General features: G+C 38.8%; 1 protein-coding gene across 1 annotated transcript; it reads left to right on the top strand.

Annotated features, from left to right (window-relative positions):
• The first annotated feature begins 10,129 nt into the window (after positions 1–10,129).
• Positions 10,130–91,311, top strand: opn5 (opsin 5). The gene is made up of 7 exons (XM_084737510.1): positions 10,130–10,321; positions 38,207–38,353; positions 61,838–61,957; positions 84,312–84,482; positions 86,407–86,741; positions 86,865–87,109; positions 90,392–91,311. The coding sequence occupies exons 2-7, from the start codon at positions 38,221–38,223 to the stop codon at positions 90,456–90,458; spliced, it is 1,071 nt and encodes a 356-aa protein (XP_084593636.1). The 5' UTR covers positions 10,130–10,321; positions 38,207–38,220; the 3' UTR covers positions 90,459–91,311.
• Positions 91,312–129,768: the final 38,457 nt, after the last annotated feature.

Genomic DNA, 129,768 nt, shown 5'->3' with positions numbered 1-129,768 from the left:
TATTTCGGCCCGCAAAGAGTACCATGACCAAAGCCGTGATCACAGGATACAAATCCCTTTTTGCCGTCTGTGATGTTGTAGTCGATCCAGTTTTAGAACAAAGGACAATGTCCCACTTTGTTTGTGCCATCAGTGAAATGAATGAGGAGGAAAACACTTGAGGAAGCTTCACGTCAACAAACAGCCTCTTAGCAGGAAAGCTGTCTTTGTCAGGTCGAGCGTCAGTCACCTCCTCTTTTCTTCTTATTGACTCTTTCAGCCTCGATCTCAGCGGGTTATTTTTTTCTCAGCAGCTCCTCATAAAACACACTAAGTCTCATCATGTTTACTGAAACATCAACAATATACACTTATCACTGTTTTGCGGCATTACAGCACAATGTATAGTATGTCCTTTCATAATCATCGCATGCATTCTTGCAGCCTGCAAACTAAGGAGTAATGAAAAGGATAACATGAAATGAAACTAAAGAATTTTTTTTCTGTCCAAGTAATGTTACTTTGGCAAAAGTACAAAAGTACTGGCATCAGAATATTCTTGAAGTATCAAAGGTAAAAGTACTTATACAACAGGATGGCCTGTTTCAAAATAATATGTATAATATATTGGAATATAATTATTGATGAATTAATTAATTCATAACTAATTCACAGCTTTAATGATGCTTAAATGTGAACGTAAGTTCAGTATAGAATAAAACCTTACTGCTCTAATAATATCAGAATTGATTTATTGATTATATTTTGTATTATCTGAATCGGAAAACTAAGGAATCAAGGACATTTATTATCATTTTACAACACAAGATTGCACAACAAAATAATGGGTGTAGTTCTGTTATAATACACAGAAAATACCACAGGTGGAACTAACTAATTCTAACAAATACTCAAGTTACTGTAATTAAGTTGTTTTTTTTTTAGGGTACTTGTACTTTTGTCAGTAGACTTTCAAGTCAGTACTTGTCTACTACTTGTACTCTGTACTCATAATTGAGTACAGAGTATAATTTGAATAAACATCACAAGGCCAATCAGGATGTTTGATTGCTAACGAGCCAATGAAAATAATGACATATTGATGAAAAACTGAACGCTGCATCATCTCAGGTTTGCAGTAAGGATCTTAATGATCATTCATTAATTGGTTAATTGCCATTTAGATTTTAACCAATTAAAACTGTGTTCATGGATATTAGATAGTCAATAGAAATGGGACCACATTTGACTTTATTTTGTCTGGCGGAGCCATTTGTTGAACAGGGAATCTTTAACTTTAAATGAGAGAGAGAGAAAAAAGACAAAACTAAAGAGAAAAAATTAAAAATGAGAAAAAAAACCCCACACACATGTGTATTGTGTCTTTCAAATTATCGCTATCAACTTCTGTTCAAGGAAAGTGCACATAATTTGCACGATTTGTTGAAGTGTGTCACCCCTGAGCAGATTATGAGAAACCTCTTTGATGGAACGTGTGAAGCTGATAATTTATTAAACATCAGAGGTTAAAAAGTAACTAACTACTACTGTGAGTGGTTTTTGAGATGAATACTTTGTACTTTTACTTAAGTATTACTTAAGTACACCAGTACTTTTACTTGTAATTGAATAATATTCCAGTAATGTAACAACACTTGTACTTGTACTAGTTTCATCACCACTGATCGATAATAAATGAAATGTTTAAAAAAAACTGCTGTTAATGTTAACGCAGCAATCAGCCATAGCAAACCAGACCAGCTGAGTAACACACACTGCACCATGGAACTGTAACTTATACCAACACTGTGGTGATGAAAATAAGCCTGTTTCTGTGTATTTGCATGTTGGACAGTGATGTCTTTTCCCCAGAGATCACGGTCCAGCAGAGAGGCTGTTTTCCACTGGAGAAATAACTTTAATAACAACACAGCAGGAGACTGTAAGATGCCTTCAAATGAATGTACTCATTAATTAATGCAGTTCACTTTTTGAAATAAAAAGGCTGTGGACCATTTAATTACAGTTGTGCATCCTGCCCTTCTTACACACTTCCATCCTTATTTTTTTCTGGGTCAACGGCTTTGGAATCTTTCCCAGCACATCCTTGTGAGAACTACCTGGTAATTTTTTTTTGTTGTTGTTGATTAGTTATGTAATCTTTTTTTTTTGATGTTTTAGGACTAGTATCAACACTTTTTTTTGAATATTTTTTCAATTTTTGTTTCACTGACAGAAAAAGAATGATGTCGCAAAACCAATGAGTTCAGAAAATGTTGTTTAAACGTGTGGATTTTTAGGAAAAAATGTAAATAATTAAATATATTGGTGGTGTTATTATTCCTCTGCTTTTACCTGAATATTCAGGTTGTGTTTAGAAGTTGTTGCTATTAAATAAGTTTGAAAGAAAAAATAAAACTCCAGTGACAATGTTTGTCTTTTCACAAAATTCAGAAATAACTTGGTGATTGCTAATTGGCTGATGAATAAATCCAATTACTAAGTTGTTAACAGACTTTTTTGTGTGGTGGAAGAGTATGTGAAATTAACAAATTCTTTTTACGGCATTACAAGTGAAAAATAGTCCTCAAAACTGGGAACAACACCTAACATAAACAAATAAGAACAACATCTTAGAGATCCAGAACTTACAAATCTTACCAAAATTCTGTTGCGAAAGAGAAAGAGAGAAAAAAAAAGAGTTTTGTTACCTTGGTCCGTGTCAAAGGAGAAAACACAAGATGGACTGTTGCCCTTTACTTCTGCTCTGTTTCATGTCCACACTGACTTGTAACAGTGCACCGACTGACAGGAACGGTTCTGAAGAGCCGTCATCCTGCATCATCAGTGCTGTACGAACCCTCAGAGGAAAATCAGACAGTTCATCAGGTTGACTGAAAGTCTAAGCATCACTTCGGTGCACCTGATGCAGCAGGGATGTTTGAATCCAAGCCCTTTACGATTTAATATCAGCTGATGCCAAGGTTAATCCACTACTGCTGTCCAGTTCAGTCTGATGTCAGACTGAACTGTCAGCTCATTGCACTTCATTTCCATATTCAGTCTGATCTTGCCTCCATTAAAGAGGACTTGTTTTTCCCTAATCAGTCACTGGAGACCAATGTCATTTTGAGGTGCGTTGCCATGACAGCAGCCTTTGTTTTTGCCCCCACAGTCTGTGGTTTTATTATGAGATTTCATGCAACGGGTGGTTATGTTGTTTTTGTCAGCGTGTGTATTGTGTTTGTTGCCAGAAAAACAAGGATGTAACATTTTCATGTTCGCAACAGAATTTGTCCAGAATGTGAAAAGCTAAGTAGTTAGCAGCTAAAGAGTCAGGTGAAAAATTGCAGCCATGGGTCCCCCAATATGTTTCGGAGTTGCGCTTTGTAGCACCCCTCTCTGGAAGCCGCATGCAGAGAAACAAACGCCATCAGGTGATTGATCACCATCTGGTTGCAGACCATGATGAAGCTAGCTCATAGCTTTAGCAAATGCACACAGGCTTTCAGGATGTATTATATTGCAACCATCAGCATCTGATCGACACACTTCTGTTCTTTAGTCAACCTGAAACAGCTTTGAGCATAGCAGCATGTATTCTGCCCTACTAAGGAAAAAACTGTAACTTCCCAGAGTGCAGAACTGAGAAAAATGCATTTAAAGAGCCAAGACAGTTGCAGGCAAATAACTGGATATGTGGTGATTTTATAGCATTATATCAAGTTATTGTTTCTAATCCTGACCACTGATTTGACCTTTCACCCTTATTTGGAAGTTCCTGTATTCTACCCTACCAAAAAATATTGGGTCAGAAGCAGTATAATGACAATAATGATAACATCCTTAGTCTGATAATGATGTAATATGAAATTGCACCCTTTACTGTTATTCCTTATGTTAGTGTTATTATCATTATTTATTTACAACATTTATTATTATATTATGGGATGCTTGTGCTGTTCCAAGTAACATTTAAAATCAAATTATTTCAATGGTTTTGGGATGTTTCTGAGCATTTGAAGCTGCTAATATTTCTATTCTAAGAGACTAAAATATCTGTGGTCTTATTTTAATGTTTTTCTATTCTGTTGTTATATAAAGCAGCATAATTCACATACTGAAGTTATGGTGGTTTACTGTGGCTTCTCTGAGGATTTTTCCAGTAACTGTAGTTTCATACCCTATTTTCTCCAAAATAAAACACATTTGAGAGAAGATATTTGTCCACGTGACAAGGATGCCTTTAATGTCACAATGCCAGAGTTGATTCTAACTCATTTTTGACAAATTTGAAGTTACTCCCTTTTTCCTTTGGAGGGCAGTACAGCGGTTGCCACTGCTGTTATTACTCCTCCTTGTTTGCAGCACACAACCGTTCAGAGCTGCGTTCAGCGCCAACAAAATGTGGCGAAGCTTGTATTTAAGCAGAAATGGCGGTGCATTGAAGACACAGTTGTGTACACACTGCACTGCCTTTTTAACATGGTGATGTTTGTATGTATGATGCTGCTGATTGGGTAACACCTCTGACACGCCCACCAAACGAGAGAAAACGTACCTGACAGCACGCTGCACACAGCTGCGCACCGTTTTTATGGAAACATGCCGTTCAATCTGGAAACTTTAGCAAAATGATGCAGGCTGTTTACAGATTGCACGTGCCTCAGCTTGATAACGGCGTTGATCCCACCTTGTGGTGCTGATTGGCTAATCAGTAGTTCCTCCTCACACTGATTGGTCGTTTGTTTTTTGTTTAGAGAAACCGCTGTTATATGTCACAATGCCAGACCAGAGAATAAATCTGCTCAGAGGAGCAGGTGGATTTGAAGGTCTAGACCGAGGCCATGTCCAGCACACACTTAGGCTACAACTTGAAAATTTATTAAGATTACACGTAATTCATTCTGTAAGAAATGTTGGTGCCAAAGATGCTCAGCATACATAGTAAAAGATAAGAAAAAATATGCAGCATTGATTACATAGGTATCTGTCACATGGAAATCACAGGAGTAGCTACTAAATTTGGCACACCTTTTATTCACGATCCACTTCTTACAATTACTGAAAGCCCAGGTTGAAAACTATCAAGTGTATGTGCTTGAATTACTGATTTGATATAAAGGAAAGTGCCAGAAGATGACATGAAATTGACACAATCAGCTTTCATTTGATTTTCCAGAAATTTGTTTTAACTCTCTGCTAAATTCAGATGGAAATTTGGCTTCAAAATGTAGTCCACGTGAGGGTTTGAAAGACAGCAGCGATCACATAACCAACTTCATTATGCAGGTTAGGACAGCTTGAGGGCCGGGGGGGCGGGGGGTCCACAAGCAGCCGGCGTCAAACCACGTCCCCACTTGTCCTTGAAATGAATTCACTCCATTATCATAATTACAGGTCTGCACAGTCTGCCTATGCCGTCAAGCATGGGAAATATGATTGCATCCATAAGCCAGAATTAGATAACACAGTTTGGTAACATGGACGGTATAGAGGATTTTCTAGCAATGAGACAAATGAAAGTTAGTTAAGTAGAATTGGAGATTCAAACAAACAAAAATTAAGAAGTTTATCTTGAGGGGGCTGAACCAGAAAACACAGGCACCAAGTACACCAAGTCCCTCACAAACTCTGGGAAACATCGAGGCTGGTTTTCACTATGCCATGATCACAGTCAAGAGGATTCCTGATGAGGATATTACTGAAATTTGAAAAAAAAAAAAAAAAAAAAAAAAGCTATCAGTAGCTGATTTAAGAACATATGGTATGTTTACTAGGCGCTGGATTATTTAAACGTTACAATCATGTGTATAACAGTATTAACATTTTATCAAGACTTCATTTTTCAAAGCTACAACAAGGAGTTTTGTCCGAGTTATGAAACAGTCTCAGTTAATTGCTGATGCCTCTGTATGACCGAGGTTTACATTTTCCAGGCAAAGTTACAGTGAGTGGTATTTTAATCAATTAAAAAGAAACTTTTATTTAAATTGTTTCATTTTTGACGTTATATTTTGTGGTTATTATGGTGGATACACTACTGCTGTTGTCCACAGGGGGCACCAAAATCAACAAAATGTGGAGGTTCTGTGTAGTAGCTTTAAATATCATGGTTATCCCCCGTATTTATATTTCTGCACTCCTAAAGCAGATGAAGTTACACCCAAAATGAGCGAAAAAATTAGTGGAGTATGAAATGGGATGTTTTGATGAGCTGAGACAGAAATATCAGGCCCTTTCTCACCTGCCTAGTTTGCTCCAGACTTTTGGACTTTTAAGTTTGTTCAAAATGAGAGGCAGTAGCACATGGGGAGATGAGAGCTAACGTTTGACTGACATTTGGCCTGATAACTTCAAAAAAATCAGATAGAAAAACTCACAAATTGTGAATTGCAGAATTTTTTGATAAAAAATTTGAATTGAATTGTCAACATGCACTGTAAAAACAAAAAAGCTGAGACAACTCTAAATTTCAGGGCAACAGAGTGTGATAGATTTTCGAGTTTTGAGTCCAACTCAAATTCTTAAGTTCTGGAAAATTTTACCAACTACTGATCTTTTGTTGAGATTATTTACTTTTATTCTTTCGATAAATTTAAAAGCTTTGAGTTTAAGAAACACAAAACATTGTATTTTTTTTAACTGAGTTAATTCATCGAAGTGTAAGAAAATGTTAAAATTTTAATAATTCCAATATTGATAACTGTTTAGCTCACTGTGTCCAATTTTTGAATTTTTTCTTTAGTTCTAAAACTCAAAGGTTCAAGTTTATCTAAAGATGAAAAGCAAATTACCTCAACTAAAGATTATAGGTCCGCAAACCTTTTTAAGTTTATTAAAACTCAAAACTCTCTCACGCTGATTCTTTCACCAACACACAGAGGCAGAGTGTGCAGTGTGAAACCTAAAATAACAGAGGCTCAGTCTTCAAGAATTTATGACCAACACTAACATGTCTAATCTTACTGCCTGATGTTGATTTACATGTATGCACCGGTCTGTATATTTGTGTTAGGTGTATAGGCTACAGTAAGTTAGACCAGACATGGTTATAAACATTTCCCAAGTTTTAATTAATAATTAATAAGTAATACTTTCTTTTTAATCTGAAGGTCCTTATCTACCGCTAGTAAAAACCTGTGTGTGTGTGTTTTAGCATACTGTAATAAGATCTGTTAGTGGAAAGGTTCTTAACAAAAGCAGGGGTCCTTTAACTGAACCCATTTAACCCGGTAAGAGGCTGGAAGATGACAACTACGCCACTGGATTTATAAAAATATCAATTCAACTTTATTAAATAATTCACAGAAATTGAAAAAGACAAGTCCTGCATGGAGACGAGCAATAACAGGGCAGTACTGGGCGTAAGGGCTTCAACTAACTACTGGTTTCACCTCAATAAATCACACCACGCACATACACTACAATACTACTTACTATTTACTGCACACAGCACGAAGTGGTAGCAGCTGGCTCACTTTCGACTAATTCCCCACCTAGCTATCTAAAGGAGACAACAGGCCTCCCCTCCTCACACTGGAACAGCTCCCCTACTTTACCATGTTCACCGCCGGCGATGCTAAAAGTCGTGAACGCCCCCCCCAGAAAGTGAGCGCTAGGCCGATCGACTTGACTGGGCAGCGTGCATGTGGTTCCACTTCCCTGACAGTCTGAACAAGACCTTGTCTCCCTCTATTGTCAGATCTCCCACAAGTCCCAGACAACACACCTAATTAACTACAGGTGAGCTCACTCAATCCGTTATGCCTAACTGCCCCTCCCCACATACTACCCCACAGAAACAAACCCCACATCACACTCTCATATTTAGAGTGCTGACAGAGACAGATAGTCTTGAAGTGCATTTTTATGGGCCCATTTGTTTCAGTTACGCAGTGAGCAAATTAAATTAGTGGTTAAATTGAGTTAAACTGGGGTGAAATGTAAAATCTTTGCTCTGTAAACAACACCACAGCTTACTGTCACCAAGCTTGGGGAGTAACAGATTACATGTAACAGGATTATGTAATTAGGATACAAAATAGGTCACTGTATTCCATTACAGTTACAGAAAGACAGGGAAAATCAGATCACAGATGGACAGTAGTGCAAACTGTGTAAATGAAACATTTACTTATAAAACGTTCTCTCAACATTTACCTCACTAACTTACATTGACTAGACACTGGTGGTCAAAAGTAGTTATAATTTTATTTTTTAATCTAAGTTATTACAGTGATTACTCAGGATGTGACCCTACCATACCCACCAAATTCTATACCCTTAGATATACCCTCAGGAAAACAAAAGAAAAATGAGATTTTATTAAATGTAAATGAAGAGAATAGAAAATAGACAAATTTTTGCAGCTAATTTCATACCACAGAACCTCACTTGAAGAAGGCCAGTATCGAAATGCACAGAAAGGAAACAATAACCAGTTTTTTATTAATTTTAAATATTCAATAAGTGTCTATTTAGCTTGCTGAATCTGTATTGTGGGCTGGTGGGGTGCCGTTTAAGTCAGTATGTGCATGAACATGAACATCAGTGAGTCTGCACAGTAGCCTGAGGCAGCGAGGGTACAGAGGAAATGTTTTTTTTTGAAGATTAACAAGTGAAAAAAACATGACAGATTTTTGTATCTTCCAGTCACAGGTTGGCGTTTTTCCCCTCAAATGTGTATTGGACTCTTTATTATTGTCAGGCTCCTCAGCTGCAGGATTGAGGGGCAGTTCCACACTTTTAAGTGGCTCTAATATTTTTTTTTTCTTCCCCCTGCTGATCAAGCCATCAGAAGTGCTTCATTACCATCCACTGGGACTCAATCAGTCTCTTCTGTGCTTCAGCAGAGATCAACAGCTCCTGCACTCACAGCCGCTGGTCAAGTCAGATTCACAGACACACACCACAGGAAATAGGACATTCTCCCTTCAAAGTAAAGTTGTGCATTCTTCCTCAATGAATACAACTATGATATAGGACGTGCACAGAGACATCCATTTTTGTATCTATATCTGTGTCTGTATCTATATTTGCATCAAAATGATTTAAAACTGACATATAATTAATTCTGACGTATTTTTCCACATCTTCAAACCATACTTTGCATCTCTCTCTCTTTCTGTTTTAGCTAAATTAGGTTTAATGAACTGTCTGAAGCCCATCACCACCTCCTGTTTTACTGGAGAATAATTAAAAATCAGAAACTGAAAAAAATTTAAGGAAGGTTTAAAAAAAGTTTAGGTCTATTAAATGTGTAAAACTGGGGAAAAAAAATGCTCCCATACTGTTCATCTGGTGTAATCCAAGTCTTTTTTTGTCACTGTCGTTGTTGTTTTCCGTTTGAAAAGTGGTCACAAAGCTTTTTTCCTGTGAAACTCCAGCAGTGTTTTGTGGACTAAAAAAACTAAACCTGACCTTCAGCTGGCACGAGGATGAGTTGATAATGACTGATTTTTCACTTTTGGGTGAACTGCCCCTTAAAGCTTTTTTTTTTATGTCCCACTAACAGTCCTAAGATAATCAGTCTATGATGATATAAAACAGAGAAAAGCAGAGAAAATTGTCACATTGCAGGAACTGGACCTGAATACAGATTGCATTTTGCTTGAAAAAGTTGCTGATATGATTTATCGATGGTCAAAATAGTTGCAGTTTAAGTTTCTTTTGGATCTTCTAAATAACTTCTAAGGTTTGCACCAAAACATCGTTATTAAATATTTCTTACTTGTGTGTTTTGTTCTGTATTCTCTTTTGACCTTAAACACACAATTATGACTTACTGTCATAAGGATCTTTTGTACCTGAAAACAGAACAAGGTCAACACGCCGGCCCCTTTCATTTTTTAAAATTTATTTATCTATTGTATTATTATTATCATTATTACTACTATTATTTGTGTATTTATTGTATTTGAGTAAGGGTTGTTAGGTAGGCTTTTATATGACCAAATTAAGGTTAGTTCTGAGGCTGAAGCTGAGCCCTGTTTGGAGTTCAGCTCAAAATCAACTAGATTGGGAGGGTTTTATTTTGAAAGATGCGGCCGGAAGTTGTGTTTTTTTCTGCTGCGCGTTGTGTGTAGACCGTATATAACAAAATGACTGGTGAAGCCGGGCTGATTGACTTGATGTTGGTGCACAGGGGTCGGTGGAGACTGCGGAGAAGTTGAACCACAGGAATATTTCATTTATTTATTTTATTTTTTTATTTTTTTGCAGCGTGTTTGTGTTCCTCAGCAGAACCTCAGCTCACTGTTGTTCTCCGTCTCTTTTGGAACAATTTATGAGTGAGGAATGAAACTGTCGCTCGGGATGACTGATGACCGATGAGCGAAAGGTGAGTGAAGCTAACCTTCATTTTATTTTTTTAATCCCTTATGTTTACGCTGTACAATAAGAACATTTTCAGCTCTATTTATATGTTTACTGTGAGTGAACTCCCAGCGGATTAAAAGATATTATCGTGACTTTATTAGTGACAGTTTTTAAAAGAAATATTTTTATCCTCAACATAATAAAAGCAAGCGCACCGAGAGCCTAAGTCACACAGGGGTGTCACTTTCCTCACTTTTCAACATTTTGTCCCCTTACTTTTGCAGTTTTCGTCAGATTAATTCGTCAAAGTGTGTCTTGTCGCTGTCTCCTCACTGTCCACTTTGCTCAACCGGGTCGCGTTCAAATGCAGCTCTGTAAACTGCGGTGTTTTCTTTCTTTTCTTTCTTTTTCTTTTTTCTTTTCTTTTTTTTTTTTTTTGCCTCTCAGGTACAAACAGACGCGCTAAGCGAGAGGAACCTGCAAAACACTGGAGGCTCTGAAAGATGAAATATTACTGCAGTCATACTTTCCCCACATATGTTTCAGGAATAGGTCATGTTTTATCATTTTATTTGATTATGTACTAGTTATTAAACTAATTTCATCTGTAGTTCCTGGGCAGGAAACAGAGAAGAACTTATTTTCTAAAATAAAAACAAAACACACTTTTATAGCCTTTAAGACACAATTATAAGACAGAACATAATAATGATACAACGGCTTCAGCAATAACAGTAATGAGATTACGCTACATTAAGACACCATAACAATAAAAGTGCAACAACAACAATAAAACCACAACATAACAACAGGATTTCACAATATTAAGATCAAGTGTTTGAGGAGTTTATGTGAGTGCATGGGTACATGAATGGGTTGATTTCAGCCATAATTTCATCTTGAATTTAAAAAGTAAAGTTCCAATAGTTTGTAGCTCCGACAGAGTTTTGATGGACAGGTGAAAGCTTGTAGGGGAGACCGGGGTTGTTGGTCACGGGGGTTGGCTATCTTGTGGTCATTTCAAGGGCACAGAAACAAAAATGTAACAGGAATGAGTTGGTTTCCTTGACCTGCACTTATCTACTACTTTTAAACATACCGAATGAAAGGAACTAACATTTTTGATGAGGCTAATATTTCGGTTTTGTAGTCAAAGAAAGTGGGCTTTGGACTAAAAGTATTATAAAACTGTGGTAGATAGATAAATTGGAAATTACTGATATTGGAAGTTACTTCTAATTAATTAAGGCAAATGCAAATAACACAAAAATAAAGTAGAATAAAATATCCAGCAATAATATAAGATAAAAAAAAGTATTAAAATGATAAATCAGATAAGACATGTCTCAGGTACAAACAGGTGCACAAACCAAGAGAAAGACCTGCAACCACTGTTTAGCACTGAATTTAGAGTATGACTGCAAGCACTTTTTCTTCATACTTTTTTAGAAAAAATCTAATTTAATCATATTTTGATGGACAGGTGAAGCCTTGTGGGGGACACCCGGGTTGGATGGCCCAAGGGGCTGGTTGGCACACAGCTATTTTGTGGTCCTTTCGAGGGCACGGACACAAAAATGTAACATCAAAAGTGGTCTTTGGAAACGTGTTACTTCTAGTTAACTGACATCAGCTACATTTTGATAAAAGATCTGAAAGTCTGTGAAGAGTGATGATAGCTGGATAACATAATTTAATCACAAGTTAATAAATCAGATAAGACATGTCGGATACACACTGTGTGTAAGCATTAATAAAAAGCTGTTTTATTAACTATGGAAAGCATGAGGGCCAATTTTATTATAATCTGCTTGGTTAATATACTGTATATGATAATTCACAGCATTCACTTGCTGACCTCAGACTTCATTCTGTCCCTCAAATCTGAAACCAGACCTACAGCTTTAAAATCTGGTGACATAAAGAGTCTTCCTCAGTCCTGAAGATGGTGTTTGATAGTAGTGCTTAATTTTATATGATGTATAATATTTAATAGTGGTGGAGGAAGTCCTCAAGGGATAATTCAGATGAAACAGTAGTCAGTGTATTATCTACAGTAGATGCCAGTCGGCACACCCCTAGTTTGGAGAATCAGGGAGGAGTACTAATATTGAGACTAAAGAGTGAACTGCACCACACACCCCCAAAAATGTATATCAGTTTAAGTGTATGCTATATTTAGAATATTTTCACCACTTTACCTTGATGTTAATCAGCCTTTTTCTGATGGTAAACTATCACTTTATAAGCCAAATTACAAGCTCTCCAAACCAACAAAACTCCATAGGCAAAATCAGTAATTTTGCCTCACAAGAATTGCTGCTCTATCACTGCCTCAATCGATTAGTTTGTTTGCATCATGTAGTGGATTTGGTGCTTCTAAAGGATAGGTCGGACTCACTAAAGTCACACAATAACAGAAACAAACTAACAGATGAAGGCAGACCAGCAGCTCCTGTGTTCTCCAAGGTAAAATTATGTTTCTGTCACCCTTCTCTACTTACATCACAGTTTGTTTTGGGGTCTGTGGTCATTTTGAGACTCAGTCTGTGACATTAACAGCCTGCCGTGCTGCAGCTCCTGCACTGCTCTGTGGACACTGACACAGCTAAAAAATAACAAAAATGCCAGTGAACTCATTTAATGACTCGAATCATTGGTTTTTCAGGGGCAGAATGACGAGAAGTCTGCCATTTCCAGCAAAGTGCTCGCACTGCAGAATGTGTCTCCGTGTTGTCTTGCTGAAATAAGTAGGGACGTCCCTGAATGGCAGCATATGTTGCTCCAAAACCTGTATGCACCTTTCAGCATCAACGTGGTCTTCACAGATGCCGTGGGTACTAACACACCCCGATGTCATCACAGATGCTGGCTTTAGAACTTTTCACCAGGTTTTCCTGCCTGGCTTTTATATTAATATGCCAGTTTTACCATGTAGTGCTGCCTGAGGGTTCAAAGGTCATGGACATTCAATGGTTTTCAGCTTAACCCTTATGGCTAAATTCCATCAGACAGGAATATTTACTCATCCATGTTTGCTCACTACATCTCAGCCTCTCTTACCCTCAGATGTAGAGTTGGGCGATATGTTAAAATTTTCCACATGACCATCGTCAGGCCATCGATTGGTGACTGGTGATATCTTCGTCCACCCTCCCATCCTTTCGGGTCTCAGCTGGGAGACACTATACAACACTACGTCTATACAACACTACGTCCAATAAACAAAATAAACTCAAAAGGTGTCAAGAAGTGTAACACCTTTTTTCCTTTTTAAACAAAGAAATACAACTGTTCAGCATCTCATTACTGAACTAAGATGAGCTTAATTGGCTTCTTATCTCCTCGTAAAATTCACTTCATTCAAACTCAAGAGAAAAACATGTTAAACTCACCAAAACCATCTTTGTAAGTCTGTCCACTCTTCCAACAACCAACAATTCTAGTTTGGTTGAATTAAGTCCTTAATTCACCGCATGAAAAGAGTGCAGAGAGTCTAATTCTGCAGGCTGTGTATCTCTCACTCCTCATCCGGCTCAGTGCGCTCATGGTCCGGCGAGTGGGCGTGTACTGTGCCGCTTGATGAGGGTGCAGCGCAGAGCAACCGCTGTCACTCTGCAGACTATTATTATTAGCAAAATAAAATGACAAATATTACCCCACAAATTGGTCCAAAAATCAACCGGCAGTGGATTCAGCCCGTCGTCAACACATGATATATTCATCCAATCACCCAACCCTGCTCACGTGTGCATAAACTGCAGATAGCTTGCTAATTTTTAAAACACCAAAATGTAAAAATGTTATTTTATGTTATCAGTATCTGCTGGTAATTATAGTAGAGTGGCGATGATTATTAATCGGTTGTTAAATTAATAGCAACTCTTTTGGTGATTGATTAATCAGTTTGAGTAATTTTCACCTTCTTAAATGTGAGTATTTTTTGGTTTCTTTACTCCTAAGAGAGTAAACTCAAGAGAGGGAGTTTTAAAATATTAGAAAATGGTGAAAAATGTCAAACAACTATTAATCAGCAAATCAAGACAATAACTGACTGATTCATTGATTACAAAAATAATTGCTAGTTACAGCCCTAAATTATTGGCTATAAAAAATAATATCAGCAGATTTCTGCTTTCAGTCGAGCCTGATAAGGGCTGTAAGAAAGCTTAATAATAAATTATTTTCTTGTCAGAGACAGAGAGAGAGGGAGGACATGAGGCAGTAGATAAAGGTCACATGTTGGACAAACTCTAATCCTTCACTTTCTCTTCACAGCATCACACTTATCTGGACTCCCACAGCTGGATAAGGATTACTCCTTTTCATTTTCATTTTTTTTTTTTCTCACACTGTTAGTTTCCAGCCGAGGTGTTAGAAATCTGTTTTGTTGTTAATAATCTCACCTGCAAAGAATTGCAATTTAGCATCACCTTTCTGCTTTCCATCATCATATCTATCACTGTTTTTTTTTATTGCTTTTTGTTTATATGGCACCTATATGCAACAGCATTCACTGTTTGACTGCACCAACGCACAAAAGTACAGGGACAACTACACTTTAATTACTAATGACTCAATCTTACGGTAGTAGTTGCAATAATGTGACATGGAAAAATAGTAGGGATTGGAATTGATAATATTTTATTGATACCAAAGCCTGTATTGATTCGTAATTGACTCCCATATTGATTCCAAATTTCTAGATTAGATGCAATAGATTTTTGAGTTTTGAGCCCAACTCAGACTCCTTGAAATAAAGTTTTGAAATAAACTTTAAAAAGTTTTGCTGACCCACAATCTTTAGTTGAGATAATAATTGAGGAAATTATCTCAACCACAGATCAGTAGCTGGTAAAACATTTTCAAAATGTAAGAATTTCAGTTGGGCTCAAAACTCGGACATCCATTGCAGTCTGTTGCCTTGAAATTTTGAGTTTTCTCAACTTTTTTTGCTTTTACTGCATGTGCAGAAAAAAAAAACTGGTTTTACCTCAATGTGAAAAATATGAATCACAACAATGAAGCAAGTTTCTAGAGTGCTGCAGGAATGAGCCCTAAAACATGGAAATGAGTTAGCATATTAGCACTTCTGCTTCCTTCATCTTTAAGTCAATGGATTTTCTGTTATTTGCTTGAAATAAAGTCTGTGGTTAACACAAGCTAAAGAGATTCTCGTGTTTTGTTTTTTGACATGAAATATGTCAGTTAATATGCTGAAGCTTTTAAATGTCTTGCTGCTAACACGTGAATAAATGACACTACAGAAGTTGTCGAAGCCAAACACTAGTCACTTAGTGGTGCTGATGTTGACCACAAGACCGTGGTGTAGTTAGTTTATAGCCTAATGTTAGCTTTTCACATCTGGCAACCACATTTATGCTTTAAATGTGATAAAAATGGTTCATTTGTCAAAACTTGTCGGTATCCTAAACTTTGGTTTACCGCAGAGTTTATTTTCTGGAAAAATTGGCTTTTTGTGGAGGGAACCAGAGTGATGCTAACGTGAATAGAAAAACACATCATCCTTGTAGCAGTCTATCATGACTCTCTGCAATTTTCTTTTTTTGTTTTCAGTTCTTTTTCTCTCTTCTTTCACTTTGGTTTTTGTGCTGTTTTATCTGTGTTTAGCGCTGCTTTGTTCAGCGCAGCTCTCAGCACAAACATACGGACATTCCCATCATATTAAATATATAATATATACTGTACATACAGCAGTGAACTCTTTGATGTAGGGAGCATTTTGTATTCCAGGTCACATCTGGATATGTGGAAACCAGGAAATCGCTCTTCTTTAGATGTTAGATGCAGTGCTGTAGGCAGTGCTGTGTCTGTGTGAGTGTGTTTGCTCTGAGCTGTTAGATGTTTCCCCTTGTGCCTGGTTCAAGCTCTCATTTCCATCCATGGAGTGTCTCACTCTGCATTGGACTGTCATGGTATTGACTGGGCTTTCTAAACAGACTAATTAACTCTGCGGTGGAGAAGCCGCTTTCTCTTTGAAAGGTATTCAGACTTCTGAGCTGCACAGCAAAATAAAAGGGACAGAAAACCTTTATTTCTTTCATTTGACTGTGTTCAGGTCCTCATGTCTTTCCTTCAGAGTGTTGTGACCTTTGCCATAAATGCACTGCAGTTAGCTATTTCTTGACTTAACCATTGACGGTACAGTTAGGGAACGGACGTGATCTGTTGGGTTGTGTCAAGGTTTTATAGCTTCGAGTTTGGTAGTATGGGGGTCATCTTGTTTTTTTGCAACCAGAGCGATGCACAATACCGTCAAGAGCGTGGACCTGGTGGGTGATGCACTGCTACTTGGGTGGTGCTGGTTTGGCTCAACCATTCAGCAGTAAATAATGGCGCAACAGTTCTCATATTACAGCTAAACAGTGCACAAAAAATATCTTTCTGAAAATGTTTTAAGCGAGAAATAGGCAATAAAGAAACAGAATCTTGATGCATATTTGATCAACACTGCCTAATTTGATCTGACTTTTTTGTGAGGCTCTGCTGGAAACAGAAAACACAGTAGTGGCCACCTGGTTGTGCCTTGAAGGGACACCCAAGACCCGCAAAAGATCTTGCAAGAGTGATTGTTTTAACCCAAACCGTAGTCTTTCCCTAACCCCAGTCAGGTGTTTTTTGTTCCTAAATCTACCCATGCCTTAACCTCACTGTTGTCGCATTATAAACCAATTAGTTTGTTCAATGAAGAAACAACACAAATCTTAGTTTCGCTTGAGAATCTTGGGTTCCCTTCCTGACACGTCTGTCCGTGATTCTGTTGGAGTTTCTTGAGACCTGTATGTGGCACTGGACAGACTCACTGAGAATGACCTGTCAGTCACATTGTACGTGTCCTGTTTTGTCATCTATTTTACTCTAAATACAACCATGATTTACAAAGTGAACATCCTGCTGGAAGAACTAGAGACTGAGACCATGAAATCATTAGGAAGCTATTGACTGAGCTAATAAATCATGTGAGAAATAGGGCCAAGACTCAATATTATAAACATTTTTCACAGCGGCCATATTGATTTGAAATAGAAGAGTAAGCAATGTTTTTTTTTCCACTTATACTAATTAAGGTCCTGTTTGTTTTAGTTTAGCAGAACCTTTGCTATGAGCCAACATGCACAAGAGCAGGACCCTTCAAAATACCACACTAAGGACATTTCCACACTTACCTTGTCTGGTCTGGACTTTCAGAGTTTTCAGTTTGATCCAGACCAAAATTCCAGGTGTCAAACCTCTCCCAGACCACAGACTGGGCCAAAAAAGCCAAAAAGAAGTGGTCTTGGTCCAGGTCAAACTGAGCCATGGTTCAGTTTGTTTCCAGTGTGAAAACAGTTTTTGGATGGCTCAGACTTTTGGAGCAATTACAGGAAATTACATCACCAAAACAAAATGAGTCACAGGAGGGGGACAGGAGGAGACCAGATGTTTAACTGGCATCTGGTCTGACAACTTTATAAAGAGTCAACTGGAAAAAACTCATGAAAATGTGGACACTTTTCAGCTGTTCTTTCACTTTGAAAGAGTGAAAGAACAGTAGCATCAGAGTCAACAAATGAACCGTAAGCATGCTTTCACACTTAAAGTCCAGACCAAGATCCAAACCAAGGTGCATTTTTTTAGACACCGGAATTTTTCACACCTAAAACTCCAAATTCCAAGTCCACATTTTTTTTTTCCATTGTATACATTTGATCCGGTTAGCTGGCATGAAAGAACTATACATGACATACCTACGTCCTGTCACCAACACCTACATGAACTGCTTGCCTTTATACTTGCAGCTGATTGGTTCGTAAACAGGCATGTGTCTGACATTTTAAATCAGGTTTAGTCCAATTCCTGGTTAACCAAGACCACCTCTTTCAGTCAGACCAAGGTTAGACGGTGGTCTCACCTGTAAATTTGGTTTGGAGCAAACTGAAAAGTCAGAAAGTCCAAACCAAACAAGGTAAGTGTGAAGGAGAGATTTCTTTGCCTTGCGATTGGATGGTGAGCACTTCTGCTCTGGAAATGGCTCAGAATCTTCCTTATTGTCAGCACAAGAAACTTATCATGAAACCTCCTAAAATACTACAGATTATTAAAATGACATAATCATATCAGCCATCCAGCCTTCATAACCTGAGTCTGACCGCTGTGTGGCCAGCGCTTTGCCTCGGGGTCTCAGGATGAGCAGCTTGGTCAGTGATTTTGATCCATGTGTAAATCAGGAGGCAGCTGCTGACTGCTGATCTTCAGTCCTGATAATCTTTAACCTAACCTCACAACTGAACATTATTCACTTCGGTGAAGTTTGCAGCTCGTCGTAGGCTTGTGATCCCAGAAGCCGGCGGGCAGATAAAGTCACATTAACCTTAAAAATACAAACACAGTGTGGATAAGTGGGTCAGTATCGTCTTGAAAATAGCACACAGCTTTCCAACAGTTTGAATCAGGCAATTTTTCTGCTTCCACATGGGAGTCTGAAGTGTAATTTGACTGTTGGTAAATCATTTGTTTACTATTGCTGTGTCAAGCATGTGATGTATGCAGCTCCGAGTGATAACTTGATGGCTATATGATTTATGGTCACAGTCCAGTCAGCTGCTTGTCAGCGCTGCTGCTGATGGAAAAGATATGTGTTGGGGGAGACCTGGCTGAAGTTTAAAATTTAATATTGGCTTGTGTCTCAGTTCTTATTGGGGGCATTTTCACATTACATTATTAGATGTACTTACGAATTGCACAAAGCGATTAGAGATTTTTTTTTTTTTTGCCTCTGTCATGGTATCGGGACCAGACTGGACTATGTTTGTTCGAGTGGAATTGGATCTTTCTCCAGCACGCCCCTCAGTGGCTGCGAACATGTAATATTCTTTAGAACTGCAGCAATTAACTATTTTGATAAACGATTGAGTTTGAGAAAAAAAAAATGTCAAAATTCCTGTTAAATGTGAATGTGAATATTCGTTGCTTTCTTTACTCCTCTATGACACTTGACTGAATATCTTTGAGTTGTAAGTAAACCAAGACACTTGAGGACATCATCTTAGGCTTTGGGAAACAATGATTGACATTTATAATAATTTTCTGACATTTTTAATCAAACAATGATCGATCAGTTAATTGAGAAAATAATCGTCAGATTAATCAATCGAGCCCTAATGTTCTTCCCCCATCCCAGAATTTAATGGTACAGACAAAAAGATCTTCAGGAACACCATATAAAATTTCAGGCTGTGACATTACAGTGTAGTATTACTGTACTACCTATTGTAGAATACTGTAATGCAGTATAATAAGAGACATATCCTATTTTCTCTTTTATATATTTATTTGCCATTTATTAAAGCAAAAAGTATTTATTATCTGATCACTGGAGTAATCGATGGAATAATCGGTAGAATACACGGTTACTTAAATAATCAATAACTGCAGACCTAGTTCTGATATTATCATGCATCCCTACTGTGTAGCTGTGCTTTTACCCACAAGGTGATGTGGTTTTGAATGGGCAGTAATACATGTTGCTCTCTGTGTCTTTGTTATAGTTCAGTTAACTGTGGATGAATGGATTATTATTTGTGTGTGTGTGTGTGTGTGTGTGTGTGTTGGGATCAACCACGGACTCAAGAAAACACGTGCAGAGCTGATCATATTATTAACGATTCAGCTAATAGGTTCGGTCACGTTTCGCTTCACTGATTATTGGGGGAAAAAATGGCAACTCGTAACATTCAGAGTTCGGACCGCAACCAACAGTAAAATAAAGACGTCCTGACAGATCTGATGGAGCTCAGAGCTCATCCTCAGGATAAACTTAAATCTGTCTGATGTGGAAAGAACAGAATGTCATTTACAGTCTGATCCTGTCTCCCTGACAGGTAAATTAATCACCATAAATAGTTAATGAAGTTGCTGATGCTGTGCCACGGTGCGTAAAAACACCCGTTCTTAAGGACACCTGCATTGTTTCTGCTGCTGTGTGACGGCTAAAGATACTTAATGATTATTGTAAATAAACTGATTTAGATATAGTGATTTAGATATTTAGTGATTCATGGAGAGGTCTGTGTGTTTGTCTTCGCCATACAAATTGTGGTCTTTGTTCTGGAGCTGGAACACAGAAAATTACACTATGCTGCATTGCGTTGTGAAGGTCGGGTGTATTGTGAATATTATGTACCATTGCCCAGAGGCGTGAAGTTGTTCACGGTGTAGAGCAGCGATCAGCTGCAACAAATGAGACACAAGGCAGCATTTAACAACTTTAACCTACCCTGTGATGAAGACAATCAGTCGACTCAGTCTGTTTCACCTTACAAACTGTGTACCTGCTTTGCATGTTGGACACCGAGGTCTGTCCTCAGAGCAGACGGTGAGGCCGCTCTCCACTGATGGAGATGTGACATGAATAACAACACACACAGAGAAACACTCCGCCTCCCCATCATTTTTTATTGCCATACAGGCAGGAGACTGTAGGATTCTTTCAAATTAATTAATTCGTTAATTAATAATAATAAAAAAAAAAAAAAAGGCTGCAAACGATTTAATTGCCAATTATGTCTCATATTGTATTTCAGGGAAACTGTAGCAAAAGACTGAAAATTGTGCCTCCCTTTTCTATAAGTCAAAAATAGATTCTGAATCAAATCAGGCAAAAAGACTCTCCCTCAATGTATCATATGCATCATATTTATTTCTAAACTAGGCTACTTCTTGAGTTTTAGTGAGGATGACTGAACATGAACAGCTGCAGTATAGCAATAAATAATCGTGAGGTATCCAGATATTCCCACAACTAATGCATTTTCTTCAAAAAAATGCAAATATTCCAGTTTTATTTCTCTTTTCTCCCGTGACAGTTCCAGGGCTCCATACTTTTCCTTTGGAGTGACAGGTCAGGAAAAAAAAAAGAAGAAGAGAGGGATGGATACTTTCCACAGGCAGAGAGTCAGTGCTCTCCCTGCAACAATATTAGCACATTTGTCTGAAATTAGAAGAGTCATGCTGTTCATTATGATGGATTACTGAAGTGCATTTTGAGCCTTTTCAGGTTTATTTCAGGTTTATTTATTTTATTTTTATTTTTACAGAGTGCCTGGAAAAAAGGAAAAACACATCAAATCAACAGTTTCCTTTAGAAAGTTGTTGCCCCAGGTTGTCTAATGCTGCACTAATTAACATTTTTATATAAATAATTGATCAAATGATAATATTTGATGTTAAAGTGGTGCTTAGAACTCTGGATAATTGTCCTGGTTTTACGTCCCAAGCAAACTGTTCCCATCAACCTCATTTCCTGCTGCAGCAGCAACAACGACAGCCAGGGTTGTCTTCTGCGGAAAAGTCAGTTGAGGGTCTGCTCAGCGACAAAACACACAGACAAGTTAACAACTAGAGAAGATGGAGAAGCATCGGGCTGCCAGAGAGCTGGATGGTTTCCTCAGGAGGTGGTGGAGGCTGAAAAACAGATAACAGCAGAGTGAAAAATCTGCTGACATTAATGGCCAGACACATGGCTGTTACTGCTCTGCATGTTTATATGCTAACACATTAGCCATAGTAACTTTATAAGCTGAAAATGAAGGTTTTGCTGCAGTGAGACTAAAAAATCTATCCAAACTCATGCAGCTTTTAGATTTTCCAAATGCATGTATATTTAGATTTAAACGTTTAAACACAACTTACAAAAATGTAAAGCTAAGAACAACAAACTCATGATGTTGAAGACCGGAACTGGACGGTTTTCAGTGTGACCCGCCCTGACCGGTGACCGGCTGGTCAGCGACACATAATCGATTCTGTGCCTGTCATGTTTGCGCAAATGTTCTGCAGGATGGTCGCGACATGCGCGCAGCAGACACTGACCGTAAACAGAAAACCCACAAAAGCAGCCGCACGCATGTGCTTGCATGAAGTCGGTGTTAGTGATTGGTTCTGTGAACAGCATAAAGAGAAGACAGACGGTCTACAAGCAGACGCAGCAGCTGAGGACGCTGCCGAACAGCAGTAAAGTCTCCGGTTTGTTTACATCTGCTTCCGCATGAGATCACATGAAATCGCTGGTACAAAATCTTAAAATAATATTATAATAAGGCCTGGCTGTAACCTGGAGGACTTTTGGAGCGATGTGAAATAGTATTTAATAAATATTCAAGAGTCAGTGTTTTATTATGAACATCCTATTGACAAGAAAAGTTGCAAAAATGTTTATGAATGCTGTCAATTGTAGTTATTAGAAAGACTGAAAATTGGGATCGGCTAAAATCAGAATCAGCAGGTCAGACCCTTAAAAAAATTGGAAATCGTAATCGGCTAAGAAAATTGGAATAGCTATTAGCTATTAGCTATTAGGGGGGTGGAAGGAGGAGGGAAAGAGCACAAATTACTTTAATATGCAGACAATATTTTGATGCTGATAAAAGGCCCTTTAAATTCGATACCTCATCTGATGAACATGATACAATTTTACTCCAGATTATCAGGATACAAAATTAACTGGGCAAAGTTGGAAGCAATACCTATATCTGGATTATGCAATTCAAATTTACTGACAAATTTCAGCTTGGATATCAAAAGGGATGAAATACTTGGTAATCAAAATAAGCAGCAGAGTGGGGGAAACCATTACTGCAAAAAATTAAAACTAATTTGGATAAATGGGGCAAATTTAAGCTTACATTATGGGGGAAGGTCAATGTGATAAAAATGGTGGTGGCACCGCAATTTAATTATGTGCTTATGATGCTGCCAGTAACTGTATCTCCTCAGAACTTTAAACAGCATGATACAATAATTAAAGATTTTTTATGGATTTTTTATAGAATTATTTATTTAATTATTAGAATTAAATTCAGTAAAATGTGTTGTCTCCTTTGAAATGACCAAATTAGCTAAACACTGGAACAAAGACAACCAACTAGAGTGGGTTACTATTGAAAGTAAGCTGTCATCCCCTTTCACTCCTATTGACAGACTATCCCAGTCCTCACGTAATGCATTGAACCCTATTATGTCTCATTCCAAAGAGATCTGGACCAAAATACATAAAATGCATAAATGATCACATTGTAAACAAATATATTCCTCTCTGTGGTATAACCCAATGATCAGCATTGGAAAGACATCAGTATATTGGAAAGAATGGCACCTTAATGGATTATGTCATATTGCTGATTTATATGAGGAAGGGGTGTTCATGTCATTCTCTGACATATAAAGAAAATACAATCTTAAGGGAAAAGAACATTTTTGGGAATATTTGCAGATCAGGGACTGTATTAAATCCACGATTCAATACAAGGATGGAAACCACATCATGGTTGATCTCATGTTACCTGCAGAGTGCCATCGAGCCTCTATATTTTATAAAACAACCAACCAACTGCTCAGCGATGGCTGTCAGAGCCTGAAAACAATATGGGAGAGAGACACATTACATTAGGGAAGCTAAAGGGAAATTTACACACTACAAAATAACACACAGGTATTACTGGACACCACGAAGACTCAACAGAGTCTCAACAGAGAATTTGAGCAACTGGCTGGGTATTGACATGCCATTATCTCCCAGAATATGCCTATTAGGGGACAGAAGCCAAATACTCAACATATCAAGCGGAGAATTTTCTGTAATCATGGCAGGGACTACAACGGCTGCCAGGACAATACTTGTGACAAACTGTGGAAAACACCCAAACCCCCTGAACTGAAAGAGTGGGTAGACATCATGATAAAAACAGCTTCATATGAATTTATGCTCAACAGGATGAACAATAGAAACAAGAACAAGGCATCAATCTGGGACCTGTTCTGGACTTACATCACACTGCCTGATAAACTTGCAGCATGAATACCTTCCTCTGAGTGTATCCAACATTATAATCTGTTTTATGGATATGTAATTATCAACATGTCCTTTATACAAATGGTTTTATTTATACTGCATTTTATTTTATTTTTGTTTTGCTATGCCACTGATGTTACAAGTAATGTGCGTAATAAAAAACGTCTCACAATGTCAAAGTTTGTACTGCCAAACACCAAAGATAAATGAAATAAAAACTTGAACTACAAAAAAAGAAGAAAATTGGAATATCTTACATATTACCAGCTGCTTTCATTTTAAAGTAATGTTACTTTTACAGTATTACTCTTTAGGTAGAGTAATGCATTACACTGCTTCTTTGGAGCATTAGGATCTGTACAGATCTTTGATATTTTACTTGCAATGTTATGACACGTGTCTCCCTCATATTCAACCATGCTTCAGGGATATGGGGCTTTAAAGGTTGTAAAATAGCAGACTCCATACAGAACAGAGCCACACGCAGTTTTTTACGCATTCATGAGTTTGCTCGTTTTGTTTGGTCAGGGTGTTCTCGGTTTGGATTTCTGGTGCAAGAAGTTGAAAATGTGGATTGTGAATCTTTTGCTTAATACGTCTATGTATATTATATTATTTTTTTCTTTGGTGTAAATATATTTGAAGAAACTGAGTTACAATACATTTATACTAATCATTTATCATGTAGCAGGAGCACAATTAGAAGGAAGAAACTTGCTAGATTTGAGGCACATCTAATGGGCGTAACTGCAACCTTAAGTGTTAATTTTTATTCATTTATTTATTTATTTATTTTTGACAATATGTGCATAAACATGTATATTTGTCTACATTTTGCAGAGCAGAGCGTGGTTCTCAGCTCTGGTTTGTAATGCGAGTTGCTACAATGAAATATTGTAGCAACTAGCGACGACCCATTTCCCATCATGCCCAAAGTGCTGGACTGAGTAGTTTGCTGTTTTGTTTGTTTCAGAACATGGTCGTTTAGGTTGGCAAATGTAATTTAATGCCGGTTTATAATTAAACCATTAGTTACAAAAGTAAGGATTTATTTACCTCCAACACTAATGATATAAACTTGCTTCCAGTTTTGAGGTATAACAATCACAGGCCTACAAAACACAATGAAATTTGTACCAAAATAACTATTAAATGATATATTCCTCCATAGAAAATCAAAGGCCAATGCACAGCAGTTCAGTTGCATAAGTTATTGGCATAAGACTCTTGTTACAGATTGTTCTGTAGACAGTAACACAGTAAGACCAGCTGAATGTCACACATCATTGACTGACATACCCCAGACTAATGACCAATAAGCAGCCATGTCCCTGGTGGAGAAGACCAGGTGATTGTTACCTTATTGCACAGGGTCACATAATAACATCCTGTACTGTGTGTGTGTGTGTGTGTGTGTGTGTGTGTGTGTGTGTGTGTGTGTGTGTACTGGATTTACTGTTGTGACACCTCTCTCTCTGAGCTGAATTTAGAGTGAAAAGCAGATTTTGCAAATAATACGCTAAAGGTCTGTGATCTACTTATTGTGATTAAACAGACAGGTTCGGAAAGCTTTATCACCATGATGAGAATCCACATCCGGCCCTCTTTTGCGTCAGGGTATTATTACCTGAGAACATCTGGTGATTCATGTTTCCTGAAGAGGCAAAAAGGAGACTTATGAAATCTGTGAAGTCGCATTTTAATGCATTCTGAGCTCTCTAACATCAGTTTTTTTTAGTGTATATGCCTTGACTAGAAGGTGTTTTTATTGCTCTGGTAATTTAAGCATATTTTCAAATTTTTCACATTATTCAGGTCCCGTAGAAGGTGCCTGGTTATTAAGATAAATTGCTTTAGATGCCTGCAGCATGGATCTGCTGAAAGCAAATACACAGCATGTGGTGCTCTTTGCTCAGCTTGAGCAAACAGGAGAAATGCATGTAAGCCAAAAGCCAGTGCTTAATAGGAAAGAGAGAAAACAGATTAAATATACTGTGTGCCAAATTAGGGGATAAAATGACTCTTAAGCCACATGATAGAAAGAAGGTGACACTTGGGGCTCTATTATCTGCCCACGCAAAGCAGTGCACAACGCAGGGCAGTTCAACTTTCATTGCTATTTTCTGTTGCCCACTACCATTGTGGAGGCAGCAAATGTACTTGTACCCATCTGTGTGCCCATGAGCCTGTTGGTCGTAAAATGAGGTGTGGTCAGGCGCACTATTGGTGCAGTGTTGTCTTAAGGCAGCAGAGAGCGATTGCGCCACTGACCAACAAAAACCCAGTCTAAAGTAAATAGAGATGCACCGATCGACCGGCCAGAGACCGGACCTGGCCGTTTTTTTTTTCAGTCAGCACCACATTCTGTGCCCGTCATTGTCATGTCATGCATGCAGCAGACAAACTGACCATGATATCACACTCACCACAGCGCTGATCACAGCTACACACATGCTTGCATGAAGTTGGTGTTAGTGACAGATTCCAAGAACTGTGAACTCTGCTGTTCACAGAGAGACAGTTAAAATCTCACCTCCTGTTCTGGCTGAAGAATAAACAGACAGTGTTGATGCGTCTCCTAAAACATTTTCTCGTCCAGACACGTTTGCCATGAGACAAACAGACGCAGAAGTTAAAGTTTTCCTACAGCAAACTGTTGCACCGAATCAATCTCCGGTTTGTTTACATCTGCTTCTACATGGGATCACGTGAAATCGCGTCCCACACGTTCACGTTCCCCCTGTTCATAATCTTAATATAAAAATATAATAAGGCCCGGCCTTAGAAAGACTAAAAATTGGAATCAGCCAAGAAAATTGAAATCAGTGCATCTCTAAAAGTAAATGGTGCAGAGTTTTCCTGCTATTTAAAGAATGCATCATTCAGATATTAAAAGATGTGCCTACATAGGCAGATTCACAGCGTGCGCACAATCTGCTTCTGCTGTTGATTTGCGGATCATAAAAATTAACATTGTGATTAACAGTGCATGGGTTACTGGTAGGAAGAATAGGATGAAGAATCTACCCATTAACAAAGATGATGTGTGCATTTACGCTCAAGGCTCAACAGCTACAACTTCAGTCACTGTTTAAATCCAAAAGGATTGTTCAGGGTCTGATATGAGTAATGTTCTGTATTCTTCTACACACCTCTCAAGTCTCTCACACAGGCACAGTTCATACAACCCCTAAATGCACTTGCGCTATGCACTTTAGCCCATGTGTTACAGATCGGCTGATCCAACAGATCCAAATGTGTTCTTTTCCTTTTTTTCAAGTGAAAACTCCCACTCAGCCATCAACAAGACAAGGTGATGTAGGTTAGAGCACTGATTCCTTCTCCTCCCTCGACCTTGGGGGAGCTTATTTGTGGTAACATCACCATGCATAAACCTATGACAGGTGACTTGGAAAAACGTTTTTAGAAGGGCTTGTGAAAGTAGCATTCTGACACTAAAACATGCAGAGTTCAACCAAATTTTGTTTTTTCATACTTGAATACACAAGGAACACTACTACAGCTACAGATTGATATAAAAACCTTAAAAAAAGAATCAACCTGCCCTTTAATGTGAAAATGAGTTGTCGGATAAAGAAGGATTCATCTGAGGTAGAGGTAATCTTTATTTGAACAGCGAATGTAAATCACTTGATTTAGGAGCACAGATTGACCTGATTAAAGAGGTCAGAGGACTTCAGGCTGTCCAAATCACTGAATGATTCATCATCTTTCTGTGGTTCGACTGTAATTAGTTAGACTGGAGGCTGGAGCCATGAACTGAGCTGGCATCGGCTGCACACAATTACATGAACTGAAGGAATGAAGTGTGCCGGTCTTGTGATCTCTCAGTTTAGTCCTGGGTGCACAGGATTCCACAGCTCACTCTGTACGCTTGATCAATAAGCCCTTAATTCTGTCAAGAAGGGCCTTGTTAGGTAGTTCTTGTACTGTTTCTATAAATAATGCAGTAAACATGACATTCTTAGTAGGGCCAGAAATGGGCATCTGAATGGGGTAGTCCAATTAGGCAGCAGTGGTGGGAGCCTTAGGGGATGCCAAGAAAAGATGCAGCACCCCATGACAGAAAAGGTGAAGCAGTCAACTTTTGGAGAAGCGTAACTCGATGTCATGCTGTGGTGGCCAATCACGTAAGCTGGCAATGAGACTGCTCCACAGCCAGCCTGAAATACTGCCAACACCAGGCGGAGTTCATGGACCAAACAGTGAATTTCTCCCAGTTGTTTCCCCGCTTGGCTTATTTTGCGTACCAAGCTTCGACTTCTGCATCTGGCTGCAGTTTATGCTGCAAATTAGTGATACCAAGACGCTTCCTTTGGTTTATGTCCTTTTGTTTTAAAGATAAACACGTTAATGGTGGTGTAGCAAGGTAGAGCCTGAATGAGAAGAGGGAGCAGTGGTAATAAGAAAGAGAGTGAATCAGAGAAATAAAACATTAATTTCTGATCATACAAGGGGTATGTTTTAAGGACAAAAAAAGAAACCATCTGTGCAGAACCACCACACCACCGCACAACCCTGTGCTACTCATGTGTGAAAGGTCATGAAAGGTCGCTCATAATGACGACCCACAGATGAGTTCAACTCAGCAGTCCCTCAGCCCTAAGGAGCATTTTTGTCACCAACCTCATTTCCAGCAGCAAGGGCCAACAGACAAAGTCAGTGATTACCTTATGAACAAAGGGAGCATTGTGCCAGATTTTTCTTTCAGCTATTGGTGGAAACCAAAACAGTGCTAAAAGGGAATTTTGGACTTAGAGTTGTCAGGTTGCTAGAGGCATGACTTCAACTTAATTCTCAGTAGAGATGCAACTGATCCAGTTTTATATCTGTATTGGGTATTGATTTTGATGTGTGTCACTAATCAGGTATTGGTCACGTCACTGGTCTACCTTCTGATCTAAAGTCTGCAATGCCACGTGTTTTCTACTTGAAAATACTACACTGAGCGGCGTGAACTGGGAGTAGAGCTGAGGGATTTTGAGAAGATATGTAATTGCGATTATTTGCAGTTGATATGATTTCTGATACTGGAGGAAATGATAACTTTTACATTTTTATTCTTATTTTCATTGAAAAACGTCAAAATGATTACACTGTGATTTTTGCATGGATTTTTACCAAAGATATCATCTGAAGTCTGTAGAATAAGCTGTATATTTTGAACATAAAATATCAAATTTAAACTCTCATGCAATGCATTATGGGATATGCAAATGAGGGCTGTCTCTCAGCCATGTGCTGTCACAAGCCATGGTCCTACAGTGGCCCACAATGGTCGGAGGATGCCATTACACAGGTTCTACAAACTAAACAAACTTTCCAGATGGTGAAAACTCTGACTGGATGTTAATCAACATCAAGTGACACAGAACTTTTTTCTACTAAACCAAAGTGTGCTTTCAGCCTCATGTAAACTTACTAATACTTCACCAGGCTGAGGATCAGCCTCAGTGAGATTGTCGCTTTAAGTCACCTCTGTCCCATACAGAAAATAAACTTATGATTATAGCTGCTTTGAGCTGCATTTTCTTGCACCTCAGATGCGATAACAATCCCCAAGGAACCTAGTTGGCCAAGCATTTTATATTGACAAAAATAGCACGTTTCATGCATGTGATTTTGTTTTTGACTGGATGCTCTGTTGGATGTGAGTTGTGCAACTGATCAATGGATCTGAGGATTTCTCTCGAGAGTAACCAATTGGTATCAGTTCAAGTATTTTGGCCACATTTGAAAATGCCCATGGTTTTAAATTTTATTCCAGGATTAGACAGATGTAATGATTGTCATTTATGAAACATTGAGGCTCATGTACTCATATTGTGTTTATTCCAAATTGATTTAGCCATGATGCCTGCATCAGTCTTCATCACAAGGCACATTACACTCATGAGGGCAATATGACTGAAATTATTTGGGAATAAACAGAGCATTTAAAACAATCAATACCATGGCCCACTGAGACAATTGCTGGTGCAATGTTAGCTGGTTAAAAACACACTTGTTGCTATTAACTACCAATCAGTTAATTCCCTGGTAACTGTCTGACTGATATCGATGTCCCCTTTTTGATCTTAAAAGTACAGGTCATGCAGCATCTTATACCAGACAGGCCCACGGGATCCACAGAGAGGCCTTGAATTGGTCAGTACCATTGACAGTTTACACAGATGCTGGAATTTTAATGAAGTGTTTTCAAGGTTTGAAAAGTGCTTTGTTTGAGCTTGAAACCAGACTACCAGACTTGCTTGTATAGATGAGGAAATAACATAGATTGAATATTGGCTCAGCTATGCCATATCGATCTTTCCAGGATTTTGTAGGCTTTTTTGGGGACGGTTGTTGTGGCCTAAAGTGCCTGATTTCACAGCAGATTTTCTAAAACAAATGTGATGCATGTCGCAATGTTTACAGGTGTTCTTGCAATTAAATTATCAGTTGTGGGAGCAACTGAAAATTGCAAACACATATGGTTTTTTGTTCATTAAAAATCGACTGCAAGTTGTTACAGGGAGAATAAAACCACACTCTGTGTGGAGTGTATAAGTAACCTCATCAGAAGAGCTCAGGATTACAAATACTCTTGCAACAACATAGTGCACAGACCATCGATCAATGTCAATTACAACGACAACCTGTGACAACTTCCTGGAGGGACTGTTATAGATGAATCTGGCGGCCACTTTATGCATCTTGTAGTGGCACCATTACTGTAGTGGCACGTTGTGTCCATTGCTCTTGGTGTCTACTGTTTGGGTCTAGAAGGCAACCCTGGATTTGCAACACTCTTGCAAGATTTTTTATGGTTTTGGTCAAAATGTTCACTCCTGCGAGATCTTGCGGGGTTCCCTTCTGGACACCCTGTCTGCTGTTGCTTTCTAATAGTGACAACATGGATAATCGTATTGATGATGTTAAACAGCGGCCCTCAGTGAGTGGTCAGGGTACTTTTTAGGATGGCAGTATTAACGTCCTTCAGATTTTATATACATATGACTCACGTTGGTTGTGACAATAGCCAGAGAAAAGAAAAAATGGATCACCTCGCCACATTTAAGTGATGAAGAACTGTGTAATATATATTTTAAAAAATCTATATGAATTCAGATTTTTCATGAGGTATTCAAGATTTTCATCAACAAAGTTCCTTTCTGTTAATATTTTTGATCCACTATGGCGCATCATGGTCCTCTGTACGCTCAGTGAATCTCTGTAGGTTTGAGTATTTGGTCATAAACTGTGACACTCTTTATGAAGTGAAGTTTGTGTATTTTGCATTCCATTTTTTTCCAAAGTTGAAATGGTGCAGCTGCTGAACTGCACTGGTTCTTCCCGACTAAATAGACATTGTCATCAAAAGGAACGTTACAGAAAAAGTAAATGTAAAAGCAGAAAATTGTACACTTCTTATGACAGTTCACATTCATTCTGCTCATATTGTAGGGAGACGCTACCGAAGCAATGGCGGCCTGTTAACTTCCGGTACTTCTATATCGAATTCCAAGTCCAGGTGACACATTTTGAAAAATGAAACTTAGTTGTGTTTTCACTTATCATAACACGTAATTTTGGTTGTTCATAGCACATTAACATCTGATTTAATGTGATGAAGAAGTGAAATAATCATTTTGACTTTACGTATATGAATGTGTGATTTACTGCAGCAGTAAGATGCTATAAAATGTTGAAAATGTACCCTGAAAATTCTTGAAAAGTGCTTGAGTTTAATGTTGGAAATGACGGAGGAACATTGAATTGAGACAATAATTTGAGTAACCTGAAGCCCACATATGTAAGCACGAAAGTCATGTAACATTCAGTATCCTGAACATACAGTATCATATATATTCTGTCTTGCATATATGTTAGGAAGGAAAGGGTCGTTCCATCCGCATCCAGTCTCCCTGGGAATTCTGTTTGTACTGCACAATTCTGCAGCGCATAATTTAAGTGCCAGCTCAGGAGGAAGTGTGACCTTTACAGAGTGAAGTGATAACAAAGGATGTGGAGGTCAGGGAGGTGGGAGTGTGTGTAGTGTGTGTGGCTTATCATGCCGGAGACCAGAGACGGACCAATAATTAATGTTTTGTTTTTTAAAACAATGATTGCAACTTTCCCTTAACCTTAATCAGTCTTACACGCACCATTCCAGTGAGCATTTTTCTGTTGAAATTACATTTAAAATAAAGACTACGGCCACTGGTGAAAAGACCTTCAGAACAGGCTGAAAACTGAAAGTGTTCATGTGTAGACCACTAATCCATGTTTTTTTTTTGGTGCATATTGCACATGCATGTTAGGCTACAGCAAGAAGTGCCAGTTCTTTATTTTCCATTAAGAACTTCTCCCATTACGACGTCGTGGAAGTGTCTGTACAGGCTGTGTGCTGCCAACAAGTTTGTTTTAATGACTTTTCATACGAAACATTAAATGTGTTTAAATTAGATTTCACCTACCAGTGAATTATGACTTTGGAAAAATGCCTCCATACTAATCGGTATCATCTCTCTCTGAACAAATTATAGGAATGATGAAATAAATTTGTGTGTTGCGACATGATGATGTAACTGCATTTTAACTGGTTGAAAAGAGGTCTCAGATGTCAGACAGAATGAAACACTGAAACGATGAAATTCTGGTTGGTGCTCACTGGGATTTATGATAATAATACTGTAGATATCACAGGAAAAAAATATTCAAAAATCTTCATTTGTTGTAATTAAGTGTTGCTTTCTGCATACCTTGGACATGTTGGACGCAGCACTCTTGAGAACTGGGACAAACCAAAACAATGTCCTACCAAAAAGATCTTGACGAAAGATCAATACCAGCACTTGGTGAAAATGTTCTCCTTAAGGTTTTATATACAAATATGAAATATATTTAATTTATGAAATGCTTTGTTTTGTTTCAGTTAGTTTTTATTTCTAAATTTGCTCTTTGCCAGAAAACACCATTGACTCAGAAAATAATTCACATGTACAGACATGAGGTATTTAAATAATCTTTGTTTTGAAATTGATTTTCTTTATGAAGATGTTGGACCTGTAAAGTTGTGTCCCAGATTTTCATCAGACTTTTTACAAAAATGAAATTTAAAAATGGTTAGCTATACTTAAGGACCCCTGTCTCACTTCCTGGTTTAAAAAAGGCAGGAATATTGCTCAAGCACCGGTAAACTTTATTTTTCAACATATTCATTAAATGATATTACTATCAAATATGTTTCAACCATAACATGTCAACTCCATAGCTCTTCTAAATCAAAGCTAAATAAGAATTATGGTTTAAAATGTGTATTTTAATTAGCATTAAGAAAACTCTGTGCAACTTTAAAAAAATAAAATGGCTGCTCAAAACCACTATGCTGTTAAATGAAAAAAATTGTGAACAGAATGCATCAACTGGTTGACCTCTACATTTAATTTTTAAAAAATCTAATCAGTGGGAAGTTGAAACATTACAAGGGTAAATTGCCAAGAGTTTGACCATTTAAAAATATTTTCCAGCATAATTGAAGAAAATCAAAATTCCCCCAAAATGTGATTGTAGCCCAATTCTCAAGAACGAGTGCACTATAGAAGTTTTCTTTCCACTTTGTCACTGCAGTGAATACTGAGCCTGCCTTCGCCAATTATTTTAACAGTCTTGTAAACAGCTTTATCAGATTACTGTCTGCGGTTTTGCAATCATGACATCATTGCGGGCAAACAACAGTTAATAACTGTTGACATGTGTATTCGGTTTATATGCAACAATACTAATCTAATCAAGACAATCCAGTATGTATGAATTCATTCCTTGGTCCACTTGCTTGTTGACGTGTACAGTACATGTAGAGGACACTCGGCAGAGTGCAGATCTGCACCGCGGGTGTCTCGGGGCACGTGGGTCAAACAGGGCATGCAGGACAGGCTGTATATCCAGAATGAGAGTAGTGGAATGAAGGGGTGACAATATGCATCTTTCATTATTAAGGTGCATCCAGACAAGACAATGAATGAGGCCCATTGTGTCTGAGGTTTATCTCCATACAGCCTAACAGGTGCGTAGAAATGTTTTTAATGTGCGCACAAAAGTTCGCATGCAAAGTGACCACCTGATTCATGAAACATGCGCACTGGTCCAGTTAGTTCGTACCAGCGTGCGTATGTTAGTGAATCAGATTCATTAGAAACTGACAGGCTCATACCCGCTGCCTGCTGGGAGGAGGGGCGGTGCACTCGTACTCTGGCATGGTACGAATCAGTTGTACCTGTAACTGTTGTTAGGAAAAAATCTTAAAAATACCTCACCTGAAAATAACATTTCTCAATGCTTAGCCCTTCAGGATCCAGTTGGCCACCGTGCTTCCAAAATTCTGGAATACCCTGAATATCACAGTGAAAATGCCAACAAAAGTCACGCCAAGAGTCCGCCAAAACCAACGTGACCATCACATACGGTGTCCGTGGCTTAAATGAAACCAACCACTGGGGTCACCCAAGTGCTTAGTAATTTCTACCTGTTTTTGATTTTTCAGTGGGAGGAATGATGTCAGATCGAGTTTTGCTTAACAGTTAGGCCGGCATTTTTCAAAATCAGGAACAAACTGATTCAAACTACCACATAGTTCAAATTAATTTGAAAGCAACTCACGTAGCCTTTCCTAAACTAAACACTCCATTTATTTGAGGTGCATTTGCAGCCTCACAAAGAACTGGACTGTAAGGGAGTTGCGTTTTCAAAAAGCAGGCAATGGCTTTAAACCTTATCTGCGATTTTTCTATTAATGGATCCAAAATTCTTCCCGTGCTATCTCAGCACTGGCAATTGATCTGTTCATTCTGCTTTGAGGCCAAAATTCACGCCCACCCACCCACACATTCCACATCATTGTACAGTCTGCACATATATGGCCCCTCACATCTAATGGCTGTTTTCTGGTGCTGCTGCTCCTGTCAGCAGTTTCACTGCACTGCAACGCTGATTCCTATACTGTTAGGTAACCTTATCTTATTATTTCTATAATGCACCAGGAATTTCAACAATATTTCATCATCCAATGTGTTGTCATATATACTGTAGAGATAACGCTGAGCATGTTGTCATGCCTTGGCTCCCTTCACTTTGTTACCACTGGGAGAAGCGGGGGTTGCTTTCGCTCGGAGATTACTTTCTGATTGGGCAGGAGCTGCTTTGAACCGAGCCGTTAAACCAAGGTCAATAGAAATTGCTACAATAGTAAACTTTAAAGACGGATTCCTGACTGAATTGGATTTTCCTTGTATTGTGCAGAGCGCAGAGATGTTACAGAACAAATAGAGAGATGTGGCACGCAGCATACTGTAAGGCATGCATAGGATAGAAAAATGAGATTCTGGGTCTTATTCTTGTGTTTATTGTGGTTTGTTCACTAAGTAGAGTGGTGCACAGAGAATGTCCAGGTTCTCCTGCAGGAATTAAACATGCATGTGTTTCTGTTACTATACACTATCCTAGAAAAAAAACGCTTGTCATATGGATCTAAACGGAATTGTATTGCAAGGTTTCTGTATCCATACCATTTAAGTGAGTATTATGCTTTGCAGACTCCAGAAAGAAGACTAATACACATTACATGGTGTCCACAGGTGTCCGTCCTTCTGGGACCATAACAGTACATTTATGTACGCAAGTGACTAAATTGTACTTTTAAACAAAACATATCACATTAAGAATTTAGCGAGCTACTTGTTCATCATGTCTTTCTCGTCCTCTCTGTGGCCAGTTTCCCATCTATAGCAATCTTTTTCCTACTACTTACCCATACTATACGCACTGGGAGGGAGTCATAGCAATGTCTTTCTGCCAATTCACATGGATGCTTCAGCCAGGTGCAAAGCTTAATGCAAAGCCCCATTCAGTCTCAAGGGACAAGACACGATCCCTCACTGACTTCACACCAAATATGTGGCATAGCTTTGTAGAAAGAGCTGAAGTGTAACCAACAGAATGTATGACCCTGCAGTTGTTTCTTCTCTGCTTTTTTTCTTGGCAAACTGGCTCAACAAACACTTCCTGCTATTTAGCCAGCTCCCACTGCAAACCTAAAAAAAAAATCTCCAATCCAGAGTCTAGGATGGGTCCAGTTTCGCAAACCTGTACCCATACACGCAAATCTGCAAGTAGCAATAATTGGGCCCTCACACCCCCCTGTTCATTGAAGGGTGCTGCAGCGGTATCCCTGTTGCTTGACACTGAATAATCAACAAAGCTTTGAATTTTCATGTGTTTTGTACAATGCAGGAAGGACTTTGATGCCACCTCCTGTCTCCACCAGATGGTACTGCAGAATAGCCACTAATTATGCATCATGTTCCAGTATATGGATTGTGGACCACACCATGAAAATATGATTGTCACACGAGCCTTCCTGTTTCCAATAGGTGGCACAATGACTATGACTCCTGATTGGCATGTAGATATCTTCAGGCTGGGAGTCTTATTGAACATGTGAAATCTGGGGCAGATTAGACCATTTATAATCATATTCCAGCAACTTCCTATTTTATGGTGAAATTTCACATCACGCCATAGCTACGCCATTTAATAATGACTGAATCTTTTAATTACTTTTAATGACAAATGTCTCTAGGTGGCACATTAATTCTGAAGTCAATCTGATTAAAACTGTCAGAAGAGCTTAATAAAATACAACGTGCCAAAAATAACCACTAAATTTGAAACTTCCCGTTGGGTTTAAAACTATAGCTCCAAGAGGCTTTTTTGTACATCTGGACATGATCCATGTGTCAACCAATTTTCATACATGTCACCCATACAGGGGGCTGTAGATGTGTTCAGGATGGGACTCTTACCGAACCTGTTACGTTTCACACAGATTTGACCATGTACACTGAAGTTAAAGCAACTTCCTGTGAAATGGCAAAACACTGAAATCCACTGTGCTGTCAGGGCAACGCCTTTTGACGAATGTCAACTTCACAGCTTTTCTGAACTACTTGAATTGGATATGGTCAACATGCTAGAAGGAGCATGTCAAAGTCTAAAAAAGTAATTTCCTGTTTCCAGTATGTGGCGCTATTCAACGCCACAGCAACATTTTTTCAACTATAGCTAAATCATTTAATAACCTTTGATCACAAACTAGTCGAGATGGCACACACTGATTATGATGAATTCTGCAGGAGGAGTTTGTTCAAAAAGACGATACATGGAAATCGCCAAAATTGACCACTTAATTCACAATGTCCCACTTCTTGTTGGGTTTAGGCGATGGGTCCGAGAGACTTTTTTGTGTGCATCTGTGCATGATACGCGTGTGTACCAATTTTTGTGCATGTGGGTGAAACATGCCACGGGGCTTGCTGTTTAGAGGGCATGGCCAAGCCATTTTGCCACAGCTATTGATGACAACCATGTTGCATGTGGCAAATTTGGTGAGTTTTTGAGCAGGTTTAAGCCCTCAAAAATGTAATTCATTTAGAGCAATAACAGTAAAAAGCAAAAAAAAAAAAATAGGGTCCTCACACTGAAATCAGTTCTAGGGTCCTAAGTGGGCTGTAGTGGCTAATCAGTGTACATACATACAGACAGACATACAGATACAGACAGAGATTTCATCCTGTATGTAAGATTCTGTCTGTATCAATATGTCTTCTGTGAGAAATACTCAAACGTTTTCCTTCTTTGTTCTCTTGAACCTGCACAACTGAGATAAATCTAAACCTGAGGACATGTCCTCATACCCATCATCTTGTCACTCAGTAAAGTGCAGTTACTTCTCTGTTAGTGATGTAACGAAATCTGTTGACACCTGTGACATGTTTTTGATTGCTGGCTCGGGTGAAGTCGTGACAAAGAATCCTGTGTTCAAGTGTTTGTTGTATAGGCTCATGAATTATTCTACACCTGCACGTACGTGTTTGCATTCTGAATGTATACATTTGTGCAGTTATGAGTCCTGTTTACCTGATGCCTGTGTATGTGCGAACTGAGTTTTCAATAGGAGGAAGTGGCTTCATTGTTTCCGCCTTTTCTTGCACTTGACAGGACATTCCCCACTGATGGCAGTGATGGAGAACGAGACATGGCAGCACTCCTCACACATCCCCCATTATCTCCTCCGTGGTGACCCTTTCGCCTCAAGACTCTCCAGAGAAGCGGACATGGTCGCAGCTTTTTACATCTGTATCATAGGTCAGTCCCATGTTTGGAAGAATGCATTTTCTTCATCTCCTCATAAATTGTTTCATTTCTTCTTGTCACTGAAAGGGTCATCAAGTGTTTCTGCAATCAGGCAAGGGTTTCTTTTCATCAGCATCTCACAGCGAGGCACTGACGAAAGGAATAAAGATAATAGCAGTGTGTGGCATGCAAGAAATTTGCAATTTGATCAGGCTGGTGAGAAACGGTTCAGTTTCATTTGTCATGTTAGTTGGTAGAACGAACTGACGAAAGATGGAAAATAATAAATGCTAGTGTTCATATGGAGGCAATATTAGAGCAAATGCTACAAAACTTTTTCAGAGGAGTCCCTTGATCGCTCTCTTAAGAAATCTGAATGAAAATGGGTTCTATGGGTACCCAAGGGTCTCCCTGTTGCAGATTCCTGACTTTATGCTAACCCCAGTTACTGGAAAAAAGTATTTTGCATGCACTATAATGAGTTGTTTTCTCTTATTATAAACTGGTGTATATTCCTGCAGACTGAGGTCCCTAAACAGGACTGGAATTGCATAAATTGTGTATGACTGGAAAGCTGCGACTCACGTGGAGTCCAGTTATATCAGTGTGGGATGATGTTAGGCCCCGTAGTAGTCATTTCATTGTAGTGAAACAATTCTTTTTGTATTTGTGTGTGTGACCAATGGGGCCGGAGCTACATTCAGGTGTTCTACAGATAGTTGTGGAGTTTCATAATGTTTGAAAAGCCATTTTATTTACTGTTCGACTGCTGCCTCCTCACTCCTCTTAACCAGTTGGTATGCACTGTAAGTCTTCAACAACTGCTAGGCTAAAAACAAGGCTTACCTACTAGTCTGTTGCAGGCCACATTTTGGCCTTTGTCATGGCTCAAAAACTGACATCCAAAGAAATGTTTTGTTTCATCTCAATCTAGAGCATCTGCAGATTTATTCCATACCTGAAATGATATGACCAACTAAAGGCAGGCACGATACGACATACATAAATCCCTGTTTTACTAGCAAACAAATGAGCGAGTGAAGACTTCACTGCAAAGTCGACTGTAACATGTTTAATTCTGAACTGATTTTCATGAAATTTTGTTTGTTCTAAATCTGAAAAAAATGAATTAGATATGGGTTAAAAATTGGAATTAAATTCAGTTATTGGGGGCAATCGAATCAGCTCTATACATGAAGCTTCTAAATAGACACAACTTCCATTCGACATGCAGGCTGACCTATGAACAGGCAACATCAAGTGTAAATTATTTAGAATTTCATTTCTCCAAAAGATTTGTACATTTATGATATTGCTTTAAAGCTGCCTGGTGGTAGATAAATAACAAAATGTTTTGAATAAATAACTTTTTAAAGTAAGATCTTTGGACTTATTGTTCTGTTTATTGTTTCCTTATTATGTTTATACAGTTAGGTGAATCCACAACACGCAAGAACATTACTCTATTTGGAGACTATACTATACAAAAAACATTGCGTACATCTGGAGAAGAAAACCTTTTTTTTTTTTGCAAATCTCTGCTAAATGCATTTGCCAGTTGTGGTAGCATTGCAGCAGGTGCTTCATCTGGTGTTTCCTGGTGGAAATCTGCACTCTACTGAGTGACCTCTTCAAGTCGTGGACAGAGACATGTATCTACTATAGCTGAACAACACTGTGTTATCTTTGGTGTTGCTTAAACATTTGATACAATATTGTTTGATGTTTCTGATAATTTGTGCAAACAGATTTTGCACTCAAGAACACAAATTAAGTCATTTAAGAGCGCAGTTTAGTAATTTGTGCGCATTCTTTTTTTAACATCCATGACACCAAGTGGGCTCAAACAAAACTCCTACTTCAAGAGGAACTAGAGAAGCTTACCAGCCCCATGCTGTATGATGCTGAACTGACAACTCTTTTGGACTTCATTGGAATTTAATATATTATGTTAACTGTCTTGTAAAGTATGCAGACTAATATATCAGTACAAATTCATATCATCATATTTGCGTATAATATCTTATTCCCATTAGATTAGTATGGTCTCAAAAAAACATTTTGTTAATGGGCAGATGACTGCCTACAATTACTATGGTTCAACAGCAAATCAAATTACTTACTTTTAGCGGTAATGAAATCCTTTTGCAGAGGAGCAGGCAGGAGTACAAAGGGGCTTGTTGTTGAGGCCACCTTTGGCTGAACCAGGTTCAAAGATTTTAAAATCCTAGCCCATTTTGAAATTGGGTTGCATCCCCCTGCACATAGGAAATGTCACTTATGTTCTTCTCTCTAATCTAATATGTAATCACTACAAGATTCAAAACTAATAGCTCATCACACACTTCAGGCTGTCATTAAGATTACTGTGCCAGAGGGAGCAGTGCACCACCTCACGTGATCTCATGGGGAACGTGATCTCACGTGATCTTGTGGGGAAACAGACGTGAATAGAACAGAGCCTGTAGCAAATCAGGAGGAGCAGCTCTGGAGGTTTAAGACTGGATGTGTTAACCCCTCACGTTACCAGATCATCTGGGCTGAAAATCCGGGACAGGCCAGGTGCTCAGACCAGATAAATTGTCACAAAACTCCTGTAGTCTGAGCCCGGCTTTACGGTATAAGTTCAGAACTGACTGGCAAACCTACAGTATGTAAATTTGCTACTAGGGCTGGGCGATGTCTACGAGATGTCCGCAGAAAAACATGGCGATGGACGATGATATCATTGCCGGTTCTAAAAGAGTCTTTGTCTTGGTCTTGGCACCACATGTCCGTATCTTATTTGTATTTAAAAAGAAAATGATAAATACAATGTGGAGACGTAAATCAAGATGTTAGGACGGTCGAGGACTCAGTGGTTGATGATGGTGGCATCGTCCATTGGTCCAACCCTAGCTGCTACATGCCCATGTAACATCAGTGAATCATGACCACATTCTATTCTGGCTGTGGTATAACCATACTTGCCAACCCTCACAATTTTCCCAGGTGACTCCTGTTTTTCATTGCCCTCTCCCTTTTTTCTCCTGGAATCACAATTTTCCCGTATTCCTCACGATTTTGGACAAATTTCCCACACTGTTTATTACCTCCTTTTTTTTAAATCTGTTTCTGACAATGTTTAGTGTGTATAAGCCCTATAACTTAAAATGTAGTTTCCTTCCACACAACAATGCAGTTACACCAAACCAGACTTGGTGGTTTGATGGTTTTAAAGGAAAGGGACACACATTTCATAAAATTGCCTGCCAATTTATTGACAGTTCTTTTAGGGTCAGGGGGAAAGAGTGAATGAATGAAAGAAAACTGAGTTGCTGGACTGCAGAAAACAGTCTCTAAAACTTTTCTTTTGGTATCCCTGTTTTTGAGACCTCAAGGTTGGCAAGTGTGGGGAAGCTGAGAAGGGGAAGTACAATGTTGGACTTGTTAAAGGCAATTAAGGGGATTTATGGGAAATGTGGTTCATTCAGAGCAACAAAATTGAAGGAAAACATTAACTTTGGGGTGAAATAAAGGTCCCTGCTTTCCTTCCTCTGACCTCCTTTAGTATTAAACCTGTAAACGGTGATAAAGTAGAATACAATCAAAGGTACCTTGGTCAGCATGAACCTGGGGTCAGTCACATTTACAAGCAGCTAATGAGTTTTCAGACTGACTTGTGTGTAACACTTATATCCAGCCTCTAATGTCAATTGGCTGGGAACTATTGAGTTTATAAAGAGTAGAGTCTAGACTTGATTTTGATCATTTTAGTCACCTAACCTAACCTTATGGGGACTTGCGTTGAGTCCCCATAAGGCAGATGAGTCCTCAAAATGTAGTGTGATAACAGGTCCATGTCCCCATGACATGAGTAACACACACACACACACACACACACACACACACACACACACACACACACACACACACACACACATACATATTCTTACATGAAGTGCCGTTAAAGAACAGGATAATCCTAAAGAGACCTCATTAAGTCAAAGGCCTGACAAGAACATTTTAATCTGTTTGTTGGTATGTGTAAACACAGATCCCACACGAACACACATGAATTCTTTTATCTGTCAGTGGGCTGATTTCAGGTCTGCTGACATGCTCAGATCTGCAGTCAGGCTTATGTGCTTTCTGCTTTCACTGCTCACGGCTCACCTTGTACCAACATAAATAAACTGTTTTCACTTCGATTTACTGTGTCCGCTGTGTTTTTGCTAGCGTGGCGATTTAGCATATGCCTGTCTTCCAATTAGAGTGAAAATCAGTGATAGACAATCACATTATGCGCACAGATTATATACATGAAGCATGGTAAATGATGACGTGGGTACACTACATAGCCCGGGCAGTTTCACATCCCATCCTAGCAACCCTGGTTGGTGCTTTCATGGAGACAACAAGGAGACAACAAGAATTCACTGAGAACATAAAGCCTGAATATAACAGCAGAATGAGAAGAATAAACTCAACGATTGTTGAGTGTGGATACAGAGGTCAGCTCAGTCAATAAAGCAATCAGAACGCTAAATCAATGAAGTTTCAGGTTGTGCTGATCAGCCAACAAATTCCTCCGAAAGCTCTCTCTCCGAAAGAGAGATCATCACACACATGCATTAAATAAATAATATAGCAGCGTTCTGCTGCTGTTGCTTATCAACACATCTGGATTGGTGTGCAGCAAGTTGGAAGATGACCTGTTTGACTTTGTCTTTTAAAAACCTGGTGTGTGGCTGATTTGTCATGAAGCTGTGTTGTTGTGAGCTGACCAGGTAATCATTGTGTTGATGGTCAGAGGGCTGAGGGAACATAGAGCTGTTTCCAACAGCGAAGGAACATAGGACTCAAGAAGCATAGGGTTGAGGAAACATAGGTCTGTGGAAACATAGGACTGAGGGAACACAGGGCTGAGAGAACATAGGCTGTGGGAACATATGGCTTAGGGAACAAGGACTGTTTCCAACAATAAGGGAACATTGGACTGGAAGGATATAGGGCTGAAGGAACATAGGGTTGAGAGAACATACAGTTGAGGGAATGGGTTGTTTCCAACAATGAGGTAACATAGCCTGAGGGCCTTTTCCAAATTTAATTTTTTTTTTTTTTGAGGGAACAAAGGGGGGACCAATTTCTGTGAGGCTGCAGAGGTTTTTTGTTTGTTGTTTTGCGTTTTTTTTTTTTATTAACCTATTTCATCAACATTCCATTAAAGTATCCTCTCTTTTCATTTGTCAGATCAAGGTATTTAAATGATGCATTTTCCTTCCCTTGTAGCTCTGTTCTGATTATGAGTGGAAGAAAAAGCTACAGTTACTGTGTTTGTGTGTGTACTTATGTGTGTTGGCTGATCAGGTCAGTAGGACAGTAGATCTACTGTGAAGTTGTGTTCGGTGCTGGTCTTAAATAAATTAATTTAAGCAGCAGTGGTTAAAGGCTGTTTGAAAGTAGTGATTTATAAACTGTTGCCAAATACATACACTCTGCGATTAATGCATGCAGGAGTGTGGCCTATCAAGCCTGTACAGTGACCGGTGTTATGACTGTTTTGCTCAGTGCCTATTTTAAGAAAAACAGAAAAGAAACCCTGTGCTGATAACATCTGCTGTGAGTCTCGTGTGACCTGCAGGCCCTCATGCAGACTCACAGCCTGCACACTTACAATACTGTCAGTGTCTACTGCTATGCACTCTAATGAAGTCAGATAGACAAAACACAAATGACTTAAGGAAACCCGTTGACCAAATGCTGCAAAGTGAGAAAACCTAGTATGCAAACACTGCAAACTCAGGGAGCAGCCATGCGTTGAGCTCCGTAGTTGCTTGAACGGATGATCTGCAGCGAGTCAGAATGTCCCTCGAGCAAAAAATTAAACCAAGTCCAGTTCCAGAACAGTAATCCGCGTGCAGGTGGACAGGCACACATTTTATTGAAACTGCTCTTTATCTGTCAGTCCATGCTGTTAGCTGAGTACTGTGCTGGTTGTAATTCCACTTCTATGATCATTCCCTGAGTCAAGCAGGAAGTCTATAGGTAAATATTCTCTAGTAATGAAATGATTACAGTATGATGACATACTCACTCACACATAGGAGTGGAATTAAGCACAATGTGGTGGCAGCAGAATATAAAATACATAAAAGATGAATACCAGGAAAATGGAGAATTTGGTATATTTTACAGAAACGAGCTCATACAGAACATCTCACATCTGCCTACAGGGAGTTGTAGGAGTAAATTTTTAGAGGAACTTTACATGATCCCATGTAGAATCAGCCAATCAGATACAAGGACCTAACCAAAAGGTTAATGCATTTAAGGCTTACAGTTAAGTGATCTGGCTTCACTAAATGTAACAAAAGCGACCACAGATAAGCGGTCACACAAAGCTGGTTATCAACTCAGTAAATCAACCCAGGGTTTCCCAATCTAGATACAAGCATATTCACATAAACAGGGTGATATGTGCAACATCTGACAAGACCACTGACAGCACACCAGTATATTTTAAAGATCAAGAGCAAGATATGATATTAGACATACAAGAAAGATGGTGATCAGAACCATCATAATCCAGAATGAGAGAAACACCCCTGCAGTTGCCACATGCTGGAAGGACAGCCAGCACTTAAAAAAAACTAATCACGAACTGTGTGAATACACCAAACCTTAATCACACATTAAAAACCATTCAAGACATAAATTAAAAGTCCTCTCTCTGCGTCTCAAAAGCCTCTCGTGCGCTCACATCCGAGTGTTTTCACCTGATTTTTTCATCTGGAAAAAAAAGCACTTCAGACACAGAGTCTTATAATATGAGTCTTCATCATTAGACCTCGAGTAGATCTGACTATAATTAGTCTAGTCCATTAAATTAATGTGCTGCTATTGGGTATTCATGAGACAGTTTTGGTCTTATTCTTTCAGCAGCAGTGTCAAACTGACTTGAGAGAGAAATAGACAGATGATCATTAAAGGTACTAAATGGTCTGTCACCTGATACATAATTCAAAGCGGTCAGCAGGCTGACGTTCACATGTTTTTTAAAGTACAAGTATGAGGCTTTAGAGTTTCAATCAGTCTCTGTTGTAGGATAATATCAGCATATAAATGCACAGTGAAATAGTTCCTTCCTCCGCGCACTGTGCACTGAGCTCCACAGGATTTTGGTGATGCCTAGTGCTGTTAGATGAAGTGATTTGATTGGTCAGCAGGGAGTGCTTCATCCGTTACCATGGCGATCCATCCCGGTAAGAGGTGAACCACCGTCGTAGTGCCAAAGACCCAGAGTTAGTCCTGAAAGTTAGCTCGCTAACCACAAATCCTGCTTTGCAGCACAGGCCCCTGAAGTGACATTTTTGACTTTTAGTTGTTGATACGAGCGTCTTTACACTACTTTTCTTTCTATTTTCTTGCACTCATCAGGAGTACAAACAGTAAGAATAAAGCTGGTATTGATTTTGTTTGCAATCACTTCCATACACTTTCTTCATTGTCTGCACTAAACCAACCCTTGTGGTACTTTTCTCTACTGCTCTCTTAGTGTGCATGTAATCAATCAAGTGATCACTTGAGAGTTGCACTTAAAGGTTAACGTCACTTCACTGTAAGTAGGAATTCACTTGATAAATGTGTCCTGTTCTCTACACTTATTGTGTGGGAGATATGAGTGCATCTCTAAGGAGTTTGACCACAAACTGTATTCCCACATAATCTAATCCATATCATTTCATTAACTCACGTTCATCCAGCGTTTGGAGAACATTTCTCCCACATCTTTGTCTTTGTGCCGTTTCCTCCTTTGCTTAAGAAGCTGGTAAGCCTCTTAAGTCTCAAGTCCTCCTCCCTACTCCTAATAGTTTTTCACACTAGGAGCTCTCTTAAAGACTGAAAGGGACAGTTCAGGCGGCTCATGCTGTGGTGGGTGTGTTTTTGCACCTCCTAACCAGATCTTGGACTCTTTTTTTCAGGTTCAACATGTGTCTGAGAGCAGGAAATCAGTACTGACGTACCAGAAAATTCTCGGAGTCACGCATTTTTGGTCCTGTTGTTTTGGGATGAGGAATAAAATCGTTCATTCATAAAGATTCTTGGAGAAATTCCAAGACAAGTCTTAGACATTTTCTAAGAATTTCCCCTTAAAGTTCAGACTAGATAATAAAGATATCTCCAAAACTCTGCAACTTAACCTAAACAATCTAGGAAAGTGTTTCTCAAACTTACTACCCCATGTACCACCTCAGAAAATATTGAGCTTTCCAGGCACCACCCAACTGTTTTGCGCAAATCGGTGCTCAGTTCACTGTCGTCCACTTCCTTTTCAACACAACTGCTTGAAATATTCTCCTCCTGAACTCCACTCCGCCCACTTTGGACCACGATTACATTTTTATCATTTTCATTCTTTTTATTTTACCTCTGTTCACTGTCATTTCACTGATCAGATATTTCATGTCATTTCATTCAGAATTGTGTAATATTTTATTTGCATTTTATGTTTTTAAATTAATTTATTTCATTTTTGAAAAACTTTCTGACTTTCCTTCAAGTACCAGTAGATGGTTGTCACATACCACCAGTGGTATAAGTACCACAGTCTGAGAATCTAGAATCTAGTGGAAGAATATGTATTTTTGATTTGAGGGTGAACTATCCCTTTAAGGAATCTTAAAGTTGCTTTCTGAAAAACTTTTATCAGGAGCTAATTTTAACTTTTAGGGGACGTTCTCATAAATTTTTTTTTAAGAATTTCCTCACTTAAAGCAACCCTTTGTTCCAGGAACCTTTATGAATAAACACTTTTGCTCCTCATCCCAAAAAACAGGACTGAAAACGTTTGGTTAGGAGGTGCAAAAATACACTCACCAGAGCATGAACCCTGCTCCTAAAAGTAAAATTAAGCACCCGTCCTGCTGATAATGAGTCAGTGTGACACACAGCAACGGGACAAGTGAAATAAAACAGATTATATCAGGAGGAAAATGTGATTGATGCTGTAGATGACGAGCTGGTGTTCCCGTAATTGTGTGTCAGGCTTCAACCTCCTCAAAACACAGTATTTAATATTAAATCTCAAATAATAGAGCTCTGAAAAATGGAGAGGGGAAGAGATTGAAGAAGACATGCTTCAGGGGATAAGCAATTCATTTTCTGTCAATTCAAATTCCTTGCACGGTTTTCTCCTTCTTTTATGATCCATTTTCCCACACAGCTCCACGTGGGAATGCGCCAACAGCCCAGCCTTGGCAGACAGCCTCTGTTTGCTGTTTTTTTTTTTTTCCTGGTGCAGTGCATCATATGAGTGCATGGAAATGAGGGCAGGTACAGTACGCTCATTGTGTTATTTATTAATTTAATTTGCCATTTTACTTCAAGTGGCCCAATAAATAATTGGAATGAATCAGGTTTATTCAGCAGCGAAACAGATATTCGTGCAGATCAAACGGGGTGAATGGGAAACAGCTGACAGGCCGGCAGGTTTGTGCCTGAGAGGTTGTTAACCCTCTGGGCCAGGACTGGTTCTTTTTTTAAGGAAACTGGGGAGGAGTGAAATGAGAAGGGATAATTTCTGTTTTCTCTGGCTGAGCTGGTCAAAGGTCAGATTGTGGTGGTGATAGTGATGTTGTACGGACTCTTGTCAGATAAGAGGAAATTTCTGTGTGGCTGTGCAGAATAAGGCCATGCATGTGCAAGACACAACAGAACGGATGAAGACGACGGAGTGTATCTGCTATTTCAATGTCATGGAAATTACACAGCTCAGGTTTAGTAATAGTAGTATCAGATATACATACACATAACGTACAGTTGGACACAATCAATAATGAATAGAGGTGTGAGAAAATATCAAAAATATTGAGTATTGCGATATTATATTTTGTGATACTATATGAGTGGTTAATTTTGTGTTGTGTAAAAACCTCCAAACTCAAATGTTATATATATGGTGTTTTTTTCATCAGACAATGACAGTTTCCCACTATTAGCTAAAAATAGCAATATATCATCTTGCTTACATTATCTTAATATATCACAGTATATTGAATCTTAACCCCTGTATCGCGATGCTTATCGTAAGATAATGAACATGTTCTACTTGGCCAGGAATGTTTCTAGACATTTTGGTTCCCAAGACAAGATGTCTGCTGACACTCCAAAGGGGGAAGATCTTTTCATATTGTAATATTCTGTGATAATAATTTTACAAATGTACAGCCACCATTATTGTCCCCCAAAGCATGTCTTCCCTTCAGAGATTGTAGCCTTTGTGTAAGTGTTGTCTTTTCCTGGTTTTGAAGGCTGCATTACAGTAAAGAAATGTAATTTTCCAAACTCATACAACTGTTTTAGGTGTTCTATCATTTGCCTTTATCCACCTAGTCATTATTATCATCAAAAATGAATGTTATTAATGTTGGAAATTACCAATAGTCATCCCTACAGTGTTGTTGCAATATCTATTTTAAGTTATTTGGTCAAAAATATCCTGTAATTAGATTTTTTCCTAGGCCATGGGTCTTCAACAGGAGTCCACAACCCCTGAGATCCTCAGAGTTACTGCTAATTTGTTTGATACATGTTAATATGCATTCAAAGATAAATTGGCCTATTTGTATTTGTATGTTCTTGTGCAAACATATCAGCTGTCTAACCTCCTAAATCACTATGCAGCATTTTCCATAATAGTGAACTAGCTAGCTATGTATTATTGAAATGTCTTGGCTAATCAGCTGTATTATTATCCCAAGAGTACAGATAATCTTGTGAAACACAAATGATCGTTTTTTAAATTAATGAGAAAGAGACTTTGACATACCCTCCACCTCAGACACCACTGGTAAAAGTGCTGAGGGTCATACTGACTCACATAACATTAGCCATGCACAACAGCTGCTGACTTAGCGGCTATGTGCAAATGCAAACCAGTGAAGACCAGAAAATATTCAATGCCATATATGTAGAAGGGTTCTCTGCTCTGTCTTTCTATCAGCTCAGAGGTCCAAATGTTGAAGACCCCTGGTCTAGGCTGTATCACCCAACCCTAGTTCTATGAGTACCCACAAATTTATCCTTCACAGAAATGCTCATTTTTTGCAAAAACATGTATTTTTTTTTTTTTTTTTACATGCAGTATATATGGATGATTTTTGGTTCTTAAACTGTTTTGGAATTGGGTATGTTTGGGCTCATTCACGAGAGTCTCAGCTTTTCAGTTGCATTAATATGTGTTGATATTAGAAATGGCTACTATGGCGACCTCAAGGTCAGGTGTCATATTGCGGCATTTTGGAGAGATTTTTGACAATGTTGATCTATTCTCCAGTGGTCAAAAATGGCAAACGTGTGCACTAAATCTGTGTAATGAATCATATCAACCCAAAAACTGCTCCAATGACCTCTGAGACGTAACTGAGCATGGGAAAGGTCATCATATGTCAATAATAATGTTATAAGCTCTTAAACACTAACAATTAATCTTTGGCTGATGATGCACTGGGAGTGACAATGTGTTGACTGAGCTGATTGGAGGAGGCAGGGACCAAAGTCAGGACTGGCAGGACTGCGTGAGATAAGGGGAACAAAGGACAACAAGCAGAAATTGAGTAAAAAGTGGTAACAAGGGAAAGACATGTTGCAAACACTGACTGGTAACAGAGTCTATGATCTGGCTTCATTATGGTGATGAGATGCAACTGAGTGGCTCTGTCCTGACTCCTGCAGGCACTCACACACCCACAGAGAGAGATGTGACATCAGGTTAATGAGCAATGAGGTGTGGGCTCAAGTCACAAATTTGATTTTAGACTCGATTGGACTAAATCAAAGACTTGCAAATCAACCTCGACTTTAACACTAATGACTTGTAACTTCAGTTAAACTTGAGCCTTTGGACTTGAAAATACTTGATGGCTTCTCCCAACTAAAGATTAAAAGGTATGTTATTTAAAAAAAAAAACAATGCCATAAATCATTTGATTTCCCAATTTAATGCTATTAATTCCCAGTAAGTTGACAGATAATTAGATCTACTATGTCTGATCCAATCCAACAGAGTCCAGTCACATTACAGGGGAGAACCATGAAAAACTACTGCAACGCTACTGAGCTACAGTTGGAGAAAAATTATGCCAAAGGTAGTTTTGTGCACGAAAATAATTCAGTGGTCAACAAATTGCAGTATGCAAAATGTGCAGGACGGATTACATTTGCTGAAAAGTGCTTCATAACTTGTTCAGAGCTTAAAACTCAAAAGTTTAGGACTTGGGACTTGACTCAGGACTTGTCACTAGGGTTGTTCCAATACCTCGAAATGGAACCCTGTTATTCATGTTTTACAAAGGATACAACCTGAGCCAGACCATACAACACATCTGTGTACAACTGTACAACTAATGATTCTAATAATTTTTTTATTAAACTGGTATCAGATCAGTATTTGGTATTGGCAGACTGCACCTTTAGGGCAGCAGAAGCAGGTTGTGAACAAAACATTTACTTACAAAACCTTTGAAATTGATATGGCAGACGTGTTTGCTAATAGTTGCTCAGTTACAGTACACTGAGCAACTCAATCATTCATATGGAGTTGCGTTTATATCTGACTGGTGAATGTAAATCAACCCTTCACTGTCTTTTAGCTCTGTTTTTGGTTTCCACCAAGTCCTGAGGAAATATTTATCTCTTTACCCGCTAATTTCTCCTTTAATGTTCACCAGATGGTGCTTAGTGCTGAGCACATACTGTATCGTGGGTTTTTGGAGCCTTTGCTCAAAACCCAGTTGTTAGAAAACCACAGTATGAGAGTGAGCCAAAACAAAGTTGGAAGCCAGAGAGATAAACCATGAGCTAATACTCACTGTAAAGCTCTGTCAAGATTCAGGTGATAATAAGTGACTTCTTTGCCGTACTGTTTTCATGTCATTTGATACTTTGTTATTATAAAAGTATCAGTTATGGCTGCTTTAATTTTGTTATAGCCTCAAATAGTGGTTCTAATTTCCTGCCTTCCCACTGTAGATTCTCACATTCCTCAGAGTGGAGAATGCAACACATTTTACAGTTGATTCTCAAAACATTAACAGGGTGTTTTTTTTTAGATCAAATTGGTGATAATGGCTTAAATTTGAGTTGAAGTGGCTAAAAGAGATCAGCCTACTATAGGGTTAAAAGTCAGACACTTATTACAACTTTAAAGCCGCAGTTATTATTTAAAAAATGATATTTTTTAACTTCTTGGAGGCAGAAGAACTTTAGGGTGTTGCCTTATAAAGTTATTAAGGCTAAATTGTTACCTTTACAACACTTGAGTTTTGAAAGTTTCATGGCTATCATCAGTTTTGTCACATTTCCTGATAAACTTGTCACAGCTAACATGCTACCTTTAAAGGTTGCTATGGCTAGTGCATGAGCTTTGCAACATTGCCTTTTAAAATTGTTATGGCTAATGTGTTACCTTTACAACATAGCCTTTTAGGTTTTTATGGATGGTGTGTTACTTAACAAACCTTATTAAGTTGTCATGATTAAAATATTGGCTATGGTTGACGTTTTATCTTTGCAATATTAGTTTCTATGTTAGTTTTACAACATTGTCTTATGAAGTTTTTATGGCTACCATGTTAGCTTTTCAACATTGCTGTATAAAGTTGCTATGGTTAACGTGTTAGCTTTGAAGTCTTGCAAAGTTGTTGATGCTAAAATGTTGGCTATGGCTAATTTGTTAGCTTTGCAACATTACCTTATGAAATTGCACTGCCTACCATGTTAGCTTTGCAATATTGCCTCATGCAGTTGTTTAGACTACATGTTAGCTTTGCAACATTGCCTTTTTTCCTGAAAACAGTCGCATGCTGCTGTTGCTGCTGGAAACAAGGCAGATGAGGGAAACAGTACATTTTTTTCACAATATTAATAACATTAATAACAGTTGACATTTCTCTGTCAGTTTGTTAATGCGAATGGCCCCATTCACATTACACATATCCATTTATGCATTCGTTTTTACAAGATACAAAGAAGAATGCACCCAGCTGAGACTGTTACATGCTGTAAACAGAGTAACATAAAGTTGGTCAGCCTATTTTCAACACAAATAGCCTACAATTTTACACTTAATCTGTTCAAGAGTGCAGCAAATCCTGTCAGGGTTCACTGTACCAGTCCATATTACACATAATGTGTTCATTGTACTGAAAGACACTGTGGATCTATGTAAACTGGAGATGTCGTATGTTAGTCTTGTCATGCTGCAGCACTCCTATCTCACAGTTGTGCTATAAATAGAACAGAACTGTTGTTAATGCTGAAGTTAAACGAACATACAATAAGCCATGAAAATCAATGCAGTCGTTATGGAGACTGTCGGGTCATTGGATGGTAAGTCTTTTGCCCCAGAGTTTGCAGAGTGGATGCTGAATAAAGATGTGGTACTTTAAACGAGTTCATGCTGTCACACTGGTCTCCTTCACCTCTCTCTTTTTTCTCCCTCATTATGGTTCAATGAGAGGATAAAGTCCCTGATGCTCTGGAAAAAGACCTTGTGTATATTATGTATTTATACATTTATACATTTATTATATATAGTCCCCTGTTTGGGGATGATTTGATGGCTTGTGTTGCTGCTGGTCGGTGCTGCACGCTTCATGTGAATGGTCTTGCCTTAAGCTTCTACTTGTCATATTTCATTTACAGCATTTTAATACACATGCACAGAAGAAGAACAGCTGCTTTATTGCGGGATGTGTCTGCCCGTTAACAGGCAATTTATCTGCAGGAAAGAGACGTTTTCTTTTTCGACAGCCAGTTTCCCTTTTCACCAAAAATAAAATTGCAACTGCAGTTGCATTTCTGACATTCAGAATTGTATCCAGTGGTTATGATGGCAATGGGGTGCAGTCAGGTTAAGTGATGATACGTTCACGAATGATCGGATTCTTTTCAATGGCTCTTAAGTACAAATGGAGGGAGTTGTACTTGTGGAGAACCGTTACTTTTTTTGGTTGTGCCCAAATTTGACTAGCACATCAGATGTTTTGTTGAACAGAGCCATCTGAGAGGTAGTCCTTGGAAAGCAGGACTCCAAGGGGGGCAGAATGGGCAACTGCCCCTAGGCTTGATAAAACATGATAAAACGACCTCTATGGTTCCCCTCCAGTAGACAAAATGTGGTAAAGTGTCTTCTAAAGTATCTTTCCAGTGGAGAAATTTTGGTAAAGTGCCCTCTAGAGTCCCCTTAAGTGGACAAAATATGGTACAATGCCCTCTAGAGTGTCCTTCATTGGTCCAAATTTGGTATAGTCCATCTACAGTGCCCCCCTAGTGGACAAAATGTGGTAAAGTGCCCTACCAGTGAACAAAATGAGGTGAAGTGCCCTCTAGAGTGCCCTTCATCTGGTAAAATGTGGTATACTGCCTTCTAAGGTGCTCTTCCAGTAGATAAAATGTGATGAAATGCACTCTAGGGTACTATTCAGTGAACAGAATGTGGTGGTGCTCTTCCAGTGGACAAGATGCAATGCAGTGCGACAGCCCTACATGCTAGAAAATTAGTTGGCCTCTACGTGGTTGTAAAGGGTTAAATAGTTAATAGTTCCGTGTGTGTTTTTTTTACGAGAGATTTGAATTAGTTTGTTTTTCAATCGATTGGAATGGTTTCACCATAAATGTATCATGACTTTTGGCGTGCTGGTGCCCTTTTTCTTTATGTTGCCCCTGCCCCTAAGTCAGCATGAATCCGGCACTGGAAAGCAGAGCCAGGTTTAAATCAAACTGTTGCCAAAGTCAGTTAGGGAGGAGCGGAAATACCTTTTTCATTGAGAAAACACTTCAACTTTATTTATATAACCATTTCACAACATGTTTTATGTAAGGTACGTAAAGGGACAGTTCACCCCTAAATCAAAAATACATATTTTCCTCTGGCCCGTAGAGCTATTTATTTATCTAGACTGTTCATCTAAACTATTTTCTGCAGCAGAATCTACTGGAACTACTTGCTTTTTTACCAGAAAGAAAATAGTGAGTGTCTCTGGAAAGCGGTTTCTGGTTTTCAGTTTTCCCACCTTTTTTCTCTCTCTCGTACACACATGCTGGCTGCAGCAGAGCGAAGTCATGCTGCTTGTGTTTTGTCCGTCTTCATCCAGCTCACGCTGATGCTTCTATCTCTCTGTCAGAGAGGCGGTGGTCCAGGAGACAGCGAAGGCAGCGGGGGAGAAACGAGTCAGAGGCATCAGCGCCTGTCAGTCTCTGTCAGACACAGAGAGGCGCACGCACAGCTCAGGGACTCGCCTGAAGCAACAACCTCACTCAGACCAACGTCAGATCTGTGTGGAGTGATAAGGAGACTGTAACCTTCCTCACATTCCTTTTACATGAAACAAATTAAGATTTTCTGGAAATTTGGTGACTAGTTTGAGACTACTTTAACACAGTGTTTACTTCCATAGTTACACCTGGGAGGAGTAAAGATTAAGTATACTTTTTGGAGAGATAGATGCATTTTCACTGTCTTTTCTGGTTAGAATGAGTCAAGGATTTCCATCCATCTTGGCTGCATTTAGAAATTATAGTTGAAGTCACAGTTTTAATGGGGAAATTAAAAGGACGAAGGAATTGACCCTCCGCTAAGCCTAGCAATTATCCAATCATAGCTTAGCAACCGTAACTAGAGCTTCCAAGTTTTCCATTTCTCTACATGTTGGTGAGGTGTGCAGGATGCTCAGAGAAGAGCGATACTCAGATCTGCCTCTGACTCACTGTCTCAGGTCTAAGCCGAGTTAGCTTATCTCCTATGCCGGCTATGTTCTGCAATCACAGTCTGGCTGGTCCGGCTGAGTGACCTGTCTCCAAGTCCGCTGCACTAGCCTAGTCCCTGCACTTACTTTTCGAAAATTAATGTAGATATACCTGCCGTATTTCACCATCTGACCAATGTTTGCTGAGATGTAAGCTAGCTTTAGTCTCAGTGTTTTAGAATTTACATTCTACCATGTATGCAGCTGTCAGGTAACTTTACATTTACACTTTCACAGGGTTCTTGTTTTAGAACGTGTCAGATGTTAGCATTAAAATTAACTTTTCGGCCGAGTCATGGAGTTAGCAGTAGCTCACGTGTCTGTGAATATTCTCAGTCATCCAGGTCATGGTATTTGTATCAAGGTTTGTAGTAGGCAACTGGACTTGATAGAGTTCTTGAAGACGTTTCGCTTCTCATCCAAGAGGCTTCTTCATTTCTGCCTGACTGGTTTGGGCGTTCAGGTGTTAAACCTCATGGGGTCGTTAACACCGAGAGGGTCATGTGACTCATGTGCCCATCCCTCCATTGTGTGCCTCATGAGTTTCACCTGGGGGGAGGTGTGAATGAGAGTCGTTAAGGACTCTATCATGTGACTTGTTAGGGTCACATGATTTCAGGTGGGTATCCAACTGCCTGGGGAGTGATCTTAAGACTGCATTGCAATATACACGGACCTGTACATTGGGGAGACAAAACAACCGCTGAATAGGCGCATGGCACAAGACAGGAGAGCCAGTTCCTCAGAACTCAGTAGTCTACATCTGAAAGCCACAGGACACTCCTTTGAAGATGACAATGTCCATATTTTGGCCAGGGAAGACAGATGGTTTGAGAGAGGAGTGAAAGAGGCCATTTTTGTTAACCTGGAACAGTCATCTCTCAACTGAGGAGGAGGTCTAACACAGAATTTATCTGCCACTTACAATGCAGTCTTAAGATCACTCCCCAGGCACTCTCATTCACACCTCCCCCCAGGTGACACTCAAGCATCACACAATGGAAGGGTGGGCACATGAGTCACACACTCCTCTAGGTGTTAACAACCCCATTAGGTTTAATACCTGAACTCCCAAACCAGTCAGTCAGAACTGAAGAAGCTTCTTGGATGAGAGGCGAAACGTCTTCAAGAGCTCTATCAAGTCCAGTTGCCTACTACAAACCTTGATACAAACAGCAGTAGCTTACATCAGCCAGCTACACTCTGCTTGTGAGTCATTCCTTTAGCTGACAAAATCCACCGTCATCAGCTAGAAATGAGAAGCTGCTGTTGTTTACATCTCTAAGGATTCAAAGACCTCATGTTTCAGTTGGCTAATTAGACACATCTGGGCTTTAACTGAAATCAACGCCTTGTTCATCCTTTTACTATTGACAGACAGTCAGTTGTCTATTCAATAGACTTTTTTCACAGCAGCCATTCAGCTGCAGTAAGAACAGGTGTCACCAATGATACTAAATAAGGTCCTGTTCCATTCAGGTCAGACAAGGTCAGATTACCGTATCTTATTTAGTATCATTTAAAACATATGTGTTTGCCCTACTACTTCATATCATTATGGCTGCCGTGAAAAACAACAGCAGTGAGCAGGAAATGGAGTGCATTATATTGAAAGCTGTTTCTAATATTCTGCCCCTCTGATGTACAACACCAGTTCCAAAAACAGTGATTTGCAAATAGTTTTTCGATTTGTATTCAGTGGAATACAGTACAACAACAAGACATTTAATGTTCAAACTGATTGATTTTGTTGTTTTTTGTAATTATACACTCGTTTTGAATTTGATGCCTGCAGCACATTTCAAAAAGTTGAGACAGGAGCAACAAAAGATGGTTTAAGAACCACACTAAACTGGAAGGAATGTAGGGATTTCACCATCTGTGATCCATGTTATTATTAAAAGATTCAGAGACAAGGATGATCCAGGTATGTTGGGTGGTATGGGAGTGTGTTAGTGCTCATAGCATCATGGCTAACTGTCACATTAATGCTGAATTGATGCAGCCACCCAGACAACATCTTTTTCAGAGATGTCCCTGTTTTTTTCAGCAGGACAGTGACTTCATGGTAAAATAGTTCTGGTACTACACTGACCTGCCTGCAGTCCAGATCTGCCTCCCACTGAAGGCATATGCACTGCATTATGAAGCGCAAAATACAACAACAGAGACCCTGGATGGCTGAGTCACTGAAGGCATAATGTCACAAATGCTGACAGAGTGTTATTATTATAATTATTATTATTATGTCATAAATTAGTTATTATTCTTAGGTCTTTCTACTCAAGTCCCAAGTAAATTTTGAGTTGAGTCTTAAACGTGAGTTTTCAGCCTTACTGATTTATAAAGTTACCTGTTAAGCTAAGATAAGTTAAACATTAGCTCGCTAACTATGTTAATATTAACCTTGACTTAAACCTTGAAATGTCAAACACAGTTGCAGGTTGTTGCATGCTGGTTTTGTTTTTTGTCGACCACCAAGTAATTTTTGTACGCAAAATGATACCAGATCACTTTTGCTATCATTTTACTGGAGCTCAGTAACGTAGCGTTAGTTCTTCATGGCTCTCTTCTGCAACTTGATTGGATGCTGTTGAATTGGTTCAAAACAAAGTGGATCTGGGAAATGAAGTTTGTACTTGAATAGTGTTAACAGTAGCTGATTCAGGAAATGAATTCATTTGTACTTTTATCTTTGGGTTTGGGCGAAGCTATCAAGGATTTTCAAATCTAAAGTCTCCACAAACAACAACAACAACAACAACAGCGTAGTATTCTGGTCACTTCTAAGTAAGGGCTGCTTGCTTTGAGACAGACTGTCAAATGCAAAACAATTATTTAATTTAGCCCCAGAAATAATGCTGCATTCAAGTCCTGTGGGATAACAGATGCACTGACAGTGACGGGGAATATTTCCATGGTTACAAATTGCAAGCTTTCAGACCTTCAGAATCAATGGCTATTGTTGCTGAGATTCTGGGAGCATAGTACAACTGAAAGCAACCACTGGCTTACTGAATGCACACTGAGCTGTCTAATAGAGTTGATGGCGTGGGTGTGCATTAAAATAGCTTTACATTAGGGATCATTTACTGATCATAATAATTTACTGTATAATGGTTTTTCAGTGTTAATTAAAACAAATATAGTTATTAAAACAGTTTCAGACAATTGTGAGAAAGCCCTAAGATAGAAATTAGTTGTAAGACCCTGAAATTTTCTGTCCGAGATCCTCAAAAGGGAGTTCCTATCTGTGCTAATGATGAGGTGAGATTGAAGCAACAGACAGAGGATTTCTTGCAATGATCATGCTGAGAATAAAAGAACTAAGCAGGACCCCTACAGCTTTAAATGGTAGCAATAAAATACGTAGTGTGTTCGAGTAATGAAACGTGGGGATAAAATCTCACTGACCCTCTCCAGGTCTGTTTAATCAAAGAAAAGGCAGAGTCTTGGGACTGTATGTACATTGAATAAAACATGGTCTGCACCACTTTAGTTCTCGTGACGGGTCTGAAATGGACATTATGCAAAAATATAGGTATCTGGCTTGTCATTTCACATAGCCGAACAGCTACCCAGATGAGACATAAGATGATTGATGACTGAGTGCAAGGCTGTGACGAGAAATCACCCAGCACTTAATAAGATCGAGCAATTAATCAGAAACTCATAAAACTACACAGCTGTACACCCAAACTGCACTGACAGGCAAGGAACAAAAGACAAATTGGCTTATACTAAACTTGATCAACTATTTTCAATAAATTCTGCTACTACTGAGAACAAACTCATTGCGCAGGATGCATGAGCTGCTTCCTCTGTGCCAGGACACTCGGGCTGTGCACACCAGGCAGCTGATCAGCCCTGTATCTGGTCTGACAGGGGAACTGAATGCCCTGGGAAAGGGGACCGAAGACGGAGGTACGGGCAGTGGTGAGGTCTCTCAGTCCAAGCAGTCACACAGAGGAGCAGCCGGGGACTGGGGAGGGAGCAGTGGGCCGCAATGGAGGAGAGGGGTCCGCTGGGGGTGAGGAAGAGGAATGCAACCTGGCAAAAAAAACCAACAAAACACCTAAAAATGTAAGGTCGGTACAAAAAAAAAAAAGAAAGAAGGAAATAGAGCATAAAGAAGGTCATTTTCTTTAGGTTATGGTGACTGTGAATGTTCAGTTTTGTTTGGCTGCAGTAAATTTATGTTCAATAAGGGTGTTTTTCTTCGCTTAAGATTATTGAATGGAAATAAAAACTAAATGCATCCCCCAAACAGTTTTACTGTCGCGTCTCCTCCTCACCACAATAATAGCAGCCAGCTGTGCGCACCACTGGGCCAATTAACACCTTCCTTTCAAACGTATTAAATACAGACACAGTCACTGCAAATTCGCAGTGCATGTGTTAAATTAACCTGTTCACATTTTCTCCTCCCAACATTTTGCAGACCAGGGTAGAATTGCCCCATGTTGCATATTCATTAAGGCACACATGCTAGAGGGACAGAACATTCTGAAAGACGCAGTCCTCAGTGCACACTGTTAGTAGATCAGTTTGCACATTTGTCAGCAGGTGATAAAGTTTACACACAGACAAACCTTTATTAAATCAGGCCCATAGAGTCCTCCTCCCTCCTCCTGCCGGGTTCTTGCATGTTGCATCATGTGTGATCTGCCCCTCGGGTGCAACAGTCCGATGCAGGATGCTGTGGAGCAGGTCTCTTTGTGTGGGCACAGCAATTTCTGATTTCCCATTGTCTGTCCAGCCTCATTTTGTCTTTTTCCATGCATGGCTCTTTTCCGCTCACCACCTCTGCTCCCCGGGGTGGTCTCCCATGGTGGTGCATCCAGCTGATCTGTCTGCATGTTTGAAAAGATGCAGATTGCTGTTGTTGATTGCCTCAGGGGCTGCTGCTCTGCTGCTAATCCAAACTGCACATTTTCATTTTCCATTGCCTAGCATTAATAAAAAAAAATGAGCTACCGGTTGCTGCATCTACAAGCACAGCTGCTGCCACAGTAATCAAAATCGAAGGACAGAAATTGGAAAGGAGAAATTTGATTGAGATTAAAGCTTGCTCAACTGTTATTGGAGCATGGAGCAAAAATCAAGGGGACAACGTGACCAGTTCCCTTTGTCTGACTTAACATTTTCAATATCTTGATTTTGCATCTTTTGTGAATGAGAGAAATTAAAATACTTTAATCTATATAATTACAGACTTGCTTTAAACTGACGTCGTTTTCAACAAAAGGTGGTAATTTTGCACTACTGGTGTATTGACAGCCTATATTTATGGTGTAGCAAATGATATTGATTTTTGGGAATATTATTCCCTATAGCTCTGTCCCTGATTTTACTCTCTACTCATGCGGGGGACTGGAGAATTTCATAGTGGCAGTATGTTTTCTGCACGTTTGTTCTGTCCTCTAAATCAGCTGGCTCTGCCCATATCAACTCTGTGAAAGATTTTCCTGTTTTTGTGACGTCTTTTCCGCATCATCTTTCCAAACATGTCCTGATTAATTCTTAATAGAAGCATTTACATGTAGCGGAGTTTAGAGCCAGCTGCTGTAACGTGTGTGTTGGGTATCTGCCTGAAACCTTATAATCAGCTTTTATGATGAGCTTTTAAAGAAAATACAAATGTGCAGATGTAGATGCAGGATATAAGATGGTATTTCCTGTGCTATTATCTACTTGATAAAATGCACCTGTGTCTGCAGGGTAGCTATGCTGTAAGGTTTTAGTCTCTTCTTGTGTTTGAGCTTTTCCTATCTGAAAATTTGCCCAAGGTAAACATTATCTACACTGTGATTGAAAGGGATATACTATATGTGCCACTTCCATGCCCCACCCCCCACCCCCACCCCACTTGTGTTGTGGTTAGCTTGTAGATTTTCTCATTTACAATAGGGCTTCAGGGTGTAACCAAAAATATGTGAAGGGGAACCAATCGTTTTTATTGGTCACATCGTAATGTTTTGTTAGTGCCAGCAGGCACAAGAAAATCTTTGCTGCCACAGCAGGAAAAGGAAAAAAAGAAGAAAGAAAAAAAGGGAAATATAAACATGTTGCGATCATCTACAGGCTAAGGCCATTTCATACACAAGGCCATTTGTTTGTCACCATTATTAGAGAATCCAGTCTGCAGAGTTGTTCATACATTTAACTGCCAACAGACCAATATGTGCCGCTGTATTTATATTTTATTTTATTTATTTTTCCCTTTCTTTGTTAAAGGCTTTTCATGCATTTTCTTTCATTATTGCCACTGTCTTTATTCTGAGTAGTTGTATCCTGTTGGGGTGAAATTGATGGGGTGAGAGAGTGGGTACAAATGGGTGGTGGGAAAGGGGAGGGCAGTTTTTTTTTATATTTTGAATACTATATGATGCATCTGTATTACAAGAATGATTTGAAAATTCAATAAAGAGCTGTTTAAAAAATGATGTATGAGGTATTTCTCTACTGAATTATTTTATGATTGAATGCAGTATTTATACGACTCCGGCAAAAGCACGACTGTCAAATTTGCATAGAAATACAAGGTAGCGATTGTGGGTTCAGTCCTCCTTGGTTTGCCAGCTATAGTAGAACTGAACTGCTCGCTTCACGCACCCAGAATGCAAATTAAAATTTATGTAGAGACAATTGTCTCAGAAGTGCAAACAATATTTATCTCAAACTCGCCTTCTCTCCGTCTCTCTTCCAGGAATCATGTCTGCCACGGGGAACGGCTATGTCATTTATATGACCATCAAACGCAAGACCAAGTTGAAGCCTCCTGAGCTCATGACTGTTAATCTAGCCATCTTCGACTTCGGCATATCAGGTACGCCCCCGATGTGTGTGTGCAGTCATTTTAACACAAAAACAGACTCAAGCTTTATTCATGCATGTTGTTAACTAATCTGAGCTATTTGTTGAATTGTAAATGAGCCTCTAATGTGCCAGTTGTGTTCCCTAAAGGAAACACATCTTGGTAGGTTTACAGTTAAAATAGCGACATTGCAGTGGGGGATCTGGGCTGTGGTTGGCTAAGCAGAGCAGGAGAGTTAGCTGGGGGTTTGGATGGGAAGCTGGGTTGTGGCTTTCTTAACTGAGCAGAAGGGTAGCTTGAGTTTGAGCTGGGGCTGGGCTGAATGAAGGTGGCAAGTGAGTCCACAGAGGGGATGAACGGGGTAGGGATCAGAGGCAGGAGGGCTGGAGACCAGCGCCGAAGGGGAGCAGGTGGAATAATCAGGCACCACGATCTGGCAAGGCGCATGTGGCAGGGTTGGGTCTTTGTAGAGGTCTAGATGGTGCTGTAGCTGGTGAGGCTCTGCTCCGCCTCCGGTGCACCTGTCTCCACTCACACAATCACACACACACACACACACACTCACGGAGAAAGAGACTCTGTCTGCTAAGCAGAGGCAGAGGGCATGACCATTACATAATCAACCGATTGCACACTCTGCAAAAAGAACAAACGTAAGAAAGAATGAAGGAAAATGAAAAGATGATCACTTACTCTTGAGAATTGGGGCAAAACCTTATTTTGACGAGCTTTTTGATTTTTATTCCTCAATTTTGCAGAAAAATATATTTTAAAACATTACACTCTTGCCTATTAAACCTTTACTTTAAAGGGCCAACATTTCCATAAGAAAATGTATTTTAAAACAAAGATGATTATAATAGCACACCTTTGCTATCAGAAGGTATTGTTAGTTTTAGATTTTGAAGGCTTTTAAGGCATTTTTAAGTTGTTTGAGGTTATGATTCTCGTCTGGGACAGGTGCTTCCTTGCACAGAGCAAGTTTAGAAATTAAAAGAAGATTTAATAAAGAATAAATAAACACCAAAAAAGGCCATTACAATATTACTGTCCATGTAGAGTAATGCATTACACTATATGTGCGTAACATTCACAGCAGAAGTTCTGGACAATATGAAATGGAAGAGAGTGATGTTGTTTCATAGCTGTATCACCTATACGATACAATATGATATACTTTATTGTCCCCATAGGGAAATTTGTTTTGGACTCAAATACTGCGCACAACATGCCTCCACAGTAATAAAATAATGCAACTCTACCTCATGTCTGCAGCTCTGTGCAGGCTGGCGTCTCAACTGTGTCCCATGTGCGTACCCGTCACCTGAAGTGTTTATTGATGCCCCATTTTTCTGACAAAATGCACGTAAACGTGAGGTTGATGTCCAATAAAAAGACACTGGATAAATATGTTTATCTACATTTTGCAACCGAGGTGAAGCAGTGCACTGCTCTCTGCTCCAGTTTGTAATGTAGGCTGGAATACCTTTGCAACTAACAGTGGCCCACATTTCCCATCATGCCTATAGTGCTGGACTGAGTAGTTTGTTAAGTTCGCTGTTATATGATCCAAAATCCAAATGTTACTTTTTGTTAGTGTTCATAATGTGTCGTTCAAAACATGGTGGTTTATGTTGGTAATTGTGTTTTAACCAGTAGTGAGATGGTTATTATACGTCTTGACACCAGCTGACACCAGTAAAAAGTAATATATTACTTTTGTGTGCATATGTACATATGTACTTTTGTGATGATTACAGTAATATATTAACTCCAGCAGTTAATGTGTTGCCCCTAACATTGCTAGTGAAGACATTAAATATTTTTAGTAAAATAAAGATAATTTAGTGTGCAAAGTTTGTGTTTTATTACCTCATCCTCTTTCTCATGCATCTGTAGTTGAAGATGTACAAAAGCCCTTCAATATGGTGGCCCAAAGTGCTAAACCAACTGCAACTGAGGAAAACACATGCAAACAGACAAAGCACAAGCAAATGAAGAAAACATCTTTAGCAACACTTGACAACACTTTGCAGCTAGAAAAGGCAAGCTGCAGTCAGCAGCGGCAATAATGAAAACTCTTTCCAAGGAGATGACTTGTGAAAAAACAGAAAAGATATCAAATCAATTTTCCAACATAGCAGGCTTCAGTAATTTCATGAATGAACAGCCATGACAACAAAGCGTGTCCCAGCCATGTCCCCTGGAAACAGTTTGTCATATGTGCCACTTACAGTGTGTTTCTGTGTTTTGGGCGTATTTTCTCACTTCACAGCATTTAAAGATCTTGTCTTGATTTGTTTGAGGTCTGTCAGTTTGCATGTGTTTTCTTAAATTGCAGTAAGCTGAACTCTCAAGACCATTTTACTTGACACAAGGACTATAATGACATTTTGAAGGGAAATGTTTTACTTCAACAAAAGGATAACTAACACTTTTGCATATTTATAGCGGTTGTGGTTGTGACTGGGGATCCAATGAAAGTGTAAGTCAAAAAAAACAAATTCCCTCTTGCTTTGGCAGCAGCAGACTTAAGCTAACCAATTCAAGCCTCCACAGTACATTCAAATTTATGTAGAAACAATCTGTGACTGGTGTCTCAGAAGTGCAAATGATATTTTTCTCAAGCTGGATGTCTCTGTCTTTCAGAGGAATCGTATCTGCAACAGGGAGAGGCTTTATTTAACCAACCAGCACAGAACCTGGACATTAAAAAGTGATTAAAGCACACATGATTGGGACATGTTTGTGGCCCCATTAATAAAGCGTACATTTTAGCCCATTTTCCAATGTTTGGTTGGTCGTTACGCTCTTGTCCAACCAAATTCTCATTGTTTGGATGCTAGCTGGTGCTATTTTAATAAGGAGAGAGAAGCTTAATCCATCACTGATGGGGGCAGGACATGTCCAGACCTGATGAGTGACAGACTATTTACTGAGCATTTTCTGCCTCCAAACTAACTGACACCATGTCAAATGCCAGCACAAACCGCTAAATTGGCCCTCAGCTGTGGAGGACAGAAAACCCGAGAGGATAAAAAGTTTATGGTAACGATTCAAGCTCAATGATGGATAAATACCAGCTGTTCACAATCCAACTTTGAACTGGATAGCTCTAGGTTTTGCTGTGTTTTATGCTGTTTCAGTGTTTAATTTGCAGGTTATCATGTTGAATTTGGCACCAGTTTGTTGCCAATGTGGCTATTCCCACAGGCTGGGCCGATGTCGGACTATTGACTATTGAGGGACAGTCCCGAGAAACTATATGAACATTAAGCCTCATTTGAAGCAACTGTAACCTTTTATCATGTTGCTTTTTGTGGAAGTTTATACTGCAGCATGAGCGGTGTTAGCTTTTGTTGAAGACTTGGTGGAAATTATGTTGACCAAGATTTTCCTTGATTGACTGCACCCATCTTCATCACTTTCCCTGAAGTGACAGGTCTTGAAGTGAAAGGTTTTACAAATTTTCTTCAACAGCAACAAATGCAGAAGACCTGAATATAAATTGGCATGCAAAGGTTGTCAGACAGCTCATTTTTATCCCATCCAGTGCTTCTTCATACATGTTGCATTAGGTCATTATTTGCCTTTTCACCAATTCATTTATTCATTCTCAGACTGTCAGAGTAATGAAGTGATTTCCCTTCTCATAGTTGTTTCCACTCTTGGTAAGATAGGTTTGTTTCCATTAACTTTCATTTTGGCTTTTCTATTTCACTAAATTATTAACTTTCTCCCTTATTATTGACAAAACTGACATTTTTTAAGGCTGACTTATTTGTTAGCACACAGTTTAGGCCTCAAGGAAAAACTTTGACATTTAGATTATTTTCTGTCTTTTCCTTTTGTTCGATGATCGTTTGACACTGTTCCTACATGTAAAGGTCACTTCAGTTGTCTTGGGAAATAGTTAAAAAATGTCTTTCTTTTAAGCTCACCTTAGGACTGAGGCAAGGTGTTTGGAAGATGTGAGCATTTACCAGATAGAGAGGAATTGAAATGAAATGAAAAGATGCTATCAAGATGTATGATGGGAAAGAGGACCGAGGACTCTGTTGTCGTGGAGGTGCTACAACATTGGCTGAGCCCGTCTGTGTTTGTATTAGGGTGCCCAACTGGAATGTCAAAAATTTTATGGCAATGCAGGGTTTAACATTAACTATCGCCCATGGCCCCAAAAGGCTACTTACTGGGTGGTCACCAAATATTCCATGTGGGTTGCCCCTACATCCCTCCAGTTCCACATCATGATTCCTTTTGGTTCAACAGTCTATGAAACCAGCCAACAGTACTCATCATTGGCTAGCTCCCGCTCCCAGTGCTTCAAAATATGAGTGTCTATCCCTGCAATAGTTGTTGCCACATTTCAGTTTGCACCAAAGTGCTGGACTGACTGACCATCCCTACAGCCATTCTGCTCACATTTTCTGTTTACACCATAAACTTGCAAGTAGCTAACTTGATTACAATTTGAACTTAGTAGAGTGCAGATCCCTGGCAGGCAACAGTGGGTGAAGCACCTTCTGCAATGCCACCACAACTGCCAGACGCAACCATCAGAGCATAGTCTGTATGTAGTTTTCAGTAAGATACATAGAATAGTGTAATTTTATTGTAACTGTGCATCTTCGGTTCAACAAACAATAAACTGGATGATAAACCTGAACTAAGCACAGTCATTTATTTAGAACATTACAAGTAACCATTGAATCCACAAGAGTCTCAGCTATATATTAATACCCAATATATGCAATTCAAGTACTGCTTAGGGACACCAGAATGTAGGAATATCCAATTACACCATTTGTAGAATCAGCAAAAATAACACATATATACTGTATGCAAAAAACTGCATGGTTTTTGCCCCAAACTGCAACGGATTAGCATAAATCAGGCATGTCTGTAAAGGGGAGACTCTTGAGTACCAATAGAACCACTGCCTAATTTGACAGTTTGATCTGAGTTCTGTGAGCCTGATCTGAGTTTCTCTGCTCTGGGCAGACTCACTGAGAATGTCAATCACGAGGTAGTCACGCCCTAAAGTTTACCCTGCTTTATCACCTATTTTGCTCTACACAGGACCATAAACACCCTGATTTCTTTTGGTCCAACATTCTAGAAAACCAGAAAACAGCATTAGTCCTTGGCTAGCTCCCGATATGTCGGGGCTACTGAAGTTTGGGTTTACTAAGCTTATTCAAACTGCTAATGTGATCCTTACAGAAGGACAGAAGAATGGGATTATGAAAAATGAATGAGCAATGAAAATGCATGAAATGAAAATGTAGGAGTCTTAGCTTTGCTTTCATATCGAAGTATTGCAATTCCAATACTGTTTAGGGATCCTAGTATGCAGAAATATACAAATAAACTATTTGTAGATAAGCGAAAATAACACATTTATACTGTATCCAAAAAACCCTGCACGGTTGTTGCCTCAAACTGCATGGGATTTACATAGTGATTATGTTCATAAAGGGCAGACTATTGGGTACCAGTAGAACCCATTTTTATTCCGATATCTTGAGATCAGAGTTGAATTGACCCCTTTGAAAATGGCCATGCCAGTGTTTTCCTCTGCAAAATTTAGCCTAAATTTGCAGCGTTCTTTAGCCCCCTTAAAGACAACCTGGCATCACATGGTAGCTTGGTATCAATTGATTCCTCAAGTCGTTTTGGGTACCATTAGAACCACTGACTAATTTGACAGCTTGATCTGAGTTTTGTTAGCCTGGTGCATTGTACTTGGCAGACTCACCAAGAATATCAATCACAAGGTAGTCATCCTAAAGTTTACCCTTCTCTGTAAAGGGCAGACTCTTGAATACAGATAGAACCCATTTTTGCTCAGATATCTTGAGATCAGAGGTCAACGGACCTCTTTGAAAGTGCCCAGTGTTCCCTTTGCCAATATTGTGCCTAACTTTGCAATGCCATTTAGCTCACTTAAAAATAAGCTGGCATCACATGGTAGCTTGGTATCAACTGATTCCTACTACTACTTGATACAGATAGATGTAGCACTCAGACACACTCACGGCCACATGATCCCCTCCAGGCTTATGCCTCACTGAGATAATTATGCATGGTGCAAACAGTATGAAAGGTGTGTTTTCAAGTTTGGCAGATGCAGAAAGAAATAAGAATATCTTGACCTCAAATAGCACTTATATACCTTACATGATTTAGCAAGTGTGTAAGCCAGCAGACTTCTTGTATAGAACCTCTCATTCATACGCTGTTGCTCAAGGGGCTTTACATGACATCATCACATCAAAACATCTACAAATCAACCAGACAGAATGGAAATAATTTATTGAAGTGTAACGTAAATGGATTGGATGTGGTTTTATGGTTTTGTGGTTTGCTATTACAGCCCTCCGTGAGACTAAAATCAGTGATTTTCTATGGACGTATAATTATGAATGTGTGCTACAGTTTATTTTGAACCCATTTACCATGAGTTAAACATGATCATTGGAGGATGAAGTGACGAGACAGGCCATCTTGGTCTTTCGGCTTTTTCCTATATGATGTGAGTGCAACTGCACCGAATCACGAGACACTGAGGACCAGAGATATTTCCAGGTCAAGGTCAAATAATTTCCTACACTTGTTCCTCGTCAACACGCAGCTCAAAAAATGCAAAAAATCTAACTAAGATAAGCTCTTGGGATCTTAAGAAGTGGAGCAGCGTCAGTGTCTGCGATGTTGACCTGCATATGCCCTGCTATGCTATGCAAAGTCACGTCAACAGAGACCAAGTGAACAAAGCTGGGTTATCAGCTCATGGGTTTGCCCCGTAGCTACAGCAGTCCTGGCTCATAATAAAGGGTACCAAACACATCTTGTGATGTGAGTGAGGATATTGGTATGCAGAGAATAACTGAAGAGTTTTATTGTAAAATGGGTCATCCTACCATTTACTAGTACGTGCAAAAAAGTCGGAATATCTTGGTAAACTGAGGAAGTCATGCTGTGAGGGTGAGGGTGGCATGACTTAATCACACAGAAGGAGATGTTACCATCCATGATTTGAATTAGGGCTGACCTGAATACCTTGAAGCATCATGGTAATTACATCATAATTATGGTCAAAATCTGTATTCAAATGGGACATTTAAATTTTCATTGACAGAAAATTAATGGAGGCAGCCATGTGACGTCACCCATTGGTTTGTCGACTACTGTTTGGAAGCCTTAAGTTAAGCATTTTTCTGAAAATATTTTAAGTGAGAAATAAGCAATGAGGTATCTGTAATCCTAGTTTTGGGAAGCTCCGTTGGAAACTGGAAACACGACGGGAGACACCTAGTCATCACTAGAAGGGAACCCCAGACCCACCAAAGATGTGTTAAGTGTGATCATTCTAATCTGAAACCTTGATCTTTCTTTATTCCTAATCAAGTGTTTTGTCCCTAAAGCTCCCATCTATCTTAACCACATTATTGTTACATTATAAAACATAATTAGTCTGTTTAACATGCACAATGTATATCCGTATTTGTACACATGCTGATATGGTAGATTTTCAGGTCCTCAATAGAAAAAAGAAGGTAAATAGGAGATAAGAGAGTATGTGGTAGCAAATAGTCTCTAATCTTAGTTTGTTTAGTTTGAGTTATAGTCATAAACCTTTTTCCTTTCAGTTTCAAAGGATGAACAAAGAAACATAACTACATCCGGAGAAGGAACAATAAATGGGAAAAACACATAGAAATAAATGAAAATGCTTGAAGCAATTTGGTTTTATATCACATTACAGTTAGATATCTAGACACTTAGCAGAAATACAATAAATTACAGATCCTTCAATTCATTATCTTCTAAAATCAGCTCGCAGAGGTCTGACATATTGCACCCATTTTTCCAAATGTCATATAAAGATGTTCATCTGTTCACAGAAAAAGTAGATCTTAGAAATCTCCAAGCTTTCATAAAGTTCCGTCCATATCCATGTGCATATCTGATGTTAAGCATTAATGAACCTTTAGACTAATAATTAGAATAACAACATGTGTGACCAGAAGTTTAATGAGGAATGTATGATAGCTCTTGTTGCCCTCATCTCCATCAAAGCTTCCAATATTCACTGAGGCTTCAAACTAAAAATGGCATTCAGACAGCTCCAATTTGATTTGATTATATTTTATTCCTCCATGAGTTCCACAGCTCTGCAAATATTTATATTAAATTGTGAAAAGCAGTTTAAGTGACTCAACATGTTCGGCCTTTGAGGAATCATTTCATCTGTTAATCAGATCCTTATGTGTGAAACCCTGACAGTTCCCCCTCATGGTAGCCTATCATATATACCCTGATCACATCTCAGTGAAGTGGTGCTCCATTTAAAGGCATCACCCTCACACGTATTCAACACACTAACACACGCTTCGCTGCAGCTGCACAGCTGGTATCTGTACAGTTTGTGCAATGCAGACATTTATGCCGCAGCGAATAATAATAATAATAATGATAATATGTCAAAAATGTCATCTGTATGACGGCGTTTGATCAATGTGGTACTTTAATTGCTACTTTTTCATGTCAGATCAAACAGATGCTGGTGATCACTTTGGATGCTGGTGATTAGGCTGGTCACAGAGGCATGATCAAACACAAGAAATGGACATCAGCATTCATATATACAAAAGATCACCATCAACTTACACCATCGCAATGATCGCAAACCAGTAATGTAAATTCAGTTCCTTCCACCTTTGGAAAGCAGTAATAATCTCCACTGCTGTTGTGTGTAGGGATGTTCATGACGACTAGTTTCCCTGTTGATTAAACTCAATTTAATTTAGACTAGTCAAATAGTCTAACAGTAAATAAACACTCAGAACTCAGTTAAAATTGAGCACAATTTATTAATTAATAATGTTAAAGACTTACTGGGAAAATGTTGTGTGTATTAAGAGCTATTTGAAGCCTTTTATCACAGTTTACAATCGCCAAATTGTATTTTAAATGCTGCTAAAATGCGTGCCACTTTGTGCTGTGCAATTACAGCAACATCACAAATTAACCTACAAAACTCACTAAATGCTTCACCTTTTCAGAGCAAAGATGATCAGTGTTGGCAGGTAAATGACTTGGTGTTAGCTGCTAGCCTGCTATACAGTGTGGCTAATGTTAGCAGTGCTAGCAGCAGCAGCAGCTGCTCTGCTTGCAGGTTAACGTCCGTGTCTGTGCTGAATGTGGTCATATGTTGCTCCAGTTGAGTGATTATATACCAGTTTATTCTGTCACAGTCTACATTCAACATTATTTCCATTTTCTAGATTAAAACAATGTCACACTGTGCTGGTTTTAAGAGCTGTCATCTGTCCAACTAAATGCTTATGGCGTACGGTGAGAGGGGCTGCTGTCTGATGGGACCGCAGCACCAACTAGTGGTGGGCAGCTGCATAACATCTTTGAGGCAGCAGTTAACTGACATTGTGCATGAATGAAATATTGATAAACAGTTTAACCAACTAGTCTTTCTGGTGTCAACTAGTGAGGGTGGCAACTTTAAAGTGTGTAGTCAACGAATGGCGAATCTGTAGTTCTGTGTTATGTATGACACAAGCATTGCTCTGTTGATTGCACCTACCTTTTCCCACTACTCTGTAGTCTTCTGACTCAGCCTATTTATCTGTTGGATGCGGGTGATGAGCTCTTAAATGATTAAAGTCTGAATGGTTTTCCTCTTTCATGCCTTCCATAATTGCTTTCACCTTTGTTATTCTCGTTTAGTCTTTATTCTCTGACTACTTTAATGACTTAAATGCAGTCGGACCTGCGTACGTGCTCTGCCTTTCATGAAGAGCACCTTCCATTCAGCACTCTGCTAAATTTTCTTGTCAGTAATATTTATCTTTGTAGTGCAGAAATAAGAATAAACAGCAGCATCTAACCTTTCAGAAAGCATGCCATCTATATGTCTGTCACAGTGAAGTTACTCATATCAAAGATGTATGCATTTCTTTTCACACACCATTATAATATCAAGATACTGTGTATTTGCCTCAGTGTCCCTTGTTGCTTTGATGTCAGTGTATGACATGCTTGGAGTGCTTGTTATTCCAGAGATGGCTCTCTGTGGAAGATGATGAGATATGGAGGCTGATCTTTTGGACCAGCAGGTGCTGGAGTCCTGCAAAGCTTTGGAGTAATGTCTTTCTTATCAGGGATGGTGAGGATCAAAAACAAAATGATCCATCTTGTCTGACAGAGGCACTGGACTTAATTTGAATTGAATGTCTTGCAGAAATCAGTTTTACACCACCGCATACAAAGAATCTTAAAGCCTTGAACATGGTGTACTATTCATTTATTCACAAGCTCTCAAATGTGCTCTCATTGCTGCATCATAATAGCAAGCTTGTTTTCTTCAAACTACAGCAATTACTTTACCCTCCTGACAACTGTCAAACTGTTCTGCACCCCAAAATCTCACTTTTTTGGGGGGGAGGAAACTGCCATTCTGAATTTGCATAATTTCCTCCAACACAGTTCAAAACAGCTGGGACAGGACCAACAAAAACGGGGAAGCTTGTGGAACGCTCAAAAACAGCCGTTTGGGACATTCCACAGGAAAGCAGGTTAATTGGTAACAGGCGAGTATCATGACTGTTTATGAAAGGGCATCCCCAAAAGGCTCAGTCATTCACTGCTTTGTGAAAAAAAAGTGTGGGGAAATAGTTCAACCGTTTGAGAACAACATTTCTCCACAAGCAATTTCAAGGAATTTCACCATCTACAACCCATAATGTTATTAAAAGATTCAGAGAATGCAGAGAAATCGCTGCACTCACTGCAAGGGCAAGGCTGAAAAACTCCCTCAGGCAATTCTGCTTTAAAAACCAACATGAGTGTATAAAGAGTTATGACATGGGCTTAGAAACTCTGTAGAAAACCAATGTCAGTAAACACAGTTGGTCATGCATGTTAAGACTCTCCCATGCAAAGTTAAAGCCGTATATCAACAACATCCAGAAGTGCTGCAGACTTCTCCGAGCCCAGAGTCGTCTGAGATGGACTGAAGCAAATTGTAAAAGTGCGCTGTGGTCTGACAAGTCCACGTTTCGGATTGGTTTTGGAAATCATGGACATTGTTGTCCTCCAGGCACAGTAAAAGAGTAGAGAAGAGTAAAAGGACCATCCAGACTGTTACCAGCACTAATTTTTATGGGGGTGTGTTAGTGCCCATGGCATCATGGGTATCTCATATCTGTGAAGGTCCCATTAATACTGAAAGTTACATATATGTCTTGGAGTAATATGCTGCCATTCAGACGTCTTTTTCAGAAACAATGCCATGAGATACAATGGTATGGCTTCATAGTAAAACAGTTCTGGTTCTAGCCTGTCTTTTTTCTTCAATATTTAACAGTTTCAAGTGGCTTTTGTGGTGTTCCTTTGTCAGAACTGTGGCTGGGAGATTTCTGCTTCTAATCTTTATCCTGGCCCTTAATAATAGCACACTGTAAATGTTAACAAGCCTTTGGCTTTGGCAGAGTAACTGGACATGAACAGGAGAATAAATCCTCTTATGTGGCTGTAAACACAACACATGGGTCCTCTGATAACTACATTACTGTCTGTGGCCTCACAAAGAATTTAGAGCTGAAGAATCTGAGGGTGTATTTAATCTTTCAGAGTCCTTCAAAAGACCTCAGTGCTACTGCAGAGGTTCATTGTTCCTAACTACTCACAGTACAGGTGGCCAGTCTTTAAAATACTGATCACATCTGGCCAGCTGAACCCACTAAGTCACCTGCAAGCACTGCTTCTGTCAGTACTCCAGTTGAGGTTAATCAATTTTGTTAGAGATACAGTCTTGAGAAAATGAAGCACAATGGCTTTGGTAATCACATGGCTTTTAGGGTGCTTCAAACTTATTCAGCTTTGATCTAATCCAAAATTTTGTAAAACCTAGGGATGGGAATTGATAAGATTTTTACGTTTCCGATTCCATTTTCGATTCTGCTTAACGATTCGGTTCTTTATTGATTCTCATTTGGTAAAAAGGAGAACAAACAGGTCGTTTAGCATCAACTTTGTTTAGTTTAGAATTAACATGACCTTACAAACCCAACAGTGGGGTCTTAAGAGGCCCACAGCCTCAAAACAACATTTGTTTTGAAAATAAATATATATATAAAAAAAAAAAATAATAATAATAATAATAATAATAATAATAATAAAATAAATATTCTTTTGTAGAAATTAACAAAATACAGCATAAATTATTCTGTGGCAATTACACAAGAATGTCCAGTAACATGTTCAACATTTTTGTAATAGAAATTGAAATTCTCCTTTTTAAAAGGATATATGAGCTGAGCACAGCTGACAAATACAATCAAGTCAAGTCCGAGGGAACTGTGCATTGTGCAATTCAGCAACCATCAACTATGAAGAATTAACAATTCTTTTGCAGAAAAATAAGCATGTTTGCTTTTTCAGGAAGGATACGCGATCTTTCTGGACTTATGGTGTCTCCAGCTGTGGAGAACACCCTCTCAGACGGGGTGGAGGACGCCTGCACACACAGGAAGCTTTCAGCCAGTCCTGACAGCAGGGGCAGAGTCTCTCTCTTGCTCCACCACCATAAGGTGGCGTTATCCTTGCAGGGGATGGGGGTCAGGCTTCTGTACAGCTGGATCTCCTGATCCACTCTCTGGGCCAGGGAAGGAAGGGGCTTTCGTTGTTGGAACGACTGCAGCTCGTTGTCCTCCTCCTCAAAGAGTTCCTCCAAGGTGGCAGCACCTGAAATTAAATGGACATAATAATGCAAAATCACTCAATAATCCATGACATCTAAATGATCATCACAATGAGCTAAACTTACATAGTCTTCTTCTTCTTCCTCCTCCTCCTCTTCATCGTCACACCCCTCCCTCTGTGTCTCTCCTTGCTCCAGGAGCTTGAGAAGAAAGTGACAAATAAGCAAACAAATAGAGAGTTTCTGCCGCTTGGGTGCCATGTTTCCTGCTGGCTGCACTGGTGAAGGACGTCGCCTTGTACATTGCGTAGCTTGCGTAAGTTATGCAACGTGCGTGGTGATGTCATTCGCGCCCACTGGAATCGATAAGGGAATCGTTTGCAAAATTGGCAAATGATTCCAAAGAACTGAAACACTGGGAACTGGTTCTCAACAAGAACCGGTTTTCTATTCCCATCCCTAGTAAAACCTCCTCCAGACCAAACAGCTGAGCCTCAGTCCAAACGAAAGAGATGTTCTCGGACTAGATCAAATTGAACCATAGTTTGTATCATTTCTAGTGTGTAAACATGTTTTGGATGGTTTGGACATTCAATCCAGTTACAGAAAGTTCTGGCAGGCTATCATCAGAACCGAAAAAGGAAAAACAAAGCAACAAAACAAAATGAGCTGCGGTTGTACATCAGGAAAGGATTTGGATTGGAAATTTTAGGTGTTAAAGTTTTTTCTTAAGTAACGACATTCCCATCAACCTCAAGTGTACCTTGTGCTGAGTGTTAATTATCAAATGTTTGCATGCTAATGCGCAATACTAAGATGGTGAACATGGTAAACATTACCAGCATGCACATGATAGTATTTTTGCTCAAGGCACCACTGTGCTGAAATACAGCCATGCAGAGATGCTAGTATAGCCTCGTTTTCCATTTATAGGTATTATCTAGAATGCATGGCCACCTGATTTGACTATTATCAGCCCAGTGAATGAGGCATAATCAGCATTGCTTTATTATGTAACCGATGAATACTTAGCCACGACAAATGCTAATGTTTCTGTAATAACCTAACCTAACATAGCAACAGGGTGAGAGGCTCAATTATCTGTGAGGGACTCTGCTCCTGCTCCTTTGTGTAGAAAGGAGCCAGTTGAGGTGCCACCTGGTTGCATCCCTATGGAGGCCACGGGGCAGACCGAGGACTATTATATATTATATATATTATATTATATCTCCACCCTGGGCTGGGAATGCTTCGGGATCCCTCAGTCAGAGCTGGTTAATGTAGCCGGAGAAAAGGACGTCTGGGATCCCTTGCTAGAACTGTTATCTCCTCGTCCCGACTTTGGATAAGTGGTTGAAGATGGATGGATGGATGGATGGATGGATAACCTAAAAACATGCTGAGCTACAATACCAGCTCACCTACAGCTGTAACTTTAAGCCTGCACCACAAACACAACCGTACAACGGCTGGAAAACGTGATGACGCGTGTCAAATCGCCTTAAAACTACTTTTCTGTATTGTTTTCATTTACTAACTAAACTGAACCTGCCATTAGGTGCAGTAGAGCCTACTGGCCTATGTCTATGGGATGATTGTATGCTGATGATTTATGCCTCATTCAATGGGCTGATAACAGTCAAATCAGGTGGCAATGGCAAGTTCTGCTCTGAGGCTGTTAGTGACAATATAATACAGGTGAGATGAACTTTGTAATTATTTGTAACTGCTACATAGTTTGAGACACGAACTGGTTTAGTGAGGATGGACATAATAAAATCAATAAAATTGCAGCTTCTGATTAGATGATGCCAGAGCCAGTGAATTAAGAGGTACATAAAACACAGAGAAAGGTCTAAAGATACATTTTTCATGAGAATTAAATAATAAAATTCTTTATATGTCTAAGGTTCAGTCATGCATAAAAGTATAGTCTATTTTAAGCATATAAAAGTTAATTCCTTTCACTGTATGTCCTGCATGAAAAATGACCTGACAAAGGTTCTGCATAAAAGACACTGGCCTGATCTGTTAGATAATGCAATTACTGTAGTAGTGCATTGTGATGTAAGGTGTGTTCTTTTAGTCGGTAACTATAGCAGCCATAACTCCTTATAGAAATGAGGACAGGGTGATGATGTAAACACATCAGAATTTATTTTAGAAAAATCCCTCAAACATACATACATAAGATTTTAGAAATCTAACCTGAAAAGTCTAAAAAATGAGTATATATTTTGATGTTATGCAACTAAAATCATGTAATTACATATTTTTTCACCTTGCATAATACTTGATATAATCCTCAGTACTGTAATCCTTACTAATCCTGCTCTAGTTGATCTGTTCTCTCATTAAGCCTTTTTGTGTGTCTTACATGACATGTTGTGCTCTCCCTGATAATCACGACAATACTGATAATATATTAGAAGAAACTAGTGTTGTAAGGTTTTCAAAACTAATTCATCTCAAATAATGTTGTAGTTTTTTGCCATTTCAAGACAAAAACACTGCTAAGAATAAATAAAAGTAATGGTGATAGTTGTAGCTAACAATAACCTAATCTTCCTTATCAGAAGTGAACAGAACGATCCGGAACAGTCACCCTCCGGATCAAGGGAGGCCTAATACATTAATGGATATTCTCCATTATTGGAATGAGTTTTTGCCCCCTAGGACCTAAAGATGATGAGGTCATTTGGCTAATTGATTCAGTTGACCCATCCATCTAACCTTTCAGTCCGGAGTAGTTCATCTTGGTATGTACTGGTCAGAGTACCATGAAATTCAGTATGAATATTTATGGTTCCTAGAGGATATTTTCAAGCATCTGCCAGTGTTTCCTTGAGTACTACAACCACATCACTATCTCCCAACACGGTTGCATCAATCTGCATATGAATAACAGGTCTTTACACTGTCAAACTGCATGCAATTGATAAGCCAGATCTGGTAAACTTAGTTGTGGGTAACATTATAAAACAGTCACAGTTTGGTTAGGTTGAGGTGACAAAATAAATAAAATTGAGTTTAGATGGCGTTGTTGGGTTGGGCTTCAAAAATCATCAAGGCTCTCAGAAGCTCACCTGGTAGAGAAAATGCTCCATGTACAGAGTCATTATTGCAGGGTCAATTATTGCACCCTTCACTGTCCAATACATGCAAAAAAAAAAAGAAAAAAAGAAAGCAAAATACTTATAAAAAGTCAACTGTTAACATTTATGTAACCCAGGTAAAATAATGGGTCACTCTGGCATAGGTTAGGTTGTCCAGCTACCCAAGATCCACGTTGTCAATATTATTGAACATTACACCTATCAACCAAAACACCTGAACCAATAGAAAGACACCAACACTTCATTGAACTTTTTAAACCATATATAGGATAAATTAACCTTAATAAACACTGATCACACTTTAGATTGGGTACTCCCAAAATGCATAGTTAACTGTTAACGAGTGCATATTAAATGATTAATTAACCTTAGTAAGCATTGTTCACACATTAATAAGTGCATAATTAAGGATTAATTAACCTTAATAAGTGCTGTTCACACTCATGTGCCCCCAAACTGCATAATTAGTCATTAACAGGTGTATAATAAAGGGTTAATTAATCTTAATAAGCAAGTTCACACCTTATATTGGGTACTCCCAAAATGCGCAGCCAACTGTTAACAAATGCATAATAAATGATTAATTAACCTTAGTAAGCACTGTTCACATTTTAGTTCTGTATCTTCAAAATATGTAGTTAATTTTAAAAAAGTGCATAGTTAACTGCTATTAATGCATAATAAAGTATGTAGAAATCATAATGAACAACAAAAGCTTAGTAAAGGTTTAATAGGCATAATAGGCAAGTTAGTTAAACTCAATAAATGTGTTTGTAATGCTGTTATAAACAATTATAGGAAACTCATAAGGCTTTTATTAACGTTCTTAAGCAGTCTTTAAATTGTTCACAAGTTTCTTATGAGTGCTTATAAATGTTTTTTCTCACAATGAATATGTTTATTATGCTATTGCTAACACAAATTTAGTCTTATTGATGCATAACAATGTTAATAAGCATCTTATACAGGGCCTGTTACCTGTTAGTTTATTACAAGCAACCTAACAAAGAACTTTTGCTTTGTGCAATCAACAAGCATTATTAATTCAAGGATCAATCCACCACCTCACTTGAGAGGTTCTGAGAGAACTGATGTGAGCAACCATTCCTGATCTTTGTCCTTGTGATTTTCGTACGTAATCGAGATCCGCTTCTCAGTTCTCGACCTCAAGACACAGTTTCCTACCACTCACCCCACAGTATGTGTGTCAAGAACATGGCAGAGGTTATGTCGCAGTTCAAAAGACTGTGACATAACCTCTGACATGTCCTTGACTGTCATTGTCAGTAAATGAAAACTATAGAAGAGAGTGAAACCAACAATAAACTGGTCCTGCTGACAAGTGTTGTCTGTGGATTCAAGACAAGACATACCTCTGTTGCCATCAAATGGAACTTGTGAGCTCATGGTTACGACATGGGAAGTTGACCACACAATATGCTTGGCGTTAAAGTGGTTATGACAGGAGAAGACTGTTGCTAGGCAACAGCAACGTGGACTGTGTCGGTGTCTAGAAGCCACCAATTCTAATAGTTGAGCAAGCTAGCAAGCAGGTAAAGTGATACAGGAAAGGCAAAGACACCAGGAAAAGATGATGCTTTTCTCAGACGTATGAAGAAAAACTGCATAACTCGTACGTAAAATATAGTTATATTACTACGGTAAAATGAGACAAAGCAAACACACCACAACTCAGAGCTTTCAAAACAAATTTCACTTTGGAGGTCTTGAATACCCCAAGTCTGGCTTGTTCTAGGGTTGTTATAAAACACATACCAGTAACAGTAAAATGTGTGTGCATGTGCATGATTCTTAGCAATTTTAAAAAGGAATATGGCTGCTCACTAGCACTATGCTGTGAAATGATGATGATGATAATGAAAAGGATGACAACTTTATTTAAAAAAAAATTGGACAGTGTCCCATTACAAGGGTTAATATCCCAGAATTTTGATTTTTACACTTCAATTATGCTAGAAAAATTCACTTTAAAAGATCAAACGCCCTCAGTGTTTAATATACAGTATATACTGTACATAGATACATATATATAACTTGTTCTTTTTGTAAAAGCAGAAAAAGTACACGTATTTATGTAGTGCTAAATCTTAAATTTGAGAAAATATAAGGGGTCACTAACTTTTCCAATGCTTCCACTTTTTTTTTGGAACAGCATCAGAAATGCATCATATGGTTTGACATTAAAAATTGAAAATTCTACTAATTTATGATGAGGGATGATTATATCTTCATTTATGTGATACTGAACTATTTTGTTTAAGATATTTTGACATAAAAACAAGTTGTTGGTCCTGTTATCTGTGTCACATTATAGGATGTTATGTCACACTAAAAGATAAATGGTAGTTGCTGTATTAGATAGAAAGTGAGAGGTATATTGAAGTACTTTTTTTATTTCACTATGAATATGTAGATGAAAAAAATATAATGTTCGTGAAAAAGCCAGTTCATTCTGATTCTGTGTCTATGCTTTCAACAATGAGTAGCTATTCAGTCACACAGTCAAATCAGGGCGTTACTGAAAGAAATAAGAAGAGCCTCTCCACTGTGCGGCACAGCTAGATATCGTGCAATCAGGACAGAATTCATTCTGAGCATGCAAAATATATTTATTTGACATGTGCACAACTGAGAGACAAATGTGAAAAGTCTTTAGACTCTATCATGACATCATCATGTATAAATGGGGTAGTGAAGCTGTGATTAGTAATGGAAACCCCCCCTGGATGGAGTCTAAACACTGGCGGTGGAAGATCTGGATGAGATGATGAGCTGAACATGGGCACTGGGTTAGAAGAAGTGGAGGAGAACGGGGTGGAGGAGGGTTGCAGCAAGTCAGTGCAGCAGAGAGGAGAACAGATTTAAAGTTCCGGCACGACGACATGATTGGCTAATGGAGTCTGCAGCCAAATCTGATTGGTTAACTTGAAAGAGTGAACGCTCATGGATACCTCATTGAGAATAAGTCAGGTAAGGAGAGAGGGGGAGAGAAAGACAGTTAAGGATGAATGACGCCTCATGATTGAACTTACGCTGAGCTTCATTTGATAATCAAACTTTATTTATTAGGATATGCAAATCATTTTTTCATTTTCTGCATCATTCTCTAAAGATCTCGCCCCCTCTGCGCTGATCCCTGTCTATTTTCTGTCTACACTTTTATGTTCTGTTTTTTCTACAAATTTCTCTCCCTTATTTCTATTCAGTCTCAAAAAGGGTGAAATTTTATACATTTTAATACATTTTTGATTTTCTGTAAAAACAGCAGGAAATATTTAAATTAGTTATTTAAATAATAATAACGATTATTAATTAATATGGTTTTTAAACCCCCTTTTTTTAAATATATAAATACATATATATTTTCTAGATTTAATAATCTGGAAGAGAAGATGGAAATGAAAAGATCTGACTGAGCTGGTTCAGTCAGACAGTACAAGTGTACTACTACATATACTGTATGACACACTCAGCTCGCTGCAATTTATGTCCAACACACCATCCACAATAGTGTTCTCTGTTCTCTCCTTCAGTGCTCTGCTAACACTGTTTCTTACTCATCCTCTGCCTGCTCCTGTAACCCCGAGCTGCTGCTGTAGCTCATAATTCATAAAGCCACCTGTGGACTCCGAGTGTTCGCTGGGAGTGACGGGGTCGGAACCTGGATACCAGAAGTCAACTCTGTAAATATTATTATATAATAACCCCTTCCACGTGAGCTGGAAGACAAATAACAGCGATGGTTGCGGTTGCCAAAGGGAAAACAACAATTGTGTGATTTGTAGCGCCGAAAGTTTGTCCTCTGTGACTCAGAGTAAATGTGTAAACACTATCGGGACCTCTGAAACATGTGAGCCGCCGTGCGCCAGCGAGTGCGCGCGCCCCGCTGGGTTTTCAGTGATTCCAAGAAAACATTTGGCTCATCGGGTCTCATGCAATCTTGCCTCGAGAGGTTTTGATGTTTATCCCTTTTATGTCGCTTTTGGCCCGGCGTGCCACATGGCTCCCGGCCTGTCCGGCTCTCAAGGACAAGGGGGCTTGTTTCTGACACATACCAGGATAATCAGGCAGTCACTGTGGTTTCATGAGCTAAGAAGTACACTTGAGCCTTGCGCTGAACTCACTAGGCTTTGTCGTGTGCAAACAGTTAAAGGATCAGGCTGGCACATGTCCCCCGAAAATACAAAAGCTACCGTGGCATTCAAGACCGAATGCTGCCTTTCAAGGAAGCTTTTCTAGTATGGCTTTGTGTCAATCAGCACTTCTTTCCGTCTCCTTTGTCCCCTTCCCTTACACTTTTCAGTAATGGGGCACTTGTCACAAGTTGTCACAAGCACTATCACATGCATTCCTGTTTTTTATCCTTCGAATTGGAGATACTTGGAAATAAGAAAGGGGCTTTTGTTGTCAGCACTACCAGACACTGCCTGGGATTTTTCTGCCTGTGTTTTATTTACTCTCAAGGCAAGGGCAACAAGTTTATTTTTTTTATGTCATCTCAACAGACCACTTGCAGCAGTCATGCCTGTATCCTTGCATCCTTGTATCCTTACGCGGTTTTAGGTTTAGATTAACGTTACATAACCTCTGTTAGTCGTCTCTACAGCGTCTAAAGAAAGATGATGACAAAAAAGAAGACGCTTCAGAAGAGTGTTCAGCTTTTAGATTTGTTTTAAAAGTCAGATAATGTCCTATTTCTATTTTTTGGTTGTGTTCTTTCAGAAAACTGACAAAATATTAATAGTGACTGCAAATACACTCAACAGCCACTTCATTGGATACACCTTGCTAGTACCAGGTTGGACCCCCTTTTGCCTTCAGAACTGCCTTAATTCTTCATGGCATATATTCAACAAAGTCCTGGAAACACTCCTCTGAGATTTTGGTCCATATTGACGTGATAATATCACACAGTTGCTGCAGATTTGCTGGCTGCACATCCATGATGTGAATCTCCTGTTTCACCACATCCCAAAGGTTCTCTATTGGATTGAGATCTGGTGAATGTGGAGGTCACTGAAGTACAGTGAACTCATTGTCATGTTCAAGAAACCAGTTTGAGATGATTTGAGCTTTGTCACATGGCGTGTATTCCTGCTTGAAACAGTCATCAGAAGATGGGTACATTGTGGTCATAAAGGGATGGACATGGTCAGCAACATTACTCAGGCAGGCTGTGCTGTTTAATCGATGCTCAGTTGGTACTAAGGGGCCCAAAGTGTGCCAAGAAAATATCCCCCACACTATTACACCACCAGCAGCCTGAACTGCTGATACGAGGCAGGATGGATCCATGATTTCATGTTGTTTACACCAAATTCTGACCCTACCATCTGAATGTTGCAGCAGAAATCGAGACTCATCAGAGCAGGCAGCATTTTCCCAAAACTTCTGGTGTTAAACTTTGGTGAGTCCATGTGAACTGTAGCCTCAGTTTCCTGTTCTTAACTGACAGGAGTGGCACCTGGTGTGGTCTTTTGCTGCTGTAGCCCATCTGCTTCAAGGTTCGACATGTTGTGTGTGTGGTTATTAGGAACCTGGGGTCAAAGAGTCAGGTTGGGTTAATGGCTAATAATGGAAGTAGTAGCTGAAAATACATGTTTAGAGCACCGCTGCGCAAAGGGTTTTTTACTGCGTGTCATGTGTTAGAGCCTTAAGTATCATTTAGTCAGTTATGTCGCTTTTAATGCAAAGTTGACATTGCTTGGGAACCCTATCTTTGCATTAACAACATAAACAACAACATAAACATTCAGAAATATTCCTTTATGATGGGTGTTTCATGGCACATTGCACACCTCTTTGGATAGAGCGTTACTGATCCTTTGTTTCTGTAACACCTGAATTGCATCAGCATACAGTTTATGCTTGTTAATTAAAATTATAGACTCACATGAATCACAGGTTGAATCACAAGAAGCCAAAGATCTCTGTTTGCTCCACTGATAGCTGGTATTCTTCATCTGGCCATTGAGGTTTTTAAAATATTCAGGATCTGGAGACAGGAAGACTTGGGAGAAGTGGGGAGTCTCAAGCGGTGGCAAATGGACTATGATGATTTTGAGAATGAGTATCAATTGTGCATGGACCAACCTTGAAATATTCTGGCGTACAGATAATTAAAAAGATAAACATCGATTTAAATTTGATTAATTTAAATTGTATTTGACTCAAAAGACTGTATAAAAAGCAAGATGGATATTTAGTTTACCTCTATGCAGTGTAGGCACTGGTTTGCATTTGGCTTATATGATTTGTGCTATGCATAACACACAATAACAAAAACTTTATTCATACTTAAGTTAAACTCTTTCTAGCCATCAAATGCTGATGTGTAGCAAAGTAAATTCTGGTTCTTTGTGTGATCTGTTGTGGAGAAATGGTTGTGCAGGTAAGTGATTCTTATTATTGCTTATTTAAATTTTTGTCAGTGTTTTCATGATTGAAATAAAAAATTTCAGACTTTAACTTTAAGATTTCCTCTTTCTCCCCTTCTCTGTCCTTGCAGTGACAGGAAAGCCCTTCTTCATCGTATCTAGTTTATCCCACCGCTGGTTGTTTGGCTGGGAGGGGTGTCGTTTCTACGGTTGGGCAGGCTTCTTCTTTGGCTGTGGGAGCCTCATCACGATGACAGTGGTCAGTCTGGACCGGTATCTTAAGATCTGCCATCTCAGATACGGTACGTCATGGTCTCCATTAACAGGGTCTCCTGAACATTTGAATTACATGTACATGGTTTTAAGTAAAATTTAGTAGCTGTCCACAATGTGGATCTAAACCTAGAACTGGAATTTTATACATTATATATTCATATAAATTTTTGTTATTGTATATGTTATAAATTGTTGTTTGTGAACCCTGGGTGTCTCTTGACTTCCCAATGAGTTTCTCTGGGCAAGATGGTTCTTATTCTGAGTATCTGTAGACAATGTACATCACTTTAGAACAGCTGTTAAGTTAAAGTTAAACTGAAAGATGTATTCTCCTCACTTTTTTTGTAAAGAGTGAAACAAATCACAGATGGAACCTCCCACATTGGAAGGGAAATTCTGGAGACCTTCCATAATGTTTCCTTAAAGTTCTGATTGTCCCAAACTTTTACAGAATATTGGGATGTTCCCAAAGACCCGCTTTTGGTTTTTGGAAGTACTGCAGTTCAGAGTTCTCTGTCATGACTGTCATGTCTGCTCACATGGCAGCTCAGCTTCCTCTGCTCGTCTCTGTCTCTCGTGTGTAGAACAATGGAGAGACTAGAGCCTCTTTACATACACTTTACAGGCGCTGTTTGTCTTGATTTAGTTTGACTTGGCAAGTCAGCCCCACACAGCAGGGATTCACATCTCAGTGCTGCCGAGGTGTGTGTCTGTTAGCTGAAACGCTCCTTTTTAGTCAAGTGGCCGATGCTGGACATTTTTCTTCCTATAAATTCTTAATTCATAAGCTTCCCATGTATATTCATGAGAACACGTAACATGCGTCACTGTGCTTGTTGTGTGTTTTAGCCTTTAGGATGAGTTAAATGCAGAGAACTAAGTTCCCTATGGGGGATTATCAAATGATAAGATGTTTTTTTTATAGCATTTCAATTCCAAATTGTAAGTCCTCTAAAGGTTCTGCAAATATTTTGGGAAGGACCTAAATAGGACCAAGACAGAACATTATAGCTTGGCCGCCTAAACATTCCCACAATGTCCTGAATATTTCCCGAAAGGGTTAAGGTTAGGGAACACCCCACTACCCTTTATAGACCACCATTCTGTGACTGTCTGGGAATGTTCTTGGAAAGTTGCAAGGTGAAATCCTATACACCAGAGGGGACATTCTCAGAACATTTTGGAACATACAGTTTTTTGAGGTTTAGCAACAGCCAATAAATTTGCTCCCTATAGCTGGTTAACTGCACGTGTAGCCACTGGCATTGAAATGACTATAGAAACTTTTTTTCGTGTTTGCTAGAACAGATGCTTAATTAAAACAAGAACACTAATGTACAGAGTTACTGATAAGCAAAAACAATCAAGGCACCTTTTTGCTCTATTACAATTCTGAGCAAATTACAAAAAACAACAACAGCAGAATTTATCTCTCAAGCCTGGATTATACTCCCAAATGGACAGCTGCGGTGACTACAGATGTGTAGCACCTCTGTTCATACTATTTTCTAGAGTCAGCTTAGAGATTGCATTCCACACATGTGCAATACACGGATGTTGAATGCATTGACTGTAGTGGCTGCGCAGACAAGTTATTCAACTCACTGAGTAAAGCCTGAGTTATACTGTCCACATCCGTGAGTGTGTACTCAGACTTGTATGCTGAGCCACAACAAATTTTAGGTTGGCAGATGTCTACACAGAGACTACATGTACACCCTCTGATGATGAAATTTACGTCACATGGAACCTAGCAGTCACTTGGCACTTGGAAAGTATAATCCAGGCTTTACTCAGAGTGAGCAGTTGCCAACCAGTAACAGGTTTGCTGGAACTTACTCTAGTTCAGAGACCAACCATTTTCATGCAACTGCTTCAAAGAAAACAGCATTTGAAGGTTTTATTGTCTCTCTAGTTCATCATTCTTCCTGTCTTTTTCTAAACTCTTAGGCACATGGCTGAAACGCCACCACGCCTTCATATGCCTGGCCTTTGTGTGGATGTATGCAGCATTCTGGGCCACCATGCCCCTGATTGGCTGGGGAAGCTACGCCCCAGAGCCCTTCGGGACCTCCTGCACATTGGACTGGTGGCTGGCACAGGCCTCCGTGTCCGGCCAGACCTTCGTCATGTCCATCCTGTTCTTCTGTCTCATCCTCCCCACGGGCATCATTGTCTTCTCCTATGTCATGATCATCTTCAAGGTCAAGTCTTCTGCAAAGGAGATTTCCCACTTTGATGCCCGCATCAGAAACAGCCACAACCTTGAGATGAAACTCACAAAGGTGGGTGAGAGGGTAGAAGCGAGGCGTGGGAAAGAAAAAAAAGCAGAACAAAGCAAGCCTATGGAGAGGAATCGTGTTAAAGACGAATCTGTGATCTGAATATGTCTTTGTATGAACTCCCAGGTGGCGATGCTGATCTGTGCAGGCTTCTTGATAGCCTGGATCCCTTATGCAGTGGTATCAGTGGTGTCGGCATTTGGCGAGCCGGACTCGGTGCCCATCCCTGTGTCTGTCATCCCCACGCTGCTAGCAAAGTCTTCAGCCATGTACAACCCCATCATCTACCAGGTCGTGGACCTGAAAAACTCCTGCGCCAAATTCTCCTGTTGTAAGGCCCTGAAAGAACGCAGGCATTTTAGAAAGTCAAGGTAAAGCAGAACACATTATCTCTCTAGTCTGTGACACTGTAGATGCAGCTTAGTGTTGCTTCAGGCAGAGCACTGGAGTTGTGCTTGCATTAGCTCATTGCTCATTCATGCTTCCTAATCACAGGCTCATGCACCAGTTGTGTGGCTACTGGCTGACCAGATACAGCCAACATCTTCAGTTAGGTGCACAATGTGGCACTAACAATTAAAGCTAGAGTAGGTATTGCATTTCAGAAGCATTTTTGTTTTATTAGTTGAAAATCTCTTTATATCCTAGCACCAAAAAAAAAACAAAAAAAAAACATTTAAATTCCGGTATCTGTGGCTGTCACAGGCCTGTAGTTAACTTTTCAATCTTTTCATTAGGCTCAAAAGTAATAATTTGGATTGCCTATGTGCCTGTCCATCAGGTACCCGCTTACCTGTGTGCACCCTGCACTAATTCTGCATGACCAGCGTCTTCCATGAGCCTGTATGCCTTGGGACCTGCCCCTACTCTGCCAAATTTTTATAAAGTCTGAATATTTCATAATCTACAGTTTGCATTATAGCCTATGTCAATAGTCTACCACTGTGATCCACATTGTTGGACTGTAGGTGTACATCAAATCCAAGATAAAAAAAAAAAAGTCTCAGAGGAAAATCGATAATCTTGTATTTGTGACTCCAAACAGATTTTTACTTTCCTTTATGGCTTGCTAACCCCTGGGTTATACCCTTCTAAGCATTCACTAAATGCTAACATTTGTGTTGCTTTGATGCTAACCGATACTAAGAACTGGTATGGATTGGGAGCAGAGTGACTTATTCATGGCAGCTTAAGTCAGTTTCCCCAACCTTATCCCAAAAACTGTCATGACAGCAAGCTAGCACCTGCAGTAGCTGCTGGTTAGCCAGCCAGCCATGGTCACAGACCCCACCATGAGCTGGCTGGAGCTCTCTCAAGAGAACAGAGGTTTTTATTTGTCTGTTGACAGATTTAACAGAGTTGAATATCACAACTAAAATAAAATTAAAGGCAACTTGTGGTTATCTGCCTTGATCTGTTTTGGTGTGAAGTTATTGTAAGAGAGTGAGTGGTATATCCAATCAGAGCAGAGTAGGGGCGGGTATTCCTGCAAGGCATTTTTGGGTGTGCATGTCCTGCGAGTCAGTTTAGTCTCTCCCAGGCAATTATATTGCTAAAGCTATATCAAGCTAGAATGACAAGCCAAAATTTCCCAATGCTAACATGCTAGCTTGACAGCTATAAGTGCTAACAATAGCCATGTTGGTTGTTTATGTTACATTATGATAATGTTAGGTGTTTCCTCTCATGTGAATTAAACATGAGGTAGTTGGATGTGTTAGCGACTCATCCTGGTTGGATATTTTCAGTTGGATACGTCTTGTTTACTCTTGCTGTTTTCTCCACCATAACCCTAACATAGTGTAGGCCTGATGTGAAAAAGAAAAAAAACAATATCAGCAGCGAATGAGAGCAATGCAGGACAATTCTGTTCTTTTGTTGCCACCGGGAAATGAAATATCATTTAGAGCTTTTGACTGAATGCACTTCAATCACATTCTCAAGGGTATCTGACAGTGAAGGCTGTTACAGCAGGCCACAGTAAATTGAAAGTCTTCACTGCTGGCTGCAATCATGAATCTGCACATTTAAGTTCATTAAACTACATTCACTCTATGGATTTACTTCACTGCAAGTAAATCCAATGATTTCAGACACCTGAACTGAGTTTGATTATGCCAATAGGAGAAAGCAAACATTTTCCCATCAGCTAGGGCTGCACAATTAATGGAAAAATAATCAAAATCACAATATGGCCAAGCGCAATACCCAAATCTCAAAAGCTGCAAATTTGCCCTGGACTACCACACGAATGTTTGAAAAAAAATCACAGTGATGTTGACATTTGACAACCACTCACGCTCACATTAACAACTACAAGCAATTTAGTGTTATGAACTGACCTATTGTGCTGCGTATCTTTGGAGTGTGGAGGAGAACCCGGAGAGAACCCATGCCAACACAAGGAGAACATGCAAACTCAACACAGAAAGTTCCTGCCTCAGCCACAAACTTCCCAGCCCCCCAGCCGCCTGTGAGATTCAAACTCAGACTCTTCTTGCAGTGAGGCGACAGTACTAACCACTGCACACCGTGGCACCACATAAGTAAAGTGTGATTTTAAAAATCAGAACTGCGGGTAATAAATTATAAAAGTACATATAACCCTATTTTCTGATGGTATTCCTTTATATTTATGTAAATGTATTTTTTAATAAAAAAAATACACAATTCCTTTTGGAAGTAGACTCACTCTCTTTGAAGAGGAACAACACAAAGCCAACTACATTTCCACCACATCATTTCAGCATGTTGTTTTGATGCTTTGAGGAACACAGAGACAAGATTAACTTTAACATCTCAACTAATTGTCCATTTAGTTGAAACAATTATGTCCATTTGTTAAATGCTGCTGCTGCAATCAGCCTTTGCTGCCCTGTGATGTAATTCTTGAAAATGGTTATTTTTCAAAGAGAATTATGGTTGAACACGCTTAAATTCTACACACATTTCCCACTGCAGCACAAAAGAGCAATTGCATACAAATGCTGTTAAGAGCTTCAAAATATCAGCTGTGTGTGGTGCTGAAAAGGAGTGAGTGCACTTAAAAGTGACGATGCATTAATTTTTATCTGTAAGCTGTGCCAAAAATTCCTTTTTACAGCTTAAAGCTTGCTGCTCTTTAAAATTCATGCTAAAGGATGGACGTTTCAGACTTTGTTTTAGCTGCTGCTGGAAGCAGATGTTATTCTTTTAGCTCAAATTAAACCTAACACAAAGCAGTGACAGTTTCTCTAACTCTCATCAATATTCACATCATCTATATGAGTAGCATTCTGTCTTCATCATACCTGTGTGCACACATGTGGCAAACAACAGATGCACAATAAATGAAAAGAAAAGAGAAAACGTGGAACCTGAAATACAATGGTGCATGCACACACCAGTGCACCAGTATTAATATATTAATAATTTACTTTTAATCCTGCTGCTGTTTCCCAACATTAACCATGTGCTTAATGTCAGGTGACATGACTTAGCTCACACACTAAAGGTCCGGTACACCTGTTGCTACTACTCTGAAATGGTCATATATGTAATTTGGGAGTCACTGCCAATCAACCTAATCAGTTGTTGAGGTATTGAACGTGTTGGTGTACTATATTTGTGAAAGGGATGACCTTTGCCGACCTCCTTCTTTCATGTCCTTGCAGGTTCTACACCATCTCTGGCTCATTAAGGGACACTCCACCAGCCAAAGAAGCTCATATTGAGATGTGAGACAGACACTTTAGACTGTGTTACCTCTTCTACCTTGGACAGTTTGCCTTGTTCCCTGCCCTCTGTGCCCTACACTTACTATCACACGCTGCCTATCACCTGCTATGACATCATCAGCCGCTCACCTTCGTTTCCGGTGGTTCTCGCTGCTTGTTTTATTTTTGCACCCACGCTGGATCGCAGCGTGCCTCCAGCAGCTCCCCCACCTCCTCTTCCTCGGGAACACATCCATCCCTGCGAGGCTTTCCCGAATCTGTGGAGTTGCTTCGTCTTTACCGTGGTTATGACTTATGAGTGACGTGTTGTGTGAGCATCTTGACTTTGTTTTCAGCATTGCGGGCACGCCGTCCGTCAGTGCTATGAAAGAGACAACACACATGTTACTGACTGACTTGTTCTCATAATCCAACTCGACTCAGGTTTGAAAACTTGAGAAGTTTCCGACCAAAGTCACGTGACACCTGGAGCTTTGGTGAATCCAAATCTTGCAAAAGTGTGAAACTGCTAGACAATTTTCAAATATTGAATTTATTTTCGGCAATGTTTCTAAAGCTGAACTGCAAATTAAAAGAGAAAGATACAATCAACCTGACGTGAGCCATGTCAAATCAGGTTTATGTGTAACAGTCAAGCTCAGAGTTGTATTTTTACTGTTTGTACAGGCTGTTGTCTTTTGTACTCCTACACCTGTGGCTTGTATACAGTAGGTATATTTCAGGAGGCACTGAATCACTTCAGCTTATGTTTTCATCAGCTGTTAAACTGCACACAATGTGATGATATGTGACTCTATTCCGTGAAGACTTAAACTTTGCATTTACAGGGTACTGACATTTTGCAGCACTGACCTAAAGCCTATGAGGGTAATTCAAAAAGTTCTGAGACAAATTGAAAAAAAAACTTTATTTATGAAAGATACAAAATTATTTTTCAACATAAGATCCACCTAACTCAATACACTTGTCTAGTCAACCAGGTCACAACCTCCCTCTTCGCTTCAAGTATGGACTGAAATCTTGTTCCTTTCAAACGTTCCTTCAACTTTGGAAATACAGCTCTAGAAGGTGAAGAGTCTCCATAAACATTTTGCAAAGCTTCAATGATTTCTGTAGGTTTCCATTGAAGTTTTGTTAGAAATTTGATGTTTGCTCGAACTTCAAACTGGCTCATTTTGGACGGTCCAAAATGTTGGTTTTGTATTATGTAACCTGGAACATTGAATAACAAAGTTAGAATGCTGTAACTTGTCAAATTTGTTTATAAGTCATCAGTGGTACGATTCAAGGTCATTTTGTTACACTGTTTTGACTCAGTTTGAATTTATGTCATTTGTCTTAGAACCTTTTGAATGCCCCTCGTATTTGTTCCTGAGACGAGTGTTCACAAGTGAACTACACAGCACAAGTTTCAGCCCTTCACAAGAAAACACCCACACAGGATGAGTGCACTTTACTGGGAAAACCATTCAATATGCATAAGAACAGTCTGTGTTACACATATATATTGTGGATTGTTGCAGAGAGGAAAATGGACACACAGTATTCATGCTAAGAATGAAATGTATATCATTCTTTCACTGACTACCAAACCTGTTGTGGCCATGGGTACAGGAACGGTTATGGTTGATTCAGGGACCATTTTTGAATCTATTTAATGTTGGTTTGTTGTCTGTTGTCTGTTTTTTTTTGCCACAACCATAAATAGCAGCATCGTTTCCACGATGCATTAAAGAATTAGTTTGACATTTTGGGAAACAATCTTATTCACCTTCTTGCCAAGGGTTAGACGAGAAGATCAATACCACTCTTGTGTCTGAGTGTTAAGCGTAAAGCCAAAGACAGGAGAAGATTAGCTTAGCATAGCATAAAGAACAAAGCAGGGGGAAAAAGCTAACCAACCAACAAACAATGTGGTTTATGTAGACTTGCATATTTACATAAACAAACCATAAAAAATAACTAATTGTTAAATAGCATATTAATTAGTGGGTTTTAAAGGTGTTTGATTCTGAACTCTGATCAGAATCAGGGTAGCCATTTTCCCCACTAACAGTCTTATGCTAAGCTAATCATTCCTGCCCTCAGCTTCATACTTAATTGAGGTACATTAGAGTACCAAATTGCAGTGTGAGGGTCAAATGACTGACGGGACAAATGATCCACTGTAGCACTACCACTAGCAAGCTAATTTACTAGCATTTCTAAGTGACCAAATGCAGTGACGTCCTATCTGTGTATGGATTAAACAAAGAAGATATAACACAATAATTAGTGAGCTTTAGATGTGCTTGGTGCTGAATTTGGAACTTTCCCATGCTAGCAGTCTTATGCTAAACTAATCACTTCCTGCCTCCAGCTCCGTGTTAATGGAGGTACTTGAGACTGATAACTCTCGAAGGGCTGCTAGAAATTGCAGTGCAAGCATCAAATAACTGACGGGGGTAACTGAGCTAGTATGACTACTAGCAAGCTAATTTGCTACTGTGTCTAATGCCAGCTGGCCACTGTTAGCTGTCTAGGGGTTTGATGAGTTCTTTATGATGATATTTTTTGAAAAAGACTCTTGTTATCTTTTTATTACAATGACATTCATTATGTGCTATTAATCTAGACATTCTGAGTTGAGCTGGTGGAAGTCTTTTTCTGGAGAACAGAGTAGCGATTGAAGATACAGACGATATTTTTACCACCACTTAATAATCTCATAACAACACCAATTTTATTTATTACACCAGACATTTAACAAGACAAGGTATGAGCAATTACACTCACTATCTGTTAGAGTGCTTACTCTGATCTTTAATGCTAGATTTTTAGATATTCCCCTCATTTTGAACAAAAATAATGCTTAAAAGAGTGAGCCATTACAAAATTTCGAGTTATCTATCAAGCATCCCCCACACTGACCAGAACAACTCGTCCACAGATGAGTTGTCAAGTAACACTAACATTAAGTATGCACTGGTTGTAATGTGAAGGCCAGCTAGCTCCTTCATAGTAATGCACTGAATAACAGAATACTCACTTTTATGTCCGCCAATACCCCACAACTGTTTGGCATTGTTGGGGCTCTGTGTAATAGCCCTCCTAGCGAATTTTGGTTTGTAAGACCAGTTGTCAAGCAATGATTAGGCTACAGTGTTATGTTCAAAATCTGTTGATTGTTGATGAACTAAACACTTTAAATGTTAAATTGTAGCATCTGTCATCTGACAGATATTGTGAATAGGTGGTTGGGGCAGTGGGCAAGTAATATAATCAGTGTATGCCTTAACAATGGTAACAATACCATCACAGAACCACACTTTTTCTACTCAGTTGAGTTTGTAACAATGTTGTGTTGCATTGTGTTATACCCTTTGGGATCTTTCTAGTTTTACAAGGACAGCTGTGTCATGTTTTTCCCCATTGTGTTTAGGGACTCTTTCTTCTACAGTGCAAATAAACAAGCTAACTAAGCTTGCTATGGTGGCTCAGTGGTTAGCACCATCCCCTCACTGCAAGAGGGTCCTTTGTGAGGCACTGTGTGCTCTGGTTTTCCTTGTTATCAAAAATTTTTTTATGTCAGATTAATTCTCCTGTTAATACCTGTGGCTTGGAACAGGAGCCAGAGTCTCCAAGAGTTGTTGTCAACTACTCTACTACTTAACACTTAGGATGAGTTAAATGCAGAGAAAAAGATCAATAAAGAATAAACACGGCCTACTGACACTTTCATCAGTCTTTGTCCATTAGGTGACCATTTGCCTTGCAGCTTTGCAGGTCCTATTTTCATATATCTATATCTTATATCTTCTCATGTAGGTCTTTGCAAGAAAGTGAAAAAGTGTGTTTCCCAAGGCATCAAAGTATTCCTTTAAAGTGAACATTTACTTGGTTGAACTTTTTCCTTTTTGCACACACCTTGGGTCTAATTCAAGAAGATGTTTCTGTTTATTGTTCATGTATGCACATTTCTGAAATGAAGAAAAGCAATATTCCAAAAAGAAACGGGCTTCGCTTATTGAAAATCTATCTTGCACACCTTCACTCCATGAATCATGAATGATTATTAATGCAACGCTTTTCAAAATGTCATCTGGTGAGTAGAAGGAAGGAAGTAAGTTAATGAGCGGCATTGATTCTTTGCTGGCACACAGAGAGGCTCATGAGTGCTGAGAAAGTTCACCAGCAGGGTTAGTTTGATTAGTGAGTGGAGTGAGAAGAATCCTGTCTCAAGTCAGAAAGAAAGAAGCGGCTCGCAGCATCAGGGTAAATCAAAGGTCGCTGCTCACATGTCCAAAGTGGAGGAAAACGGGAATGAAGACATGGTACTTGATAATGAGTTGTGTCTAATGAAAGTCTGCAGTTATAACAAAGTTCATCTGTGTTCATTGTGTTTGGCGGAATGCTGAGCTGTGATAATCACGTCTCAAGATAGTTAAGAAAGTAAAGTTCAAGTCAAGTGACGACATGATGGCTGTGAATCTACATCAAGTTCTTTGAAGTTCTTCACTCAGTACTGGTTGGATCAGGTTTAGTTGTATAACCATTCCACAACCCAAATTCCATGAAAGTTGGAAAGTTGTGTAAAACATACTTCTACATACATACATACATTTAATGCCTTCAGGACATTCCAGAAAGGCTGGGACAGAGGCATGTTTACACAAAATCCCATTTTCTTGCAGGTAGACCAGTCCAGTACCTGAACTCTTTTACTACGAAGCCATGCTGTTTGAACACAGGCAGAATGTGGTTTGGCATTGTCTTGCTGAAATAAGCAGGGAAATCAGATAGATGGCAGCAAATGTTGCTCCAAAACCTGTTATGTCCCTTTTAGCATTAGTGGGGCCTTCACAGATGTGACAGTTCGCCATGATGCCATGAGCACAAACACCCCAAAACCATCACAGATACTGACTTTTGAACTTTGCACTGGTCACAATCTGGATGGTCCTTTTCCTCTTCAGCCTGGAGGACACAAAATCCATGATATCTGTTCTGATTCTCTGTTTATATATGGCTTTTTACTTTGCATTGTGTTACAGTCTCATCTTGCATTTGTAGTAACAAAATGTATTTCCTGACAACAGTCTTCCCGAGCCCATGTAGTACCCTTTATACAAGTCTGTAAAGATTCTCAGTCATCCAGGTCATGGTCATCAGCAAATGGACTTGCTTAAGTTCTTGAAGACTATCGCCTCTCATCCTTTTAAATAGAGTTGGGAATTTGGACAATTTATATGATGACAAAATCTGGATAGAAATTTGACAACCAAAAGAAATTTTTCTACCAGGATACTTCCCCTTTAATATCTCTGTTTGTGCATATCTCTCATAATGGACTTGATCTGGGCGATATTTGGACGATAAAATCAAATATCACAATATGTTTGACTAAATATATTGATATCAATATTTATCAGTATTTCAACAATATTGTATGGATGATTGCTTTCACAAAATAAGTAAGATTTTTGATAAATAATCATCAGTAAAGTTGCTAAAGGCAAACAATAGAAGAGCTGGAACAGTCTGATCAGTTCAGAAAACGACTTTAAATACCAGGAAAACACAACACTTATACCATATCATGATATAAAATACAAAATCTAAGACGATATCTAGCCTCATATCACAATATCAATTTTTATCAACAATTTGTTGCTTTAACCGAAGAGAAATTTCCATCTGGTTATTTTATCTCAAGGGTTTTACAAGAAAATGTTACAATCCTGGTATACATATTGATATGTTGATATAAACAGATCTTTATCATGATTTATCCAAATTGCCATGACCAGAAAAGAACTGACTATTTTCATCAGCACATTTGAACCGGCTTCAAATACTGCATTAGACAATGCTAAAACAATCAGTCGTAGTTACAGTAATACATGGTAGCAAAACACTGATCTAATTTTTGTGACTGAAAACAACATACATGACAACCAGCACCACAATCTATTAAAAAAATCACCACACAATTTGTTGCATTTTCTGGTAATATGCAACTACTAAGGCAATGCTCCCATGAAACTTGCCTTGCTGAGCCTTTTGTAACCGTGACACACTGAGCCTGTTGTTTTCCTCCATGTGTCAGCACTCTGACACTGAAGCCTAAGTGTTTGGACGTGTCCTTCTGTCTTAAACACCTGTCTGGCGCCTCTGTTATGACTGCAACCCAGACACTTTGTGGATTCTCCAGCAACCCTTAAGTGCCAACTGTCCTTTGAGTCTAAATGTATCCACACCGTCTCTGTAGAGGTGACTGTGTTATATTGTAATGAACGTGTCTGCTTATTTGTTTCACTTTTTCTTTACCCACATCTCATCATATCTAGAGGAATCTGCTTTGATGGAACCAAAATCGTCATTCATGCATTTTGAAGAAAAGTTGTACATATGCCCATGTGTTTGTTTGTAGTGTTTTTTCCCACTCATGACACCGTCCCTTGCATGCCTGATTACCAAAGCCCACAAAAGACGCATGATGGTAACACCTCGGGACCTGGGATTGGTCAAAAAATATTCCCAAATTCAAGGGATGACGTGTTTTTGTTGGAACATCCTGGAAGTTAGCATTGCTTTAGTTTCATCCACAGAAAGCTAACAGAATGTTTTAAATTGGATTTTGGATTAGTGCAGAAAAGAGGCTCTGTGGCAAACAAAAGTTTGATACTTAGACGTTTTATTCAGCATATGAACATCAGTTTTATGATTTCTGAAGTGAAAATGCAATGGCTAGAAGTAAAAAGCTAAAGTTAGGCGTGAAATCTACACCATGGTCAAATGACACAACCATCACCTACACTAAGTGACTCGTGTTTGGCGTGATGGCGTTTAATGTCTCTGACAATCTCTGTAATCTCATTTAGCCATTTAGCCACTTGTTGCAACCATCGTTTTTAGGAAATGTAACAGCCTCAGAATTCATGAATAGGGTCTTTACAGATTAATTTTTTGTCATTGAACAAAACGTCAAAATCTCATACCAAACTGCTTGACCATATAACCAAAAAAAAAAAGAAAAAAAACCTTTTAAAAACCCTACTGACTGTGAGATGATGCAGCTGCAGGTGAAAATATGCTGATTCACTTCACTATTTTAGGACTCTTTAGTCAGATGATGGCGCTTTAAGAAACACTCTTACATGTTAATCCATATTACATGTCCACCATGACAGATTTAAAGCAATTTCACAAAATATGCAAAGCTAGTTCTTGTTCTGTGTGTGGTGCTTGTTTCTCACTGTCAACCGACCCTTCGCTAAGCACTGCTCTACTTAGTTACTGTTGCTATAGCCAAACTTTACATTCTTGCACCGCATTTATGCAGTTTAGGGTGATCACAGTGGCAGATTTAACTTTGAAATTGGGAGTAATTGTTGAAACATGAGGTCCGTGATTCCTTAGAGAAGTAAACAAAAGCAGCTTCTCATTTCTAGTTGATGGCCGTGGATTGTTTGCTAAAATTCTGACTGTCGCAAGACGATTTTATAAGACAGTCAGGGTAAGAGCTAAGCAGTTTAGACCTGAGACAGTGAGCCAGAGAGAGACGCATCGTCGTCTGCCCACTTTGATTCTGCATCAGCCCACATCCTCCTCCTCAAACCTCTACAGAACAAATGCAGTAGTGTCTAGTGCTAATTAGCCAGAAATGCTAAAGCTCACAGCTTATGTTAGAGAAGATGAAGACAGAGTTTAATCCACTGAGACAACAAAAAGACGCCAACGCCCAGACCCATGAAACGGCGAGTATCACTCTCCTCAGAGCCTGGGATGCAATTTATTATCCCTTAGTACCAAATCAGCAGCTCTCTTATGGAATATTACAAAGACTACAATCTGATGCAATCCAACACAATAGCAATGATGTTTCAAATAAAGCCACAGTTTGTACATTGTACTAATTAACTGAAATATTACATAACAACTGAATTTTGGTACAATTTACAAAATTTTCATCAAAAAAAGCATTCAAAATGAGTATTTATTGCAGGGCTGTTGAACTGGATCATATTGCATTATACTGTACAGGTGTATATGTTATTTTGGCCTCTGTATATGTCCTGATTCCCGCCTTCTCTGCACAAAATCCAAGTTCCACTAAATGTAACTTGCTACACCAAACATTTTGCACCAGCTCAGTGTTGCTTTATGTCTGCACTGTCGGCATTGTTCATATTTTCTATGTGTCTGCTTGGACCCTCATGACCTGCTGCTTGCATCGAAATGCTTTGTCAATAATTATCGATGTGCTAATTGATAAAATATATTTTTTAAGAATACTGTTTTGTTTCTTGCGTCCTATTTTTGGTGGGTCAAATGATGTCATGTGATTTCGTTAAGGCTGATGTCGACGTAGAAGCAAAAAGCCTCCCAGTAAGCACACTGTAGGATACTGTGTGCATTGGTGCAGGACTGATGCAACTGATGTTTATGCACAAAGGAATACAACACGGGCTCTCAGTTCATGCGTAAAATCTTTAAAAAGCTCCTTTGATAATCCTAAGTGTTGATTTAAGCCTTGAGATTTCACAGGAGTCATTTTTAAAAGCCTGAACTGAGGGTGAAGCCCCCTGTTGGCCTGGTGTTAGATGGTGGTTTGGTGTCAAACTGAATCTCAGGTATTGGTTGTTAGTTGTTCAGGTCTCTTTCTAGTCTGCTGATAAATGAAGATGTATGGGGTCACAAACGTGTTGCACATAAATACTGTTTATCATGTAAATGACTGTTGTTGATCTTTATGTATGCATTTATTTTGGTTGTACTTTGTTATCACTTCTGTTGGATTTGCCCATCACTTCTGTCTTCACTCCATATTCGGCGACACAAACAGCAACAGTATTAAAGCTGACGGTTATCATCATCCTTTTTGACTGACAGTTACAATAAAAGGCATCATTCACTCACCGCAATTCAGTGACATACTGACACAAAAATCTGAATAAGTTGTTCCACTTTGTTCAAACGTGCAGCTGAATTTGCTGTTTTATATTTTATAATTATTATTTTAAAATCTTGGGAAGCTCTTTAACATGTAAATACAAACAGAACACAATGATTTGCATACCGTTTGACCTATATTTAACTGAATGCAGTGCAAAGACAAGATTTATAATGTTCAGACTAATAAACATTTTCAAAAAAGTGGGACAAGAGCATGTTTACCACTGTGATGTGTCACCTTTTCTTTTAACAACACCCAGTAAGTGTTTAGGAACTTCTTTCTCATTCTTGCTTGATATACAGCTTCAGGTGCTTAGCAGTCTGTGGTCCACACATTTCCAATTGGTCTGACCTGCAGGCAGGTCAGTTTAGTACCTGAGCTCTTTTACTACGAAGCCATGCTGCTGTAACACGTGCACAGCGTGTCTTGGTGTCGACTTGACTGAAATAAGCAGGGATGTCTCTTAAAAATATGTCGTCTGGATGGCAGAACATGTTGCTCCAAAATATATGTATGTACCTTTCAGCATTAATGAGGCCTTCACAGATGTGACAGTTACCCATGATGCCATGGGCACTAAAACACCCCCATACAATCACAGATGGTGACCCCCATACATCTCAGATGAGCTCGGGCCCAGAGACGTCTGCAGATTTGCTGATAAACTCTATGTCTTTCTCTTTGCATGGTAGAGTCTGAACTTGCATTTGTAGATGCAGCAACAAACTGTGTTTACTGACTCATGTAGAGCCCATGTAGTATCCTTTACATAAACATGTTGTTTTTTTTTAATGCAGTGTTGCTTGAGGGGTTAGGGTTAGGTCACCAGCAGCGTGAAATCCCTACATTCCTTATATTCTTATATTCTTAAACTGTTGGACTATTTGCACACACACACACACACACACACACACACACACACACACACACACACAGTTTTTTACAAAGTGGTGAAGAACCATCACCTGTTACCAGTTAACCTGTTCACGGAACGTTCCAAACAGATATTTTTGAGCATTCCACAACTTCCCCAGTCTTTCTTTTTGCTCCTGTCCTAACAACTTCAAAATTTTGTACTGGTTTAAAAAGTGAGATTATATTTACAAAAAACAACCAAAACTAGAACCAAGTCTATTAGAATGAAAATTAAACATGTTGTCTTTTTCAACTTGTATGTCATGTCCAAGAAGTCAGGATAAGTTATGTTTAGTTTTTGTCTTGTGTCTATGTTGTCTCGTGGCTTCCTGTTTTATTTTGACACCTAACTCTCCTCTCGTTTCAGGTAACTTGCTCCTTCCCCCTTGTGTGATCCCACTGGTCTGATTGTCTGCCCTGCCCTGATTGTTTCCACCTGTTTCCCATTACCTCATGTGTGTGGGTATATAGTCTGTGTTTCCCTTTGTCCTGTGCCAGTTCGTCTTGTCTTGTGTGCCAGAGAACTCACGCCTGTTTACTCCACAACTCTTGCCAATTCAGGTTTCGTATTCTTTGATACTTTGTTTTGCCGTAGATTTGCCTTATGTTATTTTGATACTTTGCCTTGTTATTTTCCTCGAAAGAGTGATTTTGATTTCTTCTGTGTTTTTAGTATTTTTTCCTCATCAGAGTGTTTTTTGTTAGTTTGAGATCTTCCTCGATTGAGTGATTTTCCTTTGATACTTTGTTATTAAAAGATTGTATATTTGACCTCGTCTCCAGAGTCGTGCATTTGGGTTCAGTCCTAGTTCGGTTGTGACATTGTATTCAATAAAATACAACAGAAAGACCAGCAAATCATTGCACTCTGATTTTATTTTCACTTTATAGAATGTCCTAACTTTTACAGAACTATTATGGTTTGTATATTTTTGTTAGCTTGTTTGTACATCGATGTCACCTGAGGTAACATGCCGGTCAAATTATAGGCAGACACAGTTACAGGTGTGAATCAATGTGTGACTACCTGGGAAGACTTTTTACAGATAAATATTTAATAAATGGAGTTGAGGACCACCTCTGCATTTCAACAACTCCATATGGAACCACACGATTATTAATTATCTGGATGACTGAGAATCCTGAAAGCCAAAGTGATGATTTAACCCTTATTATCCCAGAGACATTCTTCACTCAAAGAGAAGGATGCGGCTGATAGATATTTTATATTTTTCTTCTTCATGAAATCCCATGAAAAGATCAAAGCCACCAGAGTATTGTGTTTGTATCAAAGCCTGATGGATCTCATTCCTCCGTGCCGGAGAGCTCCATTGTTGTCAAAAATCTAGAAACTAGTGAGCCACACTGTTCGCACTGGGTGACATGCTCCTTCATCACCATGAACACACACACACACACACACACACACACTGTAGTTTATTTTGACTCAATCCCACATACACCGCCATGCTGCATGAAACGCTGCACCAAGTGTGTATTAATCCCCTGCTGAAAATAGTCCCCCCAAGTTTCCTCTTGTTTGAATAATGATTTCTAAATATGGATCTATACACGTGTGACTTGTGGTTAAAGATTGATGTCATCCTCAGGAACAAACAAGCCAGAGTACAACAGAGACGGTAGGGAAGTTGAAGTATTGAAAGATGAACTTCCTGCTTTTGGTCTTTTTATGGAATTTGTTGATGTAAAGAAAAAGAAAGAATAATGGCAGACATTTGTAATGGCAAAATTAGCTTATAGTTGTTTTTTTTTTAATTCTTTCTATGCAGTCATTTGTTGTAGTATGGTTTTATTTTATGCTTTTTCTTTGTTTCCCCATGTCTACTTAGAATGATATGACATAAGCTATAAACTACAAATGCAAACAACTGAAGTGACAAACAAATTTAAACTAATGCACTAATAAAGATGAAAAACAGCAGTTTGTGCTCTGAAAAATAAAAGCAAAATACAGTGAGACATATTTGGGTAACACTTGATATTGGGATGCCTGTAATAAGTGTTAGTTAATAAGTCATAACACCATTATAAGATGCTTATTAACATTTTTATGTGTTAACAAAAGCCTAATAAACATATTTATTGTTAGATTATAAGACATTTATAAGAAAGGAGGAAGGAAATGAAACTTAACAGTTTATAAACTACTTAAGAATATTAATAAAAGCCTTAACTGTTTCTTAAAATTGTTTAGAAGAGTTTAATTTGCCTATGTCATTGATAAACCTACCTTACTACCGTAGGTCTTTGTTCTTGCTTTATTAAGAGTTTTACACACTTGATTATGCATTATTAACTATGCAAATATTTCAATAAGCTTTTTGTGGCTACTGGAGCTGACGTGAGCAATGCTTATTAAGGTTAATAAATCATTTAATATGCACTTATTAACAGTTAACTATGTCATTTGTGGCTAAATAAAGGATTTATTACCCTTCATAAGCATTGTTCACACTTAAGATGCAATAATCCAACATGCATAGTAAATAAGTGTGTTCTGAAGGATTTATTAACATTTATTGGTATTTTTCACACTTAAGCTAGACAGCATAGTTAACTGCCTGTTACGTGCCAGTGTGTGTGCTGCTGTGCTCTCCTGTGCCGAGGTACATATAATAAAATAAAATATAATAAAATATGTAAACAAAGTTCTTAAGCAGTCTCTAAAGTGTTAATAAGTTTCTGCTTATAAATGTCTTATAAACTAATACTAAACATGTTTGTTATGCTATTTCTAACACTTACATAGTCTTATTAACACATGTTAATATTAAAAGCAGCATAGGAGGGCCTTATTAACTGTTACTTACTCTTATTAACTAACACTTATTAGCCGCTTGTTACCCGTTTAATGACACCCCATACTTTATCTGCCTGTGAGTATTTCATGTTTGTCAGGTTTCTCCTCCCTTAAAATTTTATTTTAGGCCAAAAGGTTTTTGTTCTGTCAGTGTCGCTGTGCTTCTTCTTTCTGAAATGTTTTTTGTTGTTGTTGTTGTTGTTTTCATCTGACAGTCAGACGCATCACTGAGGCTGATCTGTGGATGGGGTGAAACTGGAGTGAATGATTTGGTAAAGACCACGCAAACAACAGCTTCTGAGGCAGAAACATCACTTGAATTCTTTGATTTGGGTTTTTTTGTCTGTGTGGCGAACGATCAAATTCTCAAATCCGTCTGAACATCACACGAAAATGATCATTCTTGAACTTTGTGACAGAAAGATGAATTCAAGTCAAACCCTCTTCATCACAGATGGCCAGACTAATAGCTGTCCTTCTGATGTAATATTTGCAAGGACGTGGCATCGAACATGTTTTCAGGACTGAAATATTAACACAAATCAACATGAATCTGCTGCCTGTGACGGAAGAATTTGTCCTGCAGTCTCACTGTTTGACAGCGAGATAATCAATGACAGATAAAGAACAGCAATTCAATTGGTGAAACATTAACAATTTTCCTTTTAACATCATGACTGACTGGTGTAATAATCTGACTTTTCTTTTATCATGCACTTTCCAAATGTGAACCGGTATCTGCAGCTTCAGTAAAGACTCGTTTTTCATATTTTTTGCAGAAAAAAAAACAACAAAACTTAATTTTAAAATGATAACATGTGTGTGATGTTAATGGACACTTTAGACTTAAGAGGACTTCTTGTGTAGGACATATTGTCTCGCACGAAAGCAAAAGAAAGGTCATGAAAAATTAGACCTTTATTGTGTTCAGAAACTTCAGGTTGCATTGAGGTTGTGCGACAAATATGTGTTGAGTGTTTTGTATCAGTGTTATTGTGTGTTTGCAGTACCACACATTGCACAGTGAGTACACTGTTTTTATCACCTGTGATGGTGCTGCACAGCACATCTGTTGTGTAAAGTTCTGAATGAAAGTGAAAATAAAGGTGCAACACAGTTCACATTTATATTTGTTTCTTCCTTCACTGCGTAACATGCAGCTGCTCCCCTGAAGCAAACACTTGTGAATCTGCACTCATGGACCTCCTTTATGGCACTTTTGTGTCTTTATGGTTCCTTTGTGCCTGCTGGTAATGGTTTTGTCTCTATGTGGTTTTTTTCTGACTACTCAATTGTTTTGTCTCTGTGATACTTTCATGTCTCCTTATGGTCATTTTGTGTCTCTCTGTGGTACTTTTTGTGTGGTCTCATTGATGTTTTGTGCTTTATGTTACTTTTCTGTTTTCTCGTGGTCCTTTTGTGTGTTCTCATAAATGTTTTGTCTCTTTATGGTACTTCTGTGTCTTCTTGTAGACATTTTGTGTCTCTTAGTGGAGCTTTGCCTTTTTGTGGTACTTTTGTGTCTGCCTATAGTCATTTTGTGTTTCTTTATAGTGCTTTTGTGTCCTCACATGGTCCTTTTTTCTCTCTTTGTGGTAGTTTTGTGTCTCTTTACGGTACTGTTGTATCTCCTTGTAATCATTTTGTTCCTCTTTATGGTACTTTTGTGTCACCTTGTAGTTGTCTGTACTTTTTTTTCCCCTCTCTGTGTTACTTTTGTATCTTCTCATAATTGATTTCTATCTTTCTGGTACTTCTGTGCGTTCCAGAGGTAGAGGTTTTGTGTCACCTCACAGATATTTTGTGCTTCTTTGTAGTACTGTTGTGTCTCCTTGTAACTGTTTTGTCTCTTTATGGTACATAATAACATTTCTTTGTATAAAAAGATCTAATAATATTATTATGTAATGATGAATTATCATCTCCTACCTGAGTTTCTGTTTATTTATAACTGTGTGAATATGTGTATATGCATTTCTGTTTTCTTTTGTTTTTGCTTCTCTTTCTTTTCCTTTCATAAGATAGATTTACACATTCGACAGTCTTCTTTTCACTAACTTAAGAGCATAAATGACGTTCAGTCAGGAGACTAATCGACTCATTGTTTTAGCTCCAGTGTTTCATCATATTGTGTCTTTTCCTGGCACACACACATATTTATCCCATGAAAAGATTCAGTATATTCAAGCTGATAAATGACCTCGATTTTTATCTTGTTAGTTTTAAATTAAATGCGAATTTCAAAACAAACGTGTTTCATTCGAAGGACAGCCATATTGTTTGGGTTTGGTTAATCATGAACTCCTGTGGAGTGACAGGAGCTAAAAAGCAGGACGTTATATGTGGACACAGCTGCCCACATGTGTGCGCATTTAGCCCGGGGCCATTTGTCCTGATTTGGTCCTGGCCCCTTAGTGTCACCGTTTTGGTTTTTTAAGTTATTTCCTGTTTTATTTTGTAGTCCTTGCCTTCAATCATGTGTCAAGAAGAGTCACAGGAACAGAAACTACGTCACTTTCCACAGGGGACGTAAACAGTATTCCCTGGTTTTACTGAAATAAAAATATCTAATGAAAAGAAACAACAAAACAAAATCTGATTCCATAAAAAGAAAAGAAAAATTCTATTAAAATGAATGTAAATCAATATGATTTGATTAATTTACAAGATGTACAGTGTCATTCCTGAATTGATAGTATTATGCAGATTTACACATTATTATGTAATATTATTTTAATTATTGAATATTATGATGTATTTCTGTCATGTCAACCTTGATAACTATCACTGGTTACATTTGTTACAATGACAATACTTATACACTAAACAATATAAAATATTGCATATAAAAATAAATATAGAGAGACACGTTTACATAAATTATTTAATAAACTTTAATATTATTATATATTATTATTTGTGAATTGTTTTAAAATTTAAAAAAATGTAATTTAATGAAAAGAAAAAATAAAAATATCCATGGCTTTAGATATTAAACTCCTATGTTGGCTCTATTGTTTGTTTTTGGTGCACAGACTGACTGTAATCTTGCAAACTAACTAAGTCTGTGCTTAAGTGGAAAAGCCTGGCCTGAATTAACGTCAACTCAAGGCTTAAGCTGAGACAGTTTAGCCAACGCTAACTCAAAGCCAGGCCAGGTTAAAAAAAAAAATTTGCTTTCTGACCGTGCACGGAGAATATAAGCAGCTGATCTTCAAAAAGAGGATAAAGTGTCACAAAAAAGAAGAAATAAAACGAGAGTGATTTTCTTCTCAGCTGCAGGACAAACTCTGAAGATCAAGCTATACAACGAATATCAAGGGTTCATCCTGAAAAAAGGTCAATATTGCCACAATTAACAACCCAAAAGGGGTATCTTGACAAGAAACCACAAGTACGAAAAATATGAAAATAATGGGATTCTGGCCTGTGGCGCCCTGCCCCTTTAGCTCACATGGTGGAGCGTCATGTACTGAGGCCTCAGTAACCATAGAGGTTTGATTCCAACTTGAGGCTCACCTACATGTCACCCTCTCTCACTCATCCCTCCTTTTCCTGTCTTCAGCTGCACTATATAGCAAAAAAACACAAAAAGCCACGACAATCATGTTTGAAAAGATAGTTTTATTTGTATTTGTTAATAAATGTCCAATCTTGCTGCAGGAGAGTCAGTAACTGTTCAGTATTGATTCTGATATTACAAACTACATAATCAGCTGCTCTTTCATAGGACGTCCATTTGCTTTACAAGCATCATATGCTCATTTGAACTGGAAGTCAGAAACTGGACATGAAGCACAAAAATGTAAAAAATGTAAGTTGAAGTAGGAAATGAAGAAACTGGAGACGCAGCAGAAGGTCATGGTTTGGACTTTGGACATAATGTGAATGTTTTTTGTCTTCACAGCTTGAACAAATGAGTGAATGAATAAATAACATCTTAAAAACTTAAAAGGTTCAACAACAGTCCAAAACAGCAAACAAAACAGGGTGGGAGAAGACAAAAAAAAGATACTGAGACAAACACAATAAAATAACACAGGAAAGCTGAGAACACAAAGGTAACAAATCAGACAAAGACGCACAGAAACAGGTGAGTATATATATGTACACAGGGTTTCCTGTGGGGATGATCAGGGGCAGGTGAGTAATAAACAACAGGTGAAAACAATCAGAAATGAAAAAGGCGGGAAAATGAACAAAGACGGGCAGTACAGACAAGATACATGAGGGAAGACAAGCACTACAAAATAAAACAGGAAGTAACTTTCAAAAACCCATGACACTCAGCTCCTGTTAAGGGATACAATATTTTAGACAGAGTGCTTCCAGTTTTGAGTCAAATGTTGGGTAAACAGACAAAGTATTGCGTTGGTGTAAAAGAACACATCTGGCCTGTGCAGAGCTCTAACTTGACCCCATCCAGGACCTCTGAGATTAACCAGAACCAGACCTTATCACCAGCATCAGTGACTAATGATCTCGTGGCTGAATTGGAGCAAATCCTGCAGACAGGTTCAGTTTCACAAAAACATTTTAGACTGGCCTCATTTTCCTCTTATTATTCTACCGCAAGTCCAACAGTTTCACAAAAATAAAGACTTCTTTTAGCCTTAAAAAGTTAGTCACCCTACCCTTCAGGGTGACTCTGAACTGAAAGACATGTTTCCATGGCGACAGATCAGCGGCACCAAATACCAGAAAAGAGGCAAACACATTCGTAATTTGTGGTTTAGAAATGTTGTGGAAAGAGTAATAACAAGGGAAAGAGTTTTTAGAGAGCACAGTGGCCAACTATCATCCTAATTTATCCCAAATTCACAGAAAATGAGTCCCCCGGGTCGAGATCTTGACAGCTTTGTGCAACAGATGAAATAAGAGTCAGACCAGAGTCTTTGAGAAACTGGCCTGTGGGTCCAAAATCTGGAGGCAAGCCTGAAATGCAATTTTAGCATGCTCATATGGTCACTGTGCTGAGAAAAGAAAAAAAACACGTTCCCATGAAGTCAAAGTCAATATTTAAGTGTTTTTTATTTTTTTTAAATCACATATTATGTCACCTTTACACTGGTATCTGGCCCCATAATGACAAAAAAAGTCACTTTGTATGAATTTGTGTTTCTCTTTTCCTGGAAAAACAATTGAATAGCTCTCGGGGCATTAATAAATTTGCACCAAATGAAACGCTTTCTAGCTCATGACGCAGCAGAGCATGGAAGGAGAATACATCCATTCACAGCAGATGTCTGTGTTTGGGGAACGGGCTTCGCTGTATAAAAGCACAACCTTCTAACTTTATTCACTGATTTCCGTCAATCTGATCATCTGATCTGATATGTCATGAAGAAAATATTTTCTGGTTTTCATTCTGGTGTCCTACTCAGGCTACTCAGCTTCAACTCTCCCAAAGAAAAAACTCCCCACTCTCTCAAAGTAACGAACTGTAACTGTTAGCTGCTTTTAATCGGGCAACAGAACCAGGCAGCCTCTCAGTGAACACCTCCTGTCACCAGGACCAACACATCCTCAGAAAACGATAGGGAATGCAGAACAGAGGTCGTTTTCTGAAAGAAAGATAATAATATAGATAATAAAGTAAATTAGCTAGTAACGACTAACTGCTGTTAGCTCGGTGGCTCCAGGCTGGGAGCCAAACCCGTCAAGAAAACCACCAGAGTATTGTAACCTATTGAGAGGCGAAGTCACACCTCTTCTGGTGTGCCCCATGAGACCTTACATCAGAAAAAAATATGAACGATAAACTATGGCAAGAGACAGAATTTTTTTTATCCCCTTTGAACTGTGCCACGAATTACACAACATGATGTCTGTCAATTTAAAACATCATTTTACAAGACAAGAAAGTCTCAGTTTGTCATATGTTTGTCGCAATTTAGCTTTGTATGAAACCACCCAATGAGGTACATCTCGCACAATATACCAACACACACTTCCCCTTGTAACGTCATCTTACCTGAAGTGTTTTCTTCACCAACTCCTGGTCCTTTGTTAGCTGTGAAGAGGAAAAAAACACTGTTGTGTGACTACATCCTGGTATGAAAACACACAGGCATCATAGCTTCAGCGGCTAATGTTTGCTTTTGGAGGGAGAAAGTTACGACTTACTCTACATGACTTCTGGGTGTGTAGTCTTTCTAATCATGTATCCTCACACTCTGATGCTAATATTTTGCCACAGACTACATGGTGGTCCTATGGAAGGGGAGGGACTTTGCCTTTCTATTTCCTGTTGTCAAACTGACCTCCGTTTTGGTCCCCGTCCGGCCATTTTCACTGGGAGCTCTCAGTCCAGGAACAGCCAGCTTATTTATATTGTTACTACTCTACTTATTGTATTATTCTTATACTTCTACTCATTAATTGTTACTTTCCTGTGTTTCAGTCTAATTGCTGTTGTTGCAATGACACCTGAATTTACCTTCTGTGATTAATAAAGAGAAATTATCTTATCTCATCTTATCTTATCTTAGCTAACAGAACCACTCTCCCTCCATTAACCACTTTCACTGCAAGGTGGGGGGACATCACACACAACACTATTAGCTACCATAAACACCAATCAGTGTCTGCAACAAGTCCATCCTGAGCTGTCTGATTTACAGGAAACCAATAACAATCAATAAGCACTCCACGGAGTGTTTTAAGTATTTAAGGATTATCTAAAATACAGCAGCACTGATATCAAGTACTTATTCTCCTACATGTTCAGCCAAAACACTCTAGAGACTTCTCTCTGTAGGCTTTGAAAAGCCTCCTAGTTTAATGAGAAATCTTCCTAAGATTGAGTCATTGATCAGGTAATACCTGATCAATAGAGCTCTAAAGTCTTAGAAATAAAGACACTAATTAGAAAGTTTCCTCAGGAAAACCCCACAGGAAAACCTTATTTTGTCTTCCGGTAGAGTTATACAAACATGTAGAACCATCTGGGAAAGGTTCCCAGTAGGTCCCCTATCTACCAAATTAGATGTGGTTCTTGAACCAGTTTTGTTCAAGATTCTTAGGAAGCTTGGTGCTAGCTAGAGAAGTAGCTCATGTTTCGAGCAGAACCATTGCAATGAACAGAGGGCACTGCACAGTGCAAAGCAATTTGTAGAACATGATATTCCCATTTCGGTTCCCAAGGAAAATCTGCTTGTTTGGCTCCAGCTGGGAGCCAACATTTCGGGTTTGGTGGAAATGCTTGGAACGGTACAAACCATTACAGACGTGAACCAGAACGGGGCCAGTTCCATATTGGTGGTAAAGGCCAAACAGAAATTCTACAGAGGACCTTTCTATGGTGTAATGGTTCCATGTAAAACCCTCCCTGAGGATTCTATCAAGAACCTTTTCACCTTTTAAGATTGCTAACAAGAACCTACCCAGGTGGTTCTACCAAGAATCTTTTTGTATTTCAAAGATTTTATCTAGAACCCACCCAGGGGTTCTATCAACAGCTCTTTTATATTCCAAAGATTTAATTTAGAACGCCTCTGGGGGTTTCTATCTGAACCCTTTTATATCACAAGGCTTTTATCTAGAACCCACACAGGGGGACCGACCAATTGGTACAGAGAACCTTTGATGAAAGAGTTCTTCAAGGATCTCAACAATCCCAAAAAAAAGGGTTCTCCAGAAGCAAGAGCGTAGGCCACCGAGGACTGAATCTTTTAAGAGGACTGACCTGCAGGCTATTTAAATGGAATGCTCCTATGACCATCAGCCCTGTGACACAGAGTAATGCTGTTCAGAAGCTGAAAATTCTGTTAAAGAAAATAGGTCAAGCTTCAAAACATCCTCCTGTAACTGAGGAATGTGGAAAACAGAGGGACTGAGCGTCTCTGTGTTTCCTTGCGTTGTCTAAAATGAACCGACCTTCATGTGAATCCTGCTTCAGGATGGACTGTCAGATCCCGCAGCCTCAGTCTTGTCCTGCTGCAGCACCTAGTGGACAACCGGGACACCTGACAGTTCTGTAAATGTGATGAGCATTTCAATGACGGGATCACATGGATTACAATTGTAGAATATCCATGAACATGACAACAATGAACATACAAATATGAGCATATTTCGACTGTCTGCATTTAATATACTGCATTGTAGGAATACTGTAATATTCCTGAAGTACAAGCAGTGGTAGAACGTGTATTTAAGTACAGTTTTGAGGTACTTGGCCTACTACTCTCTAATAGTATAGTATTTCATGTGGAATTTTAGGAAATTTAATGAATTCCTAAATTCCTGAGACCCTCACCCTCCCTGCTAAACTTTTTTAATTTAACCACTTTATTTATTAAGATCCCAAAACACACAGGTAATAAACTTAAAAAAAAATGTCCATACCTGTCCTTTTTTTTATTGCAGGGTGCTTTAATTCAGAACGAGGTGCAAACATTAAGAGACAGTGCGACAACAGCCTTTACACAATAGAAGCGTTCTCAACACAAATATAACCAAACAAATATCAGTACAAAAGTTCCCACCACTACACCCTTTGAGTATTTTTTTAGAGCATTCTTCTATTTGAATATCTCTGAACATAAATTAATTTAAGTAATTAATTAATTTCAGTTGATTAGACAGGGATATGTCGTCCTGGTAACCAAGAAAATAGAAGAGAGGTTTGCTGTGGCTTTGGCTGGTGAGTGTTGTACATATGAGGATACATGACTGCTCCCCTATCAAGCCTGGACTCAATGTGTGTCTCGCTGACCCTCCAACATCAAAAGACACTTGTGATTAGTAAAAGACTTAAATCGAGGTGTGACAGAGCGACTCTGCACATCGGGCACCTCCAGGATGTGACAGAGCGGCTCCTTCACTGACTGTAGCCCATACACACATGCACACACACACACACACCCTCACTTCATAGTCCCTGCTCCCTTCCCCATTTTCTCTGTTTCCGTAGAGCGACCAAGAGTGCACACTTGGTCGCTCTACTTCTATTTACGCATAAATTCACCCAGTCATTGTATCACTTACCATGTGGAAGTGTGTTGCATATCCATCCTGCTGTCTGAGTTTCATGCCCATGTTACCTGCCAAATTACGTTTCCTGTTAGCAAACTTTTCTTGCAAATAAGTTGTGTTGGTTAAAGGGAGACATTTATGAAAATATAGATAATTTTTGCTTGATGTATATTTGAAGTTTAAGAAGATGTAAATGGTGTATGTGGTGAGAAAATGTGGATGAGTGACTCGACCCCCCAGCCACTGTGTGCTTTTTTCTCTTTGAAAGGTGTTTGAGTTATTGATAAACTCTGTTGTGACAGAAATTTTGTAAACAACCTGTTTTCCATCCTTTTTTTCCCTACTTTTTTTTTTTTTTTTTTTTTAAATAAATATCACTGTTTGCACCTTGGGAGGCCTGCATAATAAATCACACCATCATAATATTTTTTCCGACTGCGCCTGTGTTTTTCCAGTTTTGAAGAGTTTGAAATAGAACCCCGCAACAAGACGGTCATCATCTCACATTGTAAAATTGCTGTTAGCTGTGTAATCAACCCTGTTAATGTAGCATTAAGTTAGCTACAAAGCTAATGTAACAGACCTTTTTCACAGCAGCCGTTTTGACATGAAATAGTAGGGTAAACATGATGATACTAAAGCTCTGTTCCATTCAGGTCAAAGACAGTCAGTGTGCTATTGTTATGCTTGTTGGCTCACTGGAAAGGCTATGCTACACTAAATGGAACGGGCCCTTTTTTTTACTGTCATTGGTAACACTTGTGTTTAGCCTATTATTTCATATCAACATGGCTTCACTGAAAAAGGTCTACAGCTGACTTATTCAATTACATTTTTAGAAAGGTCAAATTTGAAAAAAGTAAAGTGACAAGGGGCCAGACATTTCCTATGTCTGACTTGTACAAGTGTACAGGAAAAAACAAAGCAACTATCCTGGATTAGAAGTAGCTTGTTGTTTTAACAAACACTGTGTTGCATTTAACATCTTTTTCCATTCAGTTTGTCTTGCTTAATTTCCCACTGCCTAAACAGCCTGAGTTGTTTTGTTTTTTTTAATATATATATAATAACCATCTCGAACCAATGATTGGATACATTAGCCTATAAAATTACAACAATATACTTTTTCATATTTTTAAATGATCTGAGGGCCAGGTTGAGGTTGTTAACAAATAGGCCAGGGGCCTCTTTTCAGAAAAAAAAAATCCTAAGTGTTTGTTACATCTCAACTTAAGTTTCCAAGATAAGAAAAATCAACTTAACCCTTAATAAACTTAATTCTTCAGTCAGTACTAATCCCTTCATGCTTGTAGGTGGCTTCACTGAAAAAGGTCTACAAAGAGTCTGCAAAGAGTGTTTCCAGTCGTTCAGTCAAATATAATCTGATGGGCCGAGGTGGCCATCAGATAATCAGTCATTTTATCAGTCGTCAGAAGTCCAGCGCTCTGCTGTATTTAAAGGGAGATTATAATTAACCACTGAGCTCCAGCTGTGGCGCTCTCATGAGTCATCTCCACACCTCTCTGACTCGTGCAGCTCGATGCCCACACAGCTCAAGATGTTCACGCCATCTAACCGTATGAGTAAAACTAGAAAGGCTCGTTTGAGATGAGTCACGCCTGTGCAGAACCGGTCGGTGGCGATCATGCATGCTGGTCAGATTTGTCTCGGCGACAATGACCTCAGGAGATCAAGGCGGCTGCAGTTTTAGTGATGGACTTCCGGTGACCAAATTGAGTTATAGCTAATTCATTTAGTCATAGAAGGTTTTGGGACATCCAGCATTTAATTTCTCACAAATGGGATAAAAGATTATTAAAATTTACCCTTTGCTAAGCCCCGCCCCCATTAGTTACTGTTGCTATACCTGCAAAACTTCCCATTCTTCTTGCACTGCGTTCATGAAGTTCATGGCGATAACAAAACATGAGGTCTTTGAATTTTTTGGGATGTAAACAAAAGCTGCTCCTCATTTCTTGCTGACGAGGATGAATTTTGTCGGCTAAAATAAAGACTCACAAGCAGGTTTCATAAGTTTAGCTGGCTGATGTAAGCTGCTGCTAACTCCTTGAGTCAGCTGAGAAGTCTCAAGCCGACGTTTTTACGTTTCCATCTGACATGTTTTAAAACAAGAACCCTGTTAAAGTGTTTATGTTTGGAGGCAGGGCTTGGCGAAGGGTCCCTTGCCCTTTTTACTGGTTTTAATGGCACATATATTTGTGTATCATCTGCATAGTTATGGTGTTTATTCATGATTTGTCCCAGTGGTGGCAGGTATATGCAGAAGAACAAGGGGCCACGCATGGAGCCTTGGGGAACACCACGGGTCAGAGGGCCCATTGAAAGGGAGGCAGCGCTCATGGCGTCACTGATCACCAACCCACTTTTCAAAAAGATAATTTCATCCACTGTGTCAGAGGCAGAGCTCAAGTCAAGAAGGACTGAAATTAAAGAATTACCAGCATTGGCTGTAATTAAAACGTAACTGGTAAAAATAAGATGCATAACAATGCTCGGATATATGAATTTATTTCCTAATTATAACAGAAGGAGAGGGGGCTCCGTACATGCTCACAGAACTGGAGTTACTGGAGTGTTTCTTTGGAGTGTTTCTTTGTTCATCACAAGCATACAAACATTGCTCTGGTTTAACAAACAGGAGAGAATATTATTTCTTTGTTAAAGACCTTCTGAAGAAATATTGTTTTCTAAAGTGTTCTCTCCAAATCATCAGACCAAACTACAAACACTCTCAGTCCTTTCAAATGTTCACCATCTTTTAAAATTGTAAATCAGATGCTTTGTTCCAGAAAATGATTTTTCATTCCTTTGACAAACGGAGTCTGTAGCAGTGCTGTTTTCTTTGTTCTTTTCTTTCTTTCTTTCTTTCTTTCTTTCTTTCTTTCTTTCTTTCAACTCTTTTCCTTTTTTCCTTCCTTCCATCTTTTCTTCCTCCTTTGTATCCCTTCACCTCCTGCTTTCTTTCCCTCCCTCCCATCTTCCTTCCTTCTCTTCTCTATTCCTCCTTTTTTCTTTTCCTTCCTTCCTTTCTTTCATCCCTTCTTTCCTTCTCTTTCCTTTCTTTTCCTTCCCTTCCTTCTTTCCTTATTTTTTCCCTGATTTCCTGCCATTCCTTCCCTTTCTTCCTTCCTTCCTTCCTTCTCTTCTTTCCTTCTTTCTTTTCCTTCCTTCTTTTCTAACTTCTTTCCATCTTTCCCTTATTGTCCACTCTTCATTCTTTTCCTTCCTTCCTTCCTCCCTTCTCTCCTTCCCTTCCTTCCCTTCTTTACTTCTCTTCCTTCTTTCTTTTCCTTTGTTCCCTCCTCCCTTCCTTCCTTCCTTTCTTCTTTATTTCCTACAAACTAGATTGCTACGTGACCCAGTTACCAGTGACCCAGTGCATCAGTTAATATTAAATTACTTAAACACAACTTACTAGGGGAGATGCACCGTGTACATCAAGTGAAATCATAAAGGTCCTCAAACTAAATTGAGGGAAAGGTCTCATCTACAAGACAGGATCTTTAGAACACTTCATTTATTTTACTGATGCATATTTCCAATTAATTAAAAAAAAATGAATAAATAATAATAATAATAATAATAACAATAACAATAACAACCTACTGATAAGATAGGTGTAAAAATATTCTATTATTATCATCTTTGTTTTAAAATTGATTAGATAAAAAACAAATGATAAGTTTGAAAATAAGCTGAGGTTAAAAAACAGTGTTCTGTCAAAGTTGAATACAGGAAACCTTTTTGCCTTTAAACCCATAAAAGCATATCAATATTGTCATGAAGCATTTCCCCTCTAACCATCTCACATGGTTTCATTTCAACTAAGGTCAAAGTATTTCTGTTAAAAACACCAAAAACCAGAGAAAAATCTCCCCTAAAATGAATACAAATACAAATTTGTGTAGCTGCTCTTTGTTTTTTTTTTCCCCTCTTTCCTCACCATTAATCATCTGACTGTTGGCGGGACCAGACCCCGGGCCTGGAGACCAGCGGGCTAAAACGAGCTCCACCCTGAGTGCAGCGCTAATCCTGAACAATATCAGAAATAATTTCACTGCAAAAACAGTACCTACTGTATATTTTACTGATAAAAGGGGATAGTTCAACCCAAAATTAAAAAAAATATATAGAGATTTTTCTCCTGGCCTGTAGTACTACCTATCCGTCTAGATTGTTTTGGGAAGTTTGGTACTACTACTTTATTTTTTAGCAGAAAAGAAAGTAGTTCCATTAAATTCTACAGTAGTTCAGGTAGATTTTATTGCAGACAGAAAGTAGTTCCTACATGAAACTGCTTACAACAAGATGTCTTAAGTCGATTTCTCAAAAACTCTGCAACTCATGCTGAAAATATCTAGATGGATAAATAGCACTACAGGCCAGGGGGGAAATTATGGAGACAAATCAGGGTCATAAAGATTCTAGGTTCAGGAATAAATTCACAGCCTGCAGTTATATATCACTTTAAAAAAATGTAATGCAAAGTTTGTGAATGTGGAATTATTTTGTGCAGCTGTAGAAATATTCTGTGCACATGTACAAAAAAAGTTTTGTAGCTGTAGAATTATTTTGTGCATGTGTGTTTTGTGTACAAACTGTGCCTCATAGCTTTGTAACTTCAGGGTCAGATAAAAAGATAGGAAATTTGAGCGTCCATGTCTCAGACTGTAAAATATTTGTGCACAAATTTTATTTACAAACACACCAAATACTTCTACAACTACAAAACCTTTGTACACAAATGCAAAATAATTCTGCAGCTACAACCATTTTTTACATGTGCACAGAATATTTCTACAGCTGCAAGACTTAATTCCATGCATTACTTTTTTTGGCACATGCGCACAAAAAGTGATATACAACTGCAGGCTGTGAAATTATTTGTCAACATCGTTTTACAAGCTCAGAGTCTTTACGACCCTGATTTGTCTCCATAGAGATTTGGAGGTGAACTGTCCCTTTAAGTAGAACTTTAACTTGTAACAGTATTTTTAGATCACTGCATGGTTACTTAAATGATCTGAATATGTCCAACATTAAAGACAGGTGAGATGGTTTATGGTCAGGAAGCAGGATGCTGCTTTTTCTTTCATATTCTTGGGGCAGAGTTGTTTTGTACTGCAGCGAGTTGTGTTCTCTTCTTTATTTAGAAAGCAGCAATAATAACAACAGTATTCCCAAACCACACAGCAGGCCCTGAGATACGTTACTTCAGGCGTCATCAGCATCAGGTGATGAAACTACCACAGGAAGAACGGGAAAGTTGCACACTCTTAACTCCTATCTAATCTTTGATTTTCGCTTCTCAAAATGTCAAGATATCCCAGAGTGCCTTCTTCAGGTTCAGTCATCTGTCAGACATTTACAGTTACCACCTCAGATGGTTGAAATTGTAGCTCTCGGGGTAATCAGCTTAAAGGTCATTAGAATTCTAATCTACAGATTCATTACCAAGACAGACCTGCAATAAAACATGTCAACATACTGAAAAATTCAGCTACACATACGGCAATTAAGTTCAGTATGTATACAATTATTATTATTATGGTGATCAATACATTAAACACCACAATTACAGACAACTAGACTGAACATTACAGGGTGGTGTATTCATGCCTGCTCCTTGGTGACTGAGGCAGCAGTGTACGCTGCCCTCTAGTGGCCAACTGTATGAATAATATCATGTTTCATAAATTTAGAGGCAGAAGCGTACTGATGTTCTTACTGTAACCAAGAACTGACCTTTCTCTTGGGTAATCCCATGATGACGACAACAACAACAACAACAACAACAACAACAACAACAACAATAATAATAATAATAATAATTTTTGGTTGATTTGAACAAACAAGTTGAGGAAATTCTGTAATTAATCAAAGCAAATAAACTTTTCCAGTCAAACAAACTTGGTATTAATTAAGTTGTACTTAAAAAGAATCTGTCCAATAAACTTAAGATTTTAAGTTGCACCAACAGTTCTTCAGTCACACTTACAAATTTGATTTTGTGTTACATTTTCTGATGTTTTCATCATCTATGTTTTCTTACAACTATAAAAATGGTCAGAGAGTTTTAACTCTCACAAGATGCATGCTGGGAAGTCTGCCAATATGCTGATCATGTTTCTTCCATGTGTCTTCTGATCTCAGTTCAGTTCAATTCATTCAGCTCATCGTTTCAAGTCAAAAGACTTCAAATTTGAAGAACTCATGTTTATAATACTAAAGTGTTATGAAAATAAAAACTAGAATCTTTAAATTTAACTTTAACAATAAATATAACTTATATATTTTCCATTATGTTGATGAGAAAATATGAAGCGCAAGTCACAATGATTCAGTAAAAGAAAAAACAAAACTTAGAATTTAAAATAAACTGCTTCCAAAGTTCACATTTGCTGTGTATTGTTTTTTGGAATACATATCAGTGGATGTCATGGGCTTTGTTCGCAAAAATGATTTCTGCATGAGTCATGTCAGATTTTCATATGCAAAGGTGGCTGTTTAACAATAAAGACAGCATCTCACATGAACCCTCTTTTTAAATAATTTATTATGATTGAAATATGAGAAAGCCTTAGTGGCAAAACTTGTATATTGTGTTTAAATTTTAATTATTACAGTGACAAAGTAACAAAGTTACAAAGTAATGATTTTGATATATATATATATATAGAGAGAGAGAGAGAGAGTCATATTTTATCACTCGTAGGTTATAATGCAAACATAGTATCTCATAATATTTTTTACTCATTTTATCATTTCAACTGACTGCAATTTTATTAGTATTATTTATTTATTATTATTATTATTATTTGTCTTTTAAAATCCACTTTCAACATTTTTTTTGAAAAAATCTAAATCTATAAATTAAAAGTAAATCAAGTGTTTTCATATAAAATTCAGAAATATATATAATAATTGTTAAAAATGAAAAATATAACAAAATCTTTAAAAGACAACAATAATGATACATTTAAAATTGAACTTTTTTCTCTCTAAGTTTTCATTAACTTATTAAATAAAATCAAAGAATATAAAATATACAATAATATAAATAAAATACTGGATGTATTAAGTAGTATGTAGTATTAAGTTCAGCACATTATTTTCACTTTAGTGTCTCAGTCATGCACTTCAGAGCCACTTCCTCTAACAGATTAATTATACTCCAAAAGAGTCATCAGACTGAGTATAATCACTTTTCCTTAATAAAAATGGCAACATTAAACAGCTGTGTGCAGAAAATCCTCTAGGGGGAGCAATTGCTCTTTATTTAGACTTGCAGTGCTGGATGCAGCTTCAGCATCACAAACATCAGTGATGGCAAATCTCAGAATTCATTTTTCATGCTCTGAAAATAGAGTCAGCACTTATTTTTCCCTTCATTGATATAGAATATTTTTCCACATTTTCTCTCTTGAGCGGCTGTAATTTCAGGAGATTTGTGGACAGTATAGGAGATATAATAACTGCTGTATAATGGTGCTCTTCCCAGTTCACCCTGCTGCACCGTCTTCCACCTCCATCCATCTGGTCCTTCCTCTTCACACTTTATTTTTTCCTTATCTCCTCCCTCCCCATTTCGTTTTTTATATCTGCACCCCCTCTGCCTCATTTTCCAGCTCACCATTTTGCTCCACTTCTTCTTGTCTTCATGTGTGGGTGGGAAGAAGAAGAAGAAGAAGAAGAGGGAGAAGGAAGGGAGGGTGACTGGAGCTGGAGCTGGCCCCTTGCATATATGCAGGAGCTTCTTTAATAAACAGTGTGAAGTTGCAGTGGGTGTCGGTGGTGACGGCGGTGGTGCGGGAGGCCTCGCTGCTGTTATAGTAGCGATCACAGCGGTAGTAGCGGAGCGGGAGGCTGGCAGGATGATAAGCAGCAGATAAAATCCAGGCCTTCCATGAATATTTCATTTCTGGAGAGACGCGAGCAGGCAGGAGAGGGTGAGAAGGAGTTTGGTGGGGGGAAAAAAAGTGTCAGATTGAGAAGAATTCAGAGATTCAGCTGCTATCTCTGTCTCCTCTCTATCTCACTCTGCTCGTCTCCCTGTTACTGCATCTTTCACCTTCCTCTCGCCGTGCCAGATGGACTATTTTCATTATCTGATTGGCTTTCGTAATTAGCACCGAAGAGCTTTCCTGTAATGTAGTAATCTTAGAAGCAGATGTGGGAGTGTCGTTCCTTTCTCTGCATCGCTACAGGTCAAAAACGCCAAAACATGCATGCAGACAGGTGGAAAATAAAAGTTAAGGTGTTCTGTGGGAACTCTGCCGGAGGGATGATCGTCATCCTTCCAAAAGAATCCCTCAGTGACCCGCAGGTTGATGTGCCCTGCCAACAGTTTTACAGATGTTTCTTTTACAATGGTGGCCTATGTGGGAAAAGGCTTTTTGGCCCAGTGGAGAATTTCGGCTGCAATACTGCAAATGGCCACTGGAAAAAAACTGTATGCAAGGCTGAGTGGCAAAGTCCTGTCTAGTTTTATAATAAGTCTATGGTTAAGTCTGAGACATCAGACCGGTAATACGTCATCCAGTCCAAACCACAAAGGCCACGCCCCCTTCTAGAGGAAAACTCACAATTTCATATGATTGGAGAGATAGGAAAAAGCAGAAAATCTGCTGTGTAGCAGGTTGTAAAACAAATAAACATACAAATACGTCACAATCTCCGATTCCCCATCCTTACTGGAAAGGAAAGGATTCCAAAAACAGAGCATTCAGAATGTCTGAGCCTCCACTGTAATTGCTCTTACTGATGGAGAGCTAATGTTAGCTTGTTGCTGGAGTTCAGTCATAATGTTTAAGTACAGCTCTCAGACTGTCGTCTCTGACTCAGCCTGTCTTCCGATCTTAGCTCAACACTTACTTGTTGACTGGTTTTGTTATTTAGAGACAACATTAAGCCTAACGATACCTGGTAATTCAATATTAGCAGTATCTGGCCACTGTGTCGGCTCATTGACCCACTTGGAAGGCCTGATGCCTGACTGATTAACCTTCATTTATTAAAATATGATGAATGCTCAGCTTCAGTCAAGGTCACAGAACAGACATGTCTATAAAGCAAAAGTTTGTTTAAGTTGACATGAATTCATACAAACTTGTCAAAATTGTAATTCCAAAACACATAAATTTGAATTGATGTTTTTATAGCCTAAGCTAATTGACAAGGTAACATGCGTTTCCTACTAGCAGCTGGTTGCTTTAACTTCATGTCAGATTTTACTCTGCTGTGGTGGTTGTCTAACAGTGAAGACAATAACTCCCATGATCCCATGCAACTAATGTCATCAAACTATGTCTTTTGTTATTGCTTTGATGTGAGAAAGACCCTGACTTACAGACTTACTACTGTGCATTTACATTATCCCCAAATATTCTACATATTCTCATCCCAGCTCGTTATATACAGACGATTTGTAACAGCCCCTCGGCGTCTGGTACTGAGGCAGAAAGCACCCTTTAGCTGCTGGATCTGACATGGTCAAAATTCTGTTTTTAACATGGTTTCCGCCATGAAATGGTCTTGTAACATGTAATTTTGGTTAGGTTTAGACACTAAAACTACTTGGTGGACATTTTGTCTGTATCTGACGAGGTGGGAGTGAGACTGGGCTGAACAATGTTCACCGAAATCCATAATTTATTCAAGAGAGTAATGTGTTTCCTGTTAGCTGTTGCTAGCTAGTTGCCGTAACTTCTGAGAACACGTGATATCTTTTGGCTACTGGAGTTAGGGAGGTTTTTACCTGGCAACATTACTGTACAGTCTGATGCTCTTCAAAACATGCATGGATCCGACAAATGTTTTAAAGTTTTCCTCCCATTACTTTGCAGTGTACCATGTTAGCATATGTTTATCCTTACACAGCCTGACACCATATGCATGCTTTTAACCTTGATTTGTCCAGGGAAGCTTGCTGAGTGCATGAGATCCGTTTCAGCATCGTCCAACTTCCCACTTTAATCATCTGACGCTTCCACACATGGAAGCTGCCCAGTAAAACCTTCGTTTTCTTCCATTTGTCAAAGAGCAGCACCACTGAAGCAGTCAGTTAATTTGCTAAAGGACACTTTGATGGATGTAATTTGTTGAATGGGGAAGTCATGAGCAGCTGTTGATGGTGGTTTTTGCTTCACTTCAGTTATCCTGAGATGTCAAACTTTATTTCCTTGTGACTTTGTGATTAATTAGATAATGGAAGCTGGTTGCAAAGTCTGACAGTTGTTGTCTACAGTAAAATGCTTTGGTCAGTCAGATTGCATCAGTTACTGGAAGTGTAAACTCTTGACTACTCTGTCAGGTTTACTAGACTTATGTCTCATGAAGGCAGCAACAGAAGGATAAAAGCTGTAAAACATAGACATACTGGCAATCCGGTGATTGCCAGGAGTTGTGTGTAAATAGGAACAATAGCTGCACACAGAGCCTCAAAACATGGAGGTTGACCTTGAGCATGACACTGTCAAAAGTGTGGGAAAATATAAAAATTCAACAGAGGTAACCCAAAGGCGGTTTTTGCCATGTTCAGACTGATATTAGCATTGTAGGAAAAAAAAATGTTGAGGTTGTCAAGGCAGCATGAGTGAAGACACAATAGATTTTTGAACTTTTTTTTTTTTTTCCCTGCTGAGCTAGCTTCATAACAGGCGAACCTGGTCAACCTTCTCCTTTCCTTTTTCCTGCCTACATAGATATGCTATGTGCTAAGCTTTACTATGTTGAAAAGAAAATAAATAAAATAAGTTGCTGGGGGATCAGTAAAAGTGACATTTAGTCACATTTTAAGTTATCTAATATTAACAAAACACTGGTTAACTAGCTAGCTAACGATTAGTCTGACTCACCGGATGCACACTGCAGGTATAAGTCGTGCCACTACTTCAAGCGGCATTGCGGGGTCTGCTATTTATGTTTTCAAGGTCCTGTGGAAACAAGAACAACCTTCGAGCTGTAACCTACACACTGAAAACAGCAAATTAGCGCCGGGGATGATAATGGTACGAACGTAAACAAACTAACAGTTGTTACCTTTTCTTTTGCTGTATTTTTATGCCACAGCTCACTTCCAGATGTGCAAATGTTCCACCAAAACAAGTTCCCCCTCAGCACTATTTTACAGCAACACTATTGCTGCACCACCTGGGGTTAGTGCCACTCAAGACGTTCATGATTGGTCTAAAAAAATACAAACAAGGCAGAATAGCAGAAAAAGGATGAGTGCAGCCAGACCTTTCTCCAGCACTGAATGCTGTGGAGAGAGGTCTTCTTATGCAAGATTAGCTAACAATTGATGTAGATTAGCAAGGTAATTTGCTAGGGTTTGCTGACATGAGTTATCAGATGTTACTAGCTAATGTCTGATCTAGATTAGCTATCTAGTTAGCTAACAATTTGCTAGCCAACTTTATGTGACTATATATGTCGCTTTTACAGGTCCCCTAACATCATTTTTTAACCATCTACAAAATTTGGTTTTCTTGTAATCACAGACAAGGAGCTAGCACATAGCATATCAAAGTGTTATTGGAGCACACTGTGAAAAGGGGCGGAACTTAGGATGGTTAATTTTACAATGATTGCTGACAATTTCAAAGAGATATAAGCCTGTCGAATTAAATTATAAAGTTTTATCATTCACTGATTATATTTACATGACATTGTCTTTGACATTTTTGTGTCATAGCAGTTCAGTGAGAGGACAGATATCACTTCCTGTCTGTGTGGGGTTAGCTTTGCATGTAAATACCTCCAAGCTGTAGGCTGGCACACCTCAAAGTGCAATGTTGACACCTTCTACACACACTAAATGTGCCATCTGGGTGATGAAACTTTGGATGGGTGTTATAGCCTAACAGAGCTACTTCTGTACTGGCCTGAATATATGAGTCTTCACTGCAGAAAGGGACAGAGGACTGGATTATCTATCAAGTCCCATTTCCACACTTTTCAAAATGAGAATAGCTCAGTCAGGCCATTTCACTGCCTCTAATTTCTGATACCACATTGCTAGTATTCTGTTACTTCTACAGTACATGGATGTATTCCATAAAATGTTGCCGTAAGTGCACTGTTGACAAAAATCAACCCTACATTTGTTAGCTCATTTTAATGAAATAACTGACCCATACTGCCTGTTGTCGCTCTGCACTCCAATAACAAATGAGCCAGTTTGGTACCCAGCTGAACCTCAGTCAACTTTGTCCTTTACTGTTTCCTGTACTTAGATATGCTATGTGCTAGCTGCCCATGTGTGTTGAAAAGAATCCCAAATTTTGAAGATTATTAAAAGATGTTGGTGGGAGACCTGTTATAGCAATATCCCTTTTAGCATTAGCTAACTAAATCAGCCATTTTTACAGGTCTCCAAACAACAACATTTAATTTTCTTCAAATTTTGGGTTTCTTTTTGATATGAGCCTCACATAAAGCATATCTAAGTACAAGAAATAGGAAAGGACAAAGTTCAAGGAGCTACAGTTCTCATGCTTACTCAAGTGTTATTGGAGCACAGAGAGAAAAGGGGCGGGATGGATCATTTGCATTGTAATCAGAAGAAAAAGAAACAGTTTGATGTCTCAGAATACTGAAATAATTAATTTGTGACCTCAAGATAAGAACAGATGGTTGCCTTTAGCTTCTGAGGAGGAGAGCTCTGCTCTCACTGTCTGTCCATGTCCATATCCTTTTAGCTTGCTGATGGATGTTTACTAGTGAAATGAAAATGAAATTGATGACAAACACAACAGAAGTCACTCAGAGGTGTTTCATAGACAAAAGCTGTTTTAATGAAAATCATGTTTTTTTTCTGTCCAGTAAAAAAGATTGATCATATGCATACTATTTATAGCTTTAACATAGCAGGCAGTAGAAAAAGAGTTTACATTTAAAATATTCAGAGCATTCAAAAGCATACGTCTTCTAGTAAATTGAAACTGAGACATTCCCGTACATCATCGACTCACTATGGTTCTACTTTTGGCTGGTCTGATCGGTGGTGTTCAGCTCCTCGCTACAAGAGAAGTGTATACAATATGCACGCCTGGGATCAAATCCTATCCAAAATCCTTCCGTGTGTACATGTCCAGAGTAGTGCCGGAGAGGGCTATAATGTGCTGGGTGAGCTTGGTCAATCAATCAATCAGTATGAAAAGCTTAAGATATAAAGGATTTGGGATAATATTTTCACCCAGGTGATATCACTCTGACACATCTGACTTTTTTTTTAATTTCTCTTTTTTTTTTGTTTGAGATGGCTAAGCTAAGGATGTCCAAGAGGTCTTTTCTGCTGAGAATTTCACCTATGTCTGCATTTATGGAAGACTGCTTGTTCATTTGCTGCTGCTGCTGTGAAGCTTTGTGTAATCTCACATAGCTGATGTTGACATCTGAGAGGAATCAAGAGTGTACAACTGCCAACAGAAGTCACACACGTCACAAAAATACACACGAACTGATGTAATGTTTATGCTTTCATCTAATCCTAGCTGGATATCATGTGTTTATTCCACTTGCAACTACTTACTTCGACTTCTATCACAGGGCCAATACACACACAGCGTGTTGACATACTGTTGGTGTTGCAGCTATATCATGCATACAATATGTTGCTAATGCTTGTGTATGAGCAAATTAAGTGGATTAATTTGTTGACTGCAATTGAAGATTTGGGTGAATTTAATTATTGTGTGCACAGTTAGTGTTTGGGCAATGTGACACTAAAGAGCTGGAGATAATCCTATGTTGCATTTGATCTGACAGTGTTTGAAAGGACGTCTCATAAGTTCTCTTTGACAGACTTTGTTGTGCTATTCCTTTTTTAGGGACTTGGAATTGATCACCCTTCCAGATTACAGACCAACAACCTTGCAGCCACAGATTTGTAGCCGTCAGGGACTACGTCCACACTATGCCAGCTCAGTGAAAAAAAGTTGGATTGTCTATTTGCACCCAGGTGAGAATAGTCACATGGCAACTGTTTGGCTATTTACACCCTGCTATAAAAAATTGATAAAGTCTTTGTATCGAGGTGGTGATAGATGAATGGGTCAACAACAAGACTCTCCTATGTGAGACTAAAGTTTGAGTCCAATATGAAACTAGTAAGCAGCCACATTGCCTAATTATACCCCTGGTGCAAATATCATTGTTCGCTATGGACACCTGTCTTTAAAATGTTGAAATTTTGAAAACTTTGAAACTAGAAGTCAGTGAAGTCAGCCACATTGGTGGCTATTTACACCTCAGGTGCAAATAGCTTTGTTGGCTATTTATATGTTATGTATACCTAGATGCAAATAGTCACATTGGCTATCCCACCCTGGGTGCAAATAGCATTATTAGTACCCGCCTTTAAAATTTTAAACCAGAGTGTCTATTTGCACCTTGGTGAGAATAGTCACACAGCAGCTATCCTGCTATTTACATACCTCCCTCCAAAACAAAACATTTTCATTTTGGAGACTGGGGTTCAGGTCCTGTGTGAAATGATAAGTCAGTGAAGTCAGCCACATTGTCTATTTACACCTCAGGTGCAAATAGCATTGTTGGCTATGGACATCTGGGTGCTTGTCTCTGCCATGCTATATATACCCAGGTGCAAACAGTCACACTGGCTATTCCACCCTGGGTGCAAACAGCATTGTTGATACCTGCCTGGGTGAGAATAGTGACACAGCAGCTATGAAGCTATTTACACTCGTTCTGCCAAAACATAGGACTTTCATTCTGGAGACTGGGGCACTGTGTGATTTTTTAAATTCAGTTTTCAGTCACAGTTTGGGTCGGCTTAGGCAACAAAACTACTTGGTTATGTTCAGGAAACGATCATGGTTTGTCTCTGCCATGCAGTCACACTGGCTATTTGCACCCCGGGTGACACCTGATGTGCTATAACATCTGCTGTTTTAAAATGCTGTGTACGTGTGAAAACAACATGCCTCCACACTAATACTACTTTTAGCAAATTTTCATAAAAATCTCCATTGAATGCCTGAACAGGCAGAAGTGTAGATGTTTTTTCTCATCAGAAGTCCTATGTTCCTCTAGAAATAACCTAACTGACTACTCTAAACAAATCTTCTTTCCCCTTAGAGATTATTAATCCATAAACACAATTTATTAATCAGTTTGTTCAGTTCATCATCTGTTTTCATGTGAAAACTACCAATTAACCAGACAGCTCGTAACTCCTGCTGTGACGTGGATCAAACAGTTTCATAATGATGAAGTTGTCTTACAAAATCAGCATAAATGCATCTTAATGACACACATATTGATTAATCAGCTATGTTTACATTGAAAATTTCCAATCATAGAGACTTGGAAGCCATGTAGCTGGTCTTACATCACTGTGTCCTCAAAGTTCTGTTTACCCTGTCTGCAGTAAAACACACCACTGGTGTCAGACATATCCACTCAGGAGACCACTTCTGAAAAGCTCAGTTTTTGGGTTAGAAACACACCAGCTTATACAATTTGTTCACAAACTGTGTAGCAAAAGCAGCTTCACTGCTCTGTCTATACAGAATGAATTCTGTTTAGATCATTCGCAATTTGGCAGTGCTTGTAACCCAACACACCATCACTGGAGTTATGCAACAGACTGGGTCCATTGCCACAGACGTCCAAAACGACATGTATGACTGCTGGACAGTAGCCTACCAGTGACAGTCGTACCGTCATGGTTTAAGAAGAGATTGTGGTTTAGTTTAACCTAAACCACGATAACTATGTTACATATGTGACATAATGGAGGTAGAAGTCACATACATACTGTAAAAAAAACTCAACTCAAGTTAACTTAAAGTATTAACAATACTTGCAAAAGTTAATGTAGGTAGTGTAACTTACATAAGTTAACATTCAGTATAAAACATAACATATGTAAGTACTTGGCTTGGTTTAGGAAAAGACTGTGGTTTCAGTTAAAATAAGTATGTTATGAATGTTATGTAATGGAAGTGACGCTTACATAGCAAAACTTAAGTAACTTAAAACAAACCTAAAAGAACTCATGTAAGTTCACATACTGTACTTTACAGAATTTATCTAAGTCAATGTAGGTAATGTAACTTACATCAGATAACATACAGTACGTAACAGAACTTACGCAAGTTAACATAGTTAATGTAAGTTACGAAAGTTCACATACAGCACATATCAGAACTTAGGTAACTTAATGTAGGGAGTGTAACTCATGTAAGTTAACATACAGTAAATAACACAACTTATGTAAGTTACAGTAGGCATGTTAACATACAGTACGTATCAGATCTTATGTAATTTAACGTAGGTAATGTAAGTTATGTAAGTTAACATACAGTACGCTAAAAGCACTTACGTAAGTTAACATCAGTAATGTAGTTACATAAGGTAACATATGGTATGTAACCAAACTTATGCAAGTTAACGTTGGTAATGTAACTTACATAAGCACATAACAGAACTTATGCAACTTAACATAGGTAATGTAACTTCTGTAAGTTAACATACAATACATAACAGAAGTTATGTAAGATAATGTAGGCAATGTAACTGATATGTTTAGTAGCTTATGTGCCTTATGTAACTTTTAGTTTCAAACCGACACTAACCACAAACTAACACTAAGACACTAACCCCCGGTCTCCTGAGTTAAAGTCTTTCACCCATCAATCCACCCCACTTCATCCATATGCAGACTTTCTGGCTCTTTAACCTCAACCCTAACTCTACCCCTGTCATAATTACTACGGCCACTAGAGGTCGACACCTAAAAATCAATGTTAACATGTGTCGTAATAGGTTGCTTTTACAGGCAACCTATATGGCAGCCTCTGTAGACAGCTGGATTTGATAAAATTCTGAATCTGTTCCAGCAGACAAACCTAAAAAGGTGCATTTTCAAACTTAGCTGGCTTAGTGTGGACATAATCATCTGGGAGCTGCGATAACGATGATACAGAATTAGAACTTGAGTTACTTGGATAACCAACTGAGCCTAAACATTATTTCCACTCTTTTTGTTCTCTACACACTGCAAACAACAGTTATCATCCTTCCATCATTTGTTAGCAACCTCGCACAGTGACAGTCACAAACTGTAACTAAAATAATTCATTAAGATCTAACAATTCACTCACTCTCACATTCAGCAAAGGCCGACAGACTTTCGGTCTCGGGTGAAATATATATTCATACGCTCTTCAACTCCATTCACTGCCCTAAGTCTTCAGGATCTCTTTTTAGGTGGAGAGAGAAAGAGCAGAAGCGAGAATTCTATGGATGTAATTATCACAGCGGTCCTCAGCAGGGAATTCAGACTACTTCAATAGAAGAAAAGCAATCTAAATGAAGGGGAGGGAGTGGAAGGATACATTAAAAGGTAGGTAGTGCTGTTAACAAGATTATTGATTCAGTAATATATTTATTTATATGTTTGGAGGGTATAGGGGGAACTGCAGATATGTTACATAACCTAATGACGGAATAAATTATAGAAATGATTGCCTGGGAGCACACACTTGAAGGCTGGGAGCATACAGGCACAATAACGATGACACAAATATATAAAGGGGGAAGACTGGTGGTGTTAAAGGAAGGCGAGAGGAGGTGAGAAAGAGAGGAGGTGTGGGGTGAGACAGGGTGGGG

This window comes from Lutjanus erythropterus, chromosome 15, assembly GCF_056507025.1.
Source record: "Lutjanus erythropterus isolate fLutEry1 chromosome 15, fLutEry1.hap2, whole genome shotgun sequence".
Taxonomy (NCBI): Eukaryota; Metazoa; Chordata; class Actinopteri; order Lutjaniformes; family Lutjanidae; genus Lutjanus; species Lutjanus erythropterus.
The sequence above is the reverse complement of the archived record's forward strand: the minus strand, read 5'-3'. Positions and strand labels throughout refer to the sequence as shown.

Bases quoted from the DNA above. Each gene is read 5' to 3' on its own strand.
- opn5 (XM_084737510.1), top strand. From the start codon at position 38,221: ATGGCAGTGATGGAGAACGAGACATGGCAGCACTCCTCACACATCCCC. The intron at 61,958-84,311 runs GTACGCCCCCGA...CTGTCCTTGCAG, and splicing joins CTTCGACTTCGGCATATCAG to TGACAGGAAAGCCCTTCTTC. The intron at 87,110-90,391 runs GTAAAGCAGAAC...ATGTCCTTGCAG, and splicing joins AGGCATTTTAGAAAGTCAAG to GTTCTACACCATCTCTGGCT.